General features: G+C 43.1%; 1 long non-coding RNA gene and 1 pseudogene across 1 annotated transcript; both read right to left on the reverse strand.

The window, feature by feature from the left end:
• Positions 1-8,828: 8,828 nt before the first annotated feature.
• Positions 8,829-89,732, reverse strand: LOC137778126 (uncharacterized). Its single transcript, XR_011076742.1, has 3 exons — positions 89,409-89,732; positions 88,339-88,490; positions 8,829-9,187 (listed from the first exon to the last, which is right to left on the reverse strand). It is a non-coding gene; the product is annotated as an uncharacterized lncRNA (long non-coding RNA).
• LOC137778100 (5'-nucleotidase domain-containing protein 3 pseudogene) lies at positions 54,060-58,505 on the reverse strand (annotated as a pseudogene).
• Positions 89,733-144,179: the final 54,447 nt, after the last annotated feature.

Raw genomic sequence — 144,179 nt, forward strand, 5'->3', positions numbered from 1 at the left:
TCAGTAGTGGGATTGCTGGGTCATATGGTAGGTCTATTTTTAGTTTTTTAAGGAACCTCCATACTGTTCTCCATAGTGGCTGTATCAATTTACATTCCCACCAACAGTGCAGGAGGGTTCCCTTTTCATCACACCCTCTCCAGCATTTATTGTTTCTAGATTTTTTGATGATAGCCATTCTGACCAGTGTAAGGTGATATCTCATTATGGTTTTGATTTGTATTTCTCTAATGATTAGTGATGTTGAGCATCCTTTCATGTGTTTGTTGGCAATCTGTATATCTTCTTTGGAGAAATGTCTATTTAGGTCTTCTGCCCATTTTTGGATTGGGTTGTTTGTTTTTTTGATATTGAGCTGCATGAGCTGTTTGTATATTTTGGAGATTAATCCTTTGTCAGTTGCTTCGTTTGCAAATATTTTCTCCCTTTCTGAGGGTTCTCTTTTTGCCTTGTTTATGGTTTCCTTTGCTGTGCAAAGCCTTTAAGTTTCATTAGTTCCCATTTGTTTATTTTTGTTTTTATTTCCCTTACTCTAGGAGGTGAGTCAAAAAGGATCTTGCTGTAGCACCAATTTTTGTCTCATAAGTTTTAGTCATTAGTCTCTTAATTAGTATTAGTTATTAACCACAGCTGGAGATGGTAGTTTGAAGAAGATGGAGTGACTTTTCCCAAGTCATTAATTCAACAACTAGTTTTTTTTAAAGCATAAACTCTGAGAAAGGTACTGCCCTGGACATATTGTGGGATGATAAATTAGAATCAGATGTGATTCTCACCTTCAAGGAGATCACAGCTTCAGATGAGGCAATGGTAAGAAGGACTAAGGGAGAGATCCAGGTGAGGTGCCACGGATGGTGGAGCGGGGAGTGATTACTTCCAACTGAGGAGGTCAAGTGGGTTTGTGTGGAGCCTGTGATTTTTCAGCTACTTCTTCAAAATTAAGCATAATCTATATATGTGGGGTAAATGGTGTAAGGAGGGCATTCTAAAGAGGAGAATCTCAAGAGCAAAGGTATAGAGGTGGGAAGGAGTTGTGTACTTATGCAGAAGAGTAAAAACTCAATTCGATTATAACTGAATATTTATCAAGCGGTGAGCAATGGGACAGAAAATGTAGATTAGGGCCAGGCCACGAGGGATTTTGAATACCGGGCTACGGAATGTGATCTTTATTCTGTAACAGATCCTAGGACTCCACTGAAAGAACTTAAGCAGAAGAGAGATTGACTCTTATAGGGAATTCCGAAAGAATGATATTTGGGAGCTTTCCTGGGGATAGATTTTCTCATTATAAAGTCAGGGAAATAATATTTACTGCACCGAGGATGGTTTTAAATGAGATAACCTATATAATGCCTTGGCAGGTAATAGGTTCCCTTCCCATCCTCTTCCCTGAAAGTGACCTGATAATATCCACCTGCTCCTCATTAAGACCCCAAAGGCAGCAGTGCAACAACACGGAGGTATTAACAAGGGCAGGTGCTATAAAGGCAGCTGGAGACCCACAAGCAGGGATTTAGCAGATAAAGTAAAGGCAAGCAATAAAAAGAGAAAGGGGGAAGAAATGTTTGCCAAGCGCTGTTGAAAAGAAATAAATTGGAAACCTGTTATGCATGTATCTGGGACACTGTTGTTAACTCAGGAAGGGAGGGAGGGCTTACAGAGGGAGGTCCAGTGGGTCCTAAAGCACCCAGGAAACCGGACCCTCAGGCTGCGCGCGTGTGTGTGTGTGTGTGTGTGTGTGTGTGTGTACACTGCAGCCCATCCCAGCTGTATGGGCTGGCAGAAGGGAGCTGGAGCTAATCACCAGAATTGTTTCAGTTAGGAAAATCACTCTCATCAAGTCACAAGTGTGACACCACAGTAGTGTCTGCAGGCAAACTGACACATGCAAAGTTCCAACAGGAAAATCTGCAGGGGAGGGAATGGCAGCCCTCAAGGAACCACTAGCGACTAAATATACAGAGTGGAAACAGCTGAAGATGGGCCTCACTGCTGCCGGGGTTAAGTTCTTACCTGTACAGAAAGCCAAGGTAACCTCAGGGTGTGATCCAACTACATATCTGGCCAGCCACTGAAGTATCAAGAAGTCATCAGTGCCCTTGAAACAAAGCGTCCACTGTTCAAGAATTGGACGGGAGGGACTGCACTTGATGCTTGCTCTCCAAGGAGGCCAGAGTCTAGACAGAGGGAAACAATATGCCCTCTCTGAACTATGAAGACCTCTAGGCCTCCATGAAATATGCGGACACTAAGGGACGGAGATGCTCAGAGGGGCTGTACGAAACCATTCTGCTATAATCAGGAAGTTTCCTGGAAGAGGGGCACATGAGCTGAAGCTTGAAGAATAACAAGGAAACACGAGAGAAGTTAGCTAGGGTTGACAACACAGGGTGAACAACAGGGTGGGTGATGACAAAACTAACCCAAGACAAGACTCTGTTCCTTCTGCTTAGTGTTTTCATAGGTACACAGCTGCAACTTTCAGAACATCTACAGACAAGTTTTAAAAAACCATGAATCACTGCCTTTCCTCCTAACGTATCTCCTCCAGAGCAAATACTGACATGAACCCTGCCTGACTCTGGGAAGAGTTTACAGCTTAGGTTGTATCCTAAGCAGCCACCAATCATCCCAGCTCCACACCAGAGATCCTGGGTAAAGAACTGTTAGTACTTCTCTCCTACAGAGTCTTGTAAGAGGATGCAGGCTCCATAGGGCAAGAACGTTAGTGAATCAATGAATGAATGAGTGAACAGGATATGTAAACCTTCCAAAAGAACTTAAATGGGGGGCTCCGTACATATCCTAGAAAGAGGGATTGGCAGACTGTTTACACATATATATATCTGTTGAATTACTGAATTAAATAATGCAAGAATCAATGAGTAAATGAATGAATGGATATGCTACTTTTAAAACTACCAGAGTTTTGATCCCTGAGAGAAGTCTTCCTGAAGGTGTGCACTGGGCAAGTTTTAACAGCACTGCTCACCATGGTAGCAGAGCTGAAGTTTCCAGTTCTGCTCTCAGGGTCCTACAGGACACCTAACCCCATTCATAGCCCACCCCGACCGCCCGTGCACATGCAGCCCACCTTGCAATGTCATAAGTTCCTGCAACCGCAAAAGCTAGTGAGTTAGCTAGTGAGCCCTTAAGGATGTCAAATCAGTGCGTGTTTTAGATGAGAAAAATGATACTGATCCAGACAGCTTGAGTTGCAATAATTTTGGGGTTCTGTGATTTGGAGGGTGTGTTTCCTTCCTTAGATTAGAAGACTGGCGCCAGGACAGGGAACAGGCACAGTGTTATTACCCCTACCGTCACCAGCAAAGCCCATGAACAATTCCCAGGAAATCAAAATAGAATCTGGGTAATAAGATAAAGTCTAACCTTTTTTTTTCCTTTGCGCTGAGTGTAGTTTCACTTGCTCATAGGGTGCCGAGTTCAGAGGCCTTGCACCTTGCACTCTTCAGACCAGAGTTTCCCGTGCTAGGTGGCTGTTCCCGGCCCTTCGGCTCAGCGCACAGCGTGCGTCAGCACTGCTCAAGACACCTCAATTCAACATGGCGGGGGCAGGCCCTGTGCAGAGACGGGGCACCCAACTCGCGAGAGCTGCGCCAGCCCCGCGAGAGCTGCGCCAGCCCCGCGAGAGCTGCACCAGCCCCGCGAGAGCTGCGCCAGCCCCGCGAGAACTCCGCCAGCCCCGCGAGAACTCCGCCCCTTCCTCCCCAGACGAGAACCCTGTAAAGCAGCCCCGCCCACCGAGAGAGAACGTGTACTCTAGAGCCGGAGCTCGCGCTACTCTATTCTTTAATCGAAGAATAAAACTTTAATTTGCTTCTGCACTAAACTCCATCTCATTCTATTGGCCTGAACAGCACCAGGCAGAAGGACCCTTGTTGGGAACTCGAAAGGGTCAGTAACACTACTACCCCTTGGCTTAGATCATTTGTGATCTCCTTTCCAGGGGGACCCAACATGCTTTACTTACCCTAGTAGGTCACTAAGTCCTCTGTGGCAATACTTGGAATTAAGGGGTCAAGGCCCCCAGTCCATGCTTGTTCTGTGCACCTCATACTTGACAGATTTCAGCGATGTGCTTTCCTTCCTGGTTGGATACAAAGCTCTTGGAGGGTTGTGAACGTCTATGACATTTTCTTTATAAACCTTCATGTCCTAAGAACACACAGGTGGCTCCCAAAAGACGCAGTTTGTAGACAGAGGCTCCTACCGGAGCTTCAACTCTGAGACCCTGGGTAGATGATGACCATTTGCTCATCACCAAAATGTTGATGGATTTCTCTACAGTGACCCTGCCCAAATTCCCAGGGAATGACTTTCAACTCAAGCAAACAGCCCACCAGCCACTTGGACAAGCTCAAGCTTTTTGTGGCAATTCGTTTATTTAAGCTACATAAAGTACTAGCTTTGATTTGGCTCCCATGTCGTAGGTAGTTATCCTTCTTCATTCATAAGCCAGCATTTAAAATGCAGAGGACTCACACTGCCTTTAGTGTCCTTAAGTTCCTGGCTTATGTAAGAGTTTTGTTTAGGTCAAAACTCTCAAGCCTCAGTCTTTGTCTTTCAAATATGGGCAGACTCTTTTCCTGTGGAAACTTGTATGCTCTCTGAGGAATTAGCACAGCTCCATGCTAGGCGCAAAAAACAAAACAAAACAACAAAAAAGAAAACAAAAACATCATGAGTTCATCCCAGCAGAGAAAGATGGTCCCACGAGATGTTCTTCTGAGCCTTGGCGACAGGCAGAGCAGGCAGCAAGCAGAGTACCAACTGCTATTAAAGTGGATGATGGGACATGATGGTCATGACCAGAAGGTAATTCGGGTGAGGCAGTGGGTACCCGGAGGGCTGGGAGGTGGGCTGGCTGCCTGCAATTCTTAGGCATAATTTCCTCTACCTTCATGCTGTCACTCTCAGCCCTTTATATAGCACCAATGTCATGCCACATCAGCTGCACCTGTGCCTGTGTGATGACTTTCAGACTCAGATAAATACCATCAGCGGACGTCAGGATGATGGGCACAGTGGAACACTCTGGTGATTGATCTGTTTGTTTCCACCCTGGGGCTGTGGGTCTATTAAATAAACACTGGTATTTTGAAGGAAAAGCAGGAGAAAAGACGCTTGATAGTGGCCTTTAAATTTCTTGTTTGGTTTGGATGTTGTTGTTTGCTCTTTGGATCTTTTTCTTTTTTTTTTTTTTTTTGGTGGGAATGATTTTTTTCAGGTAAATAGATCTGGACACAAGCAGCAGGACTTCATTTGCCAGTTCCAATTCCTCACTGAATGTACTCCACAGCTGGCAAGGTGTCAGTGATTAGCTGATTTCCCTGCTCTGCTGTGAAATTCTGCCCTGTTGTGAAATTCTGCCCTGTGGCCAGATTAGACATGAGAAATAGAGGGGCTACGTGATCTTCCCCAGAGGCCTCACTCCATGAATACTCCCAAGGCCGGCCCTCTCACCTCAGGCTGGTAGATAGAATCTGGGATAGAACAGACTCTTTTTCTCATTTTGCACAAAGCAAGTTAGGGTGTAAGTGTAATATTCTGCCTAGCTGCTGCATAATTCATTGCATTTTGGATTATTTAATTTTAAGGAGAAATTATTCATAAGAAAAATATTTATAATTGGAATTATTAAGAAATTCTAGCTCATGAAAAGCTACCCTCCTCCACACTTTGAAATTGGTTTTGTTTTCCAGTTTTTTTAATCCTGGAAAAAAAATTATTCAAAATTTGAGTGTTCCTTTTCTTTTCACCCAAGAGAGTTCCTTACTTAGTATGTTACCATTTCTTTACCTGTAAAATTCAGATGATATCACTGAGAATTTCATAAGTGGAATGATGTAAAGCTGTTTTGAGTCACTTTCTTCCTTGTACCCTCCTGAGAGGGTACCCAGCATTAGAGAATCATGATATCAGTATTAGGTACGTAGGAACTTGGAATACCGAAAGTTAACTCTGTCTGCATCATCCCTGCCAGGCCCTGAACTGAATGATCCTGGGAACAACGTGAAAGGAACCTGCATGTCCTTGTAGCAACAGGTGGATTCTAAGAGGTAAGGTGATGACTCCCAGCCTCTGCTCATTAATTCTCCCATATCAAGCTGGAATTAAAAAATAAGATGGAACATAAGACAGTCACATTGTGAGAAAACTCCCTCCAGTTTTCTAATTTTTGTTGAGAAATATGTGAAGAAGGGCAACTGACAACATGATACCCTCCTATACTACTTCTCTACAGTTGTGCTACTCAAAGTGTGGTCTGTGGACCAGGGCTAGAGTATGAACTATTTGTCAGTGATCTGCAATGAGATGAACAGAGACATGAAAAGCAAATATGTCAATACTTGGATAGCAATTTGACATTCCACAACATCCAGCCAGAAATCTGTGGATTCATCTTTTTTGAACAGCATACAGACTAGTCTGGGTGTTGTCAGACTTAGTGGTAAATCACAGTGGCTCAAATTGTATTCAGTCGTGTGTAATAGGATATATCTACCTGTGACAGGTGAGAAATCAGAAATGCTAGATAGATGACCCACAGATAGGAAGAACAAACTTTGCTACAGACAGTGAGAGGCACAGTGTTACTGTAATCACTAAACTTGTAAACTACCCACTTATTGTCCATCCTGCTAGGTTGAATGTAAGCTCCATGAGGGAAGGAACTGTGCCTGCCTTCTTCAGTGCTCTATCACCAAAACCTAATACAATTCCTGGTTTGTTGAATGAATGAATGAACGAACGAATGAATGGGGAATGTTTAGGGTTCCGCCTCCCTCTCAGGTTTGGCAGCCATTAGATGTCAAGAGAAGGCAGTTACAGTACCTATGTCAAGTCCAGACAGGGATCACTCAAAGCTCTCACTGTCCTCACTTACCCAGTCTTTAATGTCAAGGCAGTGACACAGAAGACTCTGGAATACATCTTCAAATATGTAAGTCAAGCCTCTAGAGAAATAGGATTCCCTCTATAGAATTCATTTTATTACCACCTTTTCAGGATCACAGCTATTCCAAAAGCACAGTACGACTGATATTGCTTATTATAAGTACTTATTATTTGGAAGTAATCAGTGTCCCATAAACATGCCATGGTTCCTAATAAACTTTAGAGAGTAAACAAGGGTTGCTGACATTACTAAAAAACACAAAGAAGTCATGACCTTGTTCCCTCAGAGGACACATAGGAGAGACAGACCACACTCACCGTATCATAATATTTTGACTTAAAATATATTTTGTTGACAAGTAGTAGAAAGTGAAAGCATTAGGCTAGAATCCACAGTGGCTCCCACTTGAGGGTGGTACAGTCCTTCAGGGGGACTTGGAAAGGTATGGATGTCCCAGGTATCACTGCATAGCAATGCCCTCCAAATTAAAATGGCATAAAACAACCACCATTTTATTATGCTCACAATTTTGTGGGTCAAAAATTCAGAAGGGGTATAGTTGCCTCTACTCCACAGCAACCCAGGATCTCAGCTAGGAAGATTCAAATAGCTGAGAAGTTCTCAAATAACCGTAGGCCGGAATCATGTAGAGACTTCTTTATTCACATGTTTGGTACCTGGGCCAAGATGACTCAAAGGTGGGCTTAGCTGGGACTGTTGACCAGAGCAACTGTACATACCATAGCACCCTCAGGGAAGCCAACATTTTACATGCTGTCTCAAGCCTCCAGGATTAAGACTTCCTGCAAACAAGGGGGAAGTTACATGGCATTTTAGGACCAAAGCTCAGAAGTCACACAGTGTCACTTTTGCTGTACTGTATTAGCCAAATTGAGCACAGGCACACCCAGATTCAGGGAAAGGTAATATGGGCCTCACCTCTTGACAGGAGAGGTGTCAAACAATGAACAGCCATATTTTAAAACCTCTCCAGGGCAGAAAACTTCTGGAATTTTAGTAAACAACAGCCAGGGATGCCAAGGATCCTACAAAGCATGTGGCAGTTTTGCACCTCAAGGAACTCTCCTTCTGAAGATGCCAGGAGTACCCCTGTCTATAAACACCAGATCCTTGGATTCAGAGAACCAGATAGAAGTCATTTCACCCAAGAACATGACCATCCATTTTACAAAAAAGGAAATCAAAGTCTGGGGTTGATGGGCTGAAACTAGACTCCAGGTCTCTTTCTTCCAAGGTAGATGGTCCTAAGCACCTTTTTGGGACAACGCACTTTCTTCAAGTAAGTCTTTGTTAAAAATTCCTAGTATATAAAATGTAACAGTGGATGTTAAAACTGGTAGTAAAAGTGTGATGAGTAACAGGATATTTACATGGCCCCGAAGTATCTGCCCACACATTATTTACTAAATAAACAGAGAAGAGGAACCTTACAATGGAAAAACCTGGTGGATAGTACCTTTACCTGATGATCAAAGTGACAAATGGGCATCACTTGACTTCTGATATGAGGCACTGAGAAGGCACAGCACCACTTCTATGACATTCCTGCTCAAAATATACAACCTAAATCTACTCATGTTTGAGGAACATTCTACAAATAACTGGGCTATGTTTTTCCAAGAAGTAAAAAATCATAAAGACAGTCTCTTCACTCTCAAGTAATTCAGAAAAAGAGAATATATTAGTAGTCGCACACACAATAAGAGAATGAGAAAGTAAAATGGACACAACAGTTGGTAAATCCACAAAGGGGGTTTGCAAATGTTCCTGCACTACTCTTGCAACCTATCTGTAAGTTTTGTATAATTTTGAAATTATTTCAAAATAAGAGGTTACACAATCAGCAACAACAAAACATTTAATGGTGAATTTCTTGGTGATGTTCTCCCAGCTACTGCAATGAACTCCATTTCTTAACTTTCCAAGGAGTCATAGTTTAAACAAACCACAATGTCTTGAGCTCTGCTCTCATGCAGCTCTCTCTAGTCTTCAGGGAGTAGATCTAGGCTTTGGGGGGAGATGTCAACCAGAATATTTTAGGGCACAAACTGGCCCTGCATATAGATCTTTTAGTTAGGTTACAGGAAAGTTGGTATAACAAAGAGACCCAAAATCCAGAGGCTTAAATAAAAGACAAGTTCATTTCTGTCTCATCCAACAGTTCAGGAAGTTTGAGCAGCTCTGCCATCCTCAATCTGAAGCTTCCATCTCTGGGTCCAAGGGAGCAGCTTCAATTACCATCTCCTAGTCAGAGGGGAGGGGGAAAGAAAGAGAGAAATACACGTAGCTTCATTAGAAAACTCAGTCCAGAAGTTTACCTGTATCACTTCTATTATCACTTTCTTGGTCAAAATTTAATCACATGCCACAGCTAGACCATAAGGAGGCTGAGTAATCAACCTCTATCTCTGTAGATGTGTACATGTTCCCAGCTAAATCTCAGGGTGGGGGTAATGTTCTGTTCTTAAGAGGAAGAGAGTGAGAAGGGATCATGGTAGGTAATTTGATCCTCTGCCCAGAGAACAGACATTGGGGGGACTTCCATAGGACTAGCAGAGCATCTCAGTCATGTTTCCAACAGGGGTATGGGTTTTGGGAGGAGGTAGGAAATTCATGGAAGAAATTGGGCTCCCAAAATAGACACTGTCCTGTTTGGTGTCCATTTGAAAAAATTATTTAATTAGCTGTAAGATTTCCAGACCCGAGGTACTTTATTCTGGAGACAAAAACCAACATTTCCCCAGTCATGGGGAGTCAGAATTGCCATGTCAAATTATTTTCATTCTATGGACAAAATAAAATGTCTTTACACAAACAAAGCGGCCTTCATCCATGCCTACATTCACATCCACGTGCATATGCACACAGATTTGTACACTCACAGACATGGTACGTGAAGTTGCCCCAGGGTGCTCCCTGAATCCTCTCAGTGACTCCCCATTGATTGGGAGTGTGAGGTATATTTACACTGTCGACTCTCACTTACATTATGTGGTTACTAAATGGTTTCCATAAAATAACAGGCAAATTACCCAACATTGCTTTTTAAGGGATTATGTCTTTACTCATCAAATTTATGAGTGGCTAAATTGCTTTATGTACATCTGAAAAAATAACTTATCCCAGAACAGGCAAGCTAACACATCTGTATTCTAGTTGATTAAAGCTCTATTTCATTTTTGAGGCTTTTCCCTCAAAATAGCATTTCAAAATGTCTCTTCCTTCCTTTTCTCTCACATCTCTGTAGGATGCAGACACGTACACGGGCAGACTGCAATGGGCTCTGCTTTTTCTGCCCAGCTTCACTGTACCCCTAGGGAGGCAAAGAGGAAGTTAACAAGGGTACAGGAGGATACTGTCTGCTCTATTAGAAGTGCCAGTTTGCCATTTTAACCCAAGTCCTGAAGACGTGAGGACCACCAAGGAACGTAAGTTGTTTATCATCATCACGAAGCCTGAAGACAGGGACACTCATGCTCTAGGAAACCACAGATCCTGAAGCCCCCAGGGTGCCACAAAGAGGTTTTGAAAGTCCCCCTGGCTTCCCATGAACTACCCTGCTGACCCTGCCTGCTCCTCCCTGCTGGTGACTCAGCCAAATGCCCAGTGAGGCTCTCCTTGGCCCCCCATTACAGCCTCTTCAGCCTGCCCTTCCGCACTTGCCCAGTCACAGCCCCAGACCAAGAACTCTCAGAAAGGCTGCCAACCTTGGCTCATCTGTAGACCTCTCAATACCAAGAACAGGAGCATCCCTAGACTTAAATGCAGCTCCACTGTTTTAATACACCCACACCCACTCTGCTTTTCAATCCCCCATTCCCAACCAAGGATTGTCACTGAAAGCAATATTCACATCTAGAAGGTCTCACTATCTAAATGTAAGAGGTAGCAGAGCATGATGGTTGCAAGTGTGGCAGTGGAGTATGATTGCCTAGGTTTGTGTCTTGTCTCTGCTGCTTGCAAACTCTGACCTAGGCAAGGGACACCTCTCTGTGCCACAGTTTCCTTCTTGATCTGATTGATAATATTACCTACTTCACAGGACAAAGTTAAGTTAGTTAATACATGTAAATCACTTAGAAACATGCCTGACATAATGAAAGCTCAATAAACATTAGCTATCCCCATCATTAATATTGTTACTATTATTATAGAATCTGACAATTAGAAGATCATTAGTGACCTTGTCCAAAGTAATTTCGATAAACCAACGGGGATATATAAACCAGTGTGATGGGGACAGATGAGTGAATGGGGTGGTGAGAAAGTGGAAACGTGGGATTTGGTCAAGAGAAGGAGAATAGATATGAGATAGCAACTAAAGAAGGTCACAGGGTCAAAAAGGAACCAATTCGTTCTTTGACCATAAAATACCTTGGCAGAAAAATTGTTATAAACTTTGGTAATTCTGATAAATTGGTATGAATTAAAGTCAATCTATTTACAGCAATGAAAATATTAATCATAACTTAAGCAAAGTACTTCAAAGTTACCAAATAGTCTATGTATATCTCACTTTATTCTTAAGTCTGAGGTTACAGGGGAAACCCCTTGACCCCATGTTATACAAGAAAAATCAAGTCTCAGGTGAGATGCCTTGTCCCAAGCCACACATCCATCCTGGGCAACCTTCTCTCCCATCTCTAAATTCTTAATATTTCAGAAATGCTGATATATGTCACCCCTATTCTCATGAACCTCAGAGAATCTCTATTAATGAGACCAAGTATATTTTCTTAGTTCAAAATTAGAGAACTGCTACAATTTGCTGAGAGCCTGCTTACCCAAGCTCCTCACTCAGGACAAGTCCCATAACAGAATCTCCCGCATCATTCCCCTTGGTCAACCAGGGGTCACCAGAGCAAGTGTATGTGCTGACACTCTGACACCCGTCCAGAACTCTGAGCATCTTCCTCTTCTGCTTATCTCCTTCCTTACGACTGGGCCCCCAACACACACACACCCGAGCTGAGGGTGAAAGTCCCTTCTTTGACTCCAAAACATGGACCACCTGGGCGCTCACTCAGGATTTAATCACCACCACTGGTAAGTTATTTGTCTGCACATGTATCTTATCTTTATGTTGGATTTTGAGTTGGGGAAAGTTGCACTTCTTCACAGTCCTCTATCTTCCCATCACAACACGCCTTGTACCTGTCACGGGATGTTTTGCTCCCTCCTTCTGGTTCCTCTGGTGGTTTGTGCAAAGCCCCAGTGACTTAACATTGTGCGTTCTCTTTGGCGTTGCTTCTTCTTGCAACTCCCTGGGGTCTTACCATCTAAATGGAAGAGGTTCTGTGCTGATAGACAACACCGACCAAGATAAACTTGGCGGTGACTGGTGTTTGCAAGGTCACTCTGGGGACCAGTCCAGCTGAGCACAGCAGGGAATGCCGCCAGCTGCCCTGAGAGGCCCTCACATCTCTAAACAAGGCCTGACACTTGCTCACCCAGGACCTGGGCTTACCAATCATGGCACGTCACAGAGCACGTCATGCTCCTTGCTCTTTTTTCATCCACGAGAGAACTGCTGTTTCAAAGCTTTCCTCGGATAGTTACAACAAAATGTTTGAAATGCTTTAAAGAGGTTTGGCCCTTTATTTTACATTCCTCTAGTCACAAGCAGCAGCTTTAAAACTACTTTTAAACACAGTGGGGAGTAGGAAGGGGTTGTAAAATTTGGAGCTTACATTAAATAAATCCTATAAATGTAATTTCCTTTATTAGGAAAGCAGAAGATGTCACAGAAATAAGAAGGTAGATGTACTAGTTGCCTATGCTGCTATAACAAATTATGACAAACTCAATGGCTTAAAAAACACAACCCTATTATCTTACAGTTCTGGAGGTCAGAAGTCTGAGGCATGTCTCAGGACGCTAAAATCAAGGTGTTGGCAGGGCTACATTCCTTTATGGGGAGAATTTGTTTTTCTTGCCTTTCCCGGCTTCTAGAGGGTACTCACAGTCCTTCACTTGTGGCCCTTTCCATCTTCAGAGCCAACAACGGTAGGTTGAATCCTCCTGACACTGAACTATTCCGAGCTTCTCCAGGGTCACATCTCCCTCCAGCTCACTCTCTCCCACTTGTAAGGACCCTTCTTATTGCATTGGGCCTGCCAGGATAATCTCCCTATTTTAAGGTACGGTGATGAGCAACATTAATTTCATCTGCAACCTTAGTCTCCCTTTGCCATGTAAGCTAATTTATTCACAAATTCTAAGGATTAGGATATTGACATCTTAGGGGGAGGCACTACTCTACCCACCACAATAGATATCATTGGAGCTATGCTCAGCTCACAATTTAGTAATCCTGATTTAGTTCAATTTTATTGAACTCTGAAATTTGGAAGACAATTTCAGGGGAGTCTGAACCATCCCCACATCCTCCCAGCCTCCCACGTCCAAAATGGGTCTGCCGAGGTGCTAGCCACATCCAGGCTAATCAAGACTCAGGTCCCAGGGATACCAGCTAGAGCAGTGCCCTCTGTGATGCAGAAAGAGCTCTCATGACTAATCTTTGTAGAATTCATGGAAGTGCAAGCTCTCTGAACTGCTCTCCCTTAACCAACTATTTAATGAATCCTTTCTATGTCTTTGGTAAATCATACTGACTGATGGCACGGCATGCTGAAGGCTCTCTGCTAGTTGGCTAATTTCTGATATATATTAACACTGTCACTTCCACCAATTGAGTGGGATGCTCAGCCATGTCAGCTGTGATTGTACCCCAACCATTTATGCCTGTATATATGCTCTTGTAATGATGTAGTTTAATTAAATGTCACATAAGCCAATGGAAGACGAACATGAAAAGAGAGTTGTTTTTTTATGCACACCAAGTAGAATGCCTTGGAAAGACTTGATATAGATGAGTCATTTCAAAAAAAGGAAGAGGCAGGCAATTAGATGGTAAAACAACTGTAAGAGAGAGGAAATGCAATCATAAAAATCTCCAAGGATTTTGCCGAAAAGCAGACGTGGAGCCAATAGTGGGAAATTAGCTACAGTTAAGAAACGGCAGAACTGGAACACAGTGGAAACAAGGTGGGGGAAATCCTTGATGATTAAACAAGCAGTGTAAGTGATCCTAACCTTGCTTGTGCTGGCTGAAGAATGGGTGGGTTAGGTCTGACTGATGTGAACCTCCTGTGTAATCCACCCAAGGATGGATTTGAGAATGGTTTGAGAAGTGCTGTACAGATATGAGGATTATTTCTAAAAGGGCGAGCAGGACAGCTCTTTCTCCATCACAATAGTTGCTGTTTCCCCAAATCCCCCCTGCCTTCCTGCCCAGAACTAGCGGGAGTATTGGAACACCATTCTGTCTGAAAAATCTGTCAACCTGTGCGTGATCCCAGGCTGACAGATCAAGCCATTGAAATACTGCTTCTCTGAAAAACTATTTCCAGAAAATCCCAGCCCTTTGCTTGGTAACCTTACCCTTTTGGAGACAGTTATTAATTTGGGGAATATTGAAGAGCATTTGGTGACAGATCTGACCTCATCCTCCTTCTTGCTCATGAGCGCGTCTAAAGAAAAGGATAAATCCATTCTTTAGTCACTGTCTTAAAGCCTCCGTGGGCCTTGTACCCATACATGCAAAGAAGTCAGATCTGGGTTCTAATGAATTCAAGACAGTGGAAGAAGACAAACCAGGAATGCTGGCTACACATTTTCCCTACCTATCCTTTCTCTGTGGGTTTTTTACCAGTCAGAATGCAGAGTCTGCTGTCTGTGAGACTAGGATCTAGAGCTGCTCTAGAAGGAAGAGTTGGGCCATCGAATGAGCTAGAATCCTGGTACATTTGTGCAGATGCCATGCAAAACATGTGGAATCCAGGTCCCTAACCCTTGACCAGCCCTAGCCCTCAAGGAGCAAGGAAAATGTAATTGTGTGTAGATGGGTCAAGAAATAGGTATTTTAATATAATTTCACAACTAGAAAATAAAACAATAGACTTAAAACTAAAACAAGACGATTGACAGTTGAAAGGAAAAGGAAGTCGTGTAAGTGACAGGTATGTCTCATACACTAAGCAAATCAACAAACGGTATTTTAAGTTGGTAAATCATATCTGAATTACTATTAGAAGCATTAAAAATAGAACAGTTAAAAGAAGGTGTGGGACAGGGAAAGAATTTTTTTCTTTTCATTGTATACTCTCTTATACTGTTTGAATTTGTATGTAAATAGTAAAAGGTCTAGAAAAACATATGTTAAACTTTTAAAAATGTGTTCCTCTAAAGGAGTGGAAAGTGAGAAGAGAATCCATTTACTTTCCAACCTCACTTCTGTATTATTCTCAATGAACATGTGTCCCCATTGAAATTTGAAACTTGACAGTGAGTGATTATACATTTATAAAGTGGGATATTATGAAACTATTTAAAATATTGTTGTTGTGGAAGACTCATGGCATGGAAAATGTTCATAATATGTGGCCAAACTGTTAAGAAGAGCCTTAAATCCTGTTCCCATGTGGGCAAAATGAACTGATCACATTCAAACAAATTGTTGGCTTTGGAGCTTAAAATATGTTTTAAATTATATGTTTTGTCAGTTATAGAAATTGTAACAACTTGCTAGCACTAATCAAGTTAAAATAATAAAAGTATAAAAATTATAGAAAAATCCTCATGTTGTCTATTCCCTAGAGATAACATTCTAGTGTAGAGTCTTTGGAATTTTTTCCATGAATTTAGAAATTTTTACTCTGTCCATATATACATATAGATACATACACACATATGATTTCATTAAACAAAGTGGGATAACTCCTACTGTTCTACAAAAATAATACAAATGGTCCAAAAATATGTGTATCATTCTTGCACAAGGGCCTCATTAGTTTTTTTCTGTATCCTTTTAAGTTTATAATATGAACTGCTATAGTGAGGATAGTTTTTAAAATATTATCAAGGAGGATTAACCAAGATGGCGGAGTAGAAGGACGTGCTCTCACTCCCTCTTGCGAGAGCACCAGAATCACAACTGGCTGCTGGACAATCATTGATAGGAAGACCCTGGACTTCACCAAGGAGGATACCCCACGTCCAAGGACAGAGGAGAAGCCACAGTGAGACGGTAGGAGGGGCGCAATCAGAGTAAAATCAAATCCCATAACTGCTGGGTGGGTGGCTCACAGACTGGCGAACATTTATACCACGGAAGTCCACCCACTGGAGTGAAGGTTCTGAGCCCCACGTCAGGCTTCCCAACCTGGGGGTCCAGCTACGGGAGGAGGAATTCCTAGAGCATCAGACTTTGAAGCCTAGTGGGAATTGATTGCAGGACTTTGACAGGACTGGGGGAAACAGAGACCCCACTCTTGGAGGGCACACACAAAGTAATGTGTGCATCGGGACCCAGGGGAAGGAGCAGTGACCCTGGGGGAGACTGAACCAGACCTACCTGCTGGTGTTGGGGGGTCTCCTGCAGAGGCGAGTGGTGGCTCTGTTTCACCGTGGGGATAAGGACACTGGCAGCAGAGGTTCTGGGAAGTTCTCCTTGGCGTGAGCCCTCCCAGAGTCTGCCAATAACCCCACCAAAGAGCACTGGGTAGGCTCCAGTGTTGGGTTGCCTCAGGCAAAACAACCAACAGGGAGGGAACCCAGCCCCACCCATCAACAGTCAAGTGGATTAAGGTTTTACTGAGCTCTGACTGCCACAGCAACAGTCAGCTCTACCCACCACCAGAGCCTCCCATCAAGCCTCTTAGATAGCCTCAACCACCAGAGGGCAGACAACAGAAGCAAGAAAAACTACAATCCTGCAGCCTGTGGACCAAAAACCACAGTTACAGAAAGATAGAGAAGATGAAAAGGCAGAGGGCTATGTACCAGATGAAGGAACAAGAAAAAACCCCAGAAAAACAACTAAATGAAGTGGAGATAGGCAACCTTGCAGAAAAAGAATTCAGAATAATGATAGTGAAGATGATCCAGGACCTCGGAATAAGAATGGAGGCAAAGATTGAGAAGATGCAAGAAGTGATTAACAAAGACCTAGAAGAATTAAAGAACAAACAAACAGAGATGACCAATACAATAACTGAAATGAAAACTACACTAGAAGGAATCAATAGCAGAATAACTGAGGCAGAAGAACGGATAAGTGACCTGGAAGACAGAATGGTGGAATTCACTGCTACGGAACAGACTAAAGAAAAAAGAATGAAAAGAAATGAAGACAGCCTAAGAGACCTCTGGGACAACATTAAACGCAACAACATTCGCATTATAGGGGTCCCAGAAGGAGAAGAGAGAGAGAAAGGACCAGAGAAAATATTTGAAGAGATTATAGTCGAAAACTTCCCTAACATGCGAAAGGAAATAGCCACCCAAGTCCAGGAAGCGCAGAGAGTCCCATACAGAATAAACCCAAGGAGAAACACGCCGAGACGCATAGTAATCAAAGTGGCAAAAATTAAAGACAAAGAAAAATTATTGAAAGCAGCAAGGGAAAAACGACAAATAACATACAAGGGAACTCCCATAAGGTTAACAGCTGATTTCTCAGCAGAAACTCTGCAAGCCAGAAGGGAGTGGCATGATATACTTAAAGTGATGAAAGGGAAGAACCTACAACCAAGATTACTCTACCCGGCAAGGATCTCATTTAGATTTGATGGAGAAATCAAAAGCTTTACAGACAAGCAAAAGCTAAGAGAATTCAGCACCACCAAACCAGCTCTACAACAAATGCTAAAGGAACTTCTCTAAGTGGGAAACACAAGAGAAGAAAAGGACCTACAAAAACAAACCCAAAACAATTAACAAAATGGTCATAGGAACATACATATCGATAATTACCTTAAACGTGAATGGATTAAATGCCCCAACCAAAAGACATAGACTGGCTGAATGGATACAAAAACAAGACCCATATATATGCTGTCTACAAGAGACCCACTTTAGACCTAGGGACACATACAGACTGAAAGTGAGGGGATGGAAAAAGATATTCCATGCAAATGGAAATCAAAAGAAAGCTGGAGTAGCTATACTCATATCAGATAAAATAGACTTTAAAATAAAGAATGTTACAAGAGACAAGGAAGGACACTACATAATGATCCAGGGATCAATCCAAGAAGAAGATATAACAATTATAAATATATATGCACCCAACATAGGAGCACCTCAATACATAAGGCAACTGCTAACAGCCATAAAACAGGAAATTGACAGTAACACAATAATAGTGGGGGACTTTAACACTTCACTTACACCAATGGACAGATCATCCAAAATGAAAATAAATAAGGAAACAGAAGCTTTAAATGACACAATAGACCAGATAGATTTAATTGATATATATAGGACATTCCATCCAAAAACAGCAGATTACACGTTCTTCTCAAGTGCGCACGGAACATTCTCCAGGATAGGTCACATCTTGGGTCACAAATCAAGCCTCAGTAAATTTAAGAAAATTGAAATCATATCAAGCATCTTTTCTGACCACAAGGCTATGAGATTAGAAATGAATTACAGGGAAAAAAACGTAAAAAAGACAAACACATGGAGGCTAAACAATACGTTACTAAATAACCAAGAGATCACTGAAGAAATCAAAGAGGAAATAAAAAAATACCTAGAGACAAATGACAATGAAAACACGACGACCCAAAACCTATGGGATGCAGCAAAAGCGGTTCTAAGAGGGAAGTTTATAGCTATACAAGCCTACCTAAAGAAACAAGAAAAATCTCAAGTAAACAATCTAACCTTACACCTAAAGAAACTAGAGAAAGAAGAACAAACAAAACCCAAAGTTAGCAGAAGGAAAGAAATCATAAAGATCAGAGCAGAAATAAATGAAATAGAAACAAAGAAAACAATAGCAAAGATCAATAAAACTAAAAGTTGGTTCTTTGAGAAGATAAACAAAATTGATAAGCCATTAGCCAGACTCATCAAGAAAAAGAGGGAGAGGACTCAAATCAATAAAATCAGAAATGAAAAAGGAGAAGTTACAACAGACACCGCAGAAATACAAAGCATCCTAAGAGACTACTACAAGCAACTTTATGCCAATAAAATGGACAACCTGGAAGAAATGGACAAATTCTTAGAAAGGTATAACCTTCCAAGACTGAATCAGGAAGAAATAGAAAATATGAACAGACCAATCACAAGTAATGAAATTGAAACTGTGATTAAAAATCTTCCAACAAACAAAAGTCCAGGACCAGATGGCTTCACAGGTGAATTCTATCAAACATTTAGAGAAGAGCTAACACCCATCCTTCTCAAACTCTTCCAAAAAATTGCAGAGGAAGGAACACTCCCAAACTCATTCTATGAGGCCACCATCACCCTGATACCAAAACCAGACAAAGACACTACAAAAAAAGAAAATTACAGACCAATATCACTGATGAATATAGATGCAAAAATCCTCAACAAAATACTAGCAAACAGAATCCAACAACACATTAAAAGGATCATACACCACGATCAAGTGGGATTTATCCCAGGGATGCAAGGATTCTTCAATATACGCAAATCAATCAATGTGATACACCATATTAACAAACTGAAGAAGAAAAACCATATGATCATCTCAATAGATGCAGAAAAAGCTTTTGACAAAATTCAACACCCATTTCTGATAAAAACTCTCCAGAAAGTGGGCATAGAGGGAACCTACCTCAACATAATAAAGGCCATATATGACAAACCCACAGCAAACATCATTCTCAATGGTGAAAAACTGAAAGCATTTCCTCTAAGATCAGGAACGAGACAAGGATGTCCACTCTCACCACTATTATTCAACATAGTTCTGGAAGTCCTAGCCACGGCAATCAGAGAAGAAAAAGAAATAAAAGGAATACAAATTGGAAAAGAAGAAGTAAAACTGTCACTGTTTGCAGATGACATGATACTATACATAGAGAATCCTAAAACTGCCACCAGAAAACTGCTAGAGCTAATTAATGAATATGGTAAAGTTGCAGGATACAAAATTAATGCACAGAAATCTCTTGCATTCCTTTACACTAATGATGAAAAATCTGAAAGAGAAATTATGGAAGCACTCCCATTTACCATTGCAACAAAAAGAATAAAATACTTAGGAATAAACCTACCTAGGGAGACAAAAGACCTGTATGCAGAAAACTATAAGACACTGATGAAAGAAATTAAAGATGATACCAACCGATGGAGAGATATACCATGTTCTTGGATTGGAAGAATCAACACTGTGAAAATGACTAGACTACCCAAAGCAATCTACAGATTCAATGCAATCCCTATCAAATTACCAATGGCATTTTTTATGGAGCTAGAACAAATCATCTTAAAATTTGTATGGAGACACAAAAGACCCCGAATAGCCAAAGCAGTCTTGAGGCAAAAAAATGGAGCTGGAGGAATCAGACTCCCTGACTTCAGACTCTACTACAAAGCTACAGTAATCAAGACAATATGGTACTGGCACAAAAACAGAAACATAGATCAATGGAACAAGATAGAAAGCCCAGAGATTAACCCACGCACCTATGGTCAACTAATCTATGACAAAGGAGGCAAAGATATACAATGGAGAAAAGACAGTCTCTTCAATAAGTGGTGCTGGGAAAACTGGACAGCTACATGTAAAAGAATGAAATTAGAATACTCCCTAACACCATACACAAAAATAAACTCAAAATGGATTAGAGACCTAAATATAAGACTGGACACTATAAAACTCTTAGAGGAAAACATAGGAAGAACACTCTTTGACATAAATCACAGCAAGATCTTTTTTGATCCACCTCCTAGAGTAATGGAGATAAAAACAAAAATAAACAAGTGGGACCTAATGAAACTTCAAAGCTTTTGCACAGCAAAGGAAACCATAAACAAGACGAAAAGACAACCCTCAGAATGGGAGAAAATATTTGCAAATGAATCAACGGACAAAGGATTAATCTCCAAAATATATAAACAGCTCATTCAGCTGAATATCAAAGAAACAAACACCCCAATCCAAAAATGGGCAGAAGACCTAAATAGACATTTCTCCAAAGAAGACATACAGACGGCCACGAAGCACATGAAAAGATGCTCAACATCACTAATTATTAGAGAAATGCAAATCAAAACTACAATGAGGTATCACCTCACTCCTGTTAGAATGGGCATCATCAGAAAATCTACAAACAACAAATGCTGGAGAGGGTGTGGAGAAAAGGGAACCCTCTTGCACTGTTGGTGGGAATGTAAATTGATACAGCCACTATGGAGAACAATATGGAGGTTCCTTAAAAAACTAAAAATAGAATTACCATATGACCCAGCAATCCCACTACTGGGCATATACCCAGAGAAAACCGTAATTCAAAAAGACACATGCACCCGAATGTTCATTGCAGCACTATTTACAATAGCCAGGTCATGGAAGCAACCTAAATGCCCATCAGCAGATGAATGGATAAAGAAGATGTGGTACATATATACAATGGAATATTACTCAGCCATAAAAAGGAACGAAACTGAGTCATTTGTTGAGACGTGGATGGATCTAGAGACAGTCATACAGAGTGAAGTAAGTCAGAAAGAGAAAAACAAATATCGTATATTAATGCATGTATGTGGAACCTAGAAAAATGGTACAGATGAGCCAGTTTGCAGGGCAGAAGTTGAGACACAGAGGTAGAGAATGGACATATGGACACCAAGGGGGGAAAACTGCGGTGAGGTGGGGATGGTGGTGTGATGAATTGGGCGATTGGGATTGACATGTATACACTGATGTGTATAAAATTGATGCCTAATAAGAACCTGCAGTATAAAAAAACAAACAAAACAACTAATACTAAACTTTTATTGGGTTATTTGTATGGAAATATGTTAATATAAATGTTTCAGACATTACATGAAATTTCTAAAAATCTTATATTTGTATTTGTATGGAAATATGTATGGAAATATGTTAATATAAATGTTTCAGACATTACATGAAATTTCTAAAAATCTTATATGTTCTGGTATAATGTTATATGTAATAATCCTAGTTATTACTTTAAAATGTATATCTCAGAAATAACTAATTTTCTTGTCAACTGCATTATTATGAACTTTCATCAAATCTTTAACCGTGGTCATTTTTAAGTCTTTTGTCATTTACAGACAGTTCTGGGTGTACTCTGATGATTTTGCAAATATGTTCCTATAAAAGGGTTTCATCTTCAAAAAATTCATGGAAAAGACTCTGACAAGTACAGGTTTCTGGTAACTGACTGTACTGCTGAACTGAATGAATAAGCATTTTCAGAACTCTAATGAAAAACTGATGAACTCATAAAAGTGCTAACAAAAGATCAAGGTAAAAAAAAAAAAATTAATTACATGGGACTGAGTGAACTGATGAGGATGAGTATAATTTTTGTGACTTTCTGTCTGAATTAAAAAAAAAAAAATCCCACAAGGACTCAGAGGCAAAGAATATACAAATCAATTTTCACTGCAAAGTAAAGGAGCTGTTACAGTGGAGGATTACTGGACTGAATGTCAATATTATGACATAGTATGAGTGTGTTTCATGTTTGGTAATTGCAATCATTGTTGCTTTTGTTGTGGTCATCCATGTACAATGCTTGGTGTCAGTCTATTTATCTCTTGTAAAAATAAAATACAGTGTGTGTGTGTGTGTGTGTGTGTGTGAAAAAATAAATAAATAAATAAAATATTATCAAAATTATAGACTTTTGAATTTAAAATGAGTTCAAAGACAATTAGCTTAAAAAGCCCAAAAGGCTTTATTGAGTTAATGGTACATTTAAAAAATGAAATTAATTTTAAAGCATTGATATTCTTCTAAAAGAGTGATACATTTAAATTGTTTTTTAATTCAGTGTTTCAATTCAAGAAATTGAAATTAACTCAATTTAGCTTTTCTATAGTGTTTGCAAATAGGTCTTGGTATTCACATGGCCTACACACCACAACATGCTAACTCCTGGTAATTTGCTGTTCCCCAGAAAGCTGAATTCAGCAGTCTGCAGGCTTGCCTTGAACAGCATTGCTTGGAAAATGGGTGATGGGGAGCACCATTTAGTTCTTGAGACTCTTAGGCATCGTTGAATGTGATGGTTCTATCTATGCATGTACCCTTTAAAAGGATGGCATTGAAGTTTTAGGCTAACCTTTGTGCTAGGGAAATCTAGTCTGGGAAAAGCTTCATGCACCAGCTTTAATTATTGCCATCCCCTGGAAGGCTGCCACCTTGGCCTCTGTATCTGCTGTCTTTTTCTAATGTGCTGCCTCTTCAAACCATATTATGTGTCTGTAATCCCTGTAATGAAAGCAGATGGAAAGACTGCCTTCATTGAGAACTGGAGTGAGAAGGCACTTCCTCTGGGTCCAGCACCTGCTCTGGCACACTGACACATTATGGTCTTGTATGAGAAGAGGAAGAGCCACACCTCTAAATGAGGCCACAGAGTGGGAAACCCAGGCGTCTGACTGGGTAGTGTGATTCACAGAAGCATTTATTAAACCTCCCTTATGTGTAAGGTACTGAACTGGAAGCACATCCATCAGTGAATCAGATTTTTGTGTTCTAACCCTAGGGCCTTCTAGGTAATAATTAGATGAGCTTGGGTAAATGATCTAACCCTAATGTGACTCAGTTCCCTAAATGTAAAATGGGGACAATAAATAATACCTCTGTAAATTAGCTTTTAAGCACTATCTTGACCCAGTTTTGAGGAGCTGGCTAGAGGTCAGTCAGTTCCCCTTCTTGAGCAACCAAATAAGTCCACACTTCCAACTACCTCCCTTATCAAACTCTCATACTTCAGGTCTCTAATCATCCCAGGGCCAGATAACAGACAATTTTTGACAGCCCTTATGGCCCAAAGCCTACTAAAATTATCCAAATTAGCCAATCCTAAATCTGCTGGCCCTGCCTTGCTCTTTCTTTCCTGCAGAAACCCCAATAAAGGTGCTTGCCCACAGTGCTCCTCCCTTTGCTTCATTACCAACCCCAATGCTTCCCCGAGTGGCATGCTGTGTTCTCTCCAGAGAACTGTGGGTATAGCAAAACTGTATGTTTCTGTTTTCTTTCTCTTGATCTGTGTTTGGCCTCACCATACCTACCCAAGGTAAGATGGTTAAAACAACCTACTCTGCATAACTCACAGATTGGTTTGGAAACATATTAAGATAATGGATATGAAAGCCCTTTGAACAGTTGGAGGGATTATAGACATGTGATAGGGTCAGAAGCACCCTGTTCAGTATTGGAGAGAAGCACAATATGGTGACAGATACACATTGTGGTAGACATAATTAGTGGCCATCAATATCGAGTTCTCTCCTTACTGGGCACAATGAAGACTATCTCACCTAGATCTCTTACACCTGGATAGAGCCCAGCAACTATTTCTGGCCAAAGGCTGTGAAGGAAAATGACATGCTTCACTTACAAACTGAGACACGGAAAAACCCTGCAAGACATTCTAGCTCTATCTTCATTTAGCAGTGGATATGGAAACCGTGTATGGAGGTTGCAGAAACACAAGATCTAACAGCCTAGATCACTGACTCAATATATGCTTGGGAGCCCTTGAGGGTTAATATGACCTCTAGCAACTCTTACTTGAGTGAGAAATAAACTTAGACTATATTCCACCAGAACTGGAGGTATTTTATAGATATTTTAAAAATAATAAGAGAATACTAAGAACTGTCATATGGCTATATACTAGACAACTTAAATAAAATGGAAATTTTTTTGGAAAAACACAAATTACCAACAGCACAAGAAGAAATGGAAAATCTGAATAGCAATAGGTCTATTAAAACAATTGGAATTTTCATTTAAAAACTTCTAATAAAAAAGTAGAGGTGTCCTCACTGGTGAAGTCTATCAAACATTTAAGAAATAAATAGTATTTCTATGCCAAGACCTGTTCTAAACAGAAGATGTAAGAACATTTTCAACTTATTATCCTGATACCAAAACTAGACAAAGATATCATAAGAAAACTGAAGACCTTCTGAATATAGATGCAAAATTCCTTAACAAAATATTAGCATATCAAATATAGCAATACATAAAAAAATACATCATGATAAGGTGGGGCTTATTCGAGCATTGGCAGATTTGTATAGCATTCTAAAATCAATCAATATAGTTTATCATATTAAGAAAATAGGGAGAAAAACCATGTGATTCTATCAATAGATGTAGCAAAATTATTTAACAAATTTTAACACCTATTCTCATCTTTTAATGTGGTGGAGTTATCTATGAAAAACGTATAGCTAAGATAATATTCAATGGTAAAAACTAAACTATTTCCCATGAAAGACAAAAACAAGGTAAGAAGGTTTGCTCTCACCACTACTATTCAGCTTTGTACTAGAGTTCCAAGCTAGCTCAATAAGGCTAGAAAAGGAAAAAAAGGCATACAGATAGGGAAAGAAAGAATAAAAGTGTTTTTATTCATAGGTGTCATAATCATACACAGAAAAAATTATAAAAAAATCTAGAGAAAAACTTTGAGAACTAATAATAAGTTGAATAGAGTTTCAGGAAACAAGATACAAAAATAACTTGTATACTAAAACAACTGAAAATTGAATTTTAAAAGTACCATTTAGGATAGCATCAAAAAGTAAATACTTGGGAATAAATCTAACAAAATATGTTTAACTTTTGTTCCTTTAAAACTGCAAAACTTTGCTGAGAAAAATTAAAGAGGACTAAAATAAATGGGTAGAAATTACATGTTCATGGATTGAAAGACTCAAGTTGTTCTCCCCCAAATTGATCTATAGGTTCAACTCAATCCCAAACAAATTCTCAGCAGGATTTTTTTTTTTAATAGTAATCTTTTATTTATTTATTTTTATATTTATTCTTGGCTGTGTTGGGTCCTCGTTTCTGCGCGAGGGCTTGCTCTAGTTGCGGCAAGCGGGGGCCACTCTTCATCGCGGTGCGCGGGCCTCTTCACTATCGCGGCCTCTCTTGTTGCGGAGCACAGGCTCCAGACGCGCAGGCTCAGAAGTTGTGGCCCACGGGCCCAGCCGCTCCGCGGCATGTGGGATCCTCCCAGACCAGGGCCTGAACCCATGCCCCCTGCACTAGCAGGCAGACTCTCAACCACTGCGCCACCAGGGAAGCCCTCAGCAGGATTTTTTTAAGAAAGTGATTTGATTCAAAAATGTATTTGGAAATGCAAAAATTACAGAATAGCTAAAACAGTTTGGAAGAGAAGAAAAAAACGGAGGAATCATATAACTTAGTTTCAAGATCTACTATAAAGTCAAAGTAAGACATAAGGATAGGGCTTCCCTGGTGGCGCAGTGGTTGAGAATCTGCCTGGCAATGCAGGGGACACGGGTTCGAGCCCTGGTCTGGGAAGATCCCACATGCCGCGGAGCAACTGGGTCCGTGAGCCACAACTACTGAGCCTGCGCGTCTGGAGCCTGTGCTCCGCAACAAAAGAGGCCACGATAGTGAGAGGCCCGTGCACTGCGATGAAGGGTGGCCCCCGCTTGCCACAACTAGAGAAAGCCCTCACACAGAAACGAAGACCCAACACAGCCAAAAATGAATATAAAAATAAATAAATTAATAAGAAATTGATGGACATTAAAAAAAAAAAAGGACATAAGGATAAACAAATAGATCAATGGGAAAGTGTTCAGGGTCTGAAAATAGACCCATGCACATATGGTGAATTGATTTTCGGGAACCAAGGTAATTCAATGGGAAAAGATAGTTTTTTCAAGAAAAACTGCTCGAAAACTGATTATTTATATGGAAATAAAGCCTGTCCATTACCTCATACCATACATAAAAATTAACTTAAAATGATTATAGGTTTAAATGTGAGAACTTAAAACTTTAGAACTTTAGAAGAAAGCATGGAAAAAATCTTGACTTTCAGATAGGCTAAGATTTCTAGATAGAATAGAAAAAACACAAGCCATAAAAGGACACATTGATAAATTGAACATCAAAATTTTAAAAATTTGTTCTTCAAAAGATACTAATAAAATGATAGTCTACAATAATATATTTGCAATACATATATCTGAAAAATTATTTGTATAGAGAATATATACCATACTCTTGTAACTCAACAATATGAAGACACAATCCAGTTTTCCAAATGGACAAAATATTTAAAGGGAAACATCAGAAAAAAAGTAATATAAGCACCTGAAAATGTGCTTCAAATCATCAGCAGGAAATGCAAATAAAAACTACTGCACACCTGGGATGGCCAAAATTTTAAAACACTGGCAGTACCAAAAGTTGGTCAGATTAGTGAGCAAATGGAGCTCCATATAGGAGTGTATGAGAGTTGCTGGTAAGAATATGCCACTTTGGCAAACAGTTGATTAGTTTCCTATAAGTTAGACATACCCTTATCATATTAACCAGTAATGCTACTCTGAGATATTTACCCAAGAGAAACAAAAGCGTATATTAACAAAAAAATATATATTCAAAATGTTCATCATAGGTTTATTCATAATAGTCCCAAACCAAAATCCACCTCAATAGCCATCAACACGTGAATAGATGAACAAATTGTGTTTATATCTATACAATAAATACCACCCTCCTATCAAAAGAACCAACGACTGACACATGCATCAAAAAGGGAGTGTCTTGATGAATGGATAAAGAAGATGTGAGATATATATATATAGAGAGAGAATGGAATGATATATATATACATAGAGAGAGAGAGAGAGAGAGAGAGAGAGAGAGAATGGAATCTTACTCAACCATAAAAAGAATGAAATGCTGCCAATTGCAGCAACGTGGATAGACTTAGAGAATATTATGCTTAATGAAATAAGTCAGAGAAAGACAAATACTGTATGCTATTACTTATATGTGGAATCTAGAAAATAATGAATGAATGCAAAAATGAATGTATGCAAAACAGAAGCAGACTCACAGATACAGACAACAAACTTATGGTCACCAAAGGGGAGAGGGAGGAGGGGAAGGACAAATTAGGGTTATGGGATTAAAAGATACAAACTACTAGGTATAGAATAGATAAGCAACAAGGGTATATTGTACAGCACAGGGAATTATAGCCATTATCTTGCAATAACTTATAATGGAGTATAATATGCAAAAATATTTAATCACTACGCTGTACACCTGAAACTAATATAATATTGTAAATCAACTGTACTTCAGTTTTTAAAAGGTTGTGTCTCAAAAACATTATTCTGAGAAGAAAAAAAGGAGTACAAAGAGTATGTACTGTATGGTTCCATTATATGAACTTCTATAATATGCAGATCTCCTCTGCAGTCACATAAAGAAGATCACTCGTCACAAGCCAAATATGTGATCATATGATGGACTATAAATAGGTAGGCCTTCCTACTTTCTGGAATGATGGAAATTTCTATCTTTACTGTGCTTGTGGTTGCACGTGTGTACATATTTACCCAAACTCACTGAATTGTACACTTATAATGGGTTCATTTAAATGTATGTCAATTACATCTCAATAAAGTTTATTTAATTTTTAAAAAAGGTAATCAGTGAAAGGTACAGGAAGTTTAGCAATATGAAAACAAACAGGACCTGAAATGTATTTTAAATTCCTATTTCATGGTAGAAATACAGAGAAAAAAGGATTCTAATCATGTTCAGATGCCTGTATCTATCTCTGAGTACTGTGTGTATAAGAATGAAGTTAGCATGTGTGCCCTAGCCGTCCATTTAAAAGAATCATCTGAAATAGGAATATCAAAGACATCTATGAAACAAAAGCTTGAGCATCTTCTTTTGCCTAATCAACACAGACTTTCCGGAAGCAACAAAGAACTTGAAGAAAGATGCATCTTCTTTCACCGGCACCGCCCAACCCCTTCAGTAAAAAACAAACAAAAGAAATCAAAAGATGAGAAGAGAGAGACTTGTGTTTGAATCCCAGCTTCTCTATTTACCAGCCTTGTGATTTTGGCAAGTACTTAACTTTTTCCAGACTTGCTCTTCTCATCTGTTAAACGAGGACAGAAAAGATAACTCATGAATTCTTTGCAAATATTAATAGGATACCATATGGAAACTGCTTAGCAAGGCTTGAAATATAATATACTTGCAGTAAATAATGGTCAGGAAAAAAAGGTAGCTCTTGTTACGTCAGGTTTTTGTCATATATTCCTTTTTATTTTATATCAGCATGTGTTCCCCAGAATTGCTGGGGTTTCAATAGCCTTTAAAGCACCGTAAATTCTGCTGTTAGAATATATTCAAATTCTTTAGGAATGAGATAATACACAAATGTTTTATATGTTCTGTTATCATTTTTCTCTTTGTTGTTTGTGTCTTCTATAGGAATATTAATGGAAATGCAAAAGAATGTAGTGATGACTAATTTCAGAAGCCTAGGGAAACCAGAGGGGACAGATATGGCAGTTCAAATTTAGTCTGAATTTACTTTATTCTGCAAAGTTTGAAAGGAAATGATGTCACCATTTGGACTGTGAGGAAGTAGGAAATTCTTATCCGACCTTGTGAAGGATGAGACATCTCAAAGTCTTATAAATGTAATGGCTGACCATCCTCAATGTTTAAATCTTACCCATCATTCAGGCTTATTCAACTATTTATTTACAGTTTCTAAATTTATTGAAATCTGTTCAACTGCTTTCAGGCAACAAACAGATGGAGTTTAGGATTGGTGAATTCAAATCATCAAGCTCACAAATAGAGAGAATGGACTCGGTCTAAGAACAGACTGCATTGTTGAAGATAAAACGAAAAGGTAACCTTTATACACCAGCATTTAACTGCTGGGAAGTTCCAAACACTGATGAAAACAGTTGGCTGTCCATCTGGAAAAGGTATTTAAAATTAACTAAAATGCAGAGTGTTATTTTAAGGTAACAATTGCTTCCTATACATGTCCATTCTGTTCAAAAGTAGGCCTCAAAGTCATAAAATATAACATTGGAATCTGTTAAAGGCTAAACTGCGGCATATTAAAATTTTTAAGTTTTTTTGAGCAAAAGTCGATTTCAACTGAGTAGCACCAAACCAGAAGTGTTTATGAGTACTCCACCTACAGGACAGATTTTTATGGAGTAAAGGCAGAAGCAAAGTAAGGAAAAACCATTGACTGGCTATAGCTTAAAGTCTACTTGGCTGTTTGCGATTGGTTGCCCTTAGGGTTCAATTTTGAGGCATTTACAGGCTTAGATTTTGGTTTGCTTACATATGCTGCCATGGTGTAGAGCAATACCAGTCTCATGGCCTCCTTATTTAATTACTTTAAATCTCAGTAATCTCAATGCTGAGATATCTTCTGTAACTGTAAAAGTTACCATTGAATCACTTTAAAATTGAGAGAGGTTGAAGGTAGTAACTAATGTCAGCAATTTATGATGAATTCAAAGTATGAAAATGCCAGATGTTAGGGTGTAAGATATATATGATTGCATTTAACAAGTTTTTCTTTTCACACAATGATTCAAGGATTTTAATAACATGTTCTAATCAATAGCAAAATGCCTGACCAAAGCTATTAGCCTCAGCATTAGAAGGCTAAAAGGTAATACTATCCCAACTATATCATAGCTACTAAGATTATGGCAGCAGTTAGCCTGGACATATGGTTAAATTACTTACGTGTTACCCAGAATAAATCAGGGAGCAGACAAACCGCTTTTCAGAATTAGAATCACAATGGACCCACACAGCAGGTCTGCAGCTGGTGGGTAAGTCCTTTTGGGAATCTTGTTCTGCCCCCACAAATATGCAAGTTCCTAATCCTGGCCACAGGCTTACAGGTCATTGTAGCAACAGCAAAGTAGTCTAGTCTCTTCTATGACTACAGGACTCCCCTGTGTATTCATTAGCCAATGCTAACTTTAAGAAAGGTGAGATAGACACAGGGCCACCAAGACATCCATGGGTTCCTCCACATGTCACAGCCTCCCTTGCAGTTGGGTCGGGGCCATGAACTGGATTCTGAATAATGGAAAAGAGTGGAAGTGATAAACCTTTTTGTGGCCTGACTATTAAAAGCATTTCATCATGGGATCCAGCCCTTTCTTCCCCTTCTGTGGCAATGCAAGAAGTTGTGGAAGCAGCCCAGGACTTAGAATTCACTGTGTGAATAGAGACCCAGGAGAAATGCCCAAGACACGCTAGGTGTTGCCTCAGAAAGATATGATCATCCTCTTTTCTGTTATTGTTATTAAGCCAATGGGGTTGCAGGATTTATTTGTTTTTGCAACATAGCTGACCATATGCTGCCTAATAAAAAGGATCTTCCTGTTTTGACTGTAACACAGTGGAAAATACTTTTGATTCCTTTTATGCCTGATAAATCCCTGAGAGATTTCTGTGAGAAAAGATAACTTTGCTTGATATTCAACCAACAAGAAGGCTTAGATGTATAAAAGAGTAACTTCAGCCACTATCCAAAATTAAGAATCATATAACCTTCCATTTGTACAGCCATATCAGCTTTTTTCATAAAGCTTCGTGGACACATCTTCACAACAGCCCTAGAGCTTTTTTTTTAAGTGTATAAAATCTCAACTTTACAATTGAACAAAGTGAGTAACAGCAGGATTTTAAGCGAGATGTCCGGGAACTCAGCTAGTGAGAGCACAGATGAGACAGGCTGCTGCCTTTGGTCCTTCTGTAATCAAGAAATGCTCCAAGCTTTCAGCCTTGTTGCAGATTTTTACAAGCTCCTCTTTTAATAACCTTTCTCCATTGCATTCCTGACTTATTACCTCCCTGGCTCCCAGCACTCTTATTTATATGCAGACTCATTCCAGATGCACATCCCATTGTATATGCTGTGTTTACTATGTTGTCTCCTAACTAGAGTCCATTATCTGCTGAAACAAGAAGGATGCTCACGAATAAAACACAGCTTGCTTGTGGCTGCCAGACCAGCCGAGCAAAGATGTATCTTTGCTGATGGGGAGTAACCTGCTGTTTTCATATGAGCTTCCCCTTGGGTGGCTCCAACAGTAGGAGAAGGACTAGAGGGCTGAGAGCATGTGACTGACTTCAGGGAACCAAGCCAAGTGTCATTTCAAAGTCTCACTTCCAGGCAAGCTTTGCCCTCTGACCAGGAACCAAGCTGCAGGGTACATGGGCCACAATCAGAGCTTCTGATAGACTCGAGATCAGGGAGGTTGCATTTGTAGTCAAATTGACTTAAATAGAAGAAAGAAAGACTGTGTGAAGGTGGCTGGAAAATACTTGACCTAAATTGACTACTTGGAGTATTGAACGTAGCTCAAAGCCAGGTCCAAAAGCTGTCTCTACACTTCTTGTCTGGATCACACATCTGGCCTGTTTAGAGAAACAACAAGGAGAGGTGCCTAGCTTAGGTGGTGCGGGGAGGTGTGGCACGAGGGGCTGAGCACAGGGTGAGCCACTCTCACCAAGAGCCACAAGCCAGGTTGGGCCCCTCCCTCATCCCTTCTGCCAAGTATTAATGGCCATTATGGAAGGTGGTAAAATGTAGACTAACGTAGATGTAATGTAGAGCCTGCTGGCTTTGAAGTCAGACCATTATGTTTTTAAAATCTGACTCAGCACTTAATAGCTGGGTGACCTTGGTCAAGTAATTTAACCTCTCTATGACTTGGTTTTCTCATACGTAAAATAGGAGGTAAGAATAACTACCATTGTTGATTGTAAAGATTGGGAATTATATATACAAACATTCATACACGTATATAATGCTTGGTGTGGTGTAAGCCCTGGCATATGATCAGCCCTCAGTAAATGGTAACTTTTAGTCATTTTTATAATTGTGATTATTACATGAAAAACTGCTTATTTGTGCTCTTGCTCTGATCTACCTCTCACCATCTCTATGAAAACCATCTGTGTAGTATCAACCCCTAAAAACAAACAAGCCCCTTTCGTATGGAATAGAAAGCCAGCAGAGGGCCAACACTTAGTACATACTCAACATTTCAATTTCTTGAATTGAATTGAATTGAACCCAATTGTGCCCAAAATTTTATATCCATAGGCAGCTTCCTTGGTTTGCTTTATTGGCTTTGATATTCCTCTAAAAATTAAGCTTGGCTTACTCCTGCCTGGAGCTTCTGAGTGTTTTGGCTGAAGTTATGAAATGTGTATGACTTTTTGTGTATGAAGAGCTTTATATTTGATCATGTGCTTTCACATAATTATATTAATACTGGGTGAATTAGAAAAAAAAAAAAAGAACAAAACTGATGGATCACATTTCTATCTGTATACTACCCATTTTGGACTGGTCTTCTGAAAAAAGTAGAAGAGACCCACAAAGAGGCTTCAGAATTATAGCTAGGGATGAGAGTTTAATATTGTAGAATATTAGTGTCATGGCTTCTAAGGCTGTGGCAGTGTCTTAAGATTAGAAGGGAATTTAGAGGTCATCTAGTCCTACCCCCACCCCAGGCACTGTCTGCCAGCTCCTATCAGGGAAACTGTGAACAGCAGTGACTCCACAGGCCCTGGCACCAACCCCAGTTCATACTGCCAGGCCCTGGGGCACCAGATGCCCACAGCTAAGGAGGGTCTAATAGGGCTGTGAGGATCGTTTTGACCACTGCATACCAAGGAGTCTTGCCTAGTTGTCTCCATCCTATGAAATTAAACAGTAATGGGCAAGGTTTATTGAATTAAATATGCTTTTAAGGCATAGAGCTTGAGAGTATACATGTGTTCATACGCGCTCATATGCACATTTCAAGGTCTAGATTCAGTTAATACTCACAACGAGGACACACAGTGGGCACAAAGCACAGTGCAGTTCACACACGACCTTTTACTCCTGGAGATCACATATTACTTTTTAAAGAACATCTGATATGCTTATTAACATAGATTTCATTTAGCACACACTTCCTTCGTGAAAATGTATCTTAGGGCATGCGTTTGTAGTGCTTCCTTTATATCCCTGGGAGTGAGGGGCTGGAGGTAGAGTCACCATCTGCAAGCTTAGGCAGTTTAAGCCCCAGTCCCGGCAGTGACCAGGTGAGTGCATGGGTCCCATCCTGTCCCTGCAAGGGCTAAGTTTCTACAGAACTAGGCTTGGGTGGGGATGGCTGCTCCCTTAGCTGCATGCCCAAAGGTCTATTTATATTTTAAATCACTGTTGTGTCATCGGGTTACATTTTGATAGCTGCCAAGTAGTTAAGTTCAGAATTTTTACTCTGAACCGTAAACAGTTTACTTTTCAAATAGCATAATTTTTGAAGTTTTTATTCTTCACCATCACTGTTAAGAAAGCTGTCAAGTTTTGGAATTTCATGGAGAAATGTGAAGTGGCCTTTGTAAACGCCAAATGAACCCTCTGAGGCCTGACATTCTCAGCGTGATGGCTCCATTTACATATATATTGTCCTTCCTAGGAAATGCTAGAGGTTTGGATTTGGGATTACTGTCTCTAGACAGCTCTGGCTGCCATAGGGGCCTTGTCTTTCTTATATTTATGTATGCATTCATTCATTCATTCACTCACTCATTTATTTATTCTTTCAAAAAGGGTTTATTGTTTCATCTTTGATATCTGGGGAAGTCTGGGCTCTTGTTCTGCCATTAAGGAGGGTGTCAGGAGTCGGGAGTCAGGTGCCTAGAGTAGAGAACCCAAACACTCAGGTTGATAAGAACACTGAACCTTAGCAATTTTTATCCTGCCCAGAGAATTTTCAGTCAAATAAAGAAATTATATGGCTGTTCACCTGTGGTTCATTTTGAGTATCTGAGATCCTTCTAGAGGCCTTCTCAAGAAAACCAACTTGTATTTATCCTTGCGTTAGACTGGTTTTTCCCTTTGCCTCCCTTCTCCTTGGCTTGAGTTTTCTGGACTCAGCTCATTAAGTCTTGCTGAGAAGGCAAATAAAGCTCTAGGCAGACTGCTCTTCCCCTTCAAAAATGGGGCTGAGGAAGGAGCTGAATTTCAGGGAGTGCCACGCCTGCGGTGAAAAAGTTATACCAGCTCCAGTGCCTACCACAGTTGCCAATAACTCCAGCGAGAGCGGCAGCAGTGATGTTAATTACAATGATCTGAGCGGTAATGATGTCGCAGGCTCTGGACTAAGGGCAAACATGTATCAGTCATCCAATGGGATGCTTACAAACCAACCTGAGAAGCGGATTTAGTGTCCCCTTTTTACAGATGGTAAAACTGAGAGCACAGAAGTCACACCGGCTACCCAAGTCCCTCCTCCAGGCAGCTGAGTTGGGATTCAAAGCAGCCATTGGGCTATGCTACCTCCCTCAGCCAGTTACCATAGCAAAGAAGGCAAAGAATGGAATTGCAGACATGGCTGGAGTTTTTAAGCTTTTATAATGTCCCCATATTTATTATCTGTTTCCTCATTTTCCCGTAGGGTTAATCAGTAAGAGTCAAACAGACTCTGACATTGAAGAATTCCAAGGGATATAAGGAGGATAAGGACAGTAAAAAGAAGGCAAAGGTAGTCTAAGTTGAGAGATCCTGCTTCAAGGAAGAAAGCAACCGGAGACCTAGATTTAGGAAGAGTTTCTGGGATATAACCATCACAAGGCCTCTATGCTTCCCCACAAACGTCTGAAAGTTTCACAGAAGGATAGAGAACCTTACTATATAAAGAATGAGAAGCTTAAATCAAAATATAATTTTTGGATTTGTTCATTGTTTTCCATCACTTGACCTACTTAGTGCTCCTTAATCAGGAATACATACATAGCCATGCAGCTAAGATTGAGCACACAAATTGAGATCAAGAAAGATGGTTAGGGAAGTATCTGGCTGGTGTTCATTCAGTTCATTCATTCAAGAAATGAACAGATTCTGAAGCCCACTTCAGGGCTGGGTGCCAGGATCAGCAATGAGAGAACAGGCAAATAAAGCACAGCTCCCTTGCCCTTGAAGAGCTGATACAGTATATTGTATCTGGGGGTGGGAGGAGTAACAAAGATGATCCATTCAGAGGAGTAAAGGCTACACACTTGTGTGTCAGGTGTGGGGGACACAAGGCAGTGGCTGAAATGTCTTAAGGCCATACCTTATCCTGGGTGACCAAAGAATAAGCACACATTTTTGCCTTGGCAATGTGGTTCTCACACGTGGGAGTGGAGAAAGCCAGAATGCGAGCACATTCTGTGGAGGAAGAGACAGAGAGATGCTCAGAGCTTGCACCTCTCCCTGACGATGAGAAAGCAGCATGGAGGGCCAGTTCAAGGCAAGCCACAGGTCCACAGATGGGGAAAGATTTAAATTCCCGAAACAATCAGGTCACATATGCACTGGGCAGTTGTGTTAACTTTTACATTTACATTTTTGTTTTAAACAACATAGAGTGACAATGGAGAGATGAGGTCTGGTAAAGAGTCACTAGGGTGTTAATACTTGCTATTAATGTTGAAGGCTGGGAAAGAGTATATCAAGGAAAAAGGAGAAGAAGAGAATTCCAAGTGGAGGAAACAGTGTCTTCAAAGAAGGTGAGGGAGAGCAAGGTGATTTGTCCTCCTGACACTCAGGGGTGGGCCTTCCTTCCACTCAGGGTCACCACAGGTAAAGGAAGATTCCAACAGGAGTTGGTGCCTTAAGGTGTGTCTCCCACAATACTGACAACAAAACGCACATTATTTTTCTTTTGCAAAGGATTGTACCCCAATCATCTAGTTCCCAAAGGTGGAATTTAGATCATGTATTTTTTAAATATTTGTGGAACACCTTATAATCCTGGCCCCAAGTAAATACTGATGTGAGAGGGAAAGAATTTGGGTGGGGGGGTGACAGAGCTGATGTTATACTTCATAAGGCATCAAGCTAATGGTCCAGTAATGTAGGCAGAAGGCACTCATATCTCTGAAAATAAGACAGTAGGTAGTAGATGTGAAGTGGTTAGAACAAGCCAGGTTCTTGAAGAGAGCAGACCTTGGAGGAGGAGGAGGCACTCCTTCTTTGCCAAATGAATTAAGTGGCTTGACAGATGGGGCAAGGAAGAGGGTGTCGGGCATTCCAGGAAGAGAGCATGTTATGTAGTAATGCAAAGAGCCACGAGTGTGGGGTAAATTTGGGAATGATAAAAATTATGTAAAGTATATATCAGGGGCTCCCAGAAAAGAAAGATTAGAGCCAGATTCTAGAGGGCTTTAAAAGCCAGGCTAAGCTTAAGTTGTAGTAGACAATGGGGGACCCTTGAATTTTCTTAAGTAAGGCAGTGACTTAAGAAGATGAATCTGTCAGGGAGCATGGAATAACTGGCGTCCAAGGAGCAGAGAGGCAGAATGTCCAGTTGAACCCCCATCATCTGAGAGTGAAATGATGAGAACTGGACCAGAGTTCTGGTGGTTGACATGGAGACGAGGGAAACAAATGGAGAGATGATTAGAGGTGGTGATTTATACTGTGTGTGAAATATTGAATGAAATAAAATGTGTGAAGGAAGGTTTAATGTTATGGAGAAGGTGCTGAGGTGTAACAAGAAAAAGGATGTTCTTAACAATCGTTCACAATACTAAGCATGCCTTAGAAGAGTTATGGAGAATGCGGTTTTAGAAGGATTGGGGAAACCACTCACAAGTTACACACACAGCAACCCCAGTACAACCACCCCAGGGTGGTGACTGCTTTTCTACAAAAGCACTAGCTACTTCCCTTTCCCTGAGCCTATCCAGTCTTCTCCTTTCCTCCACACCGCCCAAGCCAGAAGGCCAAAGAAAAGCTAAGCAATCTGTGGGATGCCATTCGACATATAGTTTATTCAGGGCAACCAGGAAAGTATGAGATGATGTACCAACTCATCCCAAACCTGTCCCTGAACAGGAAGAAAAAAATCTCAAGCTATACAGGGTTCTATGTGAAAGCAGGTAGGAAATATTTTGAGAAGTAAGGAATGGAGGGTAGGGGGATTGAAGCATTGGCATCACATCTGTTTCCTGGTGCTTCATCTTCCTTATCATGGCTCTTGGGAGCCCTGCTGAGAACCACAGGGATGGGAAAGGATGCCAGCACTCTGGAAAGAGTACCCTGGGGAACCAGAGCATGTTTATGAACATACTATGCTTCTGTCCTTTCTAAGAAAAGTAGGTTCTGTCATCCATAACTCTTCCCCTACCTCCTTCCCAAAGGCTAACATCCCGAAACAATACTAAATGATGAGAGGTTGCACACAAGAAGGCTGCAGGAGACCCTGCCCCTTTAAATTGAGTTCATCTCCTTGTGCTGAGTGAAACTTTTGTCCCTATTTTCAGTGGGAGCAGCAGGCATCTGCCTTTAAGGGACCCGGTCCACCCCACACCTAGAGCCTTTCAATAGCTTCCAGACTCCTTGTAAGTCATGGAGACTTACTGACTTCAGAATGATTCCTTAAAGATATTCTGCAGTCAATGAACCTGAGGACCTAAATAGTCAAATAATAGACAAGGTTCTGTAAGTGGTTATTTGTTGTGTCCCTCGAGTGATAATAAGACATTGGTCTTCAAATTGTTTCTCAATTACCTGGCGTGGTCTATCTGCAGAATCTCCACTGTAAATAAGTGGCTGCCTCTGAAGACAAGACTAGAAAGCAAAGGTTAAGACGATGACATCTGGAGCCACATATTCTTGGAGGCTGATGCTTCTCTACGGACCAGGGATATTTAAATACCATGAAGTTTGTGCCCCATTTTAACTGAACCACCCCAGTTGATGAATGTGCCTGTTAATTTATTTAGGAGTTGGTTTTCTTTAAACTATGACATTCAGTTTCCCCTGAGATGCACCATTCCAAAATCAGTGAAGACCTATGACTTATATTTATATGCAATTCAGTGGGAAAGAAAGAGATTTTTGAATCCTTGTGGCTGGGGATATAATACTAGATACCTCCAACTCATTAATTAATTATTGCTATTAAATGAGTGTTTACTGTCTGCAGTATACCAGTCTAAGTGCCAGAGAATATATATATATACACGCACAACCAATCTTTAAGAGCAGTAGATAATCCTGCAATCTTGCAGGAAATAAAGATCAGACAAGGAAAGTAGAACTGTGACACAACAGCATTAGGAGAGGAGAATTTGAAATAATGCTAATAATAATGATAGCAATAATCATAATAAAACGTATAAATAGCATGCAGCATAAGTCAAGCACTATTCTAAGTATTTTGGATACGGTAATTCAATGAATCCTCTGAACAGCCCTGTGAAGTAGTTGCAGCATTTATCTCCATTTTACAGGTAAGAAAACTTAGCTCATGGAAGTTAAGTAACTTATTCAAGGTGATAAAGCTAGTAAATGGCAGGGCTGGGTATTGAACTAGGCTTATACAATTTAACTCCAAATGCCATGCTCTGAACCACTGTGTTATTGGAGCATGGCGCTGAATGTTCAGGAAGGCTTCTTGGGGGAACTAGGTTGTAAGTCAGTCCTAAAAGATGAGCTAGAATTTAGAAGTGTGAAGAAGAGGAAAAACAACATTCCAGGTAGCACAAACAATCTGAGCCTTGTTTTGGAGGCAGAGGTAACCACGCAGGAGTGAACAGCACAGTGATTAAGTGTGTGATCCCTGGAACCAGACTTTGCAGCTTCAAGTCCTGGTGCCACCACTTACTAGCTCTGTGACTTTGCACAAGTTCCCTAACCTCTCTGTCGTCTTGCGTTTCTTATAAAATGGGCATAAGAAATAGTACAGAATGGTAAATTGGTAAGCATTTGTAAACCACTTAGAACCACCCCGATGCATAGTAAGTGTTGTATGAGGCTTTTCTGAGTGGGTAAATGTAAATTTGGGGCACTGAGAGACAGACCTGGCTAAAAAGCTAAATGACATTCAGCTGCCTGTCGGTATGTGTCTTTCCCTTATTTCCGTCACCTTTCAAGGACCATCTCCTTGGCATCCCAGCATAATTTTTGCTTGGGGACAGAATTAGAGAACAGCTCCTAGCCAAACCCTATGATAAAGGACACCAGTGCAATTGCCATCAAAATAACCACAAACATTCACCCAGAGCCTACATGTGCAAAGTACTTTTAGGTGTAGTTAGTAATTTAAAAAAAAAAAAAAAGGAAGAAGAAATTGCAGTTTGAATGCCTCCGGGTGGAACCAGCTGCATGGAAAGCCGTGGCTGTACCAGGTTCGTGGCTGGCTGCAGTGCAGGGCAGATATGGCTGGTTCCACTGCTCAGAGCAGCCCCAGGAGCGAGGGGAAGAGTCAAGGGGGTCAGGAGCCCGTACTAGCTCATTAGTGCTTCTGGATTTAAAAAAGAGATTCCCAAATCCCAAGAGGTGGCTCACGGCTCGGAACAAAACCCAGTGCATTAACATCCTCGTATTCCAAAATGCTCCCCGAAGCCCTGCAGTTATGCTGATAGAATGTGATTTATACCAAGGCGAGTGATGCCAAGGCCCAGACTGGGGAGGCAGCTGAGCAAGGGAATAATTGAGAATGCTATGAATTTCTCTGTTTGTGAACCTCCGGATTAAATAGGAGAAGTGCATCTCAGGAGTCCTGGGCCCCCAGCCCTAGACCCTGCTGGCCTCTCTGCCACACTGTGCCTGTGGATTGCAGACCTAGTCTGTCACCACATCAGATCTCTGCATCTCAGCTGAGCTCTGGGCAGCCCAGCAGGTTTTGGAAAGTGCCACAGAAGCCATCTCTAAAACCCTACACTCTGAGTTTGCTGTCTTCAGTGCAACGGTTACCCAGGAGATGGTTCTAGATCCAGCTCAAAGGCTGCTTCAGTTTCTTTTGGGAGGATATCCTTGGGAGGATGAGATGGGAACACGCTGGTTAAATAAGGAGGGACACAATTCACACGATGCAACAAAAATGTCCATATGCATGTTTGAAATTTTTTCTCCAGATCAGAAATATTACGAGTTAGCTTTTCTTGTACACTCTCGCACAGCACCTGACGGTTACCACTGCAGCCCGGGCAGAGAATGTTAAGAAACAGATCGGGAGCATGCTCTCAGGAGTCAGACAGGCCACAGTTTGCTTTCAGAGCTCTACTGTATTAGAAAATTGTTTACACATGTTCATAAGCTCCTATCTGAGGCCATGTTCAATTAGAGATCAAATGACTATTATTTTCAACTTGCGAGTCAATCAGTGTATTAGTCTAGACAGGCTAATTGTTGTAACAAACAACTTCCAACTCTCAGTGACTTTGCCACAATACAGGTTTATTTCTCCCTCTTGTCACCGTCTAATGTGCTGGGGGGCAGAGGGGGCTCTGCTCCACATACTCATTAAGGGATCCAGGCTTTTCAGATATAGTGGATCCCACCATCTCCTAGGACCTTGGCATTTTACACTGGTTTCTCCCTCTCCCACTGGCAGACAAGCAAAAAGTGAAGGCGTTAGGAGCCAAATTTGGAAGTGACATACATCACTCCCACCCACATTCTATTGTCACATGGACAGCATTTCCACAAAGGGGAAGTAGGAAAATATAGTCTATCTCTATATGCAGGAGGAAAGGGAATTAATAGAGCTTAGTGAACACTTCCATCGTCTGTGCAGTCAGGGAGGCTTCCTGGAGGGAGCACTGCCTGAGTGCTCTGAGGATGCATGTTCTTGTAGCCTCCCCTGCCTCTCAGGTTGGAAGCAACCTCAGAGGTCATTTCAGTCACTGTCTCACAGTTCAGCAAAGCAGAAGCTGAGTGCACAGTAATTGCTTGGACAACATTTGGTGTTTGATCTTAAATGGGATCTAGAGGGAAATGCAGCAGACAGAGGGGCTGAGGGTGGACACTGGACCCAGGGTCCAGAGCTCGGCTGTTGATACTGCCTGAGTGGGAGTGAGAGAAATGTTGGCAGGATCCCTACACATTAACTCCGCTAATGGTGGGCAGGAGGGTGGGCAAGGGAATCTGTCCGATGCTTTGCAGCTGTTGTGTGTATTAGAACTATCTCCTCTGCAGTGAAAATACCTAGACAACTTCTGCTGAACACCATGTGTATGTGACAGTCACCTGATTTGGTTTCACCAAACAGTATCTGGAATATATAATCTGAGACATATGTAAATACTCATATTCATAATTAGCCCATTGTTGCTCCTTTTCTCTGGCGTTAAAAGATTTCTAATCTTGCAGTTTAAAAATCCCACTGAAACTTGTCGATGATAAATCTCTGCCCGTGTTCTTCCTATAGTTAGAGTTCTGTGGCTACAAAGGCCATGAGAGGTCGTTCGATCCTTTTTCCATTCTCCTGGAAAGACCCCAGTTAATGACAGGGACATGTCTTGTTTTCAGTACCACAGAAAAGGATAAAACACAGGGACGTGTCTTGTTTTTAGGACCACAGAAAAGGAAGAAACACAGAGTATCAGTGCATGAAGAGCCCAGGGCTGCTCCAGTCTGCTAAGACTCACAGAAAGAGGCTCCTTGCCCCTCTGGAGCCAGCGACAAGAACCTGAGCCCTGGTCGCCGGGGCACTGCCTGAACTCCTGCTCTTCCCCAGTTGGAGACTATCAGCTCTGTATTCCTCTGCTCAGACTGTCATAACAAAATATCACAGCCTGGGGGGCTTCAACGACAGAAGTTCATTTTCTTACAGTTCTGGAGGCCAAAAGCCCAATACCAAGTGCCAGAAGGTTTCGTGTGAGGCTCTTCTCCTTGGCTTTCCTAAGATGTCTTCTCGCTGCGGCCTCTTCTCTGGGTGCGCGTGTGGAGAGAGCGAGCTCTGGTGTCACTTTCTTTTCTTATAAGGACACTAGTTCTATTAGATTAGAGGCCCATCCTTATGTCCTCATTGAACCTTAATTACCTCTTTGAAGGACTTATCTCCAAATACAGTCACATGGGGGGTTAGGGCCTCAACATGTGACCTTCAGAGGGATGCAATTCAGTCCATAACAGCCAATCACTCGTGAGGACCACCCAGATCCTGACACCGCTGTGTAGAGCTGGGTGGAGCTGAGCATCACACGTGGGGGCCCTCCTCTGCCTTGGGGTCCAGATCCTCATGCTGTCTCTCAGTGATCATCACCCCCTCAGTTAGTCCTGGATCCCTTCCTCCATCCTCCCAAACTAATGGTAATCCCCTGGCTGTCCAGAGGCAGTCTTGCCTGAGGAATTGACAAATTTCTGATCTAGACACCCTTGGTGACAGCCTGCATCCCTGTCTTCTCCCCACCTACAGGCTCTGGCCCAGGAAAACAGGGCTGCAGCTCCCACCATCAGGCCGCTTCAGGATTCTCACTGATGGTCAGCCCTCCTTGGAGCATATATTGTCCATGGTCAGGTGGAATCCCATGAATCAGATTGCTGAGTCCTGACTTATTCACCACCTGGTGAAGGTCGTTTCTTCCTGAACAGATTCTGGCTGATACTGACTGACTCCCCAACCTGTGTGAGTGGTGTGGCTCTTGCTTTTGCTGTGGGCCGAGATGGGAGGGCAAAACATGGCTCTGATCTCCCTGAGGCGCTTGAAGCCATCTCACAGGAGATGGAGGAATTACAGATGAAGTTGCTTAGTTTGAGATCAATCCAGGACTGTGGGGTGGAAGGCAAAGGAAGAAGGAGCCCAGAACAGGACGCCAGTCTTCTGTTTCCTGCTCCATCAGCTATTCTGTGTGACTAGGTAACTGACAGCCCCTGTCTGTGCCTCAGTCCCCTGAATGATTGAGCGGGAGCATGAACTAAATGATATCTCCAGTCCCCTGAGATCTGGTATGCCCTACTGTGCCAACCTACTATCAGATCCTTTGTCCTTATCTTCCTGGCCCAGGACATCCAGGAGGATTTATTCCAGAAGGCTTCTTGGACTCCACGCAGATTCCTTGGGCGTCTCCTAATCAGACTCACTCGCTTAGATTTCCCTGGATGGAACTGTGGCCCACCTACCTTCATGTCAAAGGCCTGTCTCATTTTCGAGGTCCAAGAAGATGAATGCTCAGCATTTTCACCAAGGGAAGGGAGTATTTCTTCCAGGAAGTTAATAAGATTGTATATTTTAGCCTTGGGGCACTGGAGAAGGGAAAGAAAAATTCCCTGAAACAACATGTCTCTTGTTTAATAAGGTTTTATTATTATTATATATGAGTGTGTGAGAATGAGAAATCCATATCCGTTCTTTGCGGTCACAGCTTTATTGGTTCTGAGCTTAAAAAATCAGTTTGGTGAATAACAGAATAAAGCACTGACTGACCAGTGATTTTTAATATTTGGCTCTTCCAGGAAGCAATCTAATAGAGTAAGAGCTAATTGGAAAGTGTAGATGACGTGGAAATGAGTTACGCAGAGGGATGGGCTGTCTGGGCTTCCACCTTGGGAAGGACAGGCAGGTATGACAGGTGACAAGGGCCTCTGCGATTGCTGGCTGTGCTAGCTCAGTACAACACCTCGGCTTTGGGGAGTAAAATCAAGCTGATAGTTTTGTTTTTCTCTTACTCTTATCACCAAGTCCTTGTTTTGAACCCTCCTTCTACTGAGAGAATCTTTCTCCCCTGGAAAACCCTTTTGTTCAGGCAGGTCCCAGTCTTCTACCATTGTGTGTGTGTGTGTGTGTGTGTGTGTGTGTGTGTGTGTACACATACATTGAGTCTCAGTGACCATCCACCAGGGCTTATAGTCTCACCCTGGGCTCTCCCTGGGAGATAGCACACCCTGCTTCCTGTTGGAGCTAGGCAAGGGCTCTAACTAACCTTGGCCCATCCTTGGACTCTAGAACCCCCTACATCCCAGGTCTAGATTGAGGTTTTTCTCTGGCCTGGGGATGGTGGTTAATAACTCTTTAAGAAACATCAAAAACTCTCTGTTTTCCATAGTGGCTACACCAATTTACATTCCCACCAAAGTGTACTAGGCCTCCCTTTTCTCCACATCTTCATTAACGTTTGTTATTTGTTGTCTTTTTCCACATGAGCCAGCAATTCTACTGCTGGGTATGGCCAAAAAAAAAAAAAATGAAAACACTAATTCAAAAAGATATGTGCACCCCAATGTTCATAGCTACATTATTTACAATAGCCAAGATATGGAAGCAAACTAAATGCCCATCAAGAGATGAATCGATAAAGAAGATGTGGTACATATATACAATGGAATATTACTCGGCCATAAAAAAGAATGAAATTCTGCCATTTGCAACAACATGAAAGGACCTAGAGAGTATGCTTAGTGAAATATGTCAGAGAAATACAAATACTCTGTGTTATCACTTGTATATGAAATCTAAAAAATAAAACAAAGGAATAAATATAACAAAACAGAAACAGACTTACGGATATAGAGAACAAACTAGTGGTTACCGGTAGAGAGAGGGAAGGGGAGGAGCAACAAGATAGGGGGATGAGGTTAAGACATACAAACTACTATGTATAAAATAAATAAGCTACAAGGATACATCATACAGCACTGGGAAATATACCAATTATTTTATAATAACTTTAAATGGAGTATAAGCTATAAAATATTGAATCACTATATTGTACACTTGAAACTAACACAATACTGTAAATCAAGTATCTTTCAATGAAAAAAGCAGAATGTAAAAAAAAATTAAAACAAACCTGTTTCTGGAGCTCTCACTCTGGGGTCAGCCTCTCTCCCCTTAATTTCCTGAGCTTCCTTGTTGTTATTCATAGCAACTGACTTTTGAATGCCTGAACTAGATAAAGCCTAAAATACTTTAAGTTTGGCTTTTCTGAGTACAGTAGCAGATATGACTTTCTTTAGATGTTAAAGTAGTACTTTGAGGTCAGGTGGCATAAGGTAAACCAAACTCAACGACCTTATTCCCAGGAGCCCATGATGACAGTAGGGTGCGTTGGTGAGTGTGTGTTGGAGGGTGGAGCAGAGGTGATATGATGCAGGGTATATTAGTCTGCTAGGGCCGCCATAACAAAGTACCCCAGGCTGAGTGGCTTAAACAACAAAAGTGTGTTTTCTCTCAGTTCTGGAGGCTAGAAGTCTGAGATCAAGGTGTTGGCAGGGTGGCTTCTTTTAAGGCCTCTCTCCTTGGCTTGTAGACGGCCATCTTCTCCCTGTGTCTTCACATGGTCTTCCCTCTGTACATGTCTGTGTCCTAATTTCCTCCTCTTATTAGGACTCTAGTCAGATAGAATTAAGACCCATCCTAATGACCTAATTTTAACTTAATTAAGTACCTCTTTAAAGACTCTACCTCCAAGTACAATCACACTCTGAGGCACTGGGGGTTAGGACTTCAACACACAAATTTGGGGGGGACACAATTCAGCTCATAACACACGGGGTAAAGGAATGGAATCTGTGTGAGACACACACCAGAAATTTAGCAGTAAAATGTGTCTCTGCTGTCATCAGCATTCCTCTTGTACTGGGGTGTGCCTTCCCAGTTCTTAGTACCTAGGGTCCCCATCACCCCTTGGATCCCTCCTTCTGTACATCTTCTCCCAGCACATGAGTGGTGCAATGACTGATGAGGCATAGAAGGTGAACCCACACAGGCCACAGGAGAATAAGCCTCTATCTAATAGGGAATTATAAATATTAACCACAGAAAATATTGTTTTGAAAAAAGATGTCCATGTACCTCTGAGATCATGTACAGGAAGCAGTCACTCTCACTGCCTCAGCCCAAGACTGGGATGATGAGGTTTATTCGGTTCCTGAATATCTGAATCAGCTACTTATGGCCTTGCTGTCTATTTTCCTCTAGCCGAAGACATTGAGAAACCAATACTCTGAAAACGCAGAAATGCCAAGTGGAGTCAAAGGAGAGCTGTTTGGACCTGAGTGGCTGTCTTTCCTGCCTGGATACAGAGACCAAGGATCTACCTCCCAGAGAAAGAGTAAGTATAGGGTTAGTGACATTCTGGGAGGGGCACCAAGCTTTGGTCAGGGAAATGCAAACCTGAATTACATTTGGGAACAACATGCAGGAACGCATCACAGTTCAACAGATTTAAGTGACTGTCCCAGACCTCAGATCTACTCCACTGAGTAGAGGGTTTAGGTAACAGGGTGAACTGACCCTTGGAAGGGGGAGGGCCCCTCCTCCCATCTAGAGCCTTTATCTCCTCCTCAGGGAGCTCCTCCACGTTCCAGGCTGAGTTTCCTGCAGGGGCACCAATGAGAGCAACAAAGCAGAGGAGGGGGCCTCATCCATCTCTGCTTCCTCTGTTTTAGATTTGGCGTGTCCTGGGGATAACTATGAAAAGCTGAAAGTCTTCTAATTTTTTGCACTGAGTTTTCATTACACTTTAAACATTGTCATGGATGGAATTAATGAGCAGAAACCTACTGAATATTCAGCCAGAATTCTCAGAACCCCAGCAGTCTTGACTCTGAGAGCTCAGGACCACTTGGCACTTAAATGATTCCTAATTTTGTTTCTGATTAGTACCAAGGAGTGCCTCAGTCGCCCTGGGGACTCTTCCACCTTCTACTCAGCCAGGAGCATGTTTGACTCACTCTGTTCTTTGTCTCACGGACATGGTTCAGGGCCAGAGGGTCCCTCAGAGGTGGGGATTTATGATTCCCGAGGACATGAGCAGCTGAGAAGATCACCCTTTTTATAGGACTATCTTCACACAACGAAAAGCTGGCGCTCTCTGCATGGATAACCAGAAACATCCTTTGGCCCCTGAAACTTTCCTCCTCCTATGTTCTCAGTGCCTAGAATTATATTACCGGAACTTGACTCCCTTAGGATTATAAGACATTTTGGTCTTTTAAAGTCCTTTATTAAAATGCAAAGACATCTAGGAAGCATGAAAACTTATAATATCAACAAGAATTTGAAGTCATTGAAGGCAGGAAAGATGCCTTAAATGACATTTTTTATATATTAGATTCTTAGCCGCCCAGGACTCTCAGAAGGTTAAGTCATTCCATATAATCAAGGTGCTTATTGAAGAGTTACCTCTTATAAGTCTAATTTAAGTAATATGAAGTATCTTAGATAGAGATCTGGTCTAAAATGTTCCATGCTACCATACCTTCTTAAATGCAGCCTACCAAATGCAATGAAACATTTTCTTGATAATTCAAGGTCATCATTATGAACTCCCACTACTGCCCTCTGCATGGATTCTCTACAGAGCGCTGGGGTGTTTGTACCTGCATGGCAGTCCTTGCATTTCCTTTAAAGCCTTCCGCCTTTTGCCTCTCATATAAGCCACTTTCACTGCCTGCTCATGCCGAAGTGTTTGCCTTAGGCATTCTTTCTCTTTCTAACCTATCCTTTTAATCACCTGTGGGTGGGAAATAAGATACCCAAGCTTTTGGAGGTCTGTGAGTAAAAGAAGAGAAGACAGGCTTTGAATAAGAATGTTTCCCACAGACAAAGGCAAGAATTTTATTATAGAACACACTAATTCTCACTACACAGATACTTTTGCTTTTTCTGTGATTGTCAGCTATTATTTGGATAAGTGAGGAAACCAGATATCCTGGTGCATTTCAGGGGACGTGACTTTCTTTAGAAAGTAAGATAAAGAGATGCCTGACCTATAGTGTAATGGAAGGGGCAGGAGTTGGTGATCTCACTGCCCAAACTTGACTCAGTCTCATCAGCAATCCCTGCCCAGTCTGTAACAAATTTCCTCAAAGTAAATTATTTTCCAAAGTGGACACTTTTGAGAATGAAAGGATGCAAAATTAATAATTACTTCAAGACAACGGGCATAGACCAGGACTGTCCTGGGCAAATCAAGACCTAGGGTCTCCCTATTTCTAGGAAACACTGCAGCAATATCAGCTGGTACAGAGAACTAAAAATGCCCTGGACTACTGCAAAGTTGGATGTGCATCACGGAAGCAAGTGTAGACTCTTGTTGGGCAACTTCTCCATTTGGACTTAAGTTTACAGGTCATGAACTGTGACCAATGGCTAAGACTGACATCTTAGCAAGGCTAAAACCAAGATTTTATTATCCCTCTCATATTTTATATGCTTACCCTTCTACTTCCAAATACCACTAAGTTTCTTGGGTTAGCAAGTAAAATGTGTTTCTGGATTATATTCCTTAAAGTATCTCTTCTAATGACTATATGGACTTCAGCTGGGGCTGAAATGTTACAATCATTAAATCACATAATGTATCTAAAGTGCTTAGTCTAACATCTGGAATATAGTAAGTGCTCAGTTAATATTAGCTAAAGCAAATGCATGTGCATTTGTGAGTGCATACACACACATACACTCACACACATATAACTCTGCTTTTAAACTAAAGCACAATCTGGCAATGTGTGTCAATATTTAAAATATCCTTTCACCTAGATGTCCAACTTCTAAGAATTTGTCCTAAGGAGAAGCGTGTTTATCACAATGTTGTTTATAATACTGGAAACTTAGAATAGCCCAAATCCATCAATAGGACATTAGCTAAAAGAATAACAGGGCATCTATACAACAGAATATGATACATAGCTCTTAAAATAATAAAGTAGAATTTTATTTATGATATGAAAAAGTCAATGATCTATTATCAAATGAATATGCAACTTACAGAGCAGTATTTACGTGTGATTTTTTGGGACAAAACAATGAAAGAAAAGACATCAAAAATACCTTGAAGAGGTATACCACCATTATATATTTTTTAAAAAAATTTAGTTATTTTCTCTGAATTATGAGATAACTATTAATCTTTATTTTCTTTTTTGAATGTTCTGAATTTTGTTTCATACAAATGTATTTCATAATTATATATAAATAATATATATCCCATATATACATAATATAGATCCCAGGCCCTATTGAGAGGTGTGCCTTGGCTCCCTGGTCAGTATTCAAAGATGCTACTCCTGTGTACTCTCATAATTACCAGTGCCTGTAAATTTTTTTTGCATTTATCCCTCTGCATTATAGTTTTCCTAATATATACCAGTCTTATCAACAAAACCATGTACATTTGAGGGCAAGCCCTTGACCTGATTCAACTTTGATTTTCCCTTATATGCCACCTGGCTTATAGTTTATGCTCAGTCAATGTTTGCTGAATGAATAGATGCATAAATGAGTAGGTCTCATGGCTTCTAGAACTAAGCCAGTCTTCAGAGTCTAGTTAGAAAGCCATAAGAGAAGTGATACCTAACTTGCCCATCATAATCCGGCTGTATCACACAAGACCCACAGTCTAGGATCCCCTGGAGGGGTTCCCTCGGGTACACACCAAGTGCTCAATGCTCGTCTGTTGAAAGAAAGAATAAAGAATTGAATGGATGACAATAAAGAGAAGAGATTATATAACAGCACCAGCTCCATCCGAAGCAGAGGATCTAGTAAGGGCTGGCACCAAGATCTGAACATCACTCTGAAATTAAGTCACAGAAGTGAAGGAATCTTAGAGATCAAATAATCCATCTTTCTCATTTCACAGGTAAAGAGACGATGGCCCAAAGAGGAGAGATGATTTCCTAGAGACACAGGACAGTTTAGCAGCAGAATCTAGGCTGGAACCGGAATTCTCACCACTCCCTGCAAAGCTGCCTCTTTCCTCAACCAGCGCCTGAGGTTTCTGTATATTTCAGCATGCTCTAGTTTTCTAGCTGGACAAATAGAAGGCAAAATCAGCATGTTCCCTATTCATCTGTTTGTCTCTTTTCCCTTCTTCCATCCACTTTATATGCTGTCTGAACTGAACCCCTTCCCAGAGCAACTGCCCCTCTGAAAGCAACTGCAAGTATCCAGAGACCCAGCTGCCCCAGGTGGTGAATCTCACCTACCAGGGTTTTGTTCTGTTGAATAAAAGCAAATCCTGCATCAGGCAACAAATACTTTCTGATTCTTGAATAATTGAAAGGCTGGGCCCCAAGCCGCAGCAGGCGAAGAACTGATGAGAAGTGGGGAAGGGGCGGGGGGCGGGGGGGGACCAGCAGCCAGCATCCCGCCCTGCGAGTTAGGGCACTCCACAGGGAAACCGCTCCCTCAGGACCTGCTGCCGGGGCCCAGGCCTGTTTGTGGGACAGCGGGAAGAACTATGCAACCATTCGCATCTTCATAATTGCATAGCAAGCCTCTGTTTCTGCAAATTAATCTATATGGTGAAAGCAAGAAAACAGAGGTCACTTAATGTACCGCATCACTAAGCCTGTGAAAACTGATCAAAGGAATTGAAAGTATGCATCAAACAAATGTCTTCATATTATCTTCAGATGGACTATCAGTGAGAATAAGCCCATTTCTCAGCTCACATATGAGTACTGAGACGATACAGACCTTCTCCTCATTTTCATGCTCTCCTTGCCCAGGTCAGACGAAAAAGATAAACCACGCCTCACATTAACAGCATTTTCCAGCCTTATAACCACGGCACCTCTTATATCCACTCAGTGAGGCAGACAGAACAGAGATCTCCTTCATCCAGGGGAGATCGAAGAACACAATAGGAATTGGACCCAGGACCTGCAGCTCATGCTTGTGTTACCCTCTGGGACCAGCTCTCCCCAGTCTTATATGCCTCCTGCCCATGCTCTATATGTAACCACAGCCATTTCTACAAACTTAAGGTTCAACCAGATCATTCTTCTGTTACATCTATATTTTGCCAATAATTTCCCATCGCCCTCAAGATGGAGACCCAAGTGCTGAAGAGGGTTCAGGGCCTCCTCATTCCAGTCTGCCTTCAGGTTCTCAGCATGCACCATGCTCCCCGCAGTGGGCATGACCACAACCACAGCGACTTCGGCCCTCCTGGCCTCGGAAGTGCCAGAATCATGGCTCAGGTCCTTCACGTGTGTGTCCGCCAGGCCTGGAACATCCTCCCCTAGTCAGCTGTTCCTCACCCCTCAAGGCTTTGATCCCTAAGTCTCTCTAATCCCTAGGGAGGGGAAGTCCCTTGTCGTATATCCCTATAGCACCCTCTCCTCCCAGTTTGTCTCCCTCGTGATTCCTGCTCCAGGGCCCTCTTCTCCATCAGACTGTGAGCCCCATGATAGTACAGGATCACAACTGTCTGGGTCATGTCTATGAACCAGCACCTATCACAATGCCTGGCTCAGAGCAGGGCTTAGTAAATATTTGCTGAATGAACAAATTTTTTTAAATGGCTAAATAAAAAGCAAAAAGTGAAACAGAATCAAAATCAGGCTACTAAAAAGTCCTTACTGAGTATATTTGCATTCATTTTTTATAATTGTTTAATGAATATTTATTTAGTGTCTGCTATGTGCCAGGAACTGCTCTAGGCACAGAGAAAACAACAGTGAAGAAAACAGGCAAAAATCCTTGCACTCAAGGGGTGGCTTTTGTTAAAGGAGACAAATAATGGAGAAAATAAATGAAAGGTATAGTTGTTAAATGGTGCTTAGAACAATTGGAGGGGTGATACAGGAGGAAACGGGATGTGTAAACATAGGTGCTGAGCACAGGTAGCTAAAGCTAATTCTCATGCTACCTAAGAAGTTCCCGAAGTCTGTATTCCACTAAATTTCTTTTCTCTTTTATCCAATTCCCCTAATGGTGTACATTTAATTAGCTTTCTATTTTAATGCTATTTTAGCTCATTCTGGGTTGATATATGGGTCAGGCATCATTTCTTCTCCCGTCAAATTATTTCCTTTGGATAAATTCCTAAACGGAGAATTATTTAATCAAATGTACATTTTTCAGACCTCGCAAGGCACTGTACTTCCATTTTGTTATCACAAATAATTTTAGAAACTGATAAGGCCACTTAAGCAAAACTTGATGTACCACTTTCATCATAGCATCAGCAGGGATGAGAACTATTGTTGCTTGTTTGTTTACAGTTGTTATTTTAGTAGATGTGAAAATAGTATTTCAAGGTTCCTTTCATTTGTTCCTCTTTGATTCTCCCATTTTTATTTTTACAGTCTGATTGCCCGAATACAAAGTAGTGTTTCTCTACCTCGTGGACAAGCATGACCGTGTTTCCTAAACTCGAGATCTTTGCATTTTCACAAGAGAGCAAAGGCTGCGTGAAAGGCCAAGACAGGAAAAGAGATTCCACAGAATGACCAGGCTTTTTCATTAAGACAACTAGATCATGAAAGCTACTAGAAATGAAGTATGAAAAAGGGTGATAGGGTTCTGACCATGTTGGCAACATGTCAAATACTTAAATATCAAATACTTAAGGCAAATAAGCAATAATCACATACAGTACTAAGAACTAAAGTTGTGATGGTTCTCAAGCACTTAGAGAACATCTGTTCCTTTTGACCAGTTGAAGAATAGCCCTCAAAGGTAATGTTTTTTGCTCTTTGTCTTTTTTTTTCTTTTTCTTTTTTTTTTGGTAATACACGTTTTAATAAGATTGCAACACACCCGGTAGGGGTCACGGTGTGGCACTTCATTACAAGGACATTTTTTTTGTTTCATTTTCCATCCTCCAATGATCACATTCAAGCAATACACGGGTAGCAGTTTCAGGTAAAATAAAGTCCTGGGAGACCCACAACAAATGCACTGGCATTTGTCTTCTGACATGTTCGTTTCTCGCAGCCTCATTCTACAGAGTCTGTTCTGCTGGCTGGAATTTAACCAGAAGCTCTTCTCTCTCTGCCCTCCTTTTCTGGGGAAGAGAGTGAACCTGCCCATCACTTGGGGCACGATGGTCCTTCCCCCGCAGGGGGCAGGACACGGGAAACGGATACTGAGGACCATCAAGGCCAAGGACTTGCAACTTCTCTTGTTCTTTCTCACGAAAGACTTCCAGAGAGGCTGTCTGCTTTCAAGTGAGGCACCAGAGTGCCGAAGCCCTAGTACGAGAAGATATCTGGGAACCGGCTGCCGTCTGGGGACCACCTCTGCCGCTGACATCGTGGTGTGCTATCAGAGCGCTCACTCAAGCATCAGGTTTCTGTGAGCAGTTCACCAGTGCACATCACTGGGCCCCTGCACTGCCTGTGAATGTTCAGTTTTTCCATGCGTTTTCCATGGAAGAGTCAAGAAGAGTTTCAAAACGTCACCTGCTGGAATCCAGAGATGGTATCAAGAAGGCTCCCCATCCCAGAAAATCTGACGCCAGCTATGGTACCTTAGTAAACAAGAAGGCTGATCACAGGGTGTTGACAGGAAGCCAGCCGTTGTCCCCACATGTACAGGAAGGCCGTCCCCGTGGGCTGCAAGCTTCTGTCTGCACTAGCTGGCGGGTATCCTCCGTAATGTACAAAATAGATATCACAAGGCATGTCTGTAAGCGACAGTCACGTCTGCCCAGTGCAGGGCCGCCACTGGTCCTGGCTTTCCGCGCCCAGCGTGGCTGGGCCGCTGGCTACTTGGCCTGGGCCTCCTGCAGGAGTGGCAGCCTGGCGGCCGGGGGCCTGTCAGACCAGGCAGGAAGCTTGTGCTGCAGTGGGGTCCTCTGGGGGTAGAACGTGTAGCTGATGTCATAGCTCAGGAGGCAGCTCAGGGATGCCACGTAGATGTCGGCAAATCGCGACAGGCACCGCAGGAAGTACGTGGGGTTCTGGTCTATGCGGAACAAGCTTCCAAACTGGGCACTGAAGGAAATTTTGGTCATTTCTCTCAACTCCTTCCTCTCCTTTTTCCACTCCTGCAAAACCAGCTGTGACTCCGCATCTCTGTGAACCTGCAACTGCTCCAATAACCCAGTCAAGGTCTGTAGCCAGGTAATAGTTTGAATGTGCTGTTCCATGTTCATGATTCTGAGCTCAGATGTCAATTCCAGGATAATTGCACCCGTTCACCAGCCATGCTTTAGGGTCAAGTCCGCCAGGTCACTGTATATATGGTCACCAAAATACAACACTTTGGATCCCCTCCATCCAGTAAGCTTCAAAAATTCATATAAATTGCCCTGCTTATAAATCTGGCCTTTCTGCAACGTGTAGGTCTTATCCTAGAGTAAGACACCTTTCACAGTCACCTTTCGGAAAGGACTCCACTTATCACTAAAGAAGTTTGGCTTCTCCGCCTGAACAATGACCACATCAAACAGGTCCCTCCAGTCTTTTCCAACAATATACCTCATCCCTTTGACCACAAAGCTACTGGGGCTATTGGTGATGAGAAACATCCTCTTGCCATGATCAGCCAGTTTGGCCAACACTGCACGGGTCTGCTCAGGGTACCAGATGTACTTTTCAATATCTGCTTCAACTGCTCCATACATGATTCCTTTGGTGTGCACCTCCCGAATTGAATCCTTGACGTCTCTGTACAGATGCACAGGCTCATAGTCGATGTTGTTCTTCAGAAAGTACTCGTTCACACAGGACAGCAGGGTCATCTCGGGCAGGGAGAAGATGTCCATGAACATGGACATGATGTCATGGTGTTTCCGTGGGAACTCTCATAAAAGTTGCTCATCTGTTCCAAAGGCACGTGGGAGCCCTCGTACATTTCAATGACTTCCACATCAGGGACCACGCTGAGGCCTCTGTAGACAGTTCCCAGCTGGATGTAATGAAAAGCACTGATCTTCATCAAGACCGACCGCTGCACATCATAACGCAGTCCACTGATTGCAAAGTTTGGGTCATACTCATACTTCCTGATTTCCACGGGATGCCTGTGTTCGTTGATGGGAAGGTCCTGAGCGGCATTAAATATCAGTGTGTGGAGGTGCTTGGAATAAAACACCAAGGTGTAATCATAATCAAAGCTGTAGATTTCAATGTCTGACAGGCTCCTGTCATTGTTTGAGAAGATGGCATCTGGATTCAACAAGTTGCTCACAACTGAAGTAACCAATTCTTCCGTGCTCCTCTTTGCCTCCCAGTAGCGCTCCCAAAGGTAGCGCTTCATGTCCAGGGCGGTCCCAGGTGCCCTGCATAAGGGCCCCGCGCGCGGGGCCCGCGTGCAACCGCCCGCAGTCCGGCACCGCCCCGCAGGGCCGCCACCGCCCTTGCACCGGCCCCACGAGCCACCGCCGCTGCCCTGGCGTGCCTGCCGCTGCCCCGCCGTGAGTGGCGCCTCAGGCTATCTGCCTTTGTTGAGTAAAGATTTTCCAGTTTATATCCTGGAGGCTTGATTATTCAGATTATTTCTGTATTTCTGTATAGCTGAATAAATTAGTAAGTAAAGGCCTTTTTGGTTAATTATTTCATTTCGAAAATTATATTAAATAGCTATTTAGATCACTCATTGCTCTATTTCATTCTTATGTTATCGTTAATATGTAGTTTGCAAAGTTGTACATGGGCTCTAACCAATCAGGTGTTAGATTCATCTTCACTTTCAAAGATAGTAACTGGACGTTTCAACTGCTAATTTAAGTTTACTGTCAAATAGGAGACACTTTGGACAACTTATGTTTTTTTTATTGTCTGGCATATTTGTTCTTTTGACATCAACTAGTTATCATGTCTTTTGATTTCAACTAGATTTTATGTATTTGTATTCCTTTTTAAATGTAGCATAATTTACGTATGACATTGACCATTTTGATGTGCAATTCTATGAGTTTAACACATCAGGTTACAAATAATGTAACAGCTACCAGGGTGAAGATTTAGAACTGTCCCATCTCCTTCAAAAAATGTCCTTATGCCCCTTGGCAATCAAGCTCTCCCTCTATTTTCAGCCCCTGGCAACTACTGATCCGTTTTTGCCTTTTCCAGATTATCATGTAAATGGAATCATAAAGTTTGCAACCTTTTGAGTCTGGCTTCTTTCATTTGGCAGAATGCATTCAAGATTCATCCAGGGTGTTACACACTTCAGTACTTTTCACTGCAGAATAGTGTTCCTTTACATGGATGTGCCACAGTTTGTTTATCCACTTATTAAAGTGCATTTTGAGTTGTTTTCGGTTTAGAGAAATGGTGAACCAAGCTGCTATAGACATCCAGGCACAGGCCTTTATGTGATCATGTTTTCATTTCTCTTGGGTAAATATCTAGGAGTGGCATTTCTGGGTTGTTCAGTGACTTATAAAAAATTGCTAAATGGTTCTACATTTTGCATTCCCACCAGCAAGATATGAGAATTCCAGTCACTTAACATGCTTATCACCTCTTGATATTGTCTGATATTTTTATTTCAGCCTTTGTATTAGGTGTGTAGCAGTGTCTCATTGTGATTTTAATTTGTATTTTTCTGATGACTAATGAAGATGAGCGACTTCTCCTGGGCTTGTCATCCCTGTGTTTTGGTGAAGTGTCTTCAAATATTTTTCCATGTTTAATTGGTTGGATGTTTTCCTATTATTGAATTTGCAGAGCAATTTATATATTTTGGATACAAGTCCTTTCTGTTTTGCCAATATCTCCTCTTAACCCATGGCTTGTCTTTTCATTTCCTTAACAGTATCGTTTGCAAAACAGAAGTTTTTCATTGTGAAGAATTCCAATTTATATTCCTTTTAAACAGTGTGTGTGTGGTTTTTTCCTATCTCTTTTTGCTCCTTGCACCACCATCAGTGATCATTGTACAACAGATTTGTTTTGGTCTATTTCACAAAGCACACGCAGTTGCCGCTTCATCTGCTTAACATCAAGGGAACAAGTATGAGGACATGGGATGAGCATTGAACTGAGAGTCAAGATGTCTAGATTCCTGTTTTGTCAGTGGTTTGCTATCAACTGTGAGCTAATTATTTAAATTCTTTAGGCTTCCATTTCTTCATCTCACATTAGAAATAAAACCCAATTTACCCATTTCAGGAATGGTGAGGATATAGTGAGATAAAAGATGCAAAAGTACTTGCAAAGTGCTGGAAGGATGCTACATGCATTATATTTTCCTCTTCCAAGAGCCTTGCATCAACTTTGACAGTCACACCGGACCCACATTACAAAGGTACCTCTATAACTACAAATAGAAGGCTCTTATATACTTTGTGTACCCAGTACTTCCCTCTTTCACTCTAGAATATCCTTTGGTAACTTCAAATTTTCTTTTCACGCTCTTTTATCCATTTTTTAAATTCTATATATTTAATACTGGATAATCTCCAGATTTCATTTCAGAAACTTGTAATTTTTATTTTCTTCAAAAAGAAATGCTCTAACCAGCAAGAGGATTAGGATTCCTTCCCTTGGACATTTGGCAGAAACATCTTCTTTCATGAAATAGTGGTGTTATTCAACAATGGAGCATGATTTTTTTTCTTCTCTCTCTCAAGGGAGGAAACTGAGGTATAGCAGAAGATTAAACATTCTCTAGGATATGTACAGTCCCTTTTCCAGTAAGAATAGGTAAAGAAAAGGATATTTCTGTGGACAGGAATATTTGTGTTTAGGAATTATAGCTGTAAGGTTCTAAAAATTCAAACTGTCTAGGAAAGGAATAAATTTTTTTTAAAGGTTTAGTCTATATAACCATAGGGAGCTGATAATTTGTTACTTTCATGAAGCATTTAAAATCTTTATTTAACATTTTGAATTTAAAAAGGCTTCTTTATCAGTTATGTAGCTAATTTTGGTAAAATTGCTGTTAGTCTATTTTGGGAAATAGGTAACTCTTACAGTGAATTTGTAATAACCAAATAAGTCAAGTCCAGAATAATTGCTTTAAAATGAAGGTCAAATTATGTCACCACTCTGGTCAATAGCTTTGCCATCTTACTCAGAGTGACAGCCAATTGCAAGGGTCCACTCTCCCCCACCTCCCTGATGTCAGCTCCTGTCACTCTCCCCTCTTGCCTTCCCCACTCCAGTTTACTGGCCTTCTCTTCCTTGTTCATTTCAGCTCTTGTGTTCTCACTGGTGCCCCCTGCCTGGAGTGCTCTTCTCCCAACTATCGCATGGCTCATTCCTGGTCCAGGACCAGCTACATAATTTGTTGGGCCCAGTATAAAATGAAATGTATTTTGTTAAAAAATTATTAAGAATCTTAAGATGGCAACAGCAGAGTATTAAATCAAGTGTGGCTACATAGGTAAGTACACCCACAAAGCGTGCCCTGCCTGGCTCCTTGACTCCTTCATATCTCTGTTTCAAAGTCACCTTGTCTTAGAGAAGTTGTCCTTCTGTCCATTCTATATGAATGAGTTACCCCTAGCATCCTTGGCCCTTTTATTTTATTTATTGATTACTCGATTGTCTACCTTTCCCCAGTGGGATATAAAGTCCTTACATGCTGTATCACCCAGAGCATAAGACATACCCAGCACATAACACAGTAGCCACTCAAATATTTGTCAACTGAATGAATAAAAGAGTAAATGAGAAGTAATAAAAATCCAAAGCCATATGAATAAAAAAAAATCAAGAGGCAGACCAGACTTTAAAACAGTAAATATAAAAACTGTATTTGCATGTATGGGGAGAGGCTCAGATTTGGAAATTCAAATTTAGGAAAAAGGAGAATCGACTCAGCCTCAGTTCTTACGTTAGCTGGTTCTGTGACTTTGGAAAGGCCTCTCGATCCCTCTGAATCCCATGCTGTCACCAGTGCAGTAAGGGGCCTTCCAACACTTCATTCTATGACTTTATGGAACAGTCTCAAATGTGACAGTATAATATAATAATCTGATTAGTTGAAGATATTTTCTATACATTTGGGTCAAAAAACAAAAAACAGGATGCTCTTTGGATGACTGGTCTAGCATTTCTCCAGTCCTCTCCTTCAATGTGACGGTCCACTTACGAATATGTATGGTATACAGTATACATATATACTGTATGATATATTGTGGCCTCACAAAATCATTTTTCCTGAGGGAAAAAGAGCTCTGCTTTGAGGAGTAGCTAGAATTCTTATAAATAGCTTATTATGTATCAGAGTTTGGGTGACTTGGCCATTTAAACTCTTAAATTGATGACATTCATGCGTTTATTCAAATCCACAGGCTGTCATATGTTAGTTCTTTAAGAAGAGATGCAAATCTAACTGGAGGCCCCCAGGCCTGCACACTTCTCCTCACTCCTCTTTGGGACAATTCTGGGGTATCTACTGCTGAATCCATTGTGGAAAACAGAGTCTTCATTTAATATGCCAAGCTCCCTTTTGATATTATTAATTTAAAAAATCATGAAGAAATGTTGTGATCATAAATTCTCTCAGCATAGACGATGTTGAAAAAAAACCCCACAAAACACTATAATGCCTTCTGGCTCTGTATGTGTCTGTGTTGAAAAATATTTGTTTTCCAAATCTCAGCCTCTCGCCTTTTTGGTCAATAGCTGTGCATAGTACTTGCTCTGTAGTTTGTTTTTCATGTCCATTTTGCTTGGGATAATGTCCTATGTCTTTTTTATTCTTCTGATTCTTTTTCCTCTACTCATTGTGTTTTTTTAGCAAAGAAGCAAACCTATTTCTTCTCCTAGAATCCACATTAATCCTTCCCACTGAAAGATTTCTGATGTGCTTTTATCACTATTTTTAAATAATCCCCATATTCTATCTGATAGGAGAGCAAGATGGACCCCCATCACATAAGAATAGACAGAGGCAAAATGAACTAAAAGTGAAACCCAATACAGATATTAAGAGCACAGCTATAGCCTTGGTCAACTGAATAAGGAAGGGCTTAGGAGTCCTATAAATCTCAGTACAAGGTTAGAGTAGGACTTACTACCAGGCTCCGCTGATGTTGAAGTCTTGATATCCTCTTGATTATGAATCCTACTTCTAGGGGCAAGGATTACAGTTCCTTATTGGGCAGCCCCAGTTATAACAGTTAGGGAAATATGAATATAGGAAATTTGCTTCATCATCAGAAAGGCAGGTTAGACACAGCAGAGCTTAGTGAATTAAAGGTAAGTTAAAATTGAATGCCTTCTTGCTCAGACAGTAAGGACAAAATAAGAATAAAAAGCACTGTATGTACATATTATTCCCAATTGTGCTACCAGCATGCAAAGAGCATCTGAGAAGCATGAAAATCCAGAACATCCCATGGACATCCCATAAATGAGTCTACACATATAGATTCAGGGACATCAAGGATGATTTCCTGTCTATGAAAAACACCTCCTTCTCTCCTTCCTAAAGGTTTGGATAAAAGCATAAGAAATCTTCCTACAACAAAAAATTAAAAGATAGATTTGGCCACCTGGGATAGAAGAAAAGACCTCTGTGGTAGGAACTGGAAGATCTGTTTCCAATCCCAACCATTTCCCTAACCAGCTTGAGTAAGTTTCTCGTAGACCCTTTGTAGCAACCCTTCTGTCAGCTAAACACCATGGGTGGGACTCACCCAGCTGACATCAGGTGGGACAGAAGAATCACCCAGCTGAGCCCTTCTCAAATGTCTGAAGCACAACACTGCTTCAAAATTATACAATTATATATAATTATTATAATTATATATAAAAATAGTTGCTGTTTGAAGCTACTAAATTTTGGAGTAACTTGTTACACAGTAATAGGTAACTGAAACTGAATTTTGTACTGGAGGCAGGTGCTGTTAGAACACAATCCTAAAGCATGTGGCATTGGCTTTGGAGTGGAGACGTGGGTGAAAGGTAGAAGAGCTTGGATGAGACTGTTGGTAAATTGTCAAATGACAAAAGGAAAAATGTTTTTGGAGCCTGGAGAAGAGATGTAGTGGTAGAAAGTTCAGCGAAACTGTTGCCTATAGTAATGTAGAAAATAGAAAAACTAATGAACCGTTAGATCAGGCTAAAGGGATTTCCAGACAACATCAAAAGTAGCAACTGGTTTATTTTTACTTTATGTGACAAAATGCCATAGAGAGTATTTAGATTAAATAAGAAAATGTACAATTTTCAAGCAGATTTTAGAGGAAATACAAGGAAGCCAAGACTTCCTGTTTCCAAAACAAAAATGTTTTCCATTCCCAGCATCTCTGGATGGTAAAATAATCTCAAAGTAAGAAATGGTCTCAGGGTAAAGATCTTAAGGGTGTTGCTACAAGACCTTTGTTGAGATTCAGAAAGATTTAAGGGTGTGCATAGTAGGACTGATAAAAATCTTAAGGAAATGCCTAGTGGATTCTCTCTGGCTGGAAAGGAGCCTTTAAGAATCTAAGGGTAAAATGTTGTAAAATCTTTTATCTAGCTAAAAAGGTGTCAAGAATCTTGAAGACTTTGTCTCATAGCACCCTGTGTCACAACAAGCCAGAGAGGAGCTTACCTGGAAGATAATTGTGAGTATGATTTTGATCTAATGGAATTAACCCCAAAAAGAGTCCTACAAACACACAAAGAGAGCTTTAAGAGAACTGTACTATAGAAGCAGTTAGCTGAATGGACAGTCCAGAATGAAAAGAGACCTTTGTACCCACAAAGGAAGAAGACTGAGAAAACTACCTAGCCAAGCATAGGTCATTTGTTATACAAAAGAAAAGATGACTCGGAGGGTAAAACCAAGAGCCCAAAGAAGAGAGAACGGAACCAGGGAGAATCATTGCCAGGGAGGAAGACTGGGCCTAATCAAGGAAGTGGCAACAAGTGCACAGTTCTATTCTATACGTAGTTGGATTTCTGAATTGGTCTAGACCAGTGACTGCTATGTGCCTCCTATTCCCACCTGTTTGGATGAGAATGTCTGTTATATTTATCCTCTTCCTGTATCACCACTGTCTGTTGGCTGTGAAGGGGCAGATAACTCGTGTCTTTATTCAACATATTCAACTTCTAGACTTACTCACATAACAATATTCTGAACCTCAGCTTGAGCCTGAAGCTAGAATTGGGTGAGAGTTCTGAAGGTCTTGGGAGATGTAAATGTATTTGCAGGTGGAAGAAATATTCATGGTCTGTGGCCAAAAGGGGGACTGTGATAGGTGAAAGATGGCCACAGTTTCTTTGATGCTCCTCCCCTGGAAGGCTGGAGTCTAACATTCTTCCCTTCTAATCTGAGCTGGCCTCCTTGACTTGTTTGATAGAATGCAGCAGAATTGACATTCTGGGAATTTTGAGACTAACTCATATAAAGTCTTGAATTTTTCATCTAGGTGGCCTCTTGGGACACTTTCTGGGAACCAGGTACCACCATGCTGGAGAGGACACATGTGGGCATCAAGATGACGTCTCCACTTAGCACAGTCCTCCAGCTCAGACATAGCATGGAGCTCTCTTGGACCCGTGGACCAGCCCATCCACCAGCTGTATATTACAGAGTGACCTCAGTCAATGCTGTGTGGAGTCAAAGAGTTGCCCAGCTAAGCCCTGCCTGAATGTCTGAATCACAAAATTGTGAGAAAAAATAAAACATATTTTTATTTAAAGCTGTTATGTTTGGGGGGGATGAATTGTTTTGCAGCAGTAGATAACCAGAACAAAGTCTCTTTCTCTTTCTGGGTCTCAGTTTCCTCACCAACAAAATGTGAGATTTGAATCAGACCTCTAAGTTTTTTCAAATTTTAACAAAAATAGCAAAATAACACATAACTATTTTTATTAAACTGCCATAATTTTACTTATAAAACCATCTATAAATAGTAAGCATTACAAATTATGTCACTTCTGACTAAAATGTCAGAAATAGAGTTAAAACATTGGGGAATTATTGTCAATACACACTAACCACCATTCTGGCTGAAGATAGGTTAGCAAGGTTAACATTTTTATAGAGAGACAATCTGATTTCTCCTCAATGATTCTCCATAGGGGCTGGCTAAATGCACTCAAATTACTTAATATCTAAAACAGCTAAGTCTTTCAAACAAAATTTACCTTGAACAAGGCATATGAAAATTGATCCAGAAGATTAATTCCTATCTGCAAACACATCAGTGACTACGTATATATGTATGGGTAAACGCATATAATTCTGTCTACGCATTTAGCACAGGAGGTCTTAACTCAGAATCTATGTACCCTCAAGGAGTCCAAGGATAGAGTTCAGGTGGTTCACGTATTTTCAATGGAAAAAATTACGTATTTATTTTCCCTAACCTTTAACTGAATTTAGCATTAACTTCAATTATGCATGCAGGTAGCAAACCAGAAAAGTATCAGCAGTATCTGTGATTTTTGTTACCAGTAGCAGTCACCAATATTTTCATATCACATAACAGTTGTTGCAGATATCTCTAATTATCATTTACGCTCATCACAACTTTGTAGGGTTATTAATCCCACTGATAGAGTCACTATTGAATGCATTAATAAAGAGATATATATGTTATTAATGTATGAATCCTACTATATCATAAATTCACTTTTGATATTTTAATATTTTATCATAATTGGTTTCCTTTTTAATGCTATGTTTTAAATTTTATTTTTTTAAAATTATTCTGAAAAAGGATCCCTAGCCTTCTCTAAGTCTAGAGAAGGGGTCGATGGCACCAAAAGGTTAAAAACCCCTCACTGGCCTCTCCAGCCAGGCAGCACACACCCAGCCCCTGCCATGGGCCCAACGTGGTCCTGGAGATCGACACACCAATACATTAGTTTTCTCTCATGCTTTGCTTCCTCTTCCTGTTTCCTACGTTAGTTGCTCTGAATATCAGCCCCTGACTTAGGCCCCTATCTCGCTTCTGGCCTCCTCATTCTTCACAGATTATTCGGCCTCATACTTCATTACAGAGAAATTGGAACTTCTTCATTTTATCCATGTCCATTGACTCTATTGCTACCTATATGCTGTTCTCTCTCAAATATATAAATTTCCAAATCTCATGTCTCTCTTGAATTTGAATTCTAACCACCTGCTCATCCTAAATATCCTCCACACACTTCAAATTGAACGGGATCATTCATTACCCATTCCTGCCATCACAAGCTCTGACTCACTCACACCTAGGCACAGATGGTGACAACAATTCTGTGCATTAGACTCTATGGTGCCATATCTGGATTTAACTCCCTCTCCCTCATCCCCAAATTGTAATATTTAATTTGTCCCTTTAAATATTTCTGAAATCCATTTCTCTTACTCGACCCAGACCCTGCCCAATTCTAGCCATGACCATTTTAATAATCTTTTAAAGAATCTCCTGGTTTCTAGTATCTCACTGTCTTCAGTCCAACTAGAATTATCCTTCTAGAACTCAAATTAAGCCATCTCACTTTCCACCTTAAAAGCTGTATTGCCTAGATCAGTGAGCCTCACCTGGGTGATCTGTTAAAGCACAGGTTGCTGGGCCCCACCCCCAAGGTATCTGATCCAGTAAGTCTGTAGTGGGGCCTGGGAATTCGCATTTCTAACCCATTCCCAGGTGAGGTTGCTGCTGCTCAGGAAGCGACCCTTGAGAATTACTGGCCCAAACCAGTAAAACTGTTTGCTTTGTAGTTCTTCCAAGAAAAAATGTTTCAGTACCACCCTCCTAAACATGTATGCCTATTTATTTATACATTATATATTCAACGCATGTTCTAATGCACTAACACAGTGGGTACATCATGAAACACACTAAAAATCATCATAAAAAGATGAGCTCAAAACAAATAGAAAGTTCAAGACTATCCTTCCTGCATCCAAATGGACCCTGTTGTTCACCCTGCATCAGAGGATTCTGGGAGGGATAAAGATTAAGAATAAGCCCACGACTTGAGATGCAAAGTCTTATCCTCAGTTTTTCTGGTCAATCATAGCCAGCCTGCGTTCTCTCTAATCCTGGCTCCAGACCATACGTTACAACCTTAGGAAATTTCCTTAACTTCTCTAAGCCTCTGTGTCTTCCTCTGGAAAATGGAGATAATGTTAGTAACTACCTGGGATTGTTCTTAGGATTAAATAAATTCATATGCATAAAAAAGTCCCTAGCGTATAATAAATGTTTGATTAATGTTGACTATCATGATTGCTCCCGGTTAGACACCTTATGCTATAACCATGCTGATCAATTCACTGTTCCCTGAATAAACATCTACAACTCAATGTCTTTGCTCATGTTGTATCCTCTACCTGGAATATACTTCCTTTATCTCCAGTTGGTAATATCCTTCTCATCTTTCACAGCCCAGCTGAAAATATTATGTCCCCCCGTGACAACTTAACCCGAACTTCCTGGCATAATTAATTGGTGTCTACTCTGTGTTCCTCTGCACTTGTACAAGCCTCTGAATATGGCTTTCCACAATGTATTATGTACAGTTGCTTACATGCCATTTCCTCCAATATTGTGAGCATGATATGAACAATGTCTAGTTGACCTATGTATCCATCACATCACCCCCAGAAAGTGCTTGGCACATGGCAGATGGTAGATACTGATTGCGAAGGAGGGTGAGGACATAAGGGTGACAATCCTATTCTAGTACCACAGCCCAGCCTGTGACCTTGTGTTCGGCTGCAGATGGTGTTTTCCCCAAGTGACTCCCCACTTCAGCCCCACTTTCCCTGGTCCCTTGGCCAATGAGGCTGTGATATAATAAAAATGAAGATTTAGTCTTTGTCCCAGATTCCTAGCACACAGCTCCTAAAAACCTTGAAAACTTCAGAGTGATGAGTGTCTTATGCATGCTATCGAGACGACTGGTTCTAGGGGCCCCTGGACAGCTTCTGGATGGGGGTTGTTCATTAGAAAGATCAAGCCTTAAATAGAAACTTGGAACTTTCAGTCCTTTCCCCTAACTTCCTGGGAGAGGAGAAGGGCTGGAGATTGAGTCTAATCACCAATGGCCAATGATTTCACCAATCATGCCTGCATAAAGCAACCCCCATGAAAACCCCTGAACAACAGGATTTATTAAAGGGCTTCTGGGTTGATGAATGCATCTATGTGCTGGGAAAGTGCTGCACCCCAATTCCACAGGACAGAAGCTCCTGCACTTGGGACCTTTCTGGATCTCACCCTATGTACCTCTTCATTTGGCCGTTCATTTGTATCTTTTATAATGTCCTTTCAAATCAACCTGGAAACATAATAAAGTATTTTCCTAAGGTTTGTGAACTCTTCTGGCAAATTATCAAACCTGAAGAGGGAGTTGTGGGAACCCCAGATTTAGAGCCAGTTGGTCAGAAGTACAGGTGTCAATCTGAGCTTACAACTGGCATGGAGGCAGTCTTCTAGGACTGAGCTCTTAATCTGGGTCATTAGTGTCAGATTAAATTGAATTGTAGGCCACCCAGCTGATGTCCAGAGAGTTGAAGAATTGGTTGGTGTGGGGAAAAGAACCAAAAAACACCCATTTGGTGGAACGTGAGTAAAACCAGTTCAGAGAGGACAATTAGGTTTCATATGGAAGTCTGCATCCATCTAATAGAAATATGCTAGAGGTACCATACCGCAAACTATGCCTTCATCAGCCCTGCATCCCGTCCATCTGAATAGTATGTCCACAAAATGGTGACAGACAAAACCTATTCAAATTGATACCTCAGTTCTTCTCCCTGGTTTCTGTAATGTCATGGCCTTGGATATAAAAAACTGAATGCTTGTCCTCAGTTGAAAACTCTCCCCAACCTCATTAATAAGAAAGCCCAAGCTTCCAAGGCCCTGAAGGCTTTAAATTATGTTTCCCTTGAGTCAACGCCGGACCCCTCTGTCACAGTATGTCCCAGTGCATATCCACATCCATTTGAACCACAGGTAACATGTGTTAGAGGTTGTGCTTCTCAACACTGCCCTGGTTGTCTGCAGGTCTCATCTTCAGTTCTTTCAGAGTTGCTACCAGGTTCTCCAAGTAGACTTGCTCTTTGTTAATCCTTGTTGCCCACTCCATGAAAAATACCGGAATCAAAGTACACTAACATTTTAATAAACCAGTCAAAGCCCATCCACCACCTGCTAATCAGGGTAACACTGTCACCCTCCCTCTGCCCAGATTCAACAGAGCTCTGTTTACATGTACTCGTGATACTGGGCTAATTTATTGTGAAAGAAAAGCTAGCTTCATGTCACATAAGGTATATTTTTAAACCACGGCACACAGCATAAGGGAGCCAGATACGCCCCTGTCAACCCTAATGAAAGAAGAATATCAGACCCATTAAAAGGCTAAAGTCCAATCACCCTTCAGTGACTTTTCTTCTCATCAGCAAAAATGCTCATTAATTCTAATATCTTTGCTTTCAGGCATGAACTATGAGATCTGAACAGAAATTTCATTTGTAATGAATACGTTTGGACAGAAGTAAAATTATGATGATTCTACTGGTAATAATAAAAATAATAAAACATATCACAGGAACCAGAGGATTCTCTGAGCTGGCAGGGGATCTGTGAGACCCTCTGTCTGTGACATAGTCTTATGATGCCCAGAAGCACCTGTATAAATAGTGTGACTATAAAATCATGAGGCTGATTCTTCTAACCAATAAACCAGAATGCATAGGTCCAGATAGCAAACATCCATTACCAACTTAATCAAGTGTTGAGGATATGGACTGTTCTTTTGAATAACCCTGTGAGCCTATTTTTGAGCCTGTATTTGGTGAATCTACAGGAATGCTTTTTCTGGGATGGGAGATTATTGTAAGGATACTGGGGACAAGTATGTAGACGGCCACAGAGTCACCTTGGAACCCAGAGATTCCAGGTCTGGATTTTCCTAAAGAAGGAGATAATCATTCTCCATGATTTAGACATCAATGAAATAACCAAGATTCTCTTACTTGACTTAGCATGTATATTTTCCACCAGAAAAAAAATCTTTGAGTTCTGCATACAGCAGGTACTTAACAAATATTTGTTCAGTGAGTAAGTGAATAGGTTCAGATTTGCCACTATCCAACACTATCCAATTGCTTCCCTAGTCTTTAAGGAATAAGGCTGTCCAATACCACAACCTAATCCCACAACCTAACCCCATGACTACACTAAAGGCAGGGGAAAAGCCTCATGGAATAGCTATATCAGCCCTGGGCTCCTCACCTCTAAGATAATTTAACATAAAAGAATAGACTACTACTTTTTTAAGCCCCTGCATTTATGTCTCTGCTACCAATAGCCAAATATATCAATAGTTACTAATCCATCCCAACATATACTACTGCTCCCATTTCACAGGTAAGCAAACCAGTTCAGAGAGATTAAGATTCTTGCACCAGACTACACAGCTAGAAAGCACAAAGCCAGGCTTATAAACCCTGGTCTCTCACAGCAAAATCTTGTTCTTCCTAATGTGCCTACCACTGTAGTGGCCATGAATCAATAGAGCAATTAGAATTGTTATGTCTATTGTAATATGTAGTTAGAAAAAGGATTTGGTTTCAATAGATCAAAGAGAAAAGAAATTAGAAAGAGAGCCTGTGGGGAAATGTGTATGTGGAGAGTTGCCAGAAGAGAGGCCAGCCAAAAAAGGATTTAACACAATTGCTTATCAAATGGGCAAAGGACAGGACCTGCAATTCACAAGTGAGGACACATAATTAGAAGACAAATGGGGAAAACATTTAATTTCTGTAGATATCAAGGAAAAGCAAATTGAAACAACAGCTTTATGCCTTCTAAAACAACAAAGAATGGCAGCACTCAGTGTTATCAACGTGCTGTGAAGGCCATACACAAATGGACCCTGGTGAAAATATAATTTAGAACACCTATTTGAAACAAATTTACCTATAATTGTCAAGAGTCATGAAGGTGTTTATGCCCTTTATCTTAAAGAACATACGAGAGAAAGAAATGTATTTATATAGATAAAGATGCAAACCATAGCAATATTCAGAACAGCAACAGTTTAAAATTAAGTAGCCACAGACAAGAGGATGTTTGTGTAATATGGTGGAATATTACAGCGTTAGCTCAGTCTATCCCCTCTGGTCTGGACCACTGCAATAGATTTGTTTCTTGTCGCCAGCATTGTCCTCCAATCCAGGCTCCACTCTGTCACCAGATAGGTCTAATGAGTATGGCACTCCCATCACCAGCCTGGTGGAGTTCCAAGTTCTGAGACAGGCCCCCAGGGCTTCTGCAAGCTTTGTTCCACCTGCCTGTCCAACTTCATTCCTTGCACCTGCCCCACCTGCAGGCCTGTTTTCCCAGTGTATTAAATACAATATAAACACATTCATTTCCTGAATAAACATCTATAACCCAATGTCCTTGCTTATGCTGTAGCCTCTGCCTGGAATACCCTTCCTTCATTTCCACTTGGTAAAATCCTTCACATCCTTCACAACCCAGCTGAGAAGGTGAGCTGGGCTTTACTCATGCATCTTTAGAAATAGCGGGGCTGTATCTGTGCAACAGATGCCAGTTTGCCTTCAAGACTGAGCTTACTTACTGCCTCTTTGTAAATAATTTCCTAATTTTCTACACCTTCATTCCCAGGTGAAATCAACCATGCTTCCCTTGGGACCTCCAATGAATGGTCTATCATGGTTATATGGATGTTTATCATGGTATCTGTTATTCCTCATTGCATGTATTTTTGTATATGTCTCTCTCTATTAAACTCCTTGAGGTCACGGGCACATCACCATAACCAATCATATCAGCATCTTATTCACTACCATTTATTTAATGATTACTCTGTGCCAAGAACTGTGCCACGCATTTTGCATTTTATCTCCACATCTCATTAAAATTTTACAACTCTGATAAAGTATGTTGTTAATTAGTCTCAGTTTAAAATATGTGGAAACTGAGGCTCAAAGAAGTTGATTAACTTGCCCAAGGCACAAAGTGAGCAAATGGCATAGCCAAGACTTGAACCCTGGTCTAATTGATTCTGGCCATCTACCCACCATACTGTCTCATTCTCTTTTTTAATATAGTAGCTGAGCATCTTGTCATCATGGAGGAGCCCGAAGGTTCCCAAAGGCAGACATTGGGGCTTGTTAATGAAGACAGGCCAAACAAAGGTAAAGCCTTGACATGGAAGAAAGAACAAGCTGAGTTCTGATGATGTCACTGGAGCCCAGGATCCAATGGTGCCTGAAGCTGGCCCTGTGCTGTGGAGACCTCAGCTTGCAGGATCTTGGTTCCAAGGCTGGAGGTCGGGCCCGAGCTCCTGTGGTGGGAGCGCCGAGTCCAAACTTCAGGACTAACAGAGAACCTCAGACCCCAGGGAATATTAATCAGAGTGAGGCTTACCAGAGGTCATCACCTTGGCAACAAGACCTGGCTCTACCCAACTGCCAACTGCCTGCAAACTCCAGTGCTGGACACCTCAGGCCAAACAACCAGGAAGACAGGAATACAGCCCCACCCATCAAAAAAAAAAAAAAAAAGAAAAGACAAAAAACTATGTTACAAACAAAGGAACAAGGTAAAAACTTACAAGACCAAATAAATGAAGACAAAATAGGCAACCTACCCGAAAAAGAATTCAGAGTAATGATAGTAAAGATGATCCAAAATCTCAGAAACAGAACGGAGAAAATACAAGAAACATTTAACAAGGACCTAGAAGAACTAAAGAGCAAACAAACAGTGATGAACAACACAATAACTGAAATTAAAAATATGCTAGAAGGAATCAATAGCAGAATAACTGAGGCAGAAAAACGGATAAGTGAGCTGGAAGATAAAATGGTGGAAATAATTGCTGGGGAGCAAAATAAAGAAAAAAGAATGAAAAGAATTGAGGACAGTCTCAGAGACCCCTGAGACAACATTAAATGCACCAATATCCGAATTATAATGGTCCCAGAAGAAGAAGAGGAAAAGAAAGGGTCTAAGAAAATATTTGAAGAGATTATAGTTGAAAACTTCCCTAACATGGGAAAGGAAATAGTCAATCAAGTGCAGGAAGTGCAGAGAGTCCCATACAGGATAAACCCAAAGAGAAACACACCAAGACATATATTACTCAAGCTATCAAAAATTAAATACAAAGAAAAAATATTAAAAGCAGCAAGGGAAAAGCAACAAATAACATACAAGGGAATCCCCATAAGGTTAACGGAGGATTTTTCAGCAGAAACTCTGTAAGCCAGAAGGGAGTGGTAGGACAATTTAAAGTGATGAAAGGGAAAAACCTACAACCAAGATTACTCTACCCAGCAAAGATCTCATTCGGATTCGGCAGAGAAATCAAAAGCTTTTACAGACAAGCCAAAGCTACGAGAATTCAGCACCACCAAACGAGCTTTAAAACAAATGCTAAAGGAACTTCTTGAAGCAGGAAACAAGAGAAGAAAAAGACCCACAAAAACAAACCCAAATCAATTAAGAAAATGGTAATAGGAACACACATATCGATAATCACCTTGAGTGTAAATGGATTAAATGCTCCAAACAAAAGACATAGACTGGCTGAATGGATACAAAAACAAGACCCATATATATGTTGTCTACAAGAAACCCACCTCAGACCTAGGGACACATACAGACTGAAAGTGAAGGGATGGAAAAAGATATTCCATGCAAATGGAAATCAAAAGAAAGCTGGAGTAACAATACTCACATCAGATAAAATAGACTTTAAAATAAAGACTGTTACAAGAGATAAAGAAGGACACTACATAATGATCAAGGGATCAATCCAAGAAGAAAACATAACATTGTAAATGTTTATGCGTCCAACATAGGAGCACCTCAATACAAAAGGCAAATGCTAACAGCCATAAAAGGAGAAATCGACATTAACACAATAATAGTGGGGGACTTTAACACCCCACTTACACCAATAGACAGATCATCCAGACAGAAAATAAATAAGGAATCATAAGCTTTAAATGACACGATAGACCACATAGACTTAATTGATATTTTTAGGACATTCCACCCAAAAGCGGGAGAACACACTTTCTTCTCAAGTGCACATGGAACATCCTCCAGAATAGATCACATCTTGGGTCACAAATCAAGCCTTGGAAAATTTAAGAAAATTGAAATTGTATCAAGCATCTTTTCTAACCACAATGCTATGAGATTAGAAATCAATTACAAGAAAAAAAAACTGTAAAAAACACAAATACATGGAGGCTAAACAGTGTGCTGCTAAATAACCAAGACATCACTGAAGAAATCAAAGAAGAAATTTAAAAATACCTAGAAACAAATGACAACGAAAACACGATGACCCAAAACCTATGGGATGCAGAAAAAGCAGTTCTAAGAGGGAAGTTCATTGCAATTCAAGCTCACCTCAAGAAACAAGAAAAATCTCAAATAAACAACCTCACCTTACACGTAAATCAACTAGAAAAAGAAGAAAAAGAAAACCCACTAAAACTTAGGAGAAGGAAACTAAAAGTTAGTAGAAGGAAAGAAATCATAAAGATCAGAGCAGAAATAAATGAAATAGAAATGAAGAAAACAATAGCAAGGATCAATAAAACTAAAAGTTGGTTCTTTGAGAAGATAAACAAAATTTATAAACCTTTAGCCAGACACATCAAGAAAAGAAGGGAGAGGACTCAAATCAATAAAATTAGAAATGAAAAAGGAGAGATTAAAACTGACAACACAGAAATACAAAAGATCATAAGAGATTACTACAAGCAACTATATGCCAATAAAATGGACAACCTGGAAGAAATGGACAAATTCTTGGAAAGGTACAACTTTCCAAGATTGAACCAGGAAGAATTAGAAAATATAAACAGACCAATCACAGGTAACGAAAATGAAACTGTAATTAAAAGTCTTCCAACAAACAAAAGTCCAGGACCAGATTGCTTCACAGGTGAATTCTATCAAACACTTAGAGAAGAGTTAACACCTATCCTTTTGAAACTCTTCCAAAAAATTGTAGAGGGAGGAACATTCCCAAATTCGTTCTATGAGGCCACCATCACCCTGATGCTAAAACAAGACAAAGATATCACAGAAAAAGAAAATTATAGACCAATATCACTGATGAACACAGACGCAAAAATCCTCAACAAAATATTAGCAAACAGAATCCAACGACACATTAAAAAGATCATACACCATGATTAAATGGGATTTATCCCAGGGATGCAAGAGTTCTTCAATATATGTAAAACAATCAATGTGATATACCATATTAACAAATTAAAGAATAAAAAGCATGTATCATCTCAATAGATGCAGAAAAAGCTTTTGACAAAATTCAACACCCATTTATGTATGATAAAAAACTCTCCAGAAAGTGGGCATAGAGGGAACCTACCTCAACATAATAAAAGCTATATACGACAAACCCACAGCAAACATCATTCTCAATGGTGAAAAACTGAAAGCATTTCCTCTAAGATCAGGAACAAGACAAGGATGTCCACTCTCGCCACTATTATTCAACATAGTATTGGAAGTCCTAGCCACAGCAGTCAGAGAAGAAAAAGAAATAAAAGGAATACAAAATGGAAAAGAAGTAGTAAAACTGTCACTGTTTGCCAATGACATGATACTATACATAGAAAATCCTAAAGATGCCACCAGAAAACTACTAGAACTAATCAATGAATTTCGTAAGGTTGCAGGATACAAAATTAATGCACAGAAATCTCTTGCATTCCTGTACACTAACAATGAAAGATCAGAAAGAGAAATTAAGGAAACAATCCCATTTACCATCACAACAAAAAGAATAAAATACCTAGGAATAAACCTACCTAAGGAGGCAGAAGACCTGTATTCAGAAAACTATAAAACACTGATGAAAGAAATCAAAGATAACATAAACAGATGGAGAGTTATACTATGATCCTGGATTGGAAGACTCAATATTGTGAAAATGACTATACTACCTAAAGCAATCTACAGGTTCAATGCAATCCCTATCAAATTATCAATGGCATTTTTCACAGAAATAGAACAATAAATTTCACATTTTGTATGGAAACACAAAAGACCCTGAATAGCCAAAGCAATCTTAAGAAAGAAAAACAGAGCTGGAGGAATCATGCTCCCTGACTTCCGACTATACTACAAAGCTACAGTAATCAAGGCAGTATGGTACTGGCACAGAAACAGAAATATAGATCAATGGAACAGGATAGAAAGCCCAGAGATAAACCCACACACATAAGTCACCTTATCTTTGACAAAGGAGGCAAGAATATACAATGGAGAAAAGAAAGCCTCTTCAATAAGTGGTGCTGGGGAAAATGGACAAATACTAGTAAAAGAATGAAATTAGAACACACTCTAATACCATACACAAAAGTAAACTCAAAATGGATTAAAGACCTAAATGTAAAGCCAGACACTATAAAACTCTTAGAGGAAAACATAGGCAGAACACTCTATGACATAAATCACAGCAAGATCCTTTTTGACCCACCTCCTAGAGAAACGGAAATAAAAACAAAAATAAACAAGTGGGACCTAATGAAACTTCAAAGCTTTTGCACAGCAAAGGAAACCATAAACAAGACAAAAAGACAGCCCTCAGAATGGGAGAAAATATTTGCAAACAAAGCAACTGACAAAGGATTAATCTCCAAAATACACAAGCAGCTCATGCAAATCAATATCACAAAAACAAACAAACAACCCAATACAAAAATGGGCAGAAGACCTAAATAAGCATTTCTCCAAAGAAGACATACAGATGGCCAACAAATACATGAAAAGATGCTCAACATCACTAATTATTAGAGAAATGCAAATCAAAACCACAATGAGGTATCACCTCACACCGGTCAGAATGGCCATCATCAAAAAAATCTAGAAACAATAAATGCTGGAGAGGGTGTGGAGAAAAGGGAACCCTCTTGCACTGTTGGTGGGAATGTAAATTGATACAGCCACTATGGAGAACAGTATGGAGGTTCCTTAAAAAACTAAAAATAGAACTATCGTATGACCCAGCAATCCCACTACTGGGCATATACCCAGAGAAAGCCATAATTCAAAAAGATATACATGTACCACAATGTTCATCGCAGAACTACTTACAGTAGCCAGGACATGGAAGCCACCTAAATGTCCAACAACAGATGAATGGATAAAGAAGATGTGGCACATATATACAATGGAATATTACTCAGCCATAAAAAGGAACAAAATTGAGTTATTTGTAGTGAGGTGGATGGACCTAGAATCTGTCAGAGTGAAGTAAGTCAGAAAGAAAAAAGCAAATACCATATGCTAATGCATATATATGGAATTTTAAAAGCGGTACCGGTGAACCTAGTGGCAGGGCAAGAGTAAAGACACAGACCTAGAGAACGGATGTGAGGGCACGGCTGGGGAAGGGGAAACTGGGATGAAGTGAGAGAGTAGCATTGGCATATATACGCTATGAAATGTAAAATGGATGGCTAGTGGGAAGCAGCTGCATTGCACAAGGAGATCAGCTCGATGCTTTGTGACGACCTAGAGGAGTGGGATAGGGATTGTGGGAGGGAGGCTCAAGAGGAAGGATTTATGGGGATGTATGTATATATATAGCTGATTCACTTTGTTATACAGCAGAAACTAACACAACATTGTAATGCATTTATACTCCAATAAAGATGTGGGAAAAAAAATACATAGTAGCTGACACATAAAAGATGCTCAATAATTGTTATAAAAATAAAATTACGTGGCAAGCTGGATAAGCGTTTACAACAGTTAGAATAAAGGCAGAATATAAAAAATGGATCTACACACTGATTACAACTCAATCAAAACTATGTGTGCATCTTTGACAAAGACTTGTGAAACTGACAATGGCAAAGGTCAATTTACTAGAGAAATAGAATTCTGGAAATTTTAAAATTGATTTTCCCCTTTCATAGCATTCTTAAATTGCTTACCAAGAATTTTGTTCATGAAAGCCTAGCTCAGTGCTATTCTACCATCAGAGCTCCCAAAAACATAAAGGTATCAACTGACTAGAATGCAGAAACCAGAGGTCTTAACTGGTTACCTACTGAACATTTCTGGAGAAAACTGTATGCATATCAGCAGGCCAGAAAAATGGATATGTACAAAGGAGAAGAAATGCCAGTTGCCTTTTGTGCTGAGCTGCCATACATAAGGAAGACTTGCACAAAACCTTAATTCTGTCTGAAAAGTAAACAAAACCAGAACTTGCCAGCACCATTTCATAGAAGTGAATCCCAGAGATGGATCTTTAAGTCAACTCTCCACTATATGCAAAGAATGTATTGAAAGAGTAGGAGAGAGAGGCAAGAGAAAGGAGAAAGAGAAGGAAAATGAGAGTGGAAGAAACAAAATGTGATTTGACAAAGAAGAAAGAAAAAGAGGCAATTAAAACACAAATACATCTACCTGTTGGTTCTCTTAAAAATCCTTCCCTGAATTTTCACATTTCAAAATGTGCTGTTGTTTAATTTCACCCAAGAAATAGGAAAAATGATGGTGCCATTAACTGAAATGGGAAATCCAAAGGAGGGGATGCTTTGAGAAAATATAAGCCTGTAAAGAGGACTTGATAAACGTGTGTGCGTAGGCCATTGAATGCAAGTGTCTTGTTGGTTGAGTTTCAGTTTCCAATAGGACATCTTTCATGGCCTGCCAAAATAGGAACACCTCCTCTCAGGGGGCAAGACTACATTTCAGTTAATTTTCTATTTCAGTAAGATAGAAATTGCAAGTCAGCAAGAAACAGAGACAGCCTACACAGTTCCCTTAGTCTTGTATTCCTGATCAAATGCAGGGCCCAGAAATAGCCAGAATAGACCTCACTGCTCTTGCCCTTTGCCTACAAATGACTAATGATTAAGGTAGGTTGGGTGGAGGTAGGCTGAGGGCAGGTGGGGCTACCCTGGCATTGAGGACCCATTGAGGGCTAACAACACACACCCCTTTGCAATAAGTTTAAGGGAACAGCATTGTCTTTTCTTCCCATGAGAGACTGACATTTAACCCCATCCCAAAGCAATCACCACCTCCACTTTTCCCTCCCTCTATAAGTCAACAAGACAATTAACATTCCCCAAATAAGAGATTCATTTCTCGTCAAAATAGAACCTTCTTTTATGTAACTACACAAAAGCTTCCTTACTGAAGCACTAAATTCAAAAGCAGCTATAAGTAAAAAGAATCTGCTCTTATCATAAATAAAAGATTGTATATGCGAACTTATTTGCAGTAAAATCTTATGATAAAAAATATAATTTATACCCTAGTTTCTCCTGTGTATTTTATGTAATATCCCAGTAAAATATTTCCGTTTTACAACATGTACCTATTAAAACCATTCCTCATAAAACTGTCGGCATAAAATAAAATACAAAAACTGGAAGAAAAAAGCAGAGGAAAAGAAAATATATCAAAAAGAGGTGATGAAAGGCAACAGAAGGATGCTTGTGGAAACCCTCCCAGTGAGACATAAATAACAGTAATATGGAGGCAGTGGAAGATGCTAATAATTAAGTAGGATATTTTAAGGTGAATCCTTAAATCCTTCTTCAAATGCCATTTGTTTCTCTATGCTAACAAGGAATTCTCTCACAGTAAAATCTGGAGACAGGACCTTACTAGTGACATAGAATGAGTCTACAAAATAAGTCAATTAAAAAGAAAGTGTCCTGGAGGACTTCCCTGGTGGTGCAGTGGTTAAGAATCTGCCTGCCAATGCAGGTGACACAGGTTCGAGCCCTGGTCCAGGAAGATCCCACACGCACGGAGCAACTAAGCCGGAGCGCCACAACTACTGAGCCTGCGCTCTAGAGCACGTGAGCCACAACTACTGAGCCCGTGTGCCGCAACTACTGAAGCCCACGTGCCTAGAGCCTGTGCTCTGAAAAAAGAGAAGCCACGGCAATGGGAAGCTCACGCACTGCAATGAAGAGCAGCCCCCACTCACCACAACTACAGAAAGCCTGCGCACAGCAACAAAGACCCAACGGAGCCAAAAATAAATAAATAAATTAATTAATTAAAAAAAAAAGTGTCCTGGAAACGGCAAATATTGTCTGTGAAAATGCAGCCCAACATGTGATTGAAGTTTACTCTCGAGTCAACAGGTCCTCCTCCCACCTACAGGTGGACTGGCAGCCTGTGAGCCAAGGAGCCCTTAAAACCAGCGAATCGGATCTGTCAGTCTTTGGGAGGTTGTCAGTATTTATTCTGAAATCATTTCAGATGTACAGAAAACTTGTAAGAATAATAAAAAGAACTCCAGATACCCTTCTTCCAGATTTTCTACAACTGTTAAATTTTTATCACTTTCTCATATATATATGAATTATTATATTATATAAATTACATACATTCAAATTACACATATAATTAAATATACACATGTATTTGATCATTTGAGAATAAGTTGCTGATTTATGATACCCATTCACCCCTGAAACTTCAGTGTGTATTATTTGGGGGTACTCTTTTACATAACTAGGAGAACATAATCAAAATCAGGAAAATAATATTTAATATGATCTAATCTGTAGATCTTATTCATATTTGGCCACTTGTCCCAACAACAACCTTACAGTTTTAAAAAATGAGATAACTAAAAAAGGAAGAGAAATTGAAAGAAAATTTTAGTCCAGGATGCAGTCCAGGATCACACATTCAGCTGTCTTGTCTCTTTGGTCTCCCTTAATCTGGAACAGTACCTCCGTCTCTTTGTTTTTTCTGACCTTCACTTGTTGAAGAGAACAAGCTAGTTATTTTGTAAAGTAACTTGGTTTTGTCTGGTATTTCCTCGTGATTATATTCAGATTACACATTTTTGACAGAAATGCCGCAGAGGTGATATGTCTTGGTATCAGGAGGCATATGTTCATTTGTCCCATAAATGGTGATAATAACTTTGATCACTTCGCTAAAGTGGAGTCCCTTGTAAAACTACTACTTTTCCCTTTGTAATTCATAAGCGGAGATACTTTGAGATTAAGTAAATATCCTGTTCCTCATCAAACTTTCACCCAACAGTTTCAGCATCTGTTGATGACTCTTGCCTAAATCAATTATTATTGTGATAGTTCCAAATGAGGAGTGATGCTGTGGTCTATAGATGGGGTGACTCAGATCTCTGGGGGATCAGATGGCCTAAGTTTTGACTTGGAAAAGAAAGCAGTATCTATTTCTACTGCAATCTATAGAAAGTAAAGATCAACAAAATTGTCCTAGTTGATGGCACTATGGAGAACATAGCATCCATTTTCTGTGCATCAGTAATTCTCAATGGAAAGGAGAGGTTTTTTTTTATCACTATCAAAAAGGTCACAGGTTTAGAAAAGTTGAGAAATACTGTACTAGATGCTTTTCTTTCAAGAGAAATTAACCTCCAGTTTAGAAAATGGAATGGCTGTTTTTCTCCTAAGTAATTTTTTTTGATTTTATGCAAAAACATTCTGAATTATGTAACCAACCAAGTTTTTCCTTTTGACAATACCTGCTAGAAAACTTAGAACTTAAACAGTGTGTAGTTCATGGTGATAAGTCTTTTAACTCTGCATTTTAGGGTCTCTTTTTTTGATCATTTAATGTTTCCAACTAGTTTTGCTCTCTTCTTTTGCTCTAATTTCTTATTTATGCATCTATGTTATTAGGTATTTTTGTAGCCAAATTGAAACTTTGTGGACTAAGATAGACATGCAAACTAATAAAATAGTCTATAATTTCTTTTTTCATCAGTTGCTCTATCTCAAATCTCCAGATCAAATTTCTTATCAACTGGGGCTATCTTATTTTGTTCCACTTGACATGACACGTTGGAGGAGGGGCGTGGGTGAAAGAACACATGAGAAACTTTAATTCAGTGTCATTGGTTAATTCAGTGACTTTATGCTTTCCAGGGCCCTAAAATAATGAGATTGGTTATTGCTTGTCACTTGGAATGGATCCTTCTTGGTGCAGGGAAAAGAGCACTGAACCAGTCATCAGAAGGCCCATCCATGGCATAATTCTACTTCTGCCACAGATGTGGTGTGACCTTGAACAAACCAATTCCAATATCTGAACTTCAGCATCCTTGGGGAATAACTGGGAATGAAAGCACCTAAACTGCCTATCTCACCAAACTATTGGAAAACTCAATAGGAAACTGCTTCAAGAACTACAAGATCCAAGAATTCCTTATCATCTTATCATCTGGTAAGAGCATCAGACCATAAACAAGTAAACAAATATACAAATAACTTAATTTCAGATAATAGTAAATGCTATGAAAACAAAATAGACGAAAAGATTCAAGAAGGAAGGCGGGGAGGGTGATTTGAGACCAGAGGGCCAAAGGAGACCTCTGTAAGGAATGGATATTTAATCAGAGACCTGAATAAGGAGAAGCAGAAAGCTATGCAGGGATGACAAGAGCTCATGAAGCGGGGATAAAACCTCGAAGGCAGGAAGCCACTCAGTGGGCTCCAGTAACTGCAAGAAGCCAGTGTGTGTAGGGGGTGTTTACATAGGGCAGGTGTGGCAGAGGTGAAATCGAGGATGGAGGTGCAGCCTTTGCAAACCAATCTCTCTGCAGCCTCAGCATTAAGAGCATGGGCTCTGCAAATCCACAAACCTGGGTGCACCTCTTGGGTCTGCCTCTCACCATCGTGGTGGAGGTACTTAAGCTCCCCGTGCCACAGCTTTACTGTATATAAAACAGGAATGATAATAGCAGTTTCTTTACAAAATGGTGTGAGAATTGAGTGGGCTGATGCTTGGTACAGGGGAGCTCTCAAGAAGCTTATTACTTTCCGGTCAACTCCATCAAAGGAACACCAATGACCCTTAAAGAATAAACCGCACAAGTCAGGGTTCAAGGATATTTGATAAAACTTTTCTCATAGGATAAGCAGTAAACTCCTCAAGGATAGAGGACCTGTCTGCTCCAGCCCCTCAGCACCTAGCACAGAGCTGCACATAGTAGGTGCTCAATAAGATATCTACCCTGAGTAAATATTTGTGAAAGGCGGTTCCTGACAGTAGTAGCAAGCCAGCCATGAAACGCAGGCAGTAAATCACGCTCCCCTGTGCCCAGCTCTATACAGAATTCACAACAGGCACAACTTGTTTTTAAACTCAAGTTATGTGAAATGTTTTGAGATGGTCCTAACTTATTCAGAGGCATGCTCACCTTAAGTAATGGGTTGTCTCAGGGGTGAGTCCCTGGCTCTGCCATAATAGCTGATTTTTATCAACAATTAGGAAAAGAGGCATTTGTCTGATCACTCGGCCAATGTCTGAACAAATGGCTCCTCAGCCAACCATTACAAATACGTCCCACCACCACCAGCGTTTCCAAGTCCAGACTTCTCATTCTGATCATGCTAGGAATGTAATCAACTCCCTCTGTAGAGGTAGGTTAATTATCTCCTCAGGCTGTGAAAGAACACACGGGTTTGGTTTCTGACCACGGTGCCTAATGAGAGGGCCCTCCAGAGGAGCCAGAGGGCTTGTCGGCTGCCACCCCAGGGCCCCGGATGGCACCCGGGAGCCGTGGTTCAAAACAATCTGGCCTTTATCCCCCAGGTCCCCCATCGCACCTGCTTTAGTGATGCAGCGCTGGGCACAGAACTTGGCTCTCTCCAGTCTCCTCTGGCCAGCATGGCCGTGCCCTGTTGGCTGGAGCTGGGCTCCTGGAGCTCACCCAGCACCTCCTGCAGCCCAGCTCAGCTCCCAGCTCAGGATGTCCCTCTGGAAGCTGATCCTGAGATAGATAAGGGAGGAAATCAGCTTCCCTGTCCTCCATCACCAGGCTGCCAGGGACAGCAGGACCTAAAGACTCAAACATAAATCACCTGCCTATCTCCATGTTTTAAACTTCAGCTTTAATCCAGCTCAGAGTAGGATTAGCTGCCTCAGAGACTGCTAATTGCCAGATGGCCGCTGATAGCCAACCAGGGAAACGTGTGTGTCAGAGCCTGCTGTGAAGCCTTAGAAAGTCAGAGCTGGAAAGGATCTGAGGGAGGCAGGCCAACCCTTCACTTCTTCATCATCACAATGGGCACAGGGGCAAGGCGGCAGCTCTCGGATGCACAGTGAGTTAACAGCACGTGCTGGGACCTTTCTCTGGGTTGTTCGAATTGAGGGGAGAAAGAGAGATGAGCATTGAGAGACAGCAGCGCATCGCTAGCTGATTATGTCCTGCTGCTCTCAGACAGGGGCAGAAGCAAGAGGAAGGGAAGTTAATTTACTGAATACCTCCTATATTCCAGATGTGATGTCAGCTGTTTTCGTGTGTAACACCTGGGTTCTAATCCCTGGTCTGCCACTGACCCTACATGTCATCTTGGGTAAATCACTTTCCCTGTGGAGGAGTCTTAGTACCTCAAGTGCAGGCTGAGAAGGGTAGAGTGGATTATCTCTAATAAGACAGTGGTTCTCATTCTTTAATGTGCACCAGAATCCCCTGGAGGGCTTGTTAAGATACAGATTGCTGGGTCCCACCCTCAGTTTCTGAATCATGGCGCTTGAGAATATGTGTGTCAAACAAGCTCCCCAGTGGTGCTGATGATGATCATCTATGGACCACACCTAAAGGTGCATCGCTCTAAGATATAACCGCCAACTCTAAAGTTAAATAGCATGCGTGAGTTCATGAAAAAGAAACATACACATACACACACACACACACTCTCTTTAAAAAGGAGTAAAAAACAAAGGACCCCAAGCTAGTAAATCAATCCCAGTGGGTCCAAGCCTATAGGTTTCCTTAAACCCTTGAAAACAACTCTAACATGTAGCAAGCCAAATCTGAACTCAAGTTTATGTCCTGTGGCTCAAGTCCTTTCTTTGGAGAGAATAAAGTGCTGCCTTACCCCCAAGAAGCCTATAAGCCTGAATGAAGGGCGTTCATTAACACAGTCACACTCAGATGGAGGCCCAAGTGGCATCCCAGGCAAGCATCTGAATGTCTTCAGTAGCTGGTACATCCAGACGTTTGCTATGCACCCAACGAGTACTGCAACCGGCAGGGCTACCACCAGGATGGAGAAGATGCAGGAGTGCTCACCATCGCTTCCGTGGTGTGACCAGAGGTCCACACCCCTCAAATCCCCACCCAGAGCAATGCCAACCTCCCAGGACATCAGCAGATTGTTTCTGGGAAATTTCTCAAAACATATATCAACCCAAAGGAAAGCAGAAAAAAAAACACAAATATATTGAAAAACCCAGAAAAATACCCAAATGCTCCTAGGAGAATGTTTGACCCTTGACACACTATACTCATGGGCTGAATATCTAAGATCAAAGCTACCTTGGAAGGGTATTATGGCTTTTATAGAACAACAACAAAAATGGGCAGGAAGAAAGCCCGGGGCAAGAAAGCCAGAGAACTTCCACGGGGCGCCGCCTCTCAGGGAAGATAGGTCGTGGCTAAAATCCGGGAAAGCTGTCTGATATTGGTGTCATTTTTGGTCTCCGGTCCTACGGGCTGGTCCACTATCATTGCAGACAGAATAAGTGATGTGGCCAAGGATGGGACATGAGAGGAAAGAAAAAAGAAATCTCCTTTTCGGTGTCTCCAGTGAGGCACCCAACAAGCTTAACCCCAGGCGGGAGCCGGTTCTCTCACCCAGAGTATCATCTAATGCTTGTCTCCCCAGCCCTTTCCCTCCTACCTTTCAAATGGAAGCACTAAGAGAATTTACACTAAAAACTAATTCTATATAATTGTTACAAACCAGAATGCAAATGTCATAGATAATCCTTCCGGTAGAATATACATAATGTAAAAAAAATAATCAGTTTAACAATCAATCTAACAATTTAACAGAGTACCCATTTATCAACACAAGCCCAGAGTGGGGACAGAGGGTCCGGTGCAGGGGAAACAGAAGAGTGGATGGTAGAGGTAAAAATAAGCATCTCTCTTCCTCTTAGACAACAGAGAGTTAATAGATATACTTGGCACGGATAATAAGTGACATATAAGATAAAATACTGTTTATTTAACGTAACCATTAATAGAATGTAAAAGGCTTTATATCCCACAGAAATTACCAAAAAAGAAATCAGAAAACAGACCGCATGGAAGAAGCAAGAAAATGGCAAAAAATCACCACCACCCTTCCAAAAAGGAGGCATAAACAAGAGAAAATAGACAAATAAGATCGCAGAATTAAGACAAACCATGCTTTCCTAAAAGCCAAACCAAAAGGAAAACACCCACTGCTTCTAATGATCATATGGTACATTATACCCGTTCCTTCCGGGCCCCTTGGTTGTTTCATTTCTTCATCTCACAGACTTGTCTCCACTTCAACCGCTGTGGCCACTGTCACTCATTAGACCTTGTCATCCCCTAAAGTGTCCCCCCTTCGGGAACAGCTAAACCAATCACTGTACTCACATCTCCTGACATTTCAGCTGCAAAAGGAGAGAGGGCAGGTTCAAGGGAAGGCTTTGTCTTCTTTAGGTTTGTAGTAGGAGAAAATGAGATTTTGTTTAAAAAAAGAAAGAAAAAGCCAATGAAAAGAGTTACAAAGTAAAAGGATGAACAAACAGGAAAGAAAAGGGAAATCAATAGTGGCAAGTTTTGAAGATGGCAGTTTTGAGGGAGAGATGGGGTCAGGAAAGGGTGGAGCCACTGGCCTCTGAGTTAATCAAGCCTGCAATTCCTCAGCCACATATCAAACTATGGAATGAGACTGAAGCAGCACTCAGAGAAAATTCTGAGCCTCAATTTTATTGCTTCAAAAAGGAATAAAATAGAGAAACTAAGCATCTACCTCAAGATGTCAGAAAGAGAACATAATAATATGAGAAAAGTTTTTATAAGAATGTAATAGAGATACTATTACAAATTATGTTTTTTAGAAAGAAATCTACAGAAATGGAAAAGTAATTCTAACTGTTGACTTTAAAGAAACAGAAAAATATATAGTGGGTGCAATTAAGGGGAAAACGTTTAGGAATAAAAATGTGATTTAACCGTAAGTATGAAGTTTACTTTTTTAAAAGGTAAATGAGTACTATGTCAGCCCTGCTAGTATATTTGAAAATCACTAGGAAAAGAGTTTCTAGAAAATCTATAAATCACCAAAATTGATTCATTAAACAAACAGCCTAAGTAGTTCAATAATTATAGGCAAACCTTAAAGAGTTCAACAGACTATATACATATAGACTATATATGTATTACACACGTACATATAAAGCAAGCTGTACTCAGGTGAAACTTTCATGTTCTCAGGGGAAAGATAATATTAATGGTACCCAGACCCACAACCCCTTCCTAAAATTCCAAATGCTCTGTAGTTTATTTTATAAAACCTTTGAAGACAAAACCTGACTGAAACTCATTTAACATTAAATTTGATCTGAATTCATGCATATATATTATTATTATTTTCATGTCATGGTATGAAATAGTAACATGTTTATTATGCCCTGCTGCCCCACTTCCCACTAGGTGAGATATGTAAAATTGGTTTGGCCAAAAAGTTCGTTCGGCTTTTCTGTAACATCTTACGGAAAAACCCAACCGAACTTTTTGACCAACCCGATATATGTGATACGTCGTGTATTACCTTTCTAAAAAGCCAAAGGTTCTGCATTCTGAAACATATCTGGTCTCAAGGGTTTCAGAACAGGCCTTGTGGGCCTGTATAAACTGGTACAGAACATAGAAAAAAGATGAAAAGTTTCTCAACTATTTTAAGAAGTTTGTTAACCCTGATCTAAAATTTGGCAAAAGAGAATTCACTCAAAAAGAAAAACTACAGTCTGATTTCATTTGACTACGGAAGCAAAAACCTTCGATAAGTGATGTTTTTTTATTGTTCTCAACTTGGTGATAAAAAATATGGTCATTGTTATGAACCGGGGTGTCCCCCACAAAATTCATATGTTGAAGTCCTAACACCCAATACCTCAGAATGTGACTGTATTCGGAGATAGGGTCTTTAAAGAGGTAATTAAGTTAAAATAAGGTTGCAGGTGTGGGCCCTGATCCAATATGACTGGTGTCCTGATAAGTATAAGATGGGGAAATTTGGACACAAACACACACAGAGGAAAGACCATGTGAGGACACAACAAGGAAGTCGCTATCTACAAGCCAAGGAGAGAGGCCTCAGAAGAAACCAACTCTGCCAACACCTTGATCTGGGACTTCTAAATCTCCAGAAATGTGATAAAATGAATTTCTGTTGCTTAATCCACCGAGTCTGTGGAACTCGTTGTCGCAGCCCTAGCAAACTAATACAGGCACATTTAATATTCAAGTTTGAATAATTACTAAGTATTCATTCCACCATTATAAAAACATCTCTTTTCCTTCTCTCTGGGCACTACTTTCATGAAAATTCCAAGAATCATAAGGACACCTACTCTGTGCAAATAGTCAGTCCTGGTTACTAGTTTTACAGAAAAAAATGCTAGAAAATCTGACCAGTCCACCAGAGGGCCAAGCCTACTGCTACTATGATTCTTGGACCACACACACGGTATTCGTTGAAAGCACGTGACTCAGAAACAGGGGTCATCCTTGTCCGTGGATCAGAGCTTATCAATGGTCCAGACACCAGCACCAGGTGGTCCATGCTCCTGGGCCATTGTCACAAGCATTGGGGTGCTTGAGGCATACACCACCCAGGCTAGTCCCATAGGCCTTCTCAGGATACAGAGAAGGAGGAGGGCACGGCTCACTCCCTGTATTATGCCTGCATACGGTGGTTCCACATCATTCAGTGTCTCAGCTCCCAATGCTGCCATTCCTTTACACGGCGCTTTCTTCATGCACTCAGCCATTTTCCCTATGGCACTTGCACTGGGCCCAGGTGACTGAGTCCAGGAGGCTCCAGACTCAGCCACACACCCTGACCTGACATCCTGCCCCACACGCTCAGCTTCCTGGCCCTCAGGAGAAAAAGCAGCCCTTCCCTCACTCAGTCCAGAGCCTGCCTATGCCTGCCTAGTATTATTAGTCATACTATTTTCAAGGGGAAATCTCACTTTGTGAAATGAAACGTGACCTGGTGAAATGAAATAAAAGCAAACCAAATCCTGCCAAGTGAAAAGAGGTGTGTTCCATAACTAAGTAAAGATTATTTCAGGAATGCAGAGACAGATAAATATTAGGGGAAATTTTTAAACATCATATCGCTAAGTCAAAGGAGAAAAAAAAATCTTCTTAAAAGATGAGGAGGTGACTTCAATAGCATTTCTAATTTATAACACTAACCACCACAACAAAAACATTTTATAAACTAGGAATGGAAGATTGCTCCTTGATATGATAAAAAACAAAAATTGTCCCAAGCCAAATGGCAGTAATAGCTAGCTAAAAGTAAGTGATGTTCCCACTTAACAGAAAATAATAAGACAAGGCTACTTGCAATCATGGTCATTGTTTATAGTATTCTAGAAGTTCTAGACCTGTACTGTCCAAAATGACAGCCACTAGCCACATGTGGCTACTGAGCACTTGAAATAGGGCTCATCTGAATTGAGGTGCGCTGTACCAGATTTTGAACACTTAGTATTTTTTTTAAAAAGAGTGTAAAATACCTAATTTTTAATTTTTATATTGATTTAGGTTGAAATTTTATTCTGGGTATATGGGGTTAAATAGTAATATATTATTGAATTAATTTCATGTTTCTTTTTACTTTCTTTTACCGTAGCTACTAGAACATTTTACATTACATATATGAATGGCATTATATTTCTATATTTCAGGGCTCTTCTAGACAGTGTAATCAGGTAAAAGAAAAGAAAAAATCTTTAGCCACAAGAAATAAGAAGGTGCAATTATTACTGTTTGAGGATTAGATGACTGTGTAGATGAGAAGTTATTACACATTTTAGAAAACAATTATTTAGAAATTAATGACTACTTTCTATGCCAGCATTTGACAGTTAGAGAATATAATGGAAAAATAAATCTCAAATGTCCACGAAATATATAATATACTCAAGAATAAATTGTATGTAAAATGTAAGACATTTTTATAAATAAATAGTTTAAAATGGCTTTAGTTTCTCCTTTGACAACAGGTTAGGGAAGAAGCAAAGATGTTCTCAGAGAACACTAGTCTGAACTGAGGCCCCCAACTGAGCAAACAGCTGTACTCACCTGACTGCCAGTCTGTAGTGGCTGCTGAGGACCAAATATCCATGTCCATCAAATACTGTAGAACTCACAGCATACAAGTTCAGCAATGACCTTGTTTCTGGCTCCACCTTAGGTTTCCTATCCTGATGTTTCTTTGCTTAATCATCCAAGCACTGCATTGTAAAACATGATACATGCATCAGCTATAATTATACACTGCCTTCATGGTTTGTTTTTTCTCCTATTCCTTTAACTTTTTAATGTAGGGCTGGTCCTTCCCCTTCTCTCAAATGACATTTCTCAGTCATCTTGTATCACTTCTTCAGGGACAAGCATAGTCTCTGTTTCTGCACCTCTGCCTTTTCATCTGAACAGATAGCCCCTTTTCATTAGAGGCATTTGAAAATGCAACTCTTAGGACTCAATCTTGACAAATATTGCAGAGACAGAGGGACATTTTAACCTTTGACTTGTCAAGGGTAGTCACATCTACACTAAGGCTTAGTAAGGATGTGAGAACATTCCTTACTAAATAAATCTTTTTTGTAACTTTGGATGTTAACTTTAATGTCATTTAATATAGGAGGAAATCTGTATATGATTTCTCTGGATCCTTAATAGCCTAGGTTTAATGACTGGAAAGGCGGGGCAGGGAGTCACATATCCTTGGCAGAGGATATAGGACTGTTTGGAGAAAACCTGAGAAAAACCCTGAGAGCCTCCAGGACCCAGTACCTTTGCAATTTGTCTGGTTTATAATCCTGGCCTGGAGCTTGGGACTTCTTACCTCCCAGGTGAAAGACTCCTTTTGGCCCTGGACAAGGACACTAGCCCCCAGAAGCCCAAGGGACAATTTACAAAGGCCCAGGGCTTACAGAGCCTTGCAGTGTCTCTCCACTCCAGACATGAAATAGGGCTTCTGATCCAAGGGCCATCCCAGGGAACTACTGGGAAGACGTGAGGATCTAGGCTGACAGGGGAAGTGTGTCATTTCTTAAGGCAAAAAGCAATGGAGAAGAAGCAAATATGGAGGATGAGGAGTTGAGTTTGGGACTCTTTTTTTAATTTTAATTTTAATTTATTTTATTTACTTATTTTTGGCTGCACTGGGTCTTTGTTGCTGCATGTGGGCTTTCTCTGGTTGTGGCAAGCAGGGGCTACTCTTCGTTGCGGTGCATGGCCTTCTCTTTGAGGTGGCTTCTCTTGTTGCAGAGCACGGGCTCTAGGGCGCACGGGCTTCAGTAGTTGCAGCACGCGGGCTCAGTTGTTGTGGCGCACAGACTCTAGAGCGCAGGCTCAGTAGTTGTGGCACACAAGCTTAGTTGCTCCTCGGCATGTGGGATCTTCTGGGACCAGGGCTCGAACCTGTGTCCCCTGCATTGGCAGGCGGATTCTTAACCACTGCGTCACCAGGGAAGCCCGAGTTTGGGACATTTTTATATTGACGTAGAACTACCTAGTGAAGATATATTAGTAGGCATTAGGATCTGGAATTCAGGAAGGACATTAGCCTACAGATGCAGATGTTAACAACTATAAACGTAAGTCCAGTGGTATTTGATATTTCTCTCCAGGAAATCATCGAGTTTTTCATTTTCAGGAGCACACAGAGGACATGTCTTGGATGACATAGAGGAGATTTTAGAGGAACAGCACTGAACCTCTCTTACGATGCAGGTGGCCAGGAACTTCTGAGTGTTGTGTGTCCATTTTCAACTACTGCATAACAAATTATCACAGACTTAGCAACTGTGAACAATACACATTTATTATCTGACTATTGCTGTGGGTCAGAGTCTGGGTGTGACTTATCTGCGTCCTCTGTTCAGGGTCTCATAAGGCTGCAGTTGAGGTTTTAGCCAGGCTGTATTCTCATCCAGAAGCTTGAATGGGGAAGAACCTGACTCCAAGCTCACTCAGGTTACTGGAAGAATTTATTTCCTTGTGGCTGTAGGACTGAGGGCCCCAGATTTTGCTGGCTAATGGTTGGAGGCTGCCCTCAGCTCCTAGAGGTCACCCACCATTCAGAGAGGCCCACGTGGACTTTCCCAAAATGGCCACTTATTTCATCAAAACAGTGAAGGAATTTGCTAGTAAGACAAAGTCTCGTATAATGCAATGTAATCATAGGAGTGACATCCATCACTTTTGCTATATTCAATTGGTTAGAAGCAAGTCAGGTCCCCCCACACACACTCAAGAGGAAGGTATTATACAGGACACAAACAGGAGATCAGGACCATGGAGGGTCAATTACCTCAGAATCTGTCTGCCACATGCTGCATGGATGGGAGAGGCATTGAAACAGAGTTGAAAAGCCATCTCCAAGGAGTAAACATATAGCAGTGGGAGGCACAAGAACATTCACCACATATTCTGCCATGGTAGGCCACATAAAAGGTGCAAAAGACCACAAATTTTGGCAGCTGCACATTAAATACATTCATTGACATATTCTGTTACTAGGGTCCTCATGCTATATTTTAGAAGGTTGAGAGCGAGAGAGGGGGGAAGCAAAAAAGCTAGCCTGACGATAACCCTCAAAATGTATTACGATATTCTGGGGAGATTTGATCGGCATAGGCATCTGAACATTGAATGGGCACGGTGATTGGTCAAAGAATATTTTGGTTGATTTATTTCCCCATCTTCCCACTAGGAAGAATGGAGTTGATGCAACTCTAGAAAGAGCAAATATCTGAAAACTTCTATAACTCAATAATCAAAACCTACGTGAAATATCAGATATACGCTAGGTGCTAAAAATCAGATCACAGATAACCAATTCATCAACAACCTGCACAGAAAGGTGTCTAACTGCTGAACACAGGAAGCTCTGGCCTGGGTTGTTCCTCCTGTGCCCTAACTAACCTCTCACCTCAGCACCGCCCCTGGAAGAGCTGGCCAAGACTCTCGAAAGCTGCCAACGTGAGGGGGTATGCATCGTGCGGGAGGTGCAGTTTCACCTCCGTCTTTTCTCCACCAGAAGCACCGCCCATGACACTGCCATCTGCTCAGCAACACGGCCTCCCAGGCACCAGGGACCCCGTTCGGGACACGAAACTGGGTACAGGGCCATTTCCTCTTGACACCTCAGAACTCATCTCCCTTCTGAAACAAGGACAGACATGCCCGATTTATCAGGGACCCAGCGAGCATGGAGGCAAATCTTTGTTCTCAGTAATTCTGAGACTTCAAGGATATCTGGTAGCAACTGAATCTAGTCTGCCTGAGCAACTGTTTCTGCAACACCAAACTCCATGAGGTTGTTAATGGTGAGAAGCGACTCTTGCTTCATCACAAACCAGCAAGAGGACATGCCCATTTCTGCTTGTCCAAAGAAACAAGCATGTCAGGCAATACAGCTCTCCCAAAAGGGCAGATGGACAGCTTCTCCACCCGGCCCCTCCCTTCCCGACCCCATCACAGACGGGGGACAGAAGCTACAGGAGAAAACATTCAACCAGCCAGGGCAGGGGAGGTGATACATGGAGGAGAGATGGATAAAAATTTCATTTCACGCTTTGAAGATGTACCCTTTGGATTCTCCTTGTCCCTTTGTTTTGTTTGTTTATTTTCTTGCAGGGGTGTTTGGGGAAGCATGATGCCATTTTGCAAAAAAGAAAGTACAGGATTTCTGAAAAGACAGCCCCGGGTCTAAACGCTAGCTTCTCCACTTATTCTCTGCCCACCTTTCAATAGAACAGTCTAATCCCCTTAAATCTGTTTCCTCATCTTCTTAGAAGGGAACATTTAAAAGGTACTTAATCTCACTGAGTTATTGCCACGGGAGCATGTTGAGACCCAGCATTTCGCAGAAGCATCCTACACTCTGAAGGACTGCAGAGCCGAAGCCAGCCCGGGGTCCGTCACAGCCATGTTAACACCGCACGCCCGGAAACTAAAACCCGCGCGGGGAAAGGGACTTGGCCAAGTTCTCTATGCCAAAAAGATGCCACATGGGGTACTGCCTCCTGCCCAGGCCTGCCGGAGAGGGGAGATAGAGTTGAAAAGTAAACTTCAAAAAACAAAGAAGAGAAAAAGAAACGTAAACTTCTCCGCCTTGCCTGGGGGTGAGAGCCTTGCGGGTTCGGGTGGGACTGAAGAGGGTGGGGCTTAGCGCAGGCGCAGGACTGGTCAGGTGGTGCGTCTCCCCCGCAGCCAATGAGAGCTCCCATCCGACCTGCAGCCACCCTAGGTCTGCGTGACTCCAGGGGTCTCCTGCTGCTGGGCATCTGAGTGGCCCATCATCCCAGGCTCTCAGACTCTGTTCTGAAGGAGAGAGGTGGTAGCAGAGCTGGTGGGGTGGCAGTTTCAGCAGCTCCCGTGCAAATCGGCAGGTCTGCATCTCTGTATTGGGGCGGCCCCATCTCTCTGTGCATCAGGAAGCTCCATGGACATATTTGTTTACTCCATTTGCCGATATGCAGTTTGCATAATATTGAATCTGGAAAGGACACTGCATCCACTGACAGGAGTTTTCCCAGCTGGAAAAAAAAAAAAAAGGAAAGAAAGAAACCAGCTTTACATTTTTTTACATTTTGGAGTAAAAATAAAGACACTCCACCGTGTGCCAGGCTTTCCGATGGATGGTTCTCGGGGTGGGGAAGGCCACGTCTGTGGTCAGGCCACGCTCCCAGATCCAAAGTATTGTTGGATGGCTTTCTCGTAAACACTGTTGGCAGCTCCAGGGATGGCTCTTTTGGTAAAAAGGATGTGCTGGAACGAAACGTGGGCCTCCAGCCAAGACACATTTCTTCCTATAAAACACAAAACACGCACATGTCAGGATGCAAGAAGCCAAGCCGCTTCAAGAGTGGGGGCGTCCTCGTCCACAGCATCCCAGGAGAACGGGGGGAACAAGGCTGAGCTGGGCTTTGACCTGAGATGCGTGGTAGCGAGCAAAGAGCTGAGGATGTATTCCAGCCCTCCCCATCCCCATCCCTCCACCTCTCCGAGCCAGGCTTTCAATCAGATGCCTTCTGCCAGCTTGCTCATATCCTCAGATTGGTCTAAACGCCTAGCTCCAGTGTAAGGTATAATGAGGCCCCTCCAAATCTGTAAGAGCAAAGACGCAAAGCACAAAGTCAAGGGAAGTGGAAGGAAGCCCAGGAGGGGGTGTTCTTCACAGACCCCGGACAGCCATTCTCCAGGATACTTTCTTCTCACTCAGACCCTTCTCATCACAGATCCTTCCAGCCTCCTTGGCAGGCTCTGGGGAGTTGCACAGAAGCACTACTTGTCCAAACATCATTCTACACATGGCACAATTCCCTGGACCCTCCTACCCTGAGTGGGGTCCTCAGGGCACCATCAGCCTCACCTGGAGGTTGGTTAGAACTGCAGAATCATGAGGCCCACGTGTTTCATAGGCACATGGAAAGTTTGACAGGCACTGCCTGGGGGCTTCCTAGAGCATCCTCCTAACTGGACACGTGTGCCTCCTTCAAGGTCCTCCAGCAGAGAAGGATGGACAATCGGTGAATCATGAAGTGACAAAGCCCCTCCTCTCACAGCACCCCCAGGTCACGGCCTGGGTGTGGATAAAAGGCACTTTGGACTATAGATCCCCCAGCCCCCAGGACTCCAGTTTTCTCAGCCACCCAACCTCTACAGTAGGGGAGCATCTGCTCACACTCTCCCCTGGAAGAGGAAAAACAGTAGAGCTCAATTCCAGGATGATTTAAGACATCCAATGAGAGTTAAAAAAAAAAAAATCAGATCTGGGGTTCTTCATTGTGAATTTTTCACCCTTTAGCCAGAGTTTGGCTTTACCTGCTCTAGGGACAAAGGAGTCAGGTCCCAGGCAGCCTGGGTGAAGTTGGAAATTAAGGGTAGTCGTGTCCCTTGGGTGGACATCTGCAGGAGCACCGGCCCACCGTGAAGCCCAGTTCTGTCTCATCATTTGGCTCTTTCAACGCTGTTGCTCTAGTCTGGTCACTGAATCTGGAGAACTTATGAGCTCATTCCTGGGCAAATCACCAAGCTCTGCAGATGACTCAACAGCGAGCTCCCATCAGGAGCAAAGTCGCCCTGCACACCAGCAAGGCTCACAAACCTGGATCCTCCCTCAACATCCAACGTGATGGTGACATAACCACCCAGCCTCCATGATCACTAAGCACAACTGCAGGCCTTCAGTGCTTCTCCGGGAGAAGCAGAGGCTACCTTTCCCTCCTGGTTTTGGCCCTCAGGACCTAGTCTATAAATATTATGAGTATCTCACCTTGTATGATGGGTGTGGCACCTGGAAATGTTTGTTCTGCCACCATAGCTGGTGCTTAGTGCTTACATCCTGTAAGGATAACGGGAACAGAATTGTATTTACTATCGACATGCTATTGGTGTGTGCTATAGAGAGTTTTTGTTTGGCATCGTACACATAGATTATAAATTGCAGTTTTGGCGCATCACATCCAGTTGCCATAGGTCATGCCTGGAAACTAAAGCCTAGGGTGAGAAGGGGACTTGACCAAGTTCACTGTCCAAGTTTTGTTTTGTTTCTAAGGGCTGCAGCAGTCAGAGGGTTATAGCTGTTTAAAATTTTTTTCAGGTTAAAATTACTATAGCAGATTACATTCTATGAAACCGTGTGGCCTCGGTTACCATTTTTCCCATGTGTTAGGGCAGACACAAAATGACTTTCTGAGGAGAATCTTGGTCTAACCCACAGGTGCATCCTGGGTTATCTCCAAAAGGAGACACGAGAGCTTTCTATTCAGGCAGGAGTTCTTGTAAGGTGACACAATTTTGACAAGAGTGTGTTTATCTGACTCCCACCTTGGGTGACTATTAAAACATAAGGTTTTGCACTTACCCACTTCCCTGCAACAGAGAATATTTGCACTCTTCGCAGTTGTCAGGGAATGTAACCTTAAACTTGGTGTCACTCAAATCTCTCAGTTCCTCTTGGCCGAGAGGAATTTTATTTAGAGAGCATTTCCCGAGGGGAACTGTATTTGTTAAAATAATGCTAGTTACTCTAACAGACAAATCCAGAATTCTCAGTGGCTTGACACCATAGAAGTCGGTTCCTTGTGCATATCACAATCCAGTGAAGGTTTTCTGGCTGGTGTCTTCCACCAGACCCTCAGTAGCCTGACTTCCTCCTTCCTGTGTCTCCACCTTCCTCTGGGTCCTTCCTTATAGCCTTCTCCTCTAAGCCAGCGGATGGGGAAAGGGATTATGGAGAGAATGCATTTACTTCCCAACCATTTCAGCCCAGAAGTGACACACATCACTTCTGCTCAAGCTCAGTGTCAAAGCCATGCCCAGCTGCAAAGGAGTCTGGGGAAAGTACTCATGTGCCCAGGAGGGAAGGAAACAGGCTCTGGTGAACTCAAAGTAGTCCCTGCCATGGAAATGCATTGCTCTAAGTCCCTTAAATTGACGCAGATTAAGCCAGTCCATCTGAGAGCTGAGTATCTGGAGAGCATCAAGTGGGCTCTGCAGCATAGCTTCTCTAGAACAGCAAGGAGTTGTGCCCCTGGTCTAAACAGAGACAAAAGAGAAACACTCGGTGGGCGGGGAGATGGAGGAGGATCTCACACTGATGTGTGCCAGGTGCCGCTGAGGTCAGCAGCTGGGGCCTGATGAAGTTTCTTTTCAAGGAAGAATCCAGCAGGAACATCACTGCGACGATGTGACACAATTTTGGTGTCACTGGTGTGCTTCCGCTGTGCTTCAACCTGTGTCCTCGCATCCTGGCCTCACAGTGTAAGTGTGTGCCAACTCCACTCCTGTTGGCTGGTATTTCTTGGGCTGTGACTCATGCCACTTATTGTGCTTTCCTTGGCCTTGGCTGTTGAAAAGCTTAGACTCAGATCAATACAGCCCATCTCTAGCAAATAGGTGAGACATTAAGGGATGTGTATTTTGAACCAACCTCACACCTGGTTCCATTCATCTTTCCTATTCTTCCATCTCCTGTGCCTCACTTTTCGTCATTTTTATGTCATCTTGCCATAATCCAACTGTTCTTGTAAACTGCATCTAGCCCACTGGAGGAACACAGTGGAATACAAGCAAATAGATTAACCACAGGATTATCAAACAAATACAAGAGTAGCAATGATCCAGGAGCTTCTAGAGAAAGTTGGAGACAGTGGCTTTTTCCCTTCTCTTCTTGCCAAGGTCTTGACATCATGGGCGTGGCTGCTTCGCCCATGGTGTCTCCTGATGAGCAAATCTCTTCCCTGTGCTCTGTGTAGCTCTGTGTGTGGCAGCCTTCAGGAAGGCACCTTCCCAGGTCTCAGAGCTCCCACACACTCCGGGAGATGGTAACCTCAGCTCGCTCTCTTTTGTATAGAATGACTGGTGTCATGGGTGCCTCTCCCTCCCACTGGGCTTCTTCCCGCGTCTTTGCATCCCAGTGCGCCTTTGTACCCAGCAATTGCTCTAACACACCAACCTCTAACACCTCTGAGTTCCACGGCGGATTAGCCAAGGGGCGGCACAGCTCACGGTGAAAAGCAAGTCTCAGAGAAGAACTCCCAACAGAACAAACAGGCAAACAAAACAAAATGAAAGCAAACCCATAGATCCAGAGAGCACACAGGTGGATGCCAGAAGGGAGGTGGGCGATGGGGTGGGAGAAAAGAGGCAAAGGGGACTTAGAGGTACAAACCTCCAGTTATATAATAAGTCACAGGGATGTAATAACATAAGGAATGTGATCAATGATATTGCAATAATTTTGTATGCAGACAGTTGGTTACTAGACTTATTGTAGTAATCATTACGTAATGTATGCAAAAGTCAAATCATTATGTAGCACACCTGAAACTAACATAATATTGTATGTCAACTATATTTTATTACAGAGAGAGAGAGAAAGAAAGGAAGAGAAGCACTATTCAGTATGGTAGCTACTCGCTACATGTGGCCACAAACACTTGAAATGAGGCAAGTTTGAACTGAGATGTGCTGTAAGTATAAAATTTTGAAGACCTAGTACAAAAGAAAAAATATAAATGATCACATTAATAATTTTTAATATAGAACAGGAATTCTCATCTAACCTCTCACCACTAAGTTCCGGAGGGGCACTTGCCTGGGATTCATGTTAAAAGGGAGAGACTGGGGATTCTATACCTCTGCCTACAAGTTTTAGCCCCCTGTCTAATGCACTCAGCTCTGAGACTCAGCCCAGAGAACAAAGACTTCGAGGTATTATTCACCTGTATCATGTGGGCTTTGTTTTCAAGGACAAAAACTATGAACTTAAGGGGAAAAGTCATTTTGGGATTTTTTTCTTTAGTAAAATTAAATATTACCTAGAGCATCTTATCTTTCTCAAGTACAGAAGTTCAATTGCCCACCCTGGGTCCTCTGAATAGCAACTAAGAAAGATAAAAATATTTTCCTGTTCAGAGATGATTTCAGTTATCACAGCACTAAATAGATGGCAAATGAGCAACCGGTTTACAAATGTTTGTTCATGAAGCCTGAATCTGTTGCTTAAGAGAATCTGGGAGGAACTGCTGAGGAAGTCAATGACCAGTGGGTGAAAATGTTTTAAGTGCACATGATAATGCTGAAGCCTGGCTCACGGAGAACACATGGAAGAACAGGACCTCAAACCACGTGATCAGGTGCATCTGAAAATCAATATGCCTGCAACACAAATCTGCGTCCCTTATCCTGAGCTAGGGAGAGCTCCCAGTTGCCCTGCAGCCCAGAGAGGCACCACCTTGAACTGCCAAGATGCCCCAACTTCCATGCCTTGCACCCTGCCAGGCCCCATATCACCTCCCTTTTGTCAATTTACCCCTTAAGCATCCAGGCTTCCCCTCTGGGAAGCATGTGCTCCTTCCTCAGCCGTGCACACGTCCTCACCCCTTTGCTCACAGCACAGGCCAACAACCCAGTACTTCTTATCATGCACATATTGTACTGTTATTTCTCTTGTCATTTCTGTCCTCTTGGTCCCCCAATTTCTTAAAAATGGCCCTCAATGACACCTGACTCCAAGAAATCAATCCTTCAGTCTCCAGAGAGGGACAAAGAACCCCCACAAGCAGAGGATTCAGTAGAAGCCACTAATGGTTCAGTTATCTTCCTAATAAACCCATTTATTCATCAGCAGAAACTCATCCAAAGGCCCATGGACAGAAGTCAGGGGGTCAATGAAGTTAGACGGGGAAAATGTCTATCTTTATTTTCACTAACCTCTAACTGAACTATAGCATTTCGCTCAATTACGAATGTGAGCAATAAACCACAGTAGTTTTAGCAATGCTATGATTTGTCAACAGTAGAAATCAGATATTTTAGTATGTTATGATTGTTGCAGATTTCTCAAAATACTATTTATTTCAGACATATGTCATTCAACCCATAAGTAGATCTTGCTTTTTGATGAGTTAATAAAGAAGCACATATATGACTGTACCACACATGTTTTATTTATATTTTGATAACTGTATTTCAATATAATTAGTTTCCTTTGTAATCCTATATATTTTATTTTGTGCATTTAAAAACATTCTGAGAATGAGTCCTGTCTTAGTCTGGGCTACTATAACAAAATACCACTGACCAAATGGCTTAAACAACAAACATTGATTTCTCACAGTTCTGGAGTCCGGAAGTTCAAGATCAAGTCAGTGTCTGGTGAAGAAACTCATGCAGATAGCTACCTTCCTGTTGTACCCTCACATGGCAGAGGGAGATCATCTGTCTCACATCTCTTCTTTTTAGGGCACTAATCCCATTCGTGAGGGCTCCACCCTCATGATCTAATTACCTCCCAAAAGCCCACCTGCAAATACCATTACATTGAGGGTTAGGGCTTCAGCATATGAATTTGGGAGACACAAACATTCAGTCCATAGCAAGTCCATTGGCCTCACTAGATGCCAAAAGAGTTTATGGAAAAAAGGGAAAGGATGGTTAGCCACCCTCCCATGACCCCCATGAAGCATGCCCCCACCACAAAGATTCCTGTGACAACACCAGCCACAGAGTCTTCAACAATAGCTCTCCAAGCACTTTACAGACCTGAATTCTCTTAGTTCCTCAAGAGGCGATAAATATCCACATTCATGTCAAAAGCAGGAAACTCATTTTTTAGATTCTTTTCCCATATAGGCCATTACAGAGTACTGAGTAGAGTTCCCTGTGTGTATATGTCAATCCCAATCTTCCAATTTATCCCTCCCTCCCTTACCCCCTGGTAACCATAAGTTTATTTTCTACATCTGTGACTCTATTTCTGTTTTGTGGATAAGTTCATTTGTAGCCTTTTTTTAGATTCCACATATAAGTGATATCATATGATATTTGTCTTTCTCTGTCTGACTTACTTCACTCAGTGTGAGAATCTAAAAAAGAGTAGATATTCGTATATGTGTAACAGATTCACTTTGCTGTACACCTGAAACTCACACAACATTGTAAATCAACTATACCCCAACATTTTTTTAAAAAAAGCAGGAAACTTAGAGTTTAGATGAAGCACAGGGGCAGAAAGGGGGTAGTGGGAAGCACTGAGAGGCCAGGAGAACTGGTATCTGGGGCTCCTCAGGGTCCGTTTCTCCGGGAGAGGAGCTGAGTGGCCTCCACCCCCACTCTGTGAAGGCCCAGTTATGCCATGTGCAGAGGTGAAAGTCAGGAGGGTACAGCCGCAAGACCACCTCCTCAGGGGCAAAACCCAGCCCAAAACGTGTCTCCAGCCATGAGGCACCTGCTGATATCAGACCAACAGGGCAACTCTCTCAACTCTCACAAGAAAGGAAGAGGAAATTCTTTTGTGAATGTAATTCCAAACTGGGTGAGAGATATTGTGAGCTGCTCAGTTCCCTACCCCTCGCGCTAATTACACAAGTGCTCTGGGTTAATTTGTAGGAGCGGACCATATTGCTGAGCGCACATTTTTTCTGGGTTTCAACCGCTCTACTTCTCAAGTTGAAATTACTTTGCTGCAACTTTTCTTTCTTTCTCTCACCTTTAACTCTAAGTCTGTTTGCATGTTTTTCTTTTGCAGTTTGGGAAAAAAATTAAAAAGGGGGTAAAAAAAAAAAAGGTTATTTGATCCTTTGAAGAGAGAAATCCTGCTCATGGATTTTCTGCATTGAATTCATTGGAGAGAAAAGAAGGATTGAGTGAACAGAATGGGAAAGGGAGGACAAGGAAGGGCACAAGCAGCTTTGATCTCCTCCAGGGGGAGGTAGGGCAGCTGCCCCACCCCACCCCCCAGATATCCCAGGGCATCCGGGCTCCCCGCCAAGCCCTTGGAGACCCTTCTGCAGCCAGGCCACACCCACCTGATTGGAGAACTCTGGGCTACAGGTTCTTCAAACAGCACAGAAGAGGGGAGCGTGAGACTGAGCCAGAAATGCTCGCGCTCCCCTCCTGGCGCTCACCGCCTCGGGCACTTTGATCAGAGGAAGAAAACCTGAGAACTAAGAAATCATTCTGAGCGCCAGCTGAGAGAGGGAGAGCTGATAAACCAGGGAAATACTCTTTGTAACATGAGCTTGTATTTCTTCCTTCATCTCTAGGCATAAGGAGGGAAGGCAGAATATGTGGTTATCAATACTAAGTGATAAATGCTCAGAACTTCTGGGTCAGCTCAAGGGCTCACTCTAGCCTGAGAAAGAGAAAACACCTAACATCTAACTCAGGGCAGGCATTGAGCTAAAAACACAGACTCTTACTGCTGCTCCCCACTGCAGAGCCCTCTGGAAATGTTCTCCTGACTTTAAGCATAGCTTTGCTGTCAAGGAGCTATGAGTACCATAGGGCAGTCATTAGGACTCAGTTCTGTTTAAAGGACAAAATCCTTAGCGCTTAATAAGTGCTGGGCATCATGCTAGAAAAATCTGGAGTCCAAAGATGAATGGGAGTTGGGGTGCCCACTGTTTACCACAGTAAACTGATAATAACTCAGTGATAAGTGCTACAAAAGCTGTATTCACAAGGTCAAGGATAGAAAAGAGGGAGTGGCAATGATTCATTAACTGGGACAAGTGATGTCTGGGAAGGCTTCATCGCAGAGGTGATAGGCAAGTTGGGTTTTAACGAATGAATAGGAAGAAAACATGGCATGAGAGCAATGCTCTGTACTAGAGAAAGAACACAGGCAAAGAGGCAGAAATGTGAAATCTCAAGGTGTGCTCAGCAGTCAGGGTTGGCTGGGGTCCGGTGTCTGGGGAGGCGTGGAGTCTTGACAGATGCGCCTGCAGTAAGGTCACAAAAGACCTTTGCCCCACTGCACCTAGCTCTCCAGGGATTTTATCCTGGTGGAGTGGTTTTAAGAAAGTAACGTGATCAGAAGGGCATGAGTGTGTGAATGTGTTGTGCACACGTATCCTGGCAGCAGAGTGAATCAGAGGCGTGTAAAATATAGCGATTTCCCCTTTGGACATGCTGATTTTAAGGCACCTCCGGAGACACAGGCAGGGAGCAGCGGGAGATGTGTTTCCGTCGCTCAGGCGGGGAATCTGTGCTGAAAATGCAGATCTGGGAGCTGCCAGGCTAGTGGTGGTGGCTGAAGTCAGGAAGAGGAAGAAACAGACATGAAGCTGCCACCTCTGGACCCTGGTTCTGCCAAGTGGCTCCCTGCTTTAGAAATTCCTAAAACATCAGACCTGACAGGTACATAGGGATTAGCCCTCACCCCCCATTTTGCAGATGAGGAAACTGAAGACGGGTGGCAGCTGCAGCCTTCGCTCTCTGGTCACCAGATTCCCACATCTGCCTCAGCCTTGACTGGCCTGCCCGCTGCGTCTAAAACGGGCCAGAGGTGGGAGGAGAAGAGAGAGACATAAAGGATTGAGGTGGCAGAGGCCAGATTTAGAGGGAGTCAATCTATGACCAAGAAGATGCGGGGAAGACAAAGGATATTAAGCACTAGGATGACAAGGGGGCTACAGGTTTCCAGTGTGGTGCCTTGTTTTTCTCCACCTGGTGAGCTCTCTCCCAGCTCAAAGGCCGTCTCCTCCATGAAGCATCCCAACGAGCAGAGCCCAGAGTGACCTCTCCCTTCCCTAACCTACAGGAGTCCTTCTTGCATGGTGTGCCCACATTTAGCCATAAATTAGAACCTGCTGTATAGCACAGGGAACTCTAGTCAATACTCTGTAATGACCTACCTGGGAAAAGAACCTTAAAGCAAAAAACAAAAAACAGAAGTAGAGTCACAGATGTAGAAAACAAACATATGGTTACTAGGGGATAAGGGGGTGGGGAGGGATAAATTGGAAGATTGAGATTGACATACACACACTACTATATATAAAATAGATAACTAATAAGAACCTACTGTATAGCACAGGGAACTCTACTCAATACTCTGTAATGGCCTATATGGGAATAGAATCTAAAAAAAGAGTGGATAGATGTATATGTATAACTGATTCACATTGCTGTACACCTGAAACTAACACAACGTTGTCAATCAACTCTACTCCAATAAAAATTTTTAAAAAAAGAATTATCCGTGGGCAGGTCTCACATTGCTCTTAACTGTGAATAGTGGATGCATATCATTGTCTGAACCCCCAGAACTGAGCAGGGGCGGGCCTGCCACAGAGTGGGGTCGCCATAAACAGGGGCTGGAGGAATCATTGCTCACTGGGAGGACATGAGAGAGCAAGGCTGGCAGAACCAGATCCGTGGATGAAAAACTGAGTAGGCAGACAAGGAAGATGAGAGCAGAGCTCAAGAGAAAGCTGTGGGGCTGCCAGCCTTCAGGAGGCCCAGACCAGCCCCCAGCCCCCAGCCCCCGCCTGAGTCACAGGCAGGAGAAAGAGCGAGTGATCTGATACCAATCATGCCAGCTGTGGCAGAGGCAGTACAGGATGATCTAATAGGTATTTTCCAGCCTTCCTGTGTATTATCCCCAAACAAAATGACATGTGCTTCCCAGCAGCTCCTCTCTGGTTATGAGCACTGTAATTAAGTACAAAGTACACACCCACCTCAGTCTGCACAGAGAGGGCGGGGAAGCCAACCATGGCCCAGCAAAGCTGCCTGGCTGAGTCAGTGCAGAGCCCCAGCCTCAGGTTGCTGGCCCTCAGACTCGGTGGCCCCGTGCCCGCCTCTGCGAGCTTGCAGTTCACTCAAGACCCCAGGGAGTCAAGGAGGAAGCCGTGGGCTAGGAGAGTGCGGGCAGGATTCTAGCCCCTGTGCTGCACTAAATGGGGGTCCTTCTCATCTTGAGTCTCCAGTTTCTCATCTGGTGTCCCCACCTGGCTACTCTCCCTGTCACATGAGCCTAGGTTCCCTCTTCGTGCCTTCCCAGCCAAGCTTAGTCCAGAGGCCTCAGCAGCTACCCCTCAAACAGCAGCCATGGCTCTGGTAGGCATGGGATGTTCCTTTAGCACCCTGGCTGTCCCCAGAGTCCCCGTCACAGGCAACCCAGGTCTGCTCAGAGGTGGCTTTGGGAATACATGTCTGGATTCCACCAGGGGCATTTAGTAAGTTTGGAACCACAGCAAGATTCCCCTCCCAGACTCAGTGCCGGGCCCAAGCTGGAGGCGGTGACTCCTGTGACAGGAACACTGAGCACTGGGTCAGGTCTTGTCCACCCCCAAGTTTTAAGGGCCCCTGCCAGGCTGCAACAAGCCAAGGGACCCAGACCAGTCAGATCCTCAGGGTGGTCCCTGGTGCCCCAAACTCCCCAAGCTGTGCCCGTTGATTGGTAGGGGCCCGGACCTGCCCTGCGGCTTCTTTGCTGCACTGTACCTAGACTCAGCACATGAAGGGCCCCCAAACCCCTTTCCTTGCTGGTTTTCCAGGAATAGATCGTATGCATCTCCTCTAGCCCTGGACTGACCCCAGATTTTCCTGCCGAGTGTCCCCCAAGGTCTGCCTGATCTGGGCTGGCTAAGTCCAAGCCAGACTCAGGGAGGCAGAGATAGAAGAAGAGACTGGGAAGGGTACGGCACTCAGAGCATGAGATTCAACATCTGGAGCAATTCCCCGGGCACTCAGGTCTCCTCTCCCCATCCTGGAAAGTCGCCACATGCGCAGAGCAGTGAAAAAAGAGCCTGCAGGTTCCGCCAAAACAGCATCGGATTGAGGAAGTTGGAATTTAGGCATCAAGTCCTGTGGTCCTTCCTGCCTCTCTGCGTCCCTCCCCTCTCTGCATCCCACAGTCACTGCCCTAGGTCGCCGATGACTTCTTGTTCCAACACAACTCTCCTGCACCTGCCAGAGGGACCTTTATAAAGTGTCTCCTTCCTGATGTCCTCCCCCAGCTGTAAACCACAAGGAGCTCTCCATGCCCGAGACGTAAAGCCTGCTTAATCCATTCTTCATCGCCTCCCAAGGCTGCTTCTCCACTTCACCTCCAGTCTCATCCCTTTCTTCCTCCTCTCCCACGTGCTTCTCCCCAGCCAGCCAGGACAGTCTACTTCGGCCTTCCTTCTGCCCTTCCTAATTTCCCCCAAGGCCACGTCCTCAATGCTCAGCCCGGCCTTCCGTCTGTCTGGACGCTCGCCCTGCCCTCGCCGGCTCACGCCACAGCACAGTCCTGGCCCCTGGGACCCTGCCTCTTGGGCACCTCTCAGTGGTCTTGTGAATTATGATCCCCAGCTCCATCCTCCTCCCGCTTCACAGGCGGGCGGTGGGGATGCTGTTGTGAGGGGTGTTGCTGAGGTGGGACCCTGGCTACGGCCCTTCCTACTGTCCAAGGCCTCCTGCCGCTCTCTGGCCAGAGACAGCCCACGGAGGCACCCTGCACCCTCCTTTCCACATTTTTCTCCACAGTTCTTGCCACGTTCTGACACGATATTTATTTAATGTGTGTTTATGTCTCCCCCCACCAAAAAAATTCTATGAATAATAACTCTATGAGGGGAGGATTGTTTTTCTGGTTTTGTTCTCAGCTCTATCCTGTGTCCAAAACAGTCTCTGGCCCGTGGAAGGCACTCTATAAATATTTGTTGAACAAATGAATGACCGAGTGAACGACTGAATGCTATCATAAGCCCCAGCCACGCAGCATCCCCGTGTAGGTAGATTCTTTCCGTGTGAAGCCCTTAGAGAAGCCTGAGCTGAGGTGGAAGGACCCCTGGCTTGGGGCTCAGGTCCCCTGAGACCCGGCAGGAGCAACTTTCCTGTCCACAACCTCAGCTTTCCCACGTGTAAGATGACAGGGCTGAGCGGTGCCTGCAGCCCACGTGCTGAGATCCTGCAGACCTTTCCCGAAAACTGCCCGCAGGCCCTGCCTGGAGCCCAGCGGGCTCTAATTAGGAGCTGGTCTTATCATTTTTATACTTTAATTCTCTCTGGTCAACACCACTTTAATGACGGGCCTCTGTGGGGTGGGTCCTACACTCACTGAGCAAGGCCACAGCTCCATGTGGAAGCCCTGCTTCCCCAGGGACACAGCAGAGGCCCCTGGCTAGTTTCCTGCCCTGGCCCTGACCCGCACCACTCTCACCATCCTCTCCCCACTGTTCTTTCTTCTCGCCCAGACCAGAGTTGTTGGCCCTTTCTTTCTCTGCCCCATCGTAGGGACTTCAAGCAAGGCCCAGGCCCCAGGGGTGGGTTTGCCCTCACAAGGCTGCAGGGAAGAGTCGAGATGGGCACTCTGAACTGGCCTTTCCATCCAGGTCCTCCCAGGGGACGTGGACATCCCACCCACCTATGGGACTAGAATATTTTTTCATCTAGACTTGAGGGTTATATTGCTATTTCTACTGTGAAGCCAGTGTCCTCGCCAGATCAAACTGAAATTTTTCCCAAAGAGCACTTGTCCTAGGAGGAGGTGGCCCTCCCCACACCGTCTCTGGGGGGGTTTGGGGGCGACAGAGCTGAGGCCTCCAAGGGCAGGAGGCAGGATCTGACTTGGCAAGAGGAGGGAGGCTGGAGGGGGTTTGGGCAGGATGAAAGGTTTGAATAAGGCTCCAGAGAAACACCCTTCTGAGTTGGAAGGTCCTTGACACGGGGCTGCAGCAGCCTCCTGGGAGGTCCATGCTGGCATATAAAGGACTGCTAGGGGGGCTTGGCCTGCACTTTAGGCTGGAGAAAAGGACACAGTATCAAGGCCAAGAGGCAGCTTAGGGAGAATGTTAGCATGAGCAGGGACGCTCTAAACCAGATCGCCTGGGTCCCAAGCTGGCGGTACCACCACCCACTGGCTAGGTAGCTGCGCAGTTTCTTAACATCTCTCCCCATCTGAAAGTGGGACTAACGAGAGCACTTCATAGGGTTGCTATGGCAATTAAATGTCTAATTATGAATAAAGTCTTAGGTCAGTGCCTGGGACAGAATAAGCACTCAATAAATGTCTGCTATTATTATTTGCTGTTATTTTTATTATTATCATTATTATGATTCCTCCAAAGCACCATTGCCCACATCACCGCCACCACCACCACTCAAGACATCCCAAATTATCAACATGTGGAGCCTCAACACACATCCTGTGGCCTCCTCTGAACTCCTCCTCAACAGAAATTGTGCAGCTCACCCTGAAGGGCCACATTCCAGTTCCCAGGGCAGCAGAGTCCCCACGCTCTGTCTGAGGTCCCCAATATCCTGTAATCGTGAGAAATCATAAGGCAGCCCTTCATCAGAAGAAATCAGTCCACCCCACGGAAGAGGAGATGCCCCCTGGAGGACACCCTTTGGAAGTTACTGGGCAGCCGCTCTGGGGGTAGACCTGGTGGAGCTGGCTCCCGGGAAGGGGGGATGCCGAGTCCTTCCCTGGCCCCCTGACTGCTCGGATCATCCATTTCCTCTCCATCTCCCCCTTTGCCACCTCTGCCTTCTCTCCAGAAGCTGAGGTTAGAGCCCCGTGCCCAGAGCACCAGCAGTCTCTCCAGACCAATCAAGAATCTGCCTCTTATGAGGGAGACTCACTACCCATCTCCAGCCTCCAGTTTAGACAGTGATTTCAACTGCCAAAAAAAATTCATGCAAATTGGGGCCAAACTGAAAATCTGTTCATCACTTCTTCTGGTGCCTAGGGTCTCTCGCTGGGGAATATTTTAATGGCTCAGGTCATCTGAAGCCAAAGAAGAGAGAGGAGACAGATGGAGTCATGCATTTTTACAGTGATTCTTAAGAACTGTCCTGTGGAAACCCCCTCTGCCCTCACATGCTGCAGTGGGGAAGTCTCATTCCATGACCTACTCTTACTAAAGATATTTCTCCCCACACCTGACGGCTCGGGCACGTTTCTGCGGGGACTCACTTGCACAGTGGCCTGCAGGAGGGATGTTTCTCACACAACTAGCTCAGAAAAATCCAAGGCGTCCTTGCCAAAAAAAGCAATCTTTTTGCTGCATAAGAGAATGCAAGAGCATCGGGTTTAACAAGAAAATGTCCACTGGTTAGAGGGACTTCTTGTCAATTAAAACCAACTCCATGCAAGAAGTGAAAAAATTGGGAGTGAGCCAGGCTCCACCCAACAGTCTAGTCACGCTTCTGCATGGAGGGTCCAATTTAAAGAGTCCCTGCGGGGGCTTCCCTGGTGGCGCAGTGGTTGAGAATCTGCCTGCCAATGCTGGGGACATGGGTTCAAGTCCTGGTCTGGAAAGATCCCGTGTGCCACAACTACTGACTCTGTGCTCTAGAGCCCGCGAGCCACAACTACTGAGCCCGTGTGCTGCAACTACTGAAGCCCGCGTGCCTAGAGCCCATGCTCCGCAACAAGAGAAGTCACCACAATGAGAAGCCCGCGCACCGCAACAAAGAGTAGCTCCCGTTTGCCACAATTATAGAAAACCTGTGCGCAGCAACGAAGACCCAACACAGCCAAAAATAAATAAATAAATAAATTTATTTATTTTATAAATAAATAAATAAAATAAAGAGTCCCTGGGATTCCCTTTGCATGCAGCCCTCTGGGCAGTCTCATGGGCATGGGACTTGACTGCAGAATTTGACTCAATGTCTAGTCCTCTAATACCCTGCAAAGGGAGCCTGGCTCTCAAAAGCTGCCCTCGGACCATGATCATTCAGCAAAGCCCCAGCTCTGCTCAGGGTGGTAGCCAGGGTGCTCCAGAGAAATAAAAGGATCTAAGTAGGTATATGGAGAGATTTATTTTAAGGAATTGGTTCATGGGATTGTGAGGGTTGGCCAGTCTGAAATCCATAAGGCAGGCTAGTAGGCTGATAATTAAGAGTGGATGCTTCAGTCTTGAATTCTGCAGGGCAGCAGGCTGGGAACACAGGCAGGCTGTCAATGTGACAGTCTTGAGGAGATTCTCTTCTTCTGAAAACCTTGGTCTTTGAGCTTTAAGGCCTTAACTGATTAAGTGAGGCCCACCCACATTATGGACAGTAATGTGCTTTACTCAGAGCCTACTGATTTAAATGCTTATCACATCTAAAAACACCTTCACAGCAACATCTACACCGGTGTTTGACCAAACAATTGGGCACCATAGCTTAGCCAGGACGACACCTAAATTTACCATCATACTCGGCATACATACTCTGCTCTCTGACCGTCGCACTTAGCCAGTCTGCCCGCCTATACCTCTGACAGTGCCTATTCCTTCTCCTTGAGCTTACACGCTCATCATCAGCTCTGTGCTTTATCAAGCGGCCTCTCCCCTTCCCATTGAAAAGCACCCCCATCCCAGCCCTCTTCAAATCCTTCCTTCCTCCTCCAGACCCAACTTCAGTCTCACTTCCTTGATGGAGTCTTCCCTGGCCTTTCTAGGCCACACGTGTCTCCCTTAGGCCTCCTGAATCCCTAAGTGTCCATAGCATAAGCCCAGCCTTTGATCACACACCTCCTGAACTTCTCCTTTTCCTAGTCTCATTTCTGAGTTAAGAGACCAGCTCACATACCTCCACCTCCCACCTAGGGGAGGGCTGGGAAGATTGAAATGGATACAAATATCCATCTGCTGGGGGTTTTCTCTACAAAGAAAGAACAACGATGGTAAGCACTGGATTAAAAAACAAAGTCAAAACAAAAACAGAAAAAGCAGAGAAAATCTGGAGGTCTTTCTGTTTGAAGTGAGCTAAAAACAAAAGTTGAGGTGGGGGTAGGTTGAAGAAGGTGACCTCATTGTAGATAAATACATCATATGGCTCCTGCCCCAGCCAATCTGTAAGGATGTGGGATATTCTGGCCCTGCAACGGAGCTGCTTCTGAGCTGCAGAGGGGGTTTCCGGCAGGCGTCGGGACCGCATTAAAGGTCTCCACTCTGCGGAGACCTCTCCAAACCGATGAGTTCAAAGTTCTGCTTTTAGTCGATTCAGTGTGTGATACCACTGGGCGGCATTTCCTCCAAAGATAATGGCAGCATCGATGATCAGATACGAAGTACAGGCAGCCTTGAGCAGTGAGGAGCCCACTGCCAGAGCAAAGGGGCCAAAACCAGCTTTGGGAGTGCAGTGCTGGCTGCTACTGTGCTGTGATGAATACAACTCCCGGCTCAAGCTCCAACGCTGGTGGTGGGAAGGGCCCAGAGCCTCCCCACTGTGAGCCAGCCACCAGCTTGTGGGAAGGAGGGAAAAGGAGTGAGATACACAGAGCCCTCAGGCATTTCTGAAAGGCAGGGTGCAGCAAATCTCAGTGTCTGCTCCATCTCACTTAATTTATTAATATCACTGAGCATGAAAAAGTATCACACCCTGTGCTGAGTGCTACGGATGTAACTGACAGCCCTGAGCCCTGCCTGTAGGGGGCGCCCATTCCAACAGGGAAGAAAGATATAGGGCAAGTATTGATATTATAAACAATCGCCAAGAGAAATCAGGTTGATCATGTACCATTTTTAAAGGACAAAGTGACATTGTGGGAGTGGAAGGATTTTCCTTGCCGGGGTTGGCCAGAGTTGAAGGGGGTTGGAGATTTTTTTTTTTAAATAAATTTATTTTATTTTTATTTATTTTTGGCTGCGTTGGGTCTTTGTTGCTGTGCGTGGGCTTTCTCTCTAGTTGCGGCGAGCGGGGGTTACTCTTCCTTGTAGTGTGCAGGCTTCTCATTGTGGCGGCTTCTCTTGTTGTGGAACACGGGATCTGGGCACGCGGGCTCAGTAGTTGTGGCGCGCAAGCTCTAGAGCGCAGGCTCAGTAGTTGTGGTGCATGGGCTTAGTTGCTCTGCAGCATGTGGGATCTTCCCGGACCAGGGCTCGAACCCGTGTTCCCTGCATTGGCAGGCGGATTCTTAACCACTGCGCCACCAGGGAAGCCCACGGTTGGAGATTTTACAAATGATTGCTTATCTATAAACAGAAGGCTTCCAACACTGCCTTTACTCCTTAGCCTTTCCTGTCCTGGTCAGCTTCTAGCGGCTCTGCTCAGCCTGGGGAGGGCTGGTACCAGATCTTAGACTGTATTAGAGGCCCCTCCTATATGCTCATATTATGATTGGTGATAACCACCCCTCCACCACCCATATTACTTCTCATTTTCATTGTCCGTTTCATTGCCAGTCTCACTGACTGAACAGTAAGCTCCTTGCAGGTAGGGATGTGTCAGTTTCACTCACAATTTTATCCTCAGAGCCTACAGTTAACAGGGCACATAGCTGGCCACAGCTTTGAGTGCGTGTTTAGAGAAACTAATGCGCATTTAGAGAAACTTCGCTAATAATGATAGCTGACATTGTTTGCACTGGCATTATGTGTCCGACATGGTAAGCACTTGGCAAACACTGACTCATTTAGTCCTTGCAATAATCTTTTGAGTTTGGCATTATTAACCCCCTCATGCAAGTAAGGGACCTGAAGCTCAGAGAAATTAAGTAATCCGCCCAAGGTCACACAGCTTGGGACTATATTCAAACTCAGAACTGTCTCTGGTCCCCACAGATGCTGGCCTGAGGTCCCCTGGAGTGGAAGTATGTTCTCCTCTGTAAGTGTACAAAAAGAGGGAAGTGGTTCTGGCCAGATGTGCAAAAGATCCACAGAGATTTGAGTGCTCAACAGACACATCCACGAGGAAGGCAGAAGGATCTACATTTGTCAGGATCTAAAGCTTCCAGAGATTGGGTTCCTAAGCCCACAGCATCCTCTGTAAGGAGGTGAAGGCAGGTACCAGACTCTATGAGGCTTCTCCTGGAAGAAGAAAGAAGCCTAAGGCAGGTCCTAGGAAGGTGGTGGAAGGGTCAAGGATCAACGCCCCCTTAGGTTCTTCGTATCTCTCTCGGGTTCATCTGGGATTCTCCCCGAAACTCAGGGCCTGCTGCATACAGGAAGCCTCAGAGCCAGTCTCAGACTGGGGCTGGATTTGGGGCAGGAAGCAGAGGGATAGAAAGAAAGCTTGTCACTGTGAAGGTCAGGGCACAAACAAACACAGACAAGAAGCACAGGCACAGAAGTGCCAAGTGATTTACCTGCTGTCACAGCACAAGCCTTAAGTGGGATACACTAAAACATCATAGACTGGTCTGCCTGTGGAGGTATGCTACTCCCCAAAGAGCCCCTTCAGCCTGCTGCTACTCCCTTGTGGAAAATTAAGAGAGGAACTTGTCATCACCGAAGGAAAGGAAAGTAGCCTCGTCATTTCATCACAAAAACTCCTGCAAGCCTATGGCAAATGGCCTCGGTTCCTTCCTTCCACCTGGTTTACACTGAAGCCATTGTTCACCCTGACGGTGCTCAATATATCACCAGAATGAACACTGTGCATCTTGGTATTTCACCCTCCAAAGCCTCATAGAAAAATGAATGCTAATGAAGAGGCCTTCCATGTTTTCCTAAGAAGGCCATCACCTCTGATAATACAGAGAGCTTCAGCAGATCAATAAAGGCAATAAATCAATGCAATTTATTAAATACAACAAGCACTTTCCCAGGCAAGTGTTCAGGAAGAGTCCAGAACAGCATGTCACCAGCACTCAGAATGGGAAAAGGTTCTGGTAGCTACGTAGCATGAACAAAGTTTCAACAAATGCCTCAAGAGAGAGTTAAAGCCAGGAACAGTGACGCACAAAATCACCCCATCCCAATCTCTAGCAGAGCTCTCCCTGTGGGGTCCTCATCTGTGCTCTTTAGACAGAATCCAATTTACCATCCTTTCTACAGCAACACCCAGATCAGCTCCTGGGACAGAGCTAGAAAATGTTCAAGCGAACAAGGGCAAGTTCCACTGCGCAAAATGAAAGCATGAGTGAGGCAAGATCAAACACAGTGGGTCTCAACAACATGGGAACTGATCTTTGAATCTGCCCATTGTCTTCCCAGAGAGAGAGCAGAGAATGGCCCCCCATCCATGGTATGTAAGGCATCCCAAAGGAGAGCCCACATCCCAAGCCTGGTCCTGACATGTAGACAGAGCTGGTTTAACAATTCATCAGAGTAGGCAGACCACTAGTGTCTGCTTCCTCTGCAAGCAAGAGTTCCTAAAACAGCCCCTGCACTGATGAAGATGAGATCACACTTCTCCCCAGCAAGGGCAAGGCTGGGACTGCCATTTCCCCACCTCAGCTCCAGTTCTGCTCTTATCTCTCTGCCTTCAGGCCACTGAGGAGAGAAGGGCCATGGCAGGGTTGCTGTGGGGTCACGGTCCACGCTGTAGACACCCTGGCCCTGGCCTGAGAATGGGCTCCTCCCTGGGCAGCAAGCTTTTGTGAAAACACTGACTCTCCACGTCATCCATCCATCCATTCATCCATCCATCTACCAACTCATCCATCCATCCATCCATCCATCCATCCACCCCCAAATGTTTACTGAGGACCTCACTACATTCAAGTCTCTGTAGGGATGCAGAGGGTCTCTCAAGGATCCAGAGTATACAACAGATGATAAAATAGCCTGCTGACCAGTGACATGACAGAAGAAATAGGAGTTCTGGAAGCAACTACACCTGGTCCTCATGTCAGCTGTGTCTTTGGGTAAATTATGAAACCTCTCAGTGCCTCTAATGCCAAACCTAGAAAACAGGGGTAACAGTGGTACCTACCAAAGAGGTTCTTTTATCTCATTTAATAATGAGATAATGGAGCTTTCCTAAAGGATGATAAGGCATGCCATCAGGAGTAGAGGAAATAATTTTAGTTGGAGCAGGGGCAAACTTTTATCTAACATATATATATCTTTCAGTAAAAAGTAATATCAAACTCAATTTCACAAATATTACTACTTAAGATAAATCTAAAATTTAAACTAAGTTTACACAGAGTGTGAAAGGTATTTGTAATACATGTTATCAACAAAGGGCTTGTATCCAGAATATATAAAGAATTTCTACAAATCAATAAAAAGATCACAAAATAATGAAATAGTACAACCACTGGAAAGCCTATTTGACACTACCTCCTACAGTTGAATGTCACATCTCATAACCCAGCAATTACACTCCTAAATATACAGTCAGCATACATATGCTTTAATGTATAAAAATGTTAATACTACCATTATTTGTAATAGCCAGAAACTGGAAACAACACAAAGGTCCATAAACCACAGAATAAATAAATAAATATTAACAGCAGAATAAATACATAATGGTGCTGTTTTCATGCAATGGGATACTACACAGCAAGGAAAATAAATGAACCCCAGCTATATATAACCACAGAGCTATGCTTTCAAACACGAAACTGAATTATATAAATCAGACGTACATAAAAACATACACACTGATCTCATATGTATAATGCACAAACTAAATGACAGAGTGTGAGAGTCAGAATAGGGGTACCTCTGGAGAAGCAGTAGGGGAGCATGAGAAGGGTGTCTGAGGCCCTTACCCTGGTCTGTTTCTTGACAGTTCATGATAATTTATTGATTTATGCACCTATAATTTGTGCACTTTTCAGTATGTTATATTCATACTTTTTTAAAGTTTTACGAAGTCTTTAAATATTAAGTAAATACATGGGTGCGTGATTATAGCAACATTGTGAAGATAATAATGCCTAAAGATGGGAAAATGCTCAGGTGATAGAATTCACTAACCTTCACAAGATACAGATCCTATTCTGTACGCTTTACGTAAATCGTCTCACTTAGTTGTCACGACGATCCTAGGAGGTAGGTAATACTATTAGCCCCCATTTTACCGGCGGGGCATCTAAGGCACAGGAAAGGTAAGCTACTTGCTTAAGGTAGCTAAGATTCAAAGCCAGGTAGTCAAGCACTGAATGGCGGTCATGCTCTTAACCATCACCCCATGCTGCCCTCATGCAAAGGACCAACACAATGACTAACACATAGCCACGCTCATTCTGTATTGACTCTTATTATTACAAATAATGGTCTTTCCTCTTGATTCCCTGTAGTCTGCTCAGGGAACCTTCCCGTCATCCATCATTCCTCTCCCAATTTATTTCTATGTTAAGGTTTTGATGCCCCTCCTTCCCCTGAAAATTTTGTGTCCATATTTCAAGAAGTCTAGCGAAACACTGCCTACTTGGGGCCTAGGGGATATCAAAGACACAATAGCACAGCCTTTTGAAACATAAAAGAAAATAGCCCGGCTGGTGTCCGTGATATATGAACCACGAGCACACAAGGCGGGATTAGGCTTCACCTGATGATGGCTGTTCGGGGAGACCACCCAAAGGTTTCCAGCTGAAGGGCTGAGGTGTCGACGTGTGCTTTTCCTTGGGATCCTGCAGGAGCATGGGCGCTGATGGTGGCTGATCACAGGGAAAGCCTGCTGTGAACAGCAGGCCTCTTCGCCTCCTAGAAGGAAGCCAGAGACGGATGATGCAAATGCATTCAGGATGAAGCAGGGGGAAGAAAAAGGCTCGCAAATATTAGAAAAAGAAAGGAGATGCTCCTAGGGTCCCAGGGCTTGAGGGTGTTGCCTGAAATAGACTCAAGATGAATCTGCTCTCAGGAAGCATCACCCTTTGAGAATGCGAGGACATCAACCTGGGAGAAGACCTGCCTCCCCTGAGCCCCTCCAGAGCAGGAAAGCCTGGCTAATTTGTCATCTGAAGACTGTTCTTCTGGCTCTGAATATCTACACAATCCTTTTGGTGCTAAATTTATTTGTCATCATTGCAGCAGCCTGTTTAATTTTAACTAATGGGTGTACTCATGCTAAGTGACATGCCGTTGGAAATCCCCCTCCCCCAACTGGAAATGTCCACAAAGATGCTGGGCAAGGAAGCAACTATTCTTAGGGAGACCAAGCTCCTCTAGTTGAGGCCCCACTTGGATGGAGAAATTTCACCCAAGAAATCACCCCCCAGGTCACCTGTGTAGACGGCTCCAGCCCTTCAGGCTGTAGGGCCGGGGTGTCCCATTGGTGAGCTGCCATTTCTGAGAGCTCGATGACAGGGGCAGAGCCCCCACCTCCCAGCCTCCTACAGAGGATGTGATTTCCCATGCACATTATTAATGAGCTTCATCCTCAAGTTACTCTGGCTGCATGTGGAGCTTAGAGGACTTGGGAGGACAACTTGGCAGGCAGGAGAGGCTTCAAAATGCAGCATGTCCCCAGCCTGTTTTAAAAAAACATAGTATCAAAGAGGAAATCAGAGAGTGGGGGGAGGGTGGGGGGCAGTAGCAAAAATGGGATGAAAGAGTAAAATGAGGAAAAGAAAATATTTTAAAAAGTATTTTTAAAAAGTTTTTAAAAGAAATATATATATATATTTCAGCTCCATTTCTGTTCTGCCCTGTTCCTCCCAGCCTTGGGGCCAGTCTCTTTCCCGGAAGCCTCTCCTGCTCTTCTCTGTCTGCTCAACCCCTGCAGGTCTTGCAGGGCTACCCGAGCCACTGCCAAACATCCTCTGTTGACTTCCCCAGATCTCGGAGCACTTTTCCTCCTGGAAATTCCTTCCTAGTAGCCATTTGGCACTTCCTTCATTTAATTATCATCAAAACAGGTATGGATTCCTTGCTGTGAAGTATTTGTGGCAGACGCTAATCCCAGGTCTTAGATAAGGCAGTTTTCCCAGTGGGTAACTTGTCTTGTTCAAGAGGTTGAGATCCTGAGAATAGGAAGCACGGCAGGTTCATGGCCACGAAGCCCAAGGCCTGGCACATGTTGACCCCTCAGGGAATGCCTTCTGGATGACCAAATTGGATTCAGCATGATGGAGAGTGGCCTTGCTTGTTCTTTCCCAGTGACCCCTGACAGGATGCTGTCAGTAGCATCATTGACCATCTTCCCAGAGGGCAGCTGGGAGCAGAAGACCAGTCCCTCAAGAGAAAGGTTTTTGGATACTAACCCAGCTTTTGCTTGTGAAAGGATAGAACCTCTAAGCCCCAAACATCATCCTACCCTCTTATGTCTCCTGTCTGGGGACTTGGCATCCAAAGAACAAAGACAGTGATAGTGATGGGGGGGGGGTTGAGGGGAGGAGCTACTGATGGCTAAAGACAGCTGGTTGTTTTCAGAGAGGAATAAGCATTTATTAGTGAACAAGTAAGGACCACAAAAGACTCTGATGAATGGAGAGCTTTATGGGAAGATGGGAAGGAGGGAGAGGCAGAGACCTGGTCTCTGCCTTGTCCTCAGAGAGAAAAGACATGGAAGGTAGAACAATGGAAGAATAATCAATTCCTGGCCTCAATAGAAATGACAGAGTTACGCCAACCCCAATTCAGGGAAGAGTTCTGAAATCCAGTTCACACTTGTTCCCAAAGGAGCCTCTTCTCATATAGTCATGGACCAGCCCAGCTCCCTCAACATGCAGAAGCATTTTCAACTAAGCCCCATCCCTGGGACTTCCCTGGTTATAGACACACAAAAAAGGAAATCCTGTCATTTTTAAAGGTTCTCACAATGATGATTGTGATGCTTCACTTACTAAGATTTCACATTAGTAAATATAAAATCAATTTTCCCTGATCAGAATATTTTCCAGAAGTTTCCGTGATGCATCAATTACTCTTCAGGCTGCAATGAGAGGCAGGCTGAGTTAGCCATAACTTGGCCTGGAATTAAGGATGCTGACCCAGGCTCGCTAGGTGCTCCAACAGCAGAGGCTTCGGTCTCTGCTGCTCTTGAGTCAATCTGAGCTCCTGGGGCCCCTCCTGGCAGAAGAGCAAGCCGGGAGATCTCCTTGATCAGAGTCAAGACAACACCATTGGCAACTTAATCACAAAGGAATGAAGTAAAATATAGATACAGCCTAAATGCCTCACCATCTCCACAGAAAGGCCAGGCTTTGAGATTCTGGATGATGAAAAACATTCTTTCCTATAAGCTCCCAGTGGTACCCAGATTTCCACAGTACTTGCTTCCCCACTTCAGGAGGGAGGGGGCAGCTAGCCATGTCCCTATTGTAAGATGTGACACAACAGCAGTTTTCTGGCCAAGGCAGCACTGACTGGGAGACCTCAGACCTTGGCCCTCATTCCCTCCTCCATCATTGTATGGATCTGCGAGGGAAGCTTCCCCCCCCCCATTGGAAGACACCTTGTTCCCAACCCCAAGACATAGTTAATTTCCCCAAGAGAAAACTTTGGCACACACATCACTGCATCAGTGAGTGCATCAAAATGAGAGTCACCCGAGGGTACATCTGTTTTGAGTCAGGATCTCCAAGTTACATTCCACAAACATCAACTACTCTAAAGTTTTCCTTCCATAGGCTTAAGTCTAGATTCTTACATCCAACACCAATCTCCCTTTCCATTGATGAAAATCTTGATGTGTGCCCAGTACCATGTTGTGTGACAGAGAAGCTTGCCACTCTGGAGAGATATGACAGTGGCTTAGATCTGTCAACTTGTCCTCTTCTTTCCTGGAAAGGTTACAGTCAGGGTTAAATAACAAGTGATTACAAGGCAGCTTTCTCATTGAAATGAGAATTAATATTAATGCAATTATGTGTTGATGGCTTCGGTGTTCTGTTGACATGAATCAACATTTAAACACTATCACTTAACAAAAGTAAAACCATCCTACAAAGACTTCAACAGTAATGCCAAGAGGCAGAAATGCGCAAAGGACTCTACAGGGTACCATTTTTACAAGACTGTTCTAAGAATTAGGGGGAAAAAAACCCACAACTCTCCCAGTTAAAAATGTTTGTTCCCATAAAAAGTAAAAGTTGATTTATTTTTATGAAATACTACAAATATGCTCTTAAATTCACTGAACTCCTCAGCTACCTCACCCCAAATCAATGCTTTATGGAGCTTTTAGGCCCTTCAAAATACAGCACTGTAGCTAAAATGGGGCCATTCCCCAAGCAACAGGATTGTAAGCAGGATGTTAGAGGAAGAAAGGATTCTTTCAGAACCATGGAAAGCTGTTGTCCTTTTCTTGCAACCCAGATGGTGTGATCTGAGGGCGACTGAACAGCATAAGCCTCTCTGCTCAGAAACCCCTGTCCCCTCACTATCTGAGCCTCACACTTAGAATCTCTGTCAGTTCATTTTAAAAACAAATGGGCCACTCAAACCATAGAACTCTAGGGTAGAAGGGACTTCAGTGGCCTTTCAGGTCAATCCACCCATGTCTCAGTGGGGAAAATGCAGGTCCAGAGACTCAGCCAGAATCATGCAATTGGTCATCGATAGAACTCAGACCCAATCCAAGGCCCCTGAATGGCCAGCCTGGTACCTTGTCCATTCCTCAATGTTATAGAGTGAATTGTGTCCCACACATATAAAAGATATGTTGGCATCCTAACCTCCAGTACCTCAGTGTGTGACCTTATTTGGAGATGGGATCTTTACAGAGGTAATCGAGTTAACCTGAGGATATTAGGGTGGCCCTAATCCAATATGACTGCTGTCCTTATAAAGAGGGGAAATCTGGATGCAGAAATAGATGTGCAGAGAGGGAAGACGATGTGAGGAGACAGGGAGAAGACACCCTCTGCCAGGCAAGGGGGAAGATTTTGAATAGATCCTTCCTACACAGCCCTCGGGAAGAAGCAACCTTGCCAAGACAATAAATTTCATTGTTTAAGCCTCCCAGCAGCCTTAGCAAACAAACATCACACCCAATATCCACTGTCTGGAGTGGACTGTGTGTCTGAGTAAATTTCTATGTAGATCTGCAGGCTTCATTTCACAGTTCAGGCGTCTCTAAACCTTGACTTCTTTAAAATTGCAAAGACACAATTTCCCTAAAAGTATCTTTTACAAATTCTAGCCTCTCAAAGGCACAAATTTGGTCAAAACCCAAGGCTAGGCCAACAACCCTAACAAGTAGATACTATTATTAACTCCATTTTCGGGATGAAGTCCCTTGGAGAGGTTGCAAAAACTGCCAAAGAACAACCATTGAGTAAGTGGCAGAGTGGATTTCAAACCCAACTCCATTTGGTTCCAGAGCACAAATTCCTGAGTAGTACACCACACACAAGGTAGTGAGCTTCCCATCACCAGCAGTGTTCAAGCAGAAGGTGGAGGGCCACCAGTGAAAGATACTTTCTAAGGAATCCCTTCCCTTGAAGGAGAGGGGAAGTGAAGCGTTTTCTAAGGCCCCACCAGCCTTGAGCTGCCCTGAGTTTACAATCCTATAATTACTGCTGGTTTGAGGATTCAAGGGAAATTTCAAAGAGGAAGGAAGATGAGAATATGAATCAGAGTTACTATAGACAGAAATGGAGTTGTTAATGTTTTAATGTTGGGAGAGGAAGACTTCAGTAGACAGGAGGAGATTAGGAGGAACAGCAAGGAAGGTATTAACAAGATTCCAGTTCTTGGGCTTTCCTAGTTAGAAGATGCCCAAAGCTCCAACCCCACCAATTTTTATGCTGAGTGTGGGATCACATGGGCCTCTCAGTTCAGCCTTCATCCTGCGTGCAGGCTGATTAGATTGACGTGAACCCTCGCAGACTGAAAAGTCACACGGTATTAAGGATGGATATAGAGCTGATGAGCTGAGCTCTTCATTTAGCATTTTTTTCCAGCCCTAAGTTAAACACATACACACACATAATGCTTCCACCATGCTATGAGTTAAATTCTGCTGGTGTCTGAGTGCCCACGTATCTTATATTATCCTTCATGTGAGCTACCTGCACACGCAGTGGAGGGAGAGTAGGTCTCAGGGCCCTCAGTTCCCAGAGCAGCTCCCGAATTTATGCGGAGTCAGAATCACAGTCATTTGAAGGACGGCTTTCTGTCTCTGCCAGAGTTCAGGCAGCAGACGCCGGCTTCCTGATGCGGAAGCCACAGAACATAAAACTTGCTCATTTTCAAGCTAAGTTTTCATTTTCTCTGGTTGGTTTCAACAGGTTGCTGTGCAGAGGATCCACTCAGTACGCGACACTTTCTCAGCTTGCTTCAGAAGAGGAAAGGCAGACTCCCAAAACCCACCGAAAGGTTTTTCTAGGTCAGTAGGAGAAAAGAGTGGTTCAGAAGCCTGGCGCTGGCTCCCTGGAAAGGCTGGTGAGGGGGCTGCTTACGGGGGGAGAGGATCGCCTTGGGGCTGCTTGGCATCAGCTAGGTGAGCTGGACCAGAAGAGAGACTCAAATCCCATACGCAAACGTGGGTGCCCCAGAGCGCAGGGGGTCGGCCCCTCAGGAAAGGAGGCTCAAGCTTCACCTCCGCCCCCCGAAAGAGCAGACCCTGCTTACTTCTCCCACTTTCTAGAAAACGCTCAATGCAAACCTTAAATCTGTCAACCTTCATCAGTTTGTGAGACACATCTATTCATTTCTGCCAAAGGAAATGGGAATTTCTAAGAGAGGGAAAATAAAGCCACATGTAGAGTATCTTGAGTATCTTGCATCTTTAGGGAAGCGCTGTTGGTGATTTGGATTCTTAAGTGCTTGCTGCACCTCTTAGGTAGATGCCAGCAAACACCAGCTCCCCAGTCACAAAGGGCTCCTTCAGAGCATGGGACTGGGGGTTTCCTTCTCTCCAGCAGCCAGGCAGCTCAAAGCTCTCCTTTCGTACTTCCTTGAAAAAGCTATTTTCATCCTAGGTTTCTGGTATATTTTTCACCCCATCACCACCACCTATCAAATGACATTTGATCATTAATTGCCTTTTAATGATTCCATCGTGACTGCATCTCATATTGTAAGCTGACGCAAATCCTCTTTGGAAGTAGCTGGTTATAAATAATAAGCACCATCACTAAGTGTGTTTAAGATAAAATGGGTGGAAGGACTCAGACTTGGAGGAAGAACCCTTCCAGTGATTATACAGGGCATTCTGGAGCAAGAAGAGAATATCTATGTCTGAGCCCTCCGATGGGAACCCTGAGGTCAAGAAAGCAAATGAGACTTGCCCAGAGTCACACAGCTCATCAGTGGACAAACGGACTGAAAGAGAAGGTGCCTGATGACGACACGGTGCTAATTCCATCACAGTCACTGATCAGTCACTGAGTCGGATACGTGGGTCTCTGGACACCTCTACAGATGCTGTCGCATCCACATCCCCCACGTGGACCGAGCCAGAGGAGTTACTTTATTTCCCTTTTATCCTATTTGCTTTTCCTGCGGCCCTTGCTTAGACTGCAATGGAGTCTACTCTGCTTCTGAGGGTTACTATTTAGGGAGGGGGAATGGCATCCTCAGAGGTTGCGGGAGATGTGGGGCCATGGACCCACTGTGGCCTTGGCATTTTCCATGAAAACACGCAGGATGCAATTAAGCATCAAGAGGACACCCGGGTGCCCGGCAGCAACGTGCAAAATACACTGTTTTTCCCCAAACTCCCAAATATCTTGTGTCAAGTTTCTTTCCTCTCACTCTGCAAGCAACACTTTGGGAAAAGCACAGATTTCTCTTGAGAATTTGTTGTTCTGCTTGTTCTTGGCTGGAAGTGACAATTCCTTGAGTGAAGAACCTGCGGCTGCTGCGGGAATAAGGAAACAGAGAGCGTGCACCTGCTGACGAGGAACAAGGGCAATGAACCTTCCACGAACCGTGGCGAGTCCCTGCCTGATACCCTGCAAGGCTCCCCACCCGCACGCCCTCACAGGATCGAGTTCAAACACCTTACCTGGTCCACAGGGGCCTCCCTGGCCTGCCCCTGTTGCCCTCTCCAGCCTCAGCCCATCACCTCACCCCCTCCCCTTCATCCCGCAACCCAGAAACACTCAGCTGGTGTAGCTTCCCAAACACACGGAGCCTGGTCTTGACCCTGGACCTCTGCTCGTGCAGCCCCTCCTGCCGTTCCCCCATCCTTCTGAGTACTCCCTTCTCCCCACCCTGGGCTCTGAGGGGCCACTTCCTCTCTTACCCATGTGGCTTGATTTTTTCTTCTTGCAGTATAATATTATCCCAACTATTAGGAAGATCCATTTCATCCTAGAACCCTTCATCTTCCCCTCAAAGTTCAGGTGTCCCAGAAACTATCCAAAGGGTTGACTCTTCCCTATAGGTCATGCACTCTGGGGTCACCTCTGGTTTTCAGTGTCATGTCCTTTGTGGTCCCAGCAGGGAAGCTATCTAAATCCTGCTTCAGCCTCAGGGCTTTGAGCCACTGGTCCTCTTTTCTTACAACCACAGTGACCAGTAAAACACCTTTATTTCTCTGTTTCTTGGGGAATACCCCATGACCATCAATACTTCTCTCTCCTCCACCCTAGGAACTTTGGAGTCTCTTAAAGCCCCGAGGGGTCAGCTGGTCATGGCAAAACTAGAATATGGATAAAACTCAGGAACTCAGAACTCAGGAGACCCAAGGCTTTTTCGAAGTGTTAAGATGAGTAAACGTAAGTGGGAGGACATGACCCAGACATTTCCATGGACTGAGTCAAAATTCAAGATTTACGCTTTGTTCAGATGATCTTCACAGGAGTCATCTGCGGAGTATTTATTTTAAAATGCTGTGACGTAACTCTTCATATAATTATAGAATCACGGGCTGCTAGGACTTGCGCAAGATCTTCAATCCACCCACCTTTTTCAGATGGGGTGGCCGAGGCCAAGAGAGGAAAATTAAGGAATTCAAGTTTCTTCACTAGGACTAAGCCCTCTGTCCCCCAGCGCCACCTACAGCCACCTCATCCAGGGACCTGGCTTCTATTCATAGGCCCCTAAGTTACACACAGAGAAGGAATCTCTGCCCCTGCCCCAGGATCTGAGAGCAGCTTCACATCTCCCAACTGGGGCCACTACAGCATATGCAGTTATTAGCAAGTCTGCCTGACAACATCAATAGCAAAATCTCCCTCTCTCCCCAAGGGACTAAGTGACTACACACGGGTGTCATGTGGTCTGAAGGTTCTTGTCCCTATTCTCTCTTTGTCTTCGAGCCCATCTCCTGGAGCAAGGCAAACTGAGAGGGTTCTAGGGATCCTCCCTCCACTGTTTCCTGGTGGAATATCTCTTATAAATGGAATCTTCTTTGGGATTAAAAGTCCATCATGTACAGCAATTCAGAAGCTTCCATAGTTCAACACAAGTTCCAGATCTGCTTCTCTTCATACGTAGCTTTCTTCCAACCTTGGGTTCTTGAGCCTCACTATGACTTCCCAAGGACCCAGAACTTTTTTTAAGACTTTATTTTTTTTAAGAGTACTTTTAGGTTCATAGCAAAATTGAGAGGAAGGTACAGAGACTACCCATGTTCCCCTGCCCCATCACATGCACAGCCTCCCCATTATCAACACCCCCACCAGAGTGGCACATTCGTTACAGTCGAAAACCTACACTGACACATCATCATCCAAAAGTTACAGTTTACATTAGGGTTCACTCTTGGTGTTGTACCTCCTATGGATTTGAACCAACGTGTAACGACATGTATCCACTATTACAGTATCATACAGAGTCTTTCTGCTATCTTAAACATCCTCTGGGCTCTGCCTATTCATCCCTCCCCCACCAACCCCTGGCAACCACTGACCTTTTTACTATCTTCATAGTCTTGCCTTTTCCAGAACGCCACATAATTGGAATCATACAGTATGTAGCCTTTTTAGATTGGCTTCTTTTACTTAGTAATATGTATTTTAGATTCTCCCATGTCTTTTCATGGCTTGATAGCTCATTTATTTTTAGTGCTGGATGATATTCAATTGTCTGGATGTCCCAGTTTATTTATCCACTCACCTACTGAAGGACATGGTGGTTGCTTTCAATTATGAACAAAGCTGCTATAAACATCCATGTGCATGTTTTTGTGGGACATAAGTTTTCAGCTTCTTTGAGTAAATACCAAGGAGTGCAACTGCTGGATTCTATGGTAAGAGCATGTTTAGTTTTGTAAGAAACCATTACAGTGTCTTCCAAAGTGACTGTACCATTTTGCATTCCCACCAGCAGTGAATGAGAGTTCCTGTTGCCCTGCATTCTCTACAGTATTTGGTATTGTCAGTGTCCTGGGTTTTGGCCACTCTAATAGGTATGTAGTGGTATCTCACTGTTGTGTTAACTTGTGTTGCCCTGATGGCCTATGACATGGGGCATCTTTTCATATGTTTGGCGAGGTGTCTGTTAAAGCCTTTGGCCCATTTTTTAATTGGGTTGTTTGTTTTCTTATTGTTGAATTTTAAGAGTTCTCTGTATATTTTAGATGGCAGTCTTTTATCAGGTGTGTCTTTTGTGACCCAGAACTTTTGACTCTGTAATTCAGAGACAATTAAGACCCCTGGGATAGACCAGAGCTTTAGGATTCAGATTCCCAAAGAGATAGGTCTGAGCTAAGTGGAACCCCAGAGAGGACCCTGTCATGAGGAGTTGGATGAGTGACTCTGTTCCTTTTGAGAAAAGGCCATCCATTCTTAGGAGGCAACACCACTGAGACTTTAGGAGTCAGATGCGTACAGTCTCCAGATACCCACAGGGCACTCACTATGTTCTTGGTACTCAATCTAACCATAGGCATAGGCATCATTGGTAGGAGCAGCAGTAATGTCTAATATCTTTGAGCACTGGTGCTTTCTGTGAAATATCTCATTTTATCTTCAGAATAATCTTATGAGGTAGTATGGTTGTGACAGGCTAAATAATGGCCCCCCAAAATGTCCACAACCTAAACCCTGGAACCTGTGAATATGTTACCCTTCACGACAAAAGGGGCTTTGCAGATGTGATTAAGTAAAGATCTTGGGATGGGGAGATTTTCCTGGATAATCTGGGTGGGCCTAACATCATTACAAGGATCCTTAAAGGAGGGAGGCAGGAGGGTCAGAGTCGAGGAGATGTGATGATAGAAGCCAGAGTGATATGGAAGAGGGAAGATATTGAAGATGGAAGGGGACCATGAATCAAGGAATGCAGGTACTCTCTAGAAGCCAGAGAAAGTAAGGAAACAGACTCTCCCCTAGAGCCTCCAGAAGAAGTGTAGCCCTGCCATACTAGATTTTAGCCCAGTGAGACCCATTCCAGACATCTAACCTCCAGAATTATAAGACGACACATTTGTGCAATGTTAAGCCACAAAGTATGTGGTAATTGCTACAGCAGCAATATGAAACTAATACAACTATCATTATTCCCATTTTACAAATGAAGAAACAAAGATGCAGAGAGGTAAAATAACATTTCCTAAATGGTACATCTAGCAACTGGCAGATCCAGGACTTGAACCCAGGTAGTTTGATTCCAGAGCCAGGATTCTTAGCTACTAAACCATAATGCTAACTACTAATTGAATCCATGAATTAATAAATAAACAAATAATGAAGATTCATCCTTGAGGTTGTAGAGATTAGAATCAAGGTAAAAGATGATGTAGAAACAACAATAGAGAACCCAGAAGGCATCTAACGCAGGTAAAACATACCATAATTTCCTTTGTAGAAGAGTTACTATAAAATGAAATGATCAAGTTTTGCTGGTGGGAATGCAAAACGGTTCAGCTGTTGTGGAAAATAATTTACTGGTTCCTCGAAAAGCTAAACATAGAACCATAAGCCCCAGCAGTTCTACTCCTACTCTTAAACCCAAAAGAAGTTTAAAAAAAAGTACTGAAACAAATATTTGAATAGATGTGTTCATAGCAGCACTATTACCAACAGTCAAAAGGTGGAAATAACCCAAATGCCCGTCAACAGATGAATGGATAAATAAGCTGCAGTATATACGTATGATGGAATATTATTCAACCATTAAAAAAGGAATAAAGTACCAATACATGCTACAACATACATGAATCTAGAAAACATCATGCCAATTGAAAGAAGCCAGGTACATACATTGTATGGTTCTATTGATATGAAATAGCCAAAATAGGTAAATCCATAGAGAGAGAAAGCAGATTGGTGGTTGCCAGGCTGGGGTGGGGCTGGAGAGGTAGTGGAGAATAACTGCTTAACAGAAAAAAGGGCTTCATTTGGGGGCGATAAAAATGTTTTGAAACTAAATAGAGGTGGTGATTGCACAGCACTGCGAATGTACTAAATGCCAATAATGATTAATTTTACATTATATGAACTTAGCCTCAATACAAAATAAAATAAAATAAAGGAATACTGAAAAAAATTATCAAGGAGGGCTTTCTAGAAGATGCAGAACTTATTCTGGGCCTTGAATGATGACTGGGATTAGGCAGGCTAGGAGGAGATGGAATAGTAAGCAAAAACTTTAATTCCACACAACAGACATTCTTGCAAATCTGCAAGTTCCTGCAGGGTCTTCCCCAGGCCCGCCTTACATAATCCCTCCCAAAGACTCCACCCAGCACTTAGAGATCCTGCAGGCATTATCAAGGGCACTCCCACACATTTGCTGATGGCGTTACATAAATCGTGTGAAAAAGAAGACTTACTGGAGAACAATGTGCTAATATCAGAAACACTGGGGCAAGTTCCAAGTGATGCAGAAAGCCAGAGAACACCCCAAATTAGTCCAAGGCTTGTGGTCAGGAGATCTGAGTGACTGTGCATCACATGACCCACCTTCCTCCCCTGGTGGCACTCACAGTTCTGTCATGCAGCCCATCTGCCATGATCTACCTGGCCCTTCCCCACCATTACCTGACCCCTCCCAGAATTCCTGTCAAGGCCACAGGTCAGGTGTCCCTGAAAAGCTACAGGGGTCTAGGGAGGGCAGTCCTCTGTAAGAATTTTTAAAAAGCCCAGCTTTTCTCAGTCATCAATCACACGGCCTGAGGAGCAAAGAAAATGCCAATGGCCTCCCTGAAGGCAGAAGGCTGAATCCACCTTTCTTCAGGAAGCAGAAGCAGTTCAAGGACCCAAGAGAGAGGTGAAGTTTGCTTCCACTCCCTGCCCCTCTAGGGAAGGATTTGAGGAACTGCTTTGAGGAACTCAAGGCAGAACTCATGTCTACACCCAGCTTTCTAACTCTGAGCTCCAAGTTACTTCTGTGGGAGCTTCCCAATGCTGTCTTTGGTCACACACTGGGGTCTTCTGGTTCCTTCCCGCAAGCCCAGCCATCAGTCACAGCAGGATGGGAAGCTGCATGGAGAGAAGTAATGAGATACATTCAGTTCTGTTTACAAATTGCTTTCAGCCCTGTGGAGAGAGGTACTTCTAAATGTGAAGTGTTACTGCCACACAAGGAGGATGTGTGACTGATAGCTTTGCCTGACCTACCAAGGCTCAGGGCAAAGCCACCGCCCCCGTCTGAGGCCCTCATTCCTCATGCAGAAACAGGGGCACTGGCAATAGAGTCCATCTCTTCTCCAGGCAAATGCATCATCCCATCCAAGTCCAGAGATCTTTCCTCTGAACTCCTTCAACCCTCCCTATTTGTATACTCGCTGGGTATGTCACAGACAGCCTCGTTCATTACCTTTTTTTATAGGTATGCCTTTCATCTAGTACCAGCCTGGCAATTCATCCAGGGGGTAGAGTTAGTTTTCTTCATCCTGAACTCTCATTGAATGTGTCTTGGTGCCTGCCCATATATACGCTGGCTGACCGAATGTTGTGCATTTATATTCTTGCTCCTGTGTCACCAATACTGCAAGCCTTTATGATCTCAAGATTTATACAAACAAGTAGTAAAATTGTTAACATTTATTGCATGTCTATTGTGTGCTAAGCACAGTGCTATGTGCTTTCTACACACTTTCTCCAAACCTTATAACTACCTGCAAGTATCCTATTCTCAGGGGACAGGGAAAGGCAGTGCCATCTCTACATCCTCAGCTCTCTCTCTCCCTGAGCCACACCAACTAGTTTCCACTCCTACCTTCCTGCCACTCCCCCAAAACTGCCTTTTCTGATATTGCCTACAACCCCCGTGTTGCCAGAACCGATGGCTACTCTTTGGAGTTCGTCTTGCTGAACCCAAGCAGCATCCCACCAGGCTGACCACCCCTCGATCTGGAAATATTCTGCTCTTAGCTTCTAGACGTCATGCTTCTGGTTTTCCTTCTATCTCCTGACACCTCTGACTACTTTGTCTCAGGCTCCACATGGGTTGAGGGAGAAGTTCTGGGGCCAGATTGCTGGGTTCCTACCTTAAGCTCCTCCAACTACTAACTGTGACCTTGGATACCTGTTTACTTCATAGGGTTATTGTGAAAATAAAGAAATAAATTCATGCAGCACCTTTAGAACAATGCTTAGCCCATAGTAAGCCCTCCATGAATGCTAGCTCTTTGTAAGGTCATTATGGTAATCTATTATTACAACATGTCTAAATTTTGAAGTTCACAGAGCCATTCTGGGTCCTCGTCTCATCTCACTTTCACCTAAGGCAGCCTCACTCATCTCCGTGATTTCCGATGACATCTATATGTTGGCATCTCCAAGTTCCTATCCCCAACCCAGATCTCATTTAAGCTCCAGACTCATTTACGCAATCGCCTACTCAACACATCCATTTGGACATCGTGCAGGCACCTCAATCGACATGTCAAAAACTGAACGTTCCTCTTCCACTTGGCCCTCCTCTGTCTTCTTCATCATGGACAATGGCACCATCGTGTGCCAGTGGTGACTTAAGTAAGAGGCCATGGGATCGTCCCTGACACTTCTTTTTCTCACCCCTCCCACAGTGAATTCATTGTCGCAAGCTTCCAATTTCACCTTCAAAGGATATCTTAACTCCATTTCCCTTTTCAACATTTCAATTGCCATCACCCTACTCCAAGTTGCAAATCTCCCTGTTTTATCTTTACCAACCCTAGATTCCTTTACTTACTTGCAACAATGAGAAAGCTCTTGGTGGTGGTGGTGGTGGTGGTATCCTTTTAATGTTTTAATGTAAGTCAAATCATGAAGTCGATCTACGCTTAAAACTTTCAATTGTTTCCCATTGTCCATAAGAGAAAATCCAGTTCCTCACTGTGACCCTCAAGGCCCTTCAGTCTCTGCAGTGTCATCTTGCCACCGTCTCCATGGCTGACCCTGCTCCTGCTACACTGGGGCTGCCTCGCTTCTCCTCCCACAGGCAGCTCCTTCTCCTGCCTGCTGCCTTAGCCCTTTTGTTCTCTGAACTGCCTTGGCAGCCTGGGGAAGTTTCTGGAGCCCTGCTTGGGATGTTTGTTAGTGTATAAAATAAAATGCATAGGATTACAAAGGAAACAAATTATATCAAAATACAGTTATCAAAATATTATTTTAAAAATACATGTGGGGACTTCCCTGGGGGTCCAGTGGTTAAGACTTCGCCTTCCAATACAGGGAGCGTGGGTTTGATCCCTGGTCAGGGAGCTAAGATCCCACATGCCTCGTGGCCAAAAAAAAACCAAAACAGAAGCAATATTGTAACAAATTCAATAAAGACTTTAAAAGTGGTCCACATCAAAAAAAAATCTAAAAAAAATTAAAATTTAAAAATTTAAAAATTAAAAATAAAAATGTATGTGTGATGTACCACTTTGGTGAGGGATTTTGATAGCAGTGGAAGCTGTGTGTATAAGGGGCGGGGGGGGGGGTGTTGGGCAGGAGGTTTATGGGAAATCTGTGTAATTTCTGCTCAGTTTTGCCATCAACTTAAAGCTGTTCTAAAAAACATCCCTTAAAGAATTCACTTGCGATGTAGCAATAGTACATGTGCTTCTTTCTTTTTTTTTGTTTTAATTTATTTTATTTATTTATTTTTTGGCTGCGTTGGGTCTTTGTTGCTGTGCATGGGCTTCCTCTAGTTGCGACGAGCGGGGGCTACTCTTCTTTGAGGTGCGCGGGCTTCTCGTTGTGGGGGCTTCTCTTGTTGCGGAGCACGGGCTCTAGGTGCGCGGGTTCAGTAGTTGTGGCGCAGGGGCTTAGTTGCTCCGTGGCATGTGGGATCTTCCCAGACCAGGGATCGAAGCTGTGTCCCCTGCATTGGTGGGCAGATTCTTAACCACTGCGCCACCAGGGAAGTCCCGACATGTGCTTCTTTATCAAGGCATTAACTAACAAGATTCAGCAATGGGTCTAATGACTACCATAATTTCAATGTGATATAATAGCTGCAATTTTCACTGGTGACAAGGTCATACACAGTCACCACTAACACTACCATGAAATAAGGCCAAATTGAGCCTTATTGTCCAAACCAAACTCTCTCCCTTGTTCTTTGACTAAGTAACTCCTACTAGCCCTTCAGCCCCAGAATTCCCTTCCTTGACCCCCGAAACTAAGGGAGGACCCTCTTCTGTTACCCTCTGTCCCTATACCCCATTTTTATATCTGCAAATTTATCTCAAATTATAATCACATATGCATTTGCTTGCCTGCTTAGTAACTATGTCACCAGATTGAAAGCTCTGTGAGACTGGAATGGTACTCTGGTTAGTGATGGAGACACAGGAGGGCACAGTTCAATGAAGGAAGGAATGAACGAATGAGTTGCTCGTAACTGGTAGGCAATGCAACAAGGCTATAACAACTCCTAAGGTTTTGCTCTTTCCCTGTGCCACATTAAAACATGTTAAGAGCTGACTTCTGCTTTACACACACATACCTTCTTTTATTATCTTTCACTGATCTCTCTGCTCAGCAGAAAAGTTACCTATGTCAGCCTTCAGAGGGGTTATCTTTACCAAAAATATTTATAGTTCCAATGGTAGCTTTTGCTGAAAAATGGCCCAAAAATGGGTTCATGATTTTCAGTTATTTTTGTGAAAAGCTAAATGATTTCCGATCTATTCAGTTCCTAAGAAATAGAACTGCGATGATAATGGTAGTAATAAACATTTACTGAGTGTTCTAGGCACTTTTCATATATTAGCTCATTTAGTCTTTACTCTATCCCTACTTCACAATTTAGGAAAGGGAAACACAGAAACATGATGAGCCCAAGCCAACAACTACACCCTGTTCCCCCTCCACCACCATACGTACCTATTTTAAATTTTTCTCCAGCATCCCCAAGAGCCTGAGATTTGATGACAGAGATTCTTAATGCAAACAGATTCTCGAAGGGGTGGCATCTTAACCCACTCATCTCAACTAATACACTACCCAGGACTGGTCTATCATCAAGTCAGGTAGTCTTTCACCTTGGGAATCAAAAAGCAATGATACAAGTTCAAAGTTCAAGGCTCAAAAAACCTGCCTGGGGAACAGGGGTCATCACATTAGGTATGCCCAGAGCAATAAACATGGGAGTGGAGGGGCAAGTGAGGGGAGGATGTGTAGAACAGAATATGCCACCCCAAAATTATCACTCTGGCATAAGAATTATTTTGAGCTAAAAACAATTGAGAAAAAGTGGACACAGGATGAGTCCTCTACAGTCCCCCTGTCTACCTGAAAACAGATCCTAACTCCCACCTGGGGAGGTGTCCTCCCTAATCCACTTCCCATACTAGGAGGGGAATAACAACCTTATCACCAGAGATGTGATGGCACCAAAAAAGAGTTTATACAAACCTTACCAACTAGTCCTCAACTACCAGCAGTTTCCCCATATATTTGCCTTCCTTCAATTTGCTGACTGCAGAATCTCAAAATCCCCTTCCTTTGTGTTGTCACTTCTCTTAAAATTTATCCTCTTTTCCCCAGATGGTTTAAAAGCCTCCAAGCCTAGCTTTTTCTTTGGGAGTTTTCTTTCTATGAAGCCCTCCTGTGCCACATAAAACTTTTAACATCAAATAAATTTGCATGCCTTTTCTCCTGCTAATCTGCCTGTTGCCAGCTTTTTTTGTTTTTTATCTTTTTGTTTTTTTCACAGACCTAGCCAGAGAATAGAAGAGGGTAGAGGAAACTTTTCCTCCCCTACAGATGACAGATGAAAGCACCAAATTCCAGCTCAGAAGAGCCAGACCTTACAAACATTTCCTCGTTGGGTTAGGTTTAAAGCTGGGTTAAAATTAGAGTTTGAATCTACAGTGATAAGATTTATTTATAGTTAACATCTGGACCAAGGTAAGGGTTAGGATCAGGCTGTAGGTTAGGATGGGAACCCTGTTTCAAGTGAAGCTTGGTTCAGGTGGGGCTGGGCTTCCACCTAGACCTCAGCGTTAGGTTGTGTATTGGAAGCTGTTGAGATCTGGTTTGGGGTCAACGTTAAGAGTTGAGAGTTACTGTCAGAGTCCAAACTGCATCAGGAAAAGAGCTTGGAGGTTCTACTAAAAGTAGTATTTAGGTCTGAATTCAGGTCTTCAAGAATGTTGTCCTTCAGATTACTGACAAAGACCAGAGGAAGGGTGTGTGGCCAGCCTGTGTTTTGAGTAGAGATGTGAGATAGGTTTATGTGTGTTGGTAAGTGCAGATGACAGTCTGGGATTGCATCTGGTGTAGACAATGCCACAAATCTAGAAGGCGTATGGTAGACCCTACTACTGCCTAGAGCAGTTTTGCCCCCGGGTCCCTGGTATTGCTGTAAGCGTGATGGAGAATTCCAGGGTTTCAGACCTTTCCCCACCTGAGAGTCACTGCAGAACCAGCCCTCCTACCCTGGCTTGCTCACATTTCCTACTCTCAAAGCAGCAGCCCGTATCCCTCAGAGAAAGTGAGGGGATGCCTGAATCCCCACCACAGCCTCAGTCCCAAACAGCTCTGATTGGCCCTCATTCAAGCCTCTTTTCCCAGGCCGCTGGACTTGGAGCTGAGTATCTCAGCCTGGAGGGAATGTGGGGGATGGTAAATGGTGAGCACTGAGCCCCCAAACAAGAGGAGTGAGGAACATGTCAGACTAACGGACAATTCCCAGGACAGTGCTGGCCTCACCCAGATACCGCAACTCTCTCTGCTCTGCTGGTGGTAGGTGGGCCTTGTCCAGCGGAGAGACCACCACAGGAGCCTCATAAGTGAAATCAAACTGCAGAGTTTGATTCTGATGATTTAGCTGCTGAGAAACGCCAGGGATTCACTTCAGTCATCACGGTAGTAACAACAAGGAGACATGGCCCTCAATTAGGAAAGGACACACGACACATCTATGATACACAACACAGCAAAGAGCACAGGGAAACTCGGCCTCTTTTAGGAGACCTCAAGCTTGCAGAGGCTCTTCTCCACTCCTTCCTGGGACACCAGGATCTGATTTGAACAACAAATACCCACACTCTTCAGAAAGCTTTCCTGAGAACCATTTGAAAAAGCAATCAGAAAAGAAATCACCCTTTTCCATTGGGAAAACTTTATAAATGGAGGTACATTCCTCCCCAAAGCCAGTACAAGATAAGAAGGAGGGCGCAGGGACCTGGGTCCTAACCTAGAAAATGCCACTCACTGTGCCACATTGAGAGACTGGCTCCTTTAGGACTCGGACTGGCATCTATGAAATTGGGGTAGCTGTGCGGCCCCACCTCCCAGGGTACTGCGGCCACATTGTAAAGGAGCAATGCTTGCTGCAAAAGCCAGAGAGCTCAAGCAAACACACCTGTTACCTTCACAGATCGCACGTGTCAGATGCTCAAAGAGCAATGACCTGGGGAAATGGCGGAGTGCAAACAAATCTGCAGTTTGCCCCTGGTCCTGCAGGAACGGCTGGGCCTCCTCCGAGGTGGGCTCCTTCAACTAATTGACCCCCCAGTCACCAAGTGCTCTCACCACGCAGACTGCCTGTGTCCTTCCCTAATTTGGGGCCATTTCTCCTTGTTGTTCCTACACTGATGACTGAAATTAATCCCTGGCATTTCCCAACAGCTAAATCATCATAATCAAACTCTGCAGCTGCCAGATCTGCTGACTCAAACCCCCTACGTAGTCATATGATATTTGCCGGGTAATTACAGAATAGAGGTAATTATATTCATGACTCCATTACTTTCATAATTCCAGAGACCCAGAAATCACTAAAAAAATATTCTCACAGGGCCCAGAGAAGAAATTCCTTCAATAACTACCCTAACCCAGCTCTTATCCTGTTTGTCTCCTCACATAATTCTTTCTGGTTTTTTTTAGAATTTATTTATTTTTGGCTACATCGGGTCTTCGTTGCTGCATGTGGGTTTTTCTCTAGTTGCGGCGAGCAGGGCTACTCTTCGTTGCGGTGGGCGGGCTTCTCACTGCAGTGGCCTCTCTTGTTGTGGAGCACGGGCTCTAGGCGCATGGGCTTCAGTAGTTGTGGCTCACCGGCTCTAGAGCGTAGGCTCAGTAGGTGTGGCGCACGGGCTTAGCTGCTCCGCGGCATGTGGGATCTTCCCGGACCAGGGCTCGAACCCATGTCCCCTGCATTGGCAGGTGGATTCTTAACCAATGTGCCACCAGGGAAGTCCCTCCTCACATAATTCTTTCTTCAAAACTGTCCCACTCAACAGTAGCACCTCCTGAGCTCCTCAATGAAGAGAGAAACCAGGGAGATGAACGCAGAGCAGGATGGGGTGGCCCAGGCTTAGTTAAGCCAAAAAGACTTTGAGTTGACTAGACCAATGCGCATTACTTATAGTAACACTAACTACTGTATTACTTAAGTTAATTCCCAGGAGTTCTCAGGGGGTTAACACAATGAATGCCACAGTCCAATTCGGGTGCTTCTCGTCAGGCACCTCAGGGACCCAGGCTCCTTCTATGTTGTGGCTCTGCCCACTCGAAGTCCTTCAAAGGTTTCTGCAGTCAGCTGACAGGAGAGACTTTTTAACTCCCTTGGTCCAGACATGACATGCATCAACTCCGCTAACATTCCTGTTGGCAACAGCTCATCACAGGAGCCGCCCAAACTCAAGGGTGCGGATGAGTGTAGCCCTCCCTGGGCAGCCCCTCCCAGCAACAGCTCTGTGCTCCCATGGAGAACACACACCCTCGATGATTGGTTGGCCACTTCTGCCACTGATGATACTAACAGGGCATGGATGAGAGAGGCCAAGGCATCTGTGAAATGATGGACCACTGCACGCTGCCACGCAATGCAAATGAAAGCAATGAAACAAATAACCTAAAGAGATGGCAAAGAAAATTCACTGTCTCCTCCTTCTGTTAATATAACATCTGAAGAAGATCCCTTTACAATTGTCTCCAGGTGGGACCCTGTAGCCCCTCCTGGGCAGGGGATTTAGTCCCCCCTCCCATGTCCCACTTGCCACCCTGCCTTTCTTGCATGCTGTCACAGATGGTTTGATGGTGCTACACCTCAAACAAGCAAGGATTCTGCTCACCGGTCAAAGGGGCAGGCAGGGTGACCTCTGAGCCTGATGAAACTGGAGAAGGAGGCAGGTTGTGAAGGCGAAACTCAGGAGTTAGGATGCAGTCATGTCCTACAGATGGTACCCCAAGGGCTGCCGCTGGGAATCCTTGTCCCAAGTTTGATGGCAGCAAATGAGGCCCAGTAGCAGAGACACACGAGAGCACAGCAGGGTGACTGAGACCCTGGGCCCTGGAAAGCCACAGGAGGGGCCCTGCGCTGCTTATAGACTCGGAAGGGATCCCCCAGACTGAGCTGCGGTCAGCAGCATCAGTGAACCTGCCTGTGAGCAGTGTGGGATGGGGGCAGGGGTGCTGAAATGAAGCCAGGACTGGCAATGAGGCCAAACAAAAGAGAAGCTCACAGAAGCGGTCCACGGGAAGCATCTCACTCACATCAGAACAGCCCGTTAAGACCCAAGTCCATTGCCCAACAGATGGGTGGTCCCCACACAGTGCAAACATGTGGGAAACTCACAGGAATTCCTTCTCCTTTTTTGAAACTCCAACCTAATAACTACCCTATATTTCCCATTCTGAATTTTCCACTTCAGCAGTTTTCTTTTTGTTTGTTCCAGAAAAGGGATAGAATTAAGTTTTACTGGGCTTTTTACACTTGAAAACCTCTACAACAAAATACAGCGTTTCCCCAGAATTGTTCTTGTGGCTGGTCAGAGAAACCCACGACTGGGGCACCCAGGCAGCTTTCCAGCCTGACAGCACTAAGCCCCAGCTCCCGAGAGCCAAGGGTGAGTGCCTCTCCCTAACACAGTCCTCTCACGGGAGAGTGAGATGGCAGGGCACAACGTCTAGGGCGAGGATAAGAATCTTCCAATTAATAAGCCATCTTCCAAGGCGTGATTTGCCCTTGTCAACTTTCTCACCTGGGAAACCCTTGGGATTTCCAAAACACTGGTGGAAAATATTTTTTGTGTGGCATCACAATTTTTTTTTCAAAATGCAGCATTTAGAAGCATATATTAATCAGCAATAACAAAGAACAGGTCAAGTTTCTTTCTTTGTGTTTTTAATTCCTCTTCAAGTAGAAGGAGATGGACTTTCCACTGACCTCTTCTGTCTGGAGGCTCACCCTTCGCGCACCACCTGTTTCTGCAGTTACATTATGTCCCATCATCCAGAACTCAAGTACCCCGCGACCTCAGCCATTTGGAGCACAGTTGAGAAAAGAAAGGTGTTAAAAAGGCAACTGAGCGCCCAGGTGAGAGGTTCCGCTATCCATGCAGAGATACACATGGGAGACTCGCAGCCTTCTTGTTGCACCTACATTTTAGTAGCTCGGTGAGTTTTGTTTGTAGCCTGTAGCACACAAGGACAGCTAATTGGAAAGGGGACAGGAATTACCATGACAGGAGGTAGGGACACTGGTAGCCATAAGAGGTGAACAGACAGACAATCTAAAAGCTCTAAAAGCACAGTCAGCTGGGTTTTTGACGCCTGAGCAAACAACCTGAGGCTTGGCAGGAGCTGACAGGAGCTGGAGGGCCCTGGAGGAGGAGCGTGGCCTGAATGGACACAGAGGAGAGCAATCCAGTCCCATAAGGACTGGGGAGCATCCTGGGTTCTGAGCAGGAACGTCAAGGAGAGACACCAGGTTGGTCTGGGGAGTCCAGGGCTGTCAGATCCATCATCACACGACCCAGAACAGTAAAGCCGGGAGAGACCTGACACATCAAATTTCCATCCCAGCTTTGCAGGCACTGACTCTGAGACCCAGATGGGGGCGGGTGGCAGTGGTGGTAACTGGCCCACGCTCTGACCATAGGTCAGCCCGACACCCAGGGCTGGTCTGAGACCCCTTCCTCCCTGCCCGGGAATCCGCCTCTGCACGGGGCTGCCTCGCGCCCTCTCCCCGCCCCCATCCAGCGGGGGTCCCAGCATCTGTCCTTGCCCTGTGTTGGGGTCAGCAGGATCTCCTATTACCCTGAGCTCACCCAGCGAGCTGGCCTCAACCATTTAGCCTTGACAGAAGCAGGCAGTGGGGCGCCTGCCCAGCTGGGGATTTGGGAAGCTTCCTTAATCATGCTTTCAGAGCACTTTGTGATGCAGAGATGAAAGACGTCTGAAGAGAGCAAAGTACAGCCATTACCATCTCCATCTTCCTAATTGAGGAAAATGCGGTTATTTCTGAGTCCTCTGTGATGCCATGGGAAATGCGCTCCACAGGCCTGCATTTACGGCCTCCTCACAACAACTCCTCAGGGCGCAGAGCACCCAGCCATCCCGCTCCGGGTTAGGGCCCCACCATGTGGACACGCCCCAGCTGCCCAGAGCGGCTCCAGATGCATCAGCCCCGGGAAGGGCAGCCTCGACACAACATCAAAGTCAGCACCTTCGTGTGGCGTGAAGTCCTCCTCCTCTGCACTGAGTAATTGGAACAAAACGACCCAGGTAGTCTTGCTGTAACATCAAAGCTGCGTATAATAACCTCACAGATGAATTCAAGAGTGAATACGTTCACAGCCACTGCTCAAGTTTGAAGTATGCTGTGATTTTTTTCAGCTTCAGAACTGAGCAAGAAGAAAAAGAAAAATCACCAGCCATAGCTTTCTTTGTGAACCAGCTGTCCCCCCCCCTTTCAGGCTACGGTGAAAGGTGTGGGCTTATAGCCTTTAAGGAGTGAGAAGTCAGTCCAGGAACACTGATGAGGATGGGAAGAACAAGAATACGAATGGAAGTCAGGGGAGAGATCCGACAGTAAAACACCATGATGAATGTGTCTGTGCACAAGTGCCTGCCCACCATCAAGGTGGGCAGCAAACCCTGTCCCACCAGCAAGGTCCCCAGCCCACAGAGGGATGAGGAGGCCAGAGAGGCACTGACCCAACACCTTCAATGACCATGAAGGTCACAGTGGAGGGGCTGGTCATTCTCTGTAGCCTCTAAGGAATAGCTCCCTTTATTTAGGCTAGAAGACTAAAGATATTTATTTATAAATAATAGAGCTACCAAAGAAAGGAATCCACAATTGGTAAATAGAGCTAATACAGAAAGCCTTAAACGTTGAGCAGCTGAAGTCCTGGGACTTTCCAGAAGCAAGTCACAAGCCCCCCATTCTGGGAGGGATGTCAGAGGTCACAGCCAATGTGACCCAAGGACAGGATTATGACGTGCACCATGGCTGTAAAATAGCATCTGTTGAGATAATAGAAAATATACATTGGTCTCTGCCCCCAGTTCCTGGCACAGAACTGAAACCCTTGGAATTTCCTAAGTGATAAGAGCACTAGGAGCACCTTTTGTTCTAATATTTGGTCTTTGAGTCCAGTTTCTGACACAGGGCTCCTGAAACCTTTGTAATTGGGTAATAGGAGTGTCTTTTGTTCTAATGAGGGAATTCTGGGTGGGCTCCTGGATGAGGACTGGCCACCAGAAGGATCAAGCCATGATTAGAAGTTTGTGATTTTTATCCCCAACCCCCATTCTCTTGGGAAGGGAGAAATGATGAAAATGGAATTAATGATAAATCATGCCTACATGATGAAGCCTACACAAAAATCCCAAAAGGATGGGGTTTGAAGAGCTTCTGGGTTGATGGAGATGTGGAGATTTGGGGAGTACCACACCTGGAAGCCCTTTGCCCCTTCCCAGATACCTTGCCCTATGCATCTCTTCCATCTGGCTGTTCCTGAGTTACATCCTTCTATAATAAACTGGCAATCTAGTAAGTAATATGTTTCTCTGGGTTCTGTGAGCCACTCTAGCAAATTAATCAAACCCAAGGAGGGGGGCAAGGGAACCTCCAGTTCACAGCCCATCAGTCAGAAGCACAGGTGACAACCTAGGCTTGCAGTTGGCATCTGAACTGGCGGTGGGGGGGTCAGTCTCATAGGACGAAGCCCTTGACCTGTGGGAACTAAGGCTGTCTCCAGGTAGATAGTGTCAGAATTGGGTTGAGTCAGAGATTTGCTTGGTGTGCGGAAGAAAACCCCACACACCAGAATTAGTTGGAATCAGAATCTTAGCATCATTTGGAACACAGCTGAAGACAAGCTTTAGAATATCTCCTGCCTTCCTGCTATACCACACAAAATCTGCTGCTCTCTGCCCAGCTTGAAGACCTCTATTCGGTGACACCTCTCTTTTCCTCATGGCCTAACCAAATCCCCTGAGTCTTTTGTTCTTTGTTGATCTTAACTCCCTGCCCCCCATTCCAGACATGGCCTGCGGCCAACACACACATTGTTACCCTTTTTTTATAGCTGCCATGCTGCGGGATTACACACCCAGTTAATGCACTATTTATCCAACCCATTTCATAGTTGAGAAAACAAAGGAGCTAAGAATAGGACCATTCTCTTCAGGGAGGGAACATATGGGTGGCACGTTATTGCCATAACGACTGAGAAGTGCATGATCTTCAAAAATCAAGGGGTCTTTAGATCCATCATCATCCTTGCACCAACTCTGTGAAGTAGCACTCTGGAAACCCTGATTTTACAACTAAGAACACAAGTACTGAATGACCTGCCTAGCTCACATGCCACAGGGCTGCCACCCAGCCCATTCCTAAAACTCACATTCTTCCACGTATATCTTATAGCCCAGTGGCACCCTTGCCCCCTATTATGGTTTGACTTCTGTCCCCCCAAAAAGTTATGGAAGTTCTAAACTCCAGTACCTGTAAATGTGACCTTATTGGGAACTAGTCTTTGCAGATGATCAAGTTAAGATGAGGTCATTAGGGTGGATCTAATCCAATATGACTGTGTCCTTATGAAAAGGGGAAATGTGGACACAGGGACAGACATTTCCCACTGCTGGGAAAACGGCAAGTGAAGATGAGTCAGAGATCGGGGTAATACAGCTGCAAGTCAAGGAACAACAAAGATGCCAGCACACCAGGAGATGCTGGGGGAGACTCAAGTGGCAGATTCTCCCTCACAACCTACAAAAGGAACCAACCCTGCCAGCACCTTGATCTTGGACTTCTAGCCTCTAGAACTAGGAGACAATAAATTTCTGCCACTTCAGATGCCCAGTTTGTGGTACTTTGTTAGGGCAGCTCTAGTAAATGAATACAACCCCGTTACACTCACTTCAACCTTTTTGTTCTCATCGCTGATGTGGATGCAACAGGGCTTCCCTAGGCCCCCAGCGCAGGGTAGAGTCAGAAGGAAAATGATAGCCGCAGAGTGTTCAGCTCTCTCACTTGCCTCCCTTATACTGAGAATGGGTAAGAGGTGGGCGGGATTCTGGGGACTCTCACATATATCCTCTTATTCCAAGTCCTGCCCACCTTCCCCCACCACACACACAAACATCCTCCCCAGGCACAGAATGGAGCCGAAGGGCCTGGGCCAAGGTTGGCACGTTGAGCAGAAGGTGGAAAGACCAAGGGAGCCTCCCTTGTTACTGGAAGCTTCCACCTGCCATCAGCACCCTCCCTCTGTGGCTGAGGTCAGCAGCCTCCAGGGCAGGCCCAGCCAGCCTCCCAGCCTCCCAGCCTCACACTCCTTACTCCCCTTACCTGCCTCATCAAGGTGATAAACTGCTCCTGGCTGCCAAGGCTGACCATGCCCCCAGAGCCACTGTTTTCAGTGCTCAATGCTAGGTGACCCCAGAAGGCACTGACCTCTGGTCCCTCAGTTCTTCAGAGGGCCCCACCCAGCGTTTCCTGACTCCCTGCTCCTCTCCTGGAAACTCACTACTTCTCATCCCAGTGTTTTACAGAAACTCATGGTTACTTGGGTTTTCTTTTTTCTTTTTTAATTTTTTAATAGATCTTTATTGGAGTATAATTGTTTCACAATACAACCACTATGGAAAACAGTATGGAGGTTCCCTAAAAAACTAAAAATAAAAATAAACTACCATATGACCCAGCAATCTCCCTACCGGGCATATATCCTGAGAAAACCATAATTCAAAAAGAGTCATGTACCATAATGTTCATTGCAGCACTATTTACAATAGCCAGGACATGGAAGCAACCTAAGTGTCCATTGACAGATGAATGGGTAAAGAAGATGTGGCACATATATACAATGGAATATTACTCAGCCATAAAAAGGAACGAAATTGAGTTATTTGTAGTGAGGTGGATGGACCTCGAGTCTGTCATACAGAGTGAAGTAAGTCATGGTTACTTTTAATCACAACTTTGCCTTGTCTCTACCCTCAAACTTGGAGGATGCGTGGGAGCGCCTGAGTCTCTCTCTGTGCTGGTTCCTCCTCTTCACCAAGCAACACGTACCCTTTATGTCCTGACAGCTTCCAACGAGGCCCTCAATGCATTAGGTGAAGAAGCAGTCAGAACGGGGAGAGTTTGCACCAGCACAGCTTGCAGCCCATCAGTGCTTATCAGACTAACTCTGGTGCCCTGGCACCGTGGGCTCTCGCCCCAGGGGCTGCTTCCCCTTGGTCCAAGCTCCCTGTAATACCCTCTGCAGGGTCTTTTGGGCTCTGGGCAGAGACAGGGGTAGAGGCTGGCAAATTCAAACAATGGAAAATTCCCTTTGACATGAATTTATCACTCAGGAAACAATCAGGCTGAATGATTTGTACAAAAGTTCCTGACTCATCATGATTTTGACCTAGATGTTCAATTTTGGAATTTGCCTCTGTTTAAATTTTGTGACTTACTGCAAATAAAATAGTCGTATTGATATGATTTTGTGTCACTGTTATTTTTCTTAAAAGGGGTGATTTTTTAAAAGCTTGTCAGTTAGGTAGGATGACATTCTACCTAAACCAGAGTTATTTTTTTTTCTACTAATCCATATCTGATTTTATAGCGTACTTAATAGAAATTGCTGCATAGCTAGCTCCTCTTCCACAAAGTGAGGATTGGAGTTTTATTAGCTTTGTGTTCAGTCAGTTCCTGCCCCCCTGCACATGGGGTGTCAACACGCACATACATAGGAATTAAGTGAATTAAATGCAGGGGCAGATGATGGAAAAGCTCCTCCACCAGATGAAGTATTTGGAGATTTATCAGCATCTCTAGGGTACTCTGAGCCTCTCCAGGTTACCTCTGAAATGCACAGGATTTGGGAGGGATTAGGAGAAACTTGAAAGTCTCTAAGAATGCAAGAAAACAATTCATGACTTGGAAAATAGGACTCCTTAAGGTAGGTTAGGAACGTGGCCCTGGAGTTTGAACAAAAGCCAATTGAAGAGATAGGAATACTTTAAGGAGCCTTTGAGTCCAGCATGAAATCACTCACATCTAACCTACTTTTTCTTTCTTTTATTATTAAAATAAAGCAATTGCTTCTTCCCCATCAGCCTCCTTTTCCTTGATCTCTATTCAACAGCCCCCATCCCTACGTTTGTCTACTTAGTGTTTATCAACTCTGAGAGATATGTCTTTGGTAGCTTCGCAGTGGCTCCTTGTTGTAATTTTCATAGCAATGTAGAGTGGGAGGAGAGAGAGTCCGGGGCAGCAAGACCCAGTAACCAGATAGTAACTTTCCACCCACCCACCACTCACCCACATTTCTGCCCAGTGCCTCCAAAGAGACCTGTTCTATCACGTAGTGTCTCTGACAGCTTCCCCGTTGCAAACCCTGCAGTCAGGCCTTATGTGCCACTGCTCTCTCCCCACTCTCCATGATATATACCACGTCTGCCTAACATGGGATCACCTCTACCAAGAAGGCCCCAGCCCTATAAACATCCCCATCCTGTAAGACCTAGCTCAAGTCTCTGGCTCTCCACGGATCCAGCTTCTTTCCTGCCCACAGGGAGCAATGCTTCCTCTAAAAGCCTGCCCAGACACTGTTCGCAAAGCATTTAGATTTATGTAGAAATTCATATTTTCACATGGACATACTTTATCCTCACAACTCAATTGTAAGCTTCCTAGAAGTCCATGTTACACATAGTTAATATTCAATAAATATTTACTTATGTGAAGGATTGTGGCCAAGGAGTCCCCACTGATTCTTGAGACTAGGGGAATTAAAATAGGTAGCATGTGGGTGAAACGTAAGAACAATTCTAACACTTTACTACTTGTATCCTTCTGCTTCATCATACTGGTCCTGAGTGTTGGCAGACATTCCAATATTCTTGAGAAGTACATAACACAAGTATACAGATGAGTACAGTAGAAACCAGGTTTGCCAACCTGCTAAGCCTTTCCTTAGGTTCTGTGGGTACAACAGTAGTCCGATGACACTCCCACCAGCGCATCATGACCCACCTTCATCTGGTACACCTGGACCCCCATGCTTGTCTCACCTGCTCTTCACCATGCTTCTCTCCGAGTTGCCCTGGGGCTTGGCCCTTCACTACCTGGGACTCCAGGACCAGCGTCCATCTCTATATCACTGGTCCTCCACTCTGGTTGCATGGGCCCCACCCCCAGACGCTAATGTTACTGGTCTAGGTGGGGCCCAGACATAAGTGGTTTTGAAAGCCCCTCTTGTTTCTAACATGCAGCCGGTTAAGACCCACTGCATTATATGCCTCCACTTCTGCCCTGGTTAGGGGAACCCCACATTTCCTTTTATGGTCCTTGCCTTTGTTCTAAGGCTGAGAATATAAACAGACTCTCCCAAAGGTGTGTGGGCAACTACAAGGAATGAAGATATAGGGGTAGCACAATTTAAATGAGATACAATATGATTTTCCTAAAATTCAAGAGTAATGATAAGCTCTTCCCAGGAGATGCTCTCACAAGCACAGTCCAGTTCGTCAACATGCTTCCCAGTGTCAGGTCAGCCAACCCTGTCTTCTGATA

Source organism: Eschrichtius robustus, chromosome 15, assembly GCF_028021215.1.
Source record: "Eschrichtius robustus isolate mEscRob2 chromosome 15, mEscRob2.pri, whole genome shotgun sequence".
Classification (NCBI taxonomy): domain Eukaryota; kingdom Metazoa; phylum Chordata; class Mammalia; order Artiodactyla; family Eschrichtiidae; genus Eschrichtius; species Eschrichtius robustus.